The following is a 144,179-nucleotide window of genomic DNA, read 5'->3' as shown; positions in this document are numbered from 1 at the left end:
CCATTCCTGTGCCATGCAGGCGATCAGAAAAAAAAAAGTGAAAGTCCCAGAGTGGGACAAAGTAATAAAGTGTATAAACTGTGTGAAAGTGGAAAAAAAAAAAAAAAAAACTGTGCAAAAATATTATAAAAAAATAAAAAAAATAATACACCAAAAATAAAAATATAATGTACCCATCAATAAATATTATTATAAAAAAATAAAAAAAAAACAATAAAAGTACACATATTTGGTATCGCCGCGTCCGGAACAACCTGACCTATAAAACTGTCTCACTAGTTAACCCCTTCTGTGAACACGGTAAAAAAAAAACAAAAAAAAAAAACAATGCTTTATCACCATACCGCCAAACAAAAAGTGGAATAACACGCGATCAAAAAGACGCATATAAATAAAAATGATACCGCTGAAAACGTCATCTTGTCCCGCAAAAAACAAGCCGCCATACAGCTCCATCAGCCGAAAAATAAAAAAGTTATAGCTCTCAGAATAAAGCGATACAAAAAAATATTTTTTTCTATAAAATAGCTTTTATTGTGTATAAGCGCCAAAACATAGAAAAATGATACAAATGTGGTACCGCTGTAAACGTACTGACCCAAAGAATAAAGCTACCTCATCAATTTTACCACACGCGGAACAGAATAAAAAAAAAAAAAAAAACAATTCCTGAATTGTTGGTTTTTGTTTATTCTGCCTCCCAAAAATCGGAATAGAAAGCGATCAAAAAATGTCACGTGCCTGAAAATGGCACCAATAACAACATCAACTCATCCCGCAAAAAACGAGCCGTCACATGACTGTCTGCCAAAATCTGGAAAATTATAGCTCTCAAAATATGGCGATGCAAAAACTAGATTTTACAAAAAATGCGTCTTTTAGTGTGTGACAGCTGTCAGTCATAAAAACCCCATATGATTCTGGCATTGCTGTAATCACACCGACCCGAAGAATAAAGTCGTCTAATCACTTATACCGCACAAGGAACGGCGTCAAAAATAAACTCTTGGGTTAGGATTGGGCTAGGGTTAGGGCTGGGTTTGGGGCTAGGGTTGTGCTGGGGCTAGGGTTGTGCTGGGGCTAGGGTTGTGCTAGGGTTAGGGCTGGGTGCCCAAACATTGGAGCTCCCCCACAAGTGACCCCATTTTGGAAACTAGACCCCCCAAGGCACCTATCTAGATGCATAGTGAGCACTTGGAACCCCCAGGTGCTTCACAAATTGATTCGTAAAAATGAAAAAGTGTTTTTTTTTTTCACTTTTTCATTATTACGAATCAATTTGTGAAGCACCTGGGGGTTCCAAGTGCTCACTATGCATCTAGAAAGGTGCCTTGGGGGGTCTAGTTTCCAAAATGGGGTCACTTGTGGGGGAGCTCCAAAGTTTGGGCACAGAGGGGCTCTCCAAACGCAATGTGGTGTCCGCTAACAATTTGAGCCGATTTTCCATTCAATTTGTTAGCAGATACCATGTTGCATTTAGAGAGTCCCTGTGTGCCCAAACATTGGAGCTCCCCCACAAGTGACCCCATTTTGGAAACTAGACCCCCCAAGGCACCTATCTAGATGCATAGTGAGCACTTGGAACCCCTAGGTGCTTCACAAATTCATTTGTAAAAATGAAAAAGTGTTTTTTTTTTCACTTTTTCATTATTACGAATCAATTTGTGAAGCACCTGGGGGTTCCAAGTGCTCACTATGCATCTAGAAAGGTGCCTTGGGGGGTCTAGTTTCCAAAATGGGGTCACTTGTGGGGGAGCTCCAAAGTTTGGGCACAGAGGGGCTCTCCAAACGCAATGTGGTGTCCGCTAACAATTTGAGCCGATTTTCCATTCAATTTGTTAGCGGATACCATGTTGCGTTTAGAGAGTCCCTGTGTGCCCAAACATTGGAGCTCCCCCACAAGTGACCCCATTTTGGAAACTAGACCCCCCAAGGCACCTATCAAGATGCATAGTGAGCACTTGGAACCCCTAGGTGCTTCACAAATTGATTCGTAACAATGAAAAAGTGTTTTTTTTTTTTCACTTTTTCATTTTTACGAATCAATTTGTGAAGCACCTGGGGGTTGCAAGTGCTCACTATGCATCTAGATAGGTGCCTTGGGGGGTCTAGTTTCCAAAATGGGGTCACTTGTGGGGGAGGTCCAATGTTTGGGCACACAGGGGCTCTCTAAACGCAACATGGTGTCCACTAATTATTCAAGCAAATTTTACAATCAAAAAGTCAAATGGCGCTCCTTCCCTTCCGAGCCCTACAGTGCGCCCAAACAGTGTTTTTTCCCCAAATATTGGGTATCTGCGTGCCCAGGGGAAATTGCACAACAAATTTTGGGGTCCATTTTTTCTTGTTACCCCTGTGAAAATAAAAATAATTGGGTCTAAAGTAACATTTTTGTGAAAAAAGTTAAATGTTCATTTTTTTCTTCCACATTCAAAAAATTCCTGTGAAGCACCTGAAGGGTTAATAAAGTTCTTGAATGTGGTTTTGAGCACCTCGAGGGGTGCAGTTTTTAGAATAGTGTCACTTTTGGGTATTTTCTGTCACAAAGACCTCTCAAAGTGACTTCAAATGTGATGTGGTCCCTAAAAAAATGGTTTTGTAAATTTTGTTGGAAAAATGAGAAATCGCTGGTCAACTTTTAACCCTTATAGCTCCCTAATAAAAAAAAATTTTGGTTCCAAAATTGTGCTGATGTAAAGTAGACATGTGGGAAATGTTATTTATTAACTCTTTTGTGTGACATATCGCTCTGATTTCAGGGCTTAAAAATTCAAATTTTGAAAATTGCAAAATTTTCAAAATTTTCGCCAAATTTCCGTTTTTTTCACAAATAAACGCAAGTGATATCGAAGAAATTTTTCCACAATCATGAAGTACAATATGTCACGAAAAAACAATCTCAGAATCAGGGGGATCCGTTGAAGCGTTCCAGAGTAATTACCTCATAAAGTGACAGTGGTCAGAATTGTAAAAATTGGCCCGGTCATTAACGTGCAAACCACCCGCGGGGCTTAAGGGGTTAACCACTAGTCACTAACACTTCAACTCTTTTCACTTTTTTTACAAATCGGTTATGACACAGGGATATATTTTCCAGATTCTACATGTCCCTAAAGGGTTTAATTCTGTGTTCTGGTCCTATGTAGAATTCATAATACATATTGAATACTTGTTATCACGCCAAAGAGTCCTATGTGGGACCCTTACTGCATATTTAATAGTTGGTATCATCACAATACATTATCTTTTTCTCCATCCCCCTCAAACTCCGCTTCTACTATACGGGGATCACCGCAATACATTACCTCTTTCTCCATCCCTTTTACACTCCTCTCCTGCTATATGGGGATCCTGAAACAGAGAGTGCGCATGCGCGGGAACGGACTCGTTTGACTTCCAGTCATGCGCAATAGACATGTCATGCGTTCCATCATATGCGTGTCAGACGCTTGACTGCGGAAGTCACTTTTTGCAAACGGAAATTCCAGGTACCCACGCATGCGCCAATTAACTCTGAATATTCAGGTGACCCCAAACAGCTGATCATATGTGAGTACATATAAAACCGGACACTATGCACACACAATACACGCCCCCATTGAGGAAGCATCGGCGAAACGGCGTCGTCGGAGTTTATTCCTATGCTGAATACCTGTTTACTTGTAAGTACTATCCCTTTAGTGGGCCCTGCACTATGCTCTGATACTTTGTTTTTGATATATTATTGTGGCTAATTATCTGACCGTATTTTACAACTTGGATATAGTCCTATCAATTGGGTCTGTATTGACATTTATATTACTTGTTATTTATGGTTTTTTATAATTGTAGTTACCCTTCATAATATTTTGATAAGGATTATTCTTATATTTATCAAATTGGTCTCTAGCCTAATATCAAATATACGGGCCGCTTTTTTCAGGGTACTTGCCATTGATACTTATGTGGGTTATTTATACCTAAGGTTTCAGTAATTGGAAACGGAAGGTTTCTGTTTTTTAATATTGTTTTTATATTATGATATTCTTTTAAACTGCTCTAATAAAAATCTATTTTTTAAGATGTATCTTCCATGAGCTTGAGTTTATTTGGCTCTAGTCTCTGTGTGTTATGCTCCTATATAAAGTGTAGACTATAGGAAGCTAAGAGTGCAGTATACGTCATATATGAGGCTTAGAGTGCGGACGGGTCTACATGATGTATACAATGCACTCGGCCTCCTATATAAAGTATATACTATAGGAGGCTGAGAGTGCGGTATATGTCATATATGAGGCCTAGAGTGCGGGCAGCGGGTCTACATGATGTATACAATGCACTCGGCCTCCTATATAAAGTATATACTATAGGAGGCTGAGAGTGCGGTATATGTCATATATGAGGCCTAGAGTGCGGGCAGCGGGTCTACATGATGTATACAATGCACTCGGCCTCCTATATAAAGTATATACTATAGGAGGCTGAGAGTGCGGTATATGTCATATATGAGGCCTAGAGTGCGGGCAGTGGGTCTACATGATGTACAGCATATAACGCACTCGGCCTCCTATATAAAGTATAGACTATAGGAGGCTGAGAGTGCGGTATACATCATACATGAGGCTTTGAGTGCGGACGGGCCTACATGATGTATACAATGCACTCGGCCTCCTATATAAAGTGTAGACTATAGGAGGCTGAGAGTGCGGTATACGTCATATATGAGGCTTAGAGTGCGGACGGGTCTACATGATGTTTACAATTCACTCGGCCTCCTATGTAAAGTATATACTATAGAAGACTGAGAGTGCGGTATACGTCATACATGAGGCTTAGAGTGTGGATGGGCCTACATGATGTATACAACACACTCGGCCTCCTATATAAAGTATAGACTATAGGAGGCTGAGAGTGCGGTATACGTCATATATGAGGCCTAAAGTGCGGGCGGCGGGTCTACATAATGTATACAACACACTCAGCCTCCTATATAAAGTATAGACTATAGGAAGCTAAGAGTGCAGTATACAGTACGTCATATATGAGGCTTAGAGTGCGGACGGGTCTACATGATGTATACAGTGCACTCGGCCTCCTATATAAAGTATAGACTATAGGAGGCTGAGAGTGCGGTATACGTCATACATGAGGCTTCGAGTGCGGACGGACCTACATGATGTATACAACGCACTCGGCCTCCTATATAAAGTATAGACTATAGGAGGCTGAGAGTGCAGTAAATGTTATATATGAGGCTTAGGGTGCGGACGGGCCTACATGATGTATTTGATGCACTCGGCCTCCTATATAAAGTGTAGACTATAGGAGGTGTAAGGCAGCGCTAGTCATCATACTGGGGGTTACTCGCTTCGCTGTGTCAATCAATGTACACGTGCAATGTCTTGACGTTTTTTCTCACAATGCTGCAGTTTATTACTTCATAAGCCACAGTTCACCGGGTCCAACTCCGTGGCACGCCGACACACATAAACACAATGTTCATGAGCCAAGTGGCACACCGGCCCACTTGTTCCAGGTTACAGCTTACGGCAAGGTAATAAAATAGCAATGTTCATATCACAATGTCCATATAGCACAGGGTATTACCTTTGCCGGGTTTAACTGCGGCAGTCCATTACGCTTGCCACCACTGTGGCTTTGTGGCTTCCCAGGTAGGGGTCTCTAGCCGTCGTCCTCTCGTAGGCTACTGGTATGTCATCCACACCTGACATCCAGCCTGCGCCTTTCAGGGTTCCTCAACAAGCCGGCTCTCCCTCAAAGGCCACTGGCATCCACGCACAGGATCCGGGCTCGACCTTTCAGGCTGCCAGGCTTCACTCTCGGCCTCACTAGGCCTCTCACAAACGGTGTCCCACACACACGGAGCACAGGCCTCACGCCTCACACCGAACACACCTGTCTCAAATCACCAGGGTTTATATATCCTGTGCACAGACACCCACATACTGACAGGACCTTGCTGATGTCACAGTCATGTGATCAGTCAGCTGTGTGTATAGGTCCTGTGTGCTGTCCCAGTCATGTGTACAGACCTTTACTGTGCATACAGGACCTGTGTGATGTCACAGTCATGTGACAAGTCAGTTAAAGGGGAAGGTACATGGTCAGGTAAAACACATCCTGGACCATTTACAGTAATGCTAGCAAGCTGCTGCATTACATATCCCCCCCTCTGTTCAAACTTGTGGGGTTGAACACATAATATACACAATAACATTATAACCCCCAGCTCACATAGAGACCATGTACTTTACAATTGTGCTACTCAGCCCCTGGAACCTTAGTCAACGACATTAGCCCATTTCTTAGGGACCTACCATTTGTCACTGTCACTGACTTCGTCAGGTCACCTTTCCGGGTCATAACCTTGTCAGGTCTCCCCCGCTCCCAGCGGTCAGTCGTAACCTTGTCAGGTCTCCCCCGCTCCCAGCGGTCAGTCATACAGCGGTGTGACTCACATGCCCTGGTATCTAAGGACCGGTTCGACTCCGTACTGTCCCATCCTCTATGGGGTCGTTTGTATGGGCTGCTCAAACCTGAGTTACTGGAGGTCTCACTACCTCTAAACCCACGCCCACTACTCTCAGGACATCTTGAAAGGTCCCTAACTCCAGCTGTAGCAGTTCTGTTATTTAGGGGGCCCTTTCTCTGTCGGGTCTCACTATTTCTAGACGGCTTCCATCTTCTGCTGCTCAGATGATGCTGTCTATCTACTCGCAGTCTAGCGAGATTCAATTGTTCTACCTCCTGCAGGTAGGTCACTCGGTACTCAGCATGCCTATATATTCTAGGCTTTCTTCTGTTCCTACAGCGGAGAAGGACACCATGCCGTCTTCGTCTGGTATCCAGTCCTGATGATCATGGGGACTGCTTACTTTCACCACACCAGACTTCTTGACCATCATCTGCATGGCTCGACCGCTTCTCCCAATGAGCTTTCTCACCAGAACATGAGGCACCCGGATGACCTCTTCACGCAGACTGTGAGCTTTCCTCATCAGCTCCAGTTGTCTAACGGCTTGTTCCGTCTTTAACCGGAGAAACCGCTTCGTGCGAATACATCGCCAGTGCATGTCACTTAGGATCGCCACCCTCTTCACTGTGACTTCGGTCATGGACAGAACCACCAGCTGTTTAGCTTCGGAGGTCAAGTACACCTTACAGGCTCCCACGGCCTTCTTAAACTCCTCATGCACGGACTCACGGGTGCATTCTTCCCTCAAATCCTCAGGTACATCTACGAGGCACTTGTACCGAGACGTTTCGGTCTCACCAGTGGTTTCCAGATGATCAACCAGCTCAGGTTTCAGGGACAACTGACCTCCAGCTTCTTCACCCTGTATGCTTCTCCTGAGCTGACTCACAGCTACAAATTCACGAATTTTCGTCTTGACAACTTCCACCTCATATTTATCTGTGGTTAACACTCTCTTAGCTCTCCTCAAGTCCACCCTCTTATGGTATAAGGGAGTGAGTGCAACGTATTCGCCCTTTTCCTTCTCCAAGAAGGCCTCGTTCACTGAGTGATACTTTGTCAGGCGACTTTTGAGCCCGGAAACTTCTTCCTCTAGCTCCGTTACTCGCCTCTCAGCGGCCCGTCTCTGTAGCTCTTCCTGCTTCAACTGCTCTTCCAGCAGCAGAGCTCTCTCAGACCTCTCCGTCTCCAATGCGCTCACTCGGCTCTCAATAGCCAGTCTCTCACGCTTCTCTTGCGTCCACTGGGTTTGTAGCAACTCCTTGAGCCGCTTTATCTCGGCTCTGACATCCTCCGAACCCTCAGAGCCTACATCACTCGAGGAGGTATCTGCTTCATACCTCCCATCATCAGCGGTCGACTTCTGGCCCTGGTCTGTGATTTTTCCGATGGACTCCTCCATCCTCTCTCGCTCAGCTTCCATCTTGCTGACTGTTTCCTTAAGGTACGTCTCCGCCTACTGGAGAGCATCACAGGACATCTGTAGCTCCTTCAACTGAGCTCCCAGATCTAGGGTCTTTCCCCGGAGACCATCATTCTCCTCACGGGTGTCTTGCAGAGTGGTCTCAACCACTTGGCGCACTTGCTCTGCACCCGCTTTATCCTCCTCTAGTTTTTCTTTCACCTTGAGGAGATCCTCATAATCTCTCTTACTCTGTTGCAGTTCCCTACTGCGTTCACCACACTCCTTCTTGGAGTCACACAGCTCCTGGCTGAGCTGTTTGCGCAGTCGTTCTAGGATTTGTTCACGTCCAGAAACACCATCCTGCCGCGCCTCCTTCTCAAGCTTCAACTGCAAAACCTCTTCCTTGATTTTGCGGCGGTCCTCCTTAATTGCGTAGAACATTTCCTTCCAATGGTTAATTTCAGCGTTGCTTCCCTCCACGTCTCGCTGCCAGTTCCTCATAACCTGGTATATTTTCTGCTGTTTAGACTCCAGGTTCAGCTGGTCTGAGGACACGTTCCCCAGGTTTTCCCTTATCTGCTGCACGTCACTCTGACACTGTTGCCTGATAGGCTCCAGCTCTTGGTCATGACTGGCCACCTTCTCTTTCAATGCTGTCAGATCCTGATCCTTCTGTCTCAGTACCGTACCGGAGGTTGCTACTGGCAATGTCATCTCCTCTTCTACCTCTAAAGGAGGATCCACACTTGAAGCAAAGGCACACAGTACTATATTCTCTTTATTTTCATTTTCAGCGAGGACTACCGGAGCAACCTTTTTGTGGCCCTTGCGCCGTCGACGACGAGAGGGGGACTCTCTCCCCTCGTCTAGCCCCTCCTGACTGAACTCACTTTTTACTTTCATAGTGTCACAGTCAGCTACGGGGTCTGTGTCACTCCCCATGGTGTTGTGGACTAACAGGTCACCTCCCACTTTGACGTCACCCCCTTCTACTGGAGTTACCCCGTTATCAATGGTCACATTGTCATTTTTAGGAGGTACCAACCCACAACCAGTAACAATTTTCAGTTTTCTACACTCCACACTCTTGTGAAAATCCGCCCCTTTTAGACTCCGCCCCCTTTTTAACAACCACACCGGCAGGGTAATTTTTACACAAAAAATCAGCAGTAGTCTTAGGACTCAGTTCACAACATCTCTTACCACCTCCCCGGGCACTCTGGGACAACACTGGCGCCCCCGGAGAGTCCATAGAATGGTCCACTGCCGCCATTCCATATGGTGCCCACAGCTCCTGCGGTTCCTGCACCATGTCCAGTAAAAGTTTCCCAAATACCTGCTCCGGTCCCAACCGGCCCTTCAACCGCTCAATAGCTCCAGACAGATCTGCTGCTTTGCTCACAGCCATCGCAGTAGGCTGTTCACACTAGCACTTCACCGCTCTCCCGGAAAAAATATTCGTGGCCCCGCCGAGCCACCGCAATCCAGGTTTGAGTGCGACGATAATCTTCGCAACCCCGCCGAGATGCCGCAAGATGCTTTAAACTTCGTGAGCCCCGCCGAGCCACAGCAAACCAGGTTTGAGTGCGACGCCAATCTTCGCAACCCCGCCGAGTTGCCGCAAGATGCTTTATCCACACTCGTCGTCCTGTGCCGTTGACGCTAGCAACCGGGTTGTCGTTGCCGCTAGCAACCAGGCTGCCATTGCCGCTACCTCTCGCACCATATGTAAGGCAGCGCTAGTCATCATACTGGGGGTTACTCGCTTCGCTGCATCAATCAATGCACACGTGCAATGTCTTTACGTTTTTTCTCACAATGCTGCAGTTTATTACTTCATAAGCCACAGTTCACCGGGTCCAACTCCGTGGCACGCCGACACACATAAACACAATGTTCATGAGCCAAGTGGCACACCGGCCCACTTGTTCCAGGTTACAGTTTACGGCAAGGTAATAAAATAGCAATGTTCATATCACAATGTCCATATAGCACAGGGTATTACCTTTGCCGGGTTTAACTGCGGCAGTCCATTACGCTTGCCACCACTGTGGCTTTGTGGCTTCCCAGGTAGGGGTCTCTAGCCGTCGTCCCCTCGTAGGCTACTGGTATGTCTTCCACACCTGACATCCAGCCTGCGCCTTTCAGGGTTCCTCAACAAGCCGGCTCTCCCTCAAAGGCCACTGGCATCCACGCACAGGATCCGGGCTCGGCCTTTCAGGCTGCCAGGCTTCACTCTCGGCCTCACTAGGCCTCTCACAAACGGTGTCCCACACACACGGAGCACAGGCCTCACGCCTCACACCGAACACACCTGTCTCAAATCACCAGGGTTTATATATCCTGTGCACAGACACCCACATACTGACAGGACCTTGCTGATGTCACAGTCATGTGATCAGTCAGCTGTGTGTATAGGTCCTGTGTGCTGTCCCAGTCATGTATACAGACCTTTACTGTGCATACAGGACCTGTGTGATGTTACAGTCATGTGACCAGTCAGTTAAAGGGGAAGGTACATGGTCAGGTAAAACACATCCTGGACCATTTACAGTAATGCTAGCAAGCTGCTGCATTACAGAGGCTGAGAGTGAGGTATATGTCATATATGAGGCCTAGAGTGCGGGCGGCGGGTCTACATGATGTATACAACAAACTCGGCCTTCTATATAAAGTATATACTATAGAAGGCAAAGAGTGCGGTATACGTCATATATGAGGCCTAGAGTGCGGGCGGTGGCTCTACATGATGTATATATCACACTCAGCCTCCTATATAAAGTATAGACTATAGGAGGCTGAGAGTTTGGTATACGTCATATATGAGGCTTAGAGTGCGGACAGGCCTACTTGATGTATATAACGCACTCGGTCTCCTATATAAAGTATATACTATAGGAGGCTGAGAGTGCGGTAAAAGTTATATATGAGGCTTAGAGTGCGGACGGGTCTACATGATGTATACAACACACTCAGCCTCCTATATAAAGTATATACTATAGGAGGCTGAGAGTGCGGTATACGTCATATATGAGGCCTAGAGTGCGGGCAGCGGGTCTATATGATGTATAAAACTCACTCAGCCTCCTATATAAAGCATAGACTATAGGAGGCTGAGAGTGCTGTAAAAGTTATATATGAGGCTTAGAGTGCGGGCGGGGGTCTACATAATGTATACAACACATTCAGCCTCCTATATAAAGTATAGATTATACGAGGCTGAGAGTGTGGTAAAAGTTATATATGAGGCTTAGAGTGCGGGCGGCGGGTCTACATAATGTATACAACACATTCAGCCTCCTATATAAAGTTTAGACTATAGGAGGCTGAGAGTGCGGTATACGTTATATATGAGGCTTAGAGTGCGGGCGGCGGGTCTACATGATGTATAGAACGCACTCAGCCTCCTATATAAAGTATAGACTATAGGAGGCTGAGAGTGCGGTATGCGTCATATATGGGGCTTAGAGTGCGGGCGGCGGGTCTACATGATGTATACAACACACTCAGACTCCTATATAAAGTACTAGCTTTTACCCGCGGCTTCGCTCGCGTGGAATTTGATCTGCCACATTAAGTTTCGTGACAGATCATTTTAATATTAAAAAAAAATAATCTTAATAGTAAAAAAAAATAATCTTATTTAGTTACTCGTACATCCAAAATTTCAGATGTCTAACTTCAAAACTGACGGATTCCATACAATCTTTGAACCCCTATAATATTAAGAGGGAAACTCTTGAGGGTGGGATTATCAAAATTCCTTTCTTAGTGCTCATTTAAGCTATAATAGAACCTATCTGCAAATTTCAAGATGCTAAGTTCAGTGGTTTCGGCTGTGCGTTGACCGCTAGGTGTGTCAGTCAATCAGGTTTACAGTTTTATATAATCTTCGCCTGTATGGTGTGTTCATAAAAAGTAGCCCTATGTCCTTCCCCAGGCTTGAAATTATCCATATCAAATTTCATCACAAACGGATTACTAAACACTGATTAATAAACAGGACGGACTGAAGTTACTTGCGTTTAATATTGTTCTTGTTAGTAAAGAATTAGTATGTAATTGGAATAATGGACATAATCTATGGTCATTGCTTCTATTTTTATAAGCTTGTGAGTTTCATAATCAAGAGTCTCGTCATACTCAAATGCAGCTTTATTAAACAATATCCATGTATTTCTTGTAAATGTTTGACGTCGCTGTGCTGCCCTTTCAGCAACAGTGCGTCTGCGAGATTCGGCCATTTCATAAGTTTCAGTGGCTCTTTGGGACGCCATGTAAGTCGCTTGCTGCTGACATCGAGCTTGGGACTGTTCTGGAGTTTCGGCAGCCCGTTGAGACGCCAGATACTCCGCATGCTGTTCACGTCGGGTTTGCGACTGTTCTGGAGTTTCAGCAGCCCGTTGAGACGCCAGATACTCCGCATGCTGTTCACGTCGGGCTTGCGACTGTTCTGGAGTTTCAGCAGCCCATTGAAACGCCAGATACTCCGCATGCTGTTCACGTCGGGCTTGCGACTGTTCTGGAGTTTCAGCAGCCCGTTGAGATGCCAGATACTCCGCATGCTGTTCACGTCGGGCTTGCGACTGTTCTGGAGTTTCAGCAGCCCGTTGAGACGCCAGAAACTCCGCATTCTGTTCACGTCGGGCTTGCGACTGTTCTGGAGTTTCAGCAGCCCGTTGAGACGCCAGATACTCCGCATGCTGTTCACGTCGGGCTTGCGACTGTTCTGGAGTTTCAGCAGCCCGTTGAGACGCCAGATACTCCGCATGCTGTTCACGTCGGGCTTGCGACTGTTCTGGAGTTTCAGCAGCCCATTGAGACGCCAGATACTCCGCATGCTGTTCACGTCGGGCTTGCGACTGTTCTGGAGTTTCAGCAGCCCGTTGAGACGCCAGATACTCCGCATGCTGTTCACGTCGGGCTTGCGACTGTTCTGGAGTTTCAGCAGCCCGTTGAGACGCCAGATACTCCGCATGCTGTTCACGTCGGGCTTGCGACTGTCCTGGAGTTTCAGCAGCCCGTTGAGACGCCAGAAACTCCGCATTCTGTTCACGTCGGGCTTGGGATTGTTCTGGAGTCTCTGCAGCTCTATGTGCCGCACAATGCACCGCCTGCTCAAGCCTTCGTTGCTCGGCTTGTTGAGACGTCTCATCACGTCTAATTATTTTCATAGCTCGGGCTTTATTAGAGCTTTGCGAAATGTTAGACTTACGCTTTCGTGGCATTTTTATAAGTACTAATTACAAAATAGGTACTTAGTAAAGTTCAAACAAAATACTAAAACAATCTAATTAGTTATATTACGATCGCTGTACAGACGATATCAGTTGTATATGACTGGTCTATGAGGAGCAGCTGTGGCGCGGTTACCCATAGCAACCATTCCCAGTGCTCTGTGGGAGCTGAGAGCAGCCTGCTGGTGCTGTGGGTGACATGCTGCGCTGCACACACACAGAGCTGTGCTGCACACAGGAGGGGAGGACGCCATTTGTGTAGCGCTGCTGCCGGTGCTGTCAGGCTGCAGTGTGTGCATCCTCCATGGAGCCGCGCTCAGGTTACTGCCCCTCCCCATGTGTGAGTCACTTCCCCTCCGCCCAGGTGAGGCGCTCGGAACTTTCCCGGCTGCAGCAGCTGGCGCAGGTGAGTGCATGTTTTATTATACGGTGTTATGTGGAGGGACAATGGCGGCGGGGACCCCCTGTGTGAGGACAATGACGGCCCGGTGCCCCCGGGCAACCTGCAGGAGGAAGCCTCACACTCCCCCCGGGCTGTGGGCGCGGGCAGGCCGTGCTGGGACGTGTAGTTCCCTAGTAACCTGTTCCTGACATATGGGCTGTTTTCTGGGCTATTTTTTTTTTTTTTTTTTAAGTCTGAGAAAGTGTCATAAATTATCCTTCTCCCTTCAGCTGTTTCCAGAGTGTAATGTATCAGGGTGAGCTCATGACTGACAGCTGCCAAAGTTTCTAGGAAATGTCAGTCCCTGGGGGTCGTGTGTGAACCCCCTGTGCCACACTTGTACCTGGCCACGGTATATGATCACCCCTGTATTCTGACTGTGGACAGGCGGCAACTGTGACCTCACTATTCAATGATCCACTATGGGCAAATTATTGTATTATCAATCTCCTCTGACTGCTGTAAATCAGCCATTTAAATATCACCTGTGTATGTGTGTATATAAGAGTTTGATAAATATACTAAAAAGTTTGATAAATATACTAAAATGTGCATTGTAAAATAGTATCTAATTTAATTAAATTTATGGTTCACAATTTTGATCATAGTGGCTTCCACATAAAAGGTAGATATATGCTATCGAGGACTTTTATTTAGAACTATTCAAGACAAACAATTCTACGGTACATCATCTTTGTGTAACTCCAACGGTTTAGGCAGCGTACGCCAAGATAGCTCTCAGAGGCCAGATTTTTTTTCCGACTTAATTGACATGTATCGTTATATTACGACCAAAATTACATAAAATCATTACAAATTGTAGCCTATATGTTATTCCGATGTATAATCTATATTACTGTAAAGTTTCATGCAAATCCGTCCAGTAGTTTTTTCGTGAAAGAGTAACAAACATACATACTCACAAACTTTCGCATTTATAATATTAGTAGGACTATAAGACTATATGAGGCCGAGAGTGCGGGCGGCGGGTCTACATGATATATATAACGCACTCGGCATCCTATATCAAGTATATACTATAGGAGGCTGAGAGTGCGCTAAAAGTTATATATGAAGCCGAGAGTGCGGGCGGCGGGTCCTAAACGATGTATAGAATGCACTTAGGCCCCTATATAAAGTACAGACTATAGGAGGCTGAGAGTGTGGTAAAAGTTATATATGAGGCTGAGAGTGCGGGCGGCGGGTCTACATGATGTATATAACGCACTCGGCCTCCTATATAAAGTATATACTATGGGAGGCTGAAAGTGCAGTATACGTCATATATGAGGCCTAGAGTGCGGGCGGCGGGTCTACATGATGTATACAACACACTCAGCCTCCTATATAAAGTATAGACTATAGGAATTGAGAGTGCGGTATATTTCATATATGAGGCCTAGAGTGCGGGCGGCGGGTCTATATGATGTATACAACACACTCAGCCTCCTATATAAAGTATAGACTATAGGAGATTGAGAGTGCGGTATACGTCATATATGAGTCCTAGAGTGCGGACAGCGGGTCTACATGATGTATATAATGCACTCAGCCACCTATATAAAGTATAGACTATAGGAAGCTAAGAGTGCAGTATATGTCATATATAAGGCTTAGAGTGCGGGCGGCGGGTCTACATGATATATACAACACATTCAGCCTCCTATGTAAAGTATAAACTATAGGAGGCTGAGATTGCGGTATACGTCATATATGAGGCTTAGAGTGCGGACGGGCCTACATGATGTATGCAACACACTCAGCCTCCTATATAAAGTATATGCTATAAGAGGCTGAAAGTGCGGTATACGTCATATATGGGGCCTAGAGTGCAGGCGGGGGGTCTAAATGATGTATGCAACACACTCAGCCTCCTATATAAAGTATAGACTATAGGAGGCTGAGAGTGCGGTATACGTCATATATGAGGCCTAGAGTGCGGGCGGAGGGTCTACATGATGAATATAACACACTCAGCCTCCTATATAAAGTATAGACTATAGGAGGCTGAGAGTGCGATATACGTCATATATGAGGCTTAGAGTGTGGGCGGCTGGTCTACATGATGTATACAACACATTCAGCCTCCTATGTAAAGTATAGACTATGGGAGGCTGAGAGTGCGGTATACGTCATATATGAGGCTTAGAGTGCGGGCGGCGGGTCTACATGATGTATAGAACGCACTCAGCCTCCCATATAAAGTATAGACTATAGGAAGCTGAGAGTGCGGTATATGTCATATATGGGGCTTAGAGGACGGGCGGCGGGTCTACATGATGTATAGAACACACTCAGGCTCCTATATAAAGTATAGACTATAGGAGGCTGAGAGTGTGGTAAAAGTTATATATGAGGCCGAGAGTGCGGGCGGCGGGTCTACATGATGTACAGTATATAACGCACTCGGCCTCCTAAATAAAGAATATACTATAGGAGGCTGAGAGTGCGGTATACTTCATATATGAGGCCTAGAGTGCGGGCTGCGGGTCTACATGATGTATACAACACACTCAGCCTCCTATATAAAGTAAAGACTATAGGAAGCTGAGTGCGATATGCGTCATATATGGAGCTTAGAGTGCGGGAGGCGGGTCTACATGATGTATAGAATGCAGTCAGCCTCCTATATAAAGTATAAACTATAGGAGGCTGCGAGTGCGGTAAAAGTTATATATGAGGCCGAGAGTGCGGGCGGCCGGTCTACATGATGTATAGAACGCACTCAGCCTCCTATATAAATTATAGACTATAGGAGGCTGAGTGTGCGGTAAAAGTTATATATGAGGCCGAGAGTGCGGGCAGCGGGTCTACATGATGTATAGAACGCACTCAGCCTCCTATATAAAGTATAGACTATAGGAGGCTGAGAGTGCGGGCGGCGGGTCTACATGATGTATATAACGCTCTCGGCCTCCTATATAAAGTATATACTATAGGAGGCTGAAAGTGTGGTATATGTCATATATGAGGACTAGAGTGCGGGCGGTGGGTCTACATGATGTATGTACTGCACTCATCCTCATATATAAAGTATATACTATAGGAGGCTGAAAGTGCGGTATACGTCGTATATGAGGCCTAGAGTGCGGGCAGCGGGTCTATATGATGTATACAACACACTCAGCCTCCTATATAAAGTATAGACTATAGGAGGCTGAGAGTGCGGTATACGTCATATATGAGGCCTAGAGTGCGGGCTGCGGGTCTATATGATGTATACAACACTCTCAGCCTCCTTTATAAAGTATAGACTATAGGAGGCTGTGTGGTGCCCCTGGGGGTTCGATCGCCACAGGGATACTGCACCTCTTTAATGGGGTGTGGTATCTCTCCTTCGAGGTAAGGATGGTGCAACTGTCAAGACCCCACCTCTACATCCAACACCACACTTCTCCCACCTGTAGGGGGAGCTAATAGGCACCAGTGTGCTGCCCCAGCCGGGATAAGAGGAGATTGGGGAACCAAAAGCTAGGGGGAACCATGTAGCGGGTGAGGGTGGAGGACGCACATGTAGGTTACACTTAATAATTCATATTTAATAGCCAGCCATCTTGGGCTTATGGTCTTTTGATTGTGATCTTCATCACTGAACGTGGCTTTCTGTCTGAACCTGCAGTTGATGGGGACACGGTCCTCTTACTCTGGCCTTGAGTCGAGGGGCGGGTTAGAGTTATCGGCTGTCTCTACCCGGTCAAGGTCCCTACCCAAGAAGGCCTGGAGCGAGGAGTCTAGCTCCACCACAAAAGGATCCCAGGGGGATGCAGACGGAGTGGTATACGCCACCTGGCCTCGCTATTCTGGCCTAGTCAGAGGGATTCCGGCTGCAAGAGGGGTACCGGCCCCCAATACCTGACTTTGCTACTCTACGTCCTAGTCAGGAAAGCCCAGAAGGCTCAGTGTATCCCACCGGGTAACGGACGGAGTGGAGTTGCCACCCGTACCCTTGTTCTGTGCATAGTCCAGAGGGAGACTCAGCCTTTCTACGCACACGGACAGGAGAGGACTTAGTTTGGAGTCTAGGAACACTCTGGTGCGGGGTCCTGACCAAGGCACCTGAACTACTCGGAGGTTGTCGGACCCCCGGTCATGGTGGCCGCAGAGCCCCATGAGGAGCAGCGAGAAGCCTTGCAGCTGCGTGCTCTACCATGAATAAAAACCCTGGAAGTCTACCCCTATGGCCTCCAGTCTCTTTATTTCTGCACCTCACCGCACAGCACCAGAACTCCTCCACTACAACTCTCTCCATCCGCTTCTCTGCCCTGAGGCCCTGCTCCACCTGTGGGGAGTAGCACCAACAATGGCTGCCACTACATCCTGCCTCAGAGGACTGCTGCAGCGCTGGTGGCCATCACCAGGTACCACAGGTGGCGTAGTCGATAGCAACCACTCAACACTGTGGTTGTGCCGAAAGGACAGTTTCCTAGCACCTCCTATCATGGGCCAGGCTCCCCCATGGCGCCAAAAGAGCAGACCGCCCCTTCCATTAGAGACTATCCACGGGGTAGTGCCCGTCAAAATGGATGGGATGTCAGAAGGTGAGCTTGTCAGCCTACTGCCCTGGAGCCGCCCCGAAAAGAGGAGGGAATGGGAAAAACAACAAGGTGTGGCCATAACAGTCCGAGACTTACCATCCTCAGGAGCGGACATGGACTCTGCCGAGGGAAGTTTACTGGAGCCTTCCGAACCCAGCTCAGGTCCTTCTCCCGTCGGTGAGGAGGGTGGCATGTCCCTGACCTCGGGAGACATAGAGTTTCTCTGCCAAGAAACCCCGGACCTTGCTCGAAGGGTAGTTGAAGCCCAGCGAGCGGCGTCCGCCGCATGGCGGGAAGAAATGCTGCAACGGATCCGGGCCCGCCGCCAAGGAGCAGCAACTCAGGAGGAAGCAGCAACAGAGGTCGCGTGCAGCCCATGATCGGGTGAGTGCGATACCCCGGTCCCGGCTGCTGAGCCCACCGTGCCCCTCCTGGACCTCATGACTGAGTACCTGCTACCTGGCGCGGTAACCTGGGAGCAGGTCTTTGCCCCGGAGCTAGAGGCCTCCGCCATCGGCGGGGACCTGCATTGCCTCCTGTCTCGGAGGAACCTGTGTCTGCTGGGGTATCCACCGACCCCAACCCGGACTGGTCCGCACTTCCTGAGGACCTGCAGCAGCCCCTGCTGTCACCGCTGCCCTCACCTACAGTTACCTGGCCGGCAGCTGAAGAGTGGGCCTGGGATAACCAGGGGGGGGACCTGATGGGCTTCCCCTGGGAGACCTGGGCTGAAGCGCGGAGGAGGAGCGAGTGGTGTCGGCAGCAAATCCTCCAGCTCGATCGGGAGCAACGGCAGAGGGAGGTCAGCTGCGAGCGCCTTGAGGTGCGTGCCAAGGCTGCAAAGTCCAGGGCCCACCAGGAGGAGGCGGCCCGTCCAAGCCCCCGTGAGGAAGGGCAAGTTGTCCGCTTTCACCATGAGGCGGGATGGGGCTTCATCAGGAGTCCCCAGTTTGAGCAAGACGTCTTCGTCAGCCGGCGGGACGTCGAGCCGTGGCTGAAGAAGGGACACCCTGGCCGGAACCTCTTCCCGGGTGACTTTGTGTCGTACACCCACCACCACGGGGTGCGGGGATGGTACGCCCTGGATGTTCATAAAGAGTCCAGGAGTGACGGCCCCTCGCGCTCGATAGTGGAGGACCGGGCTGCCTCCGTTGGGAGGAATGAGCCTTTTCGCCGGTGGGGATCCGTGGATTAAGCAGCCCCGGCGGCTGTAACCTGTTTGCAGTTATGTTGTTATGTTTTCAGTTAACCATGTTTTCCTCCCGAATTCTGGAGACATGTGTCCCTGCGGACTTGCAGTAGACAGACTCTTCTATTGTATATAGTTTGCATCTCTTTAGGTGCTCCCTATTGGTTTTATGTAAAACCGCGTATACTTCTACCTCAGACCTCGGAAGAAAAACATGTCTGGCATGGCTCTCCTGGAGGTCCAACTCGGGATCTTCATGCCCTGCAGTCACCCCAGGGCCTACGTTGAGGGTTTGGGACAGGTCCCTGGCGCTTCTGAATTGACTCTTCCTCATTGCACTTTAACCCATCTGTCTATGCATAATGTCTTTTAATGGTTTTATATTTTTATACTTTTATAATATTTACAGTTTGTAACATTAAAGGAATATATGATGTCTATATGATGTATACAACACACTCAGCCTCTTATATAAAGTATAGACTATAGGAGGCTGAGAGCGCGGTATACGTCATATATGAGGCCTAGAGTGCGGGCGGCGGGTCTATATGATGTATACAACACACTCAGCTTCCTATATAAAGTATAGACTATAGTAGGCTGAGAGTGTGGCATACGTCATATATGAGGCATAGAGTGCAGGCAGCGGGTCTACATGATGTACACAACACACTCAGCCTCCTATATAAAGTATAGACTATAGGAGGCTGAGAGCGCGGTATGCGTCATATATGAGGCCTAGAGTGCGGGTCTAAATGATGTATACAACACACTCAGCCTCCTATATAAAGTATAGACTATAGGAGGCTGAGAGCGCGGTATACGTCATATATGAGGCCTAGAGTGCGGGCGGCGGGTCTATATGATGTATACAACACACTCAGCTTCCTATATAAAGTATAGACTATAGGAGGCTGAGAGCGCGGTATACGTCATATATGAGGCATAGAGTGCGGGCAGCGGGTCTACATTATGTACACAACACACTCAGCCTCCTATATAAAGTATAGACTATAGAAGGCTGAGAGTGCGGTATACGTTATATATGAGGCCTAGAGTGCGGGCAGCGGGTCTATTTGATGTATACAACACCCTCAGCCTCCTATATAAAGTATAGACTATAGGAGGTTGAGAGTGCGGTATACGTCATATATGAGGCCTAGAGTGCGGGTGGCGGGTCTATATGATGTATACAACACACTTAGCCTCCTATATAAAGTATAGACTATAGGAGGCTGAGAGTGCGGTATACGTCATATATGGGGCCGCCGCCTATATGATGTATAGATCGCGCTCTCTACCTCCTATATGAAATATAGATCACACTCTTGGCCTCTTATACCACATATACAATCTATAAGGCCTCTTTCACACATCAGTGTTTCCAGTATGTGTGGTGACAGTTTCCACACGTATCAGAGACACTGACACACGTAGACATATTCAGATGAATGGGTCTGTGCACATGTCAGTGCGTTTCCACAGACCGTGTGTTCATGGGAAAAGCACGCTGACAAAAAAATCACAGAAAGCAGGACTGAAAAAACTTCAAGTATAGTTAAATTCTTGGTTATATTCTTTAAAACCCAAGAATCAGGCCAAATTTGAGATGACGAATGAGAAGAAAATATTATCCCATAACCCATGGTTTGATCAATTGAGAAAAACGAAGATAAAGAATCAGAAGAAACAAAAGAGCATTGCCAACATGACTTACCATTGAAATCCATTAACAACTCACGCCATATTTGAAGATCATTTTTTATATCAGCTCCCAATCTAATATGAGATCCAGGCGCACTAAAGCCTTTTGTGGCATCATACAAGCGCCTTGAGAAAACTCTTGCCATTTATATGATCCTTAGAGCAAAATTTAACATACCTGATAAAGATTGAAGCTCCTTTAAAGTAACTTTATCTCTGGAAAGAAAATTGAGAATTGTCTTACACATACCCGAGATTTTTTCAGGAGGAAGGCTGCATTCCATGTTTGCAGAATCTATTTTTATACCAAGGAATTCCAAGGATAAAGAAGGATAAACTGTTTTCTCATACGCGATAGGAACGCCAAAATTATCACAAATAGAAATAAACTTGTTAAGTAAATCTAAGCAAACCTGAGATTCTGGGGGACCAATAAATAGAAAATCATCCAGGTAGTGTAGGACACCTCCCTCTTTATATTCGTATTCCACTACCCATTGTAAAAAAGAAGAAAATGATTCAAAGTAAAAACAAGAAAGGGAAAAACCCATGGGCAAGCATTTGTCAAAAAAGAACTTATTATCAAAATAAAAACCCAAAGAATTAAAACCAGAAGGGTTAACAGGAAGCAATCGAAAAGCAGATTTCATGTCAGATTTTGCCATTAAGGCATTCTGACCAAATTTTTTAAGAACCTCCACCGCCATATCAAAAGAAGTATAATTTGACAGAGGCTACAGATTTATCAACCTCATCATTTAGAGAAGAGCCCTGAGGGTATGATAAATGGTGTATGAGTCTAAAGGAACCAGATTCCTTTTTAGGGACAATTCCTAGAGGGGAAATTCGAAACTTTTCAAATGGAGTGAAATCAAAAGGACCAGCAATACGGTCTAATTCTAATTCCTTACTTAATTTTAATCTTACCACATCTTTAAAGGTAAGAAACAAATTGGATCATAAATAACTGTTTTTAGGGTATCCTAGGGGTGATTTAAGACACGGGTCAAAACCGACCCGTTAACATAAGAAAGAGTAACAGAAAGCTAACACAAGAGGAAGGTTGATAGAAGGTAAATTATGAACTATAATGCAACCTGAACCCAAAAAAGGGGGGATATAAAACCCATTGAGAAAGCCTTGGTATAACAAAACCTTACTCTCCAGGCCTGGGTATATTTCTAGCCACGGTAACATTCTTTCCAGATTCACTGGAGTCATCGATTTTAAAATTATTTTCTTTTCCAGAATTCTGCCGAGACTGAGACTGTTTTCTGAAACATTTAGACATGGGATGTGCTCCTCCACAGAAGGAGCATTCATGCTGAAACCTGCAATTTTGAAGCCACTTGGAAGATGTCTCATTGAATGCAAAGCAAACTCCTTTTTTATTTAGATTATTAGCAGTTTACCTAGAGAAAGAATGTCTTTGAGGGAGCATCGGCTTGAGCTAGAGCCCTGCGTCTTTAGTCCCCCATTTGAGATTTGGGTATACAGCCAGCTTCTGCCTGAAAGCTTCATCATAACTAAGCCAGGCTGAGCCGCCAAAATTACGGAAGGCTTCCTGTATTATATCCACGTGTTGGAATAACCCACTACAGAGATGGGGAAACTTTTCCCCAAGAACAGCAGAATAAATCGAAAAAGCTTGTAACCAGTTGTTAATAGATTTTGACAAGCTGACATGTTTCTTATCCTCAGGGTTGGCTTTATCCTCCTTCCTTTCAAATTTATTCGGCTGTTCTTTTGAATTAGGGAGCAAAGAAAATAAATCTACATACTCCCTTTTCCAAATTAAATCCTTGACAGACGCACTTAAATGGAATCCCAAAGGGGATAATTCACACATAAGTGCCTCTTTCAAATGTGACTCAGGCAAACCAGGCCTGATATTGACAGCAGAATGACCAGGAGATAAAAGTTGCTGAGAGGGTTTAGACAAGCCAGATTTATCTGATCTGCCTAACACCTCTACCAACACATTTCTAATTAGATCTTTTAAGTCATTATGGAAGACAGACAAGGGCACATGGAAAATCTCACCCCCTCTGTTTAAAGCCGGGTCTGCGGCCATATCTTCTGTGCTGCCAGCGCTCAAGCCCTGCCTGGAGGGCAAGCGCGGCTGCACTGTTAGCTGCTCCGCTTGATCCTCATCCTCTTCAGCTCCCTGGTCAGGGTTTCTCCAGGAGAGCGATGCGGCTAATTCAACAGACGGTCCTCTTCTCAGGGGGAGGGACCGGGCATTTGATGAAGCCAGTAATGAATCCTGGGCCACCGCAGCGCTATTACGGCCGCGGTAGGTAAATACGTCACCGGCGCCCCTTGATGACGATGCCGCCTCTATGACATCCCGACGGACTTCATCTCGCGGCGGACTGCGCGACTTCCGGGAGGGCGGGCAATGATGGTGCTTGCGCACTTCCTGTGCGCACCCAGCAGTCCTCGGTGCTGGCGCCGGTGGGGAATAAGCCACACGAGCCCTGGGATTCAGGCGTAGGCTGTGGCTTCTTCTATCCCGCGGTGAGGAGACAGAGGCAGACCGGAGAAGTACTGGAGATTCAGGAGGTAAGGAGGAAACCTCAGGAGCTGCCATGGAAGGTTTTATAGCCAGGCAGCTCTGGACCCACTCTGCTCCATCTTCTTCACCAGCCCGGGTAATCAGCTGCTGTAATAAGCTCTCCATTCTCAGTCTTCAGTTTTTCAGTCTTCGCTCTTTTGACAGGATAATGAAGAGACCCCAGACATGCTGTTCTATTTATACATTTGAAATTCTCGCACTTTCTTGAAACAACCAATCAGGAGGTCAAAAAATAGGACCAAGAATAACTGGCTCAAACTGGTTAGAACCTGCTTGTGGACACCAGAGCCCACAGCATAACCTTTGACCCCAAAAAGCCATACACGGGCAATTATTAAACTGTACTGAGAAACATAAACTGCTAAAATTAATTCAATCAAGTATCCATGTTCCCATGAGACCCCCCTTTTATTGGGGTATAGGGGGGGGCTACCATTCCTTGTGTTCTTTAGTCTCTTCTGCTTGTTGCCTGTCCTTAGCAGTGGTTTCCTAACAGCTATTTTACCATGAAGGCCTGTTGCACAAAGTCTCCTCTTAACAGTTGTTGAAGAGATGTGTCTGCTGCTAGAACTCTGTGTGGCATTGACCTGGTCTCTTATCTGAGCTGCTGTTAACCTGTGATTTCTGAGGCTGGTGACTCGGATAAACTTATCCTCAGAAGCAGAGGTGACTCTTGGTCTTCCTTTCCTGGGGCGGTCCTCATGTGAGCCAGTTTCTTTGTAGCGCTTGATGGTTTTTGCAACTGCACTTGGGGACACTTTCAAAGTTTTCCCAATTTTTCGGACTGACTGACCTTCATTTCTTAAAGTAATAATGGCCACTCGTTTTTCATAGAATCATAGAATGGTAGAGTTGGAAGGGACCTCCTGGGTCATCTGGTCCAACCCCCTGCTCAAAGCAGGATTCACTAGATCATCTCAGACAGATGTCTGTCCAGCCTCTGTTTGAAGACGTCCATTGAAGGGGAACTCACCACCTCTCGTGGCAGCCTGTTCCACTCATTAATCACCCTAACTGTCAAAAAGTTTTTTCTAATATCTAATCTGTGTCTCCTCCCATTTAGTTTCATCCCATTGCTTCTAGTCTTTCCTTGTGCAAATGAGAATAAAGATGATCCTTCTACAATGTGACAGCCCTTGACATATTTGTAGACAGCTATTAAGTCTCCTCTCAGTCTTCTTTTTTGCAAGCTAAACATTCCCAAATCCTGCAACCGTTCCTCATAGGACATGGTTTGCAGACCAGTCACCATTCTGGTCGCTCTTCTCTGAACTTGCTCCAGTTTGTCGATGTCTTTTTTAAAATGTGGTGCCCAAAACTGTACACAGTTTTTCTTTACTTAGCTGCTTTTTTCTTACCATAATACAAATTCTAACAGTCTATTCAGTAGGACTATCAGTTGTGTATCCACCAGACTTCTGCGCAACACAACTGATGGTCCCAACCCAATTTATAAGGCAAGAAATCCCACTTATTAAACCTGACAGGGCACACCTGTGAAGTGAAAACCATTTCCGGTGACTACCTCTTGAAGCTCATCAAGAGAATGCCAAGAGTGTGCAAAGCACTCATCAAAGCAGAAAGGTGGCTACTTTGAAGAACCTAGAATATAAGACGAATTTTCAGTTGTTTCACACTTTTTTGTTAAGTATATAATTCCACATGTGTTAATTCATAGTTTTGACGCCTTCAGTGTGAATGTACAATTTTCATAGTCATGAAAATACAGAAAAATCTTTCAATGAGAAGGTCTGTCCAAACTTTTGGCCTGTACTGTATATATATATATATATATATATACACACAGCTCTGACTTGTATACCATATATCTATATATACAGCTCTGCACTGTATGCCATATTTGGGGCGCAACACTTTCTAGCCTTTTGCACTCCGGGCCGGGCCAGACTTCCTCTGACTAATGGGTAAGGTCATTCACTTATGAGCTTATGAGCTTATGAGCATCCCAGGATTATTTGGGGAGAAATTTTCATAACTAGTTAAAAGATAAACTACTTATATCTAGTACATAAATTTTTACTCGTGTCATTTTGCTCCCTATCTCAGATTTGCTGGTCATCTGATGACCAAACTTTTGGTCATTTAGGCTTGTACCCAGAATGTTTATTGTATCATCATTCTGTTCATCATGTTTATTTCTATGTGGTTTTTAAATTAATTTTTTCAATAAAAACGTGTATACTTTTTAAAAAAAGAGATACTCTTTTATTTCTCCTGTTTGATATACAATTCTCTGTTGGAGTATATAGTTATTTACCTTATGCAGTAATGATCTTCAAGGATCCTACTTAGACTAATTAATTATGCCCATGGGATTTTCTCTAATCACAAATGTGCATGTGTCTGCACAAACAGTTAGAAACCAACTCCATGAGGGTGGTATGAGGGCCCGACGTCCACAGATGGGGGTTGTGCTCACAGCCCAACACCATGCAGGACGCTTGGCATTTGCCACAGAACACCAGGATTGGCAAAGTCGCCACTGGTGCCCTGTGCTCTTCATAGATGAAAGCAGGTTCACACTGAGCACATGTGACAGACGTGACAGTCTGGAGAGGCTGTGGAGAGCGATTTGCTGCCTGCAACATCCTTCAGCATGACCAATGTGGCAGTGGGTCAGTAATGGTCTGGGGCGGCATTTCTTTGGAGGGGCGCACAGCCCTCCATATGCTTGCCAGAGGTAGCCTGACTGCCATTAGGTACTGAGATGAGATCCTCAGACCCCTTGTGAGACCATATGCTGGTGCGGTTGGCCCTGGGTTCCTCCTAATGCAGGACAATGCCAGACCTCATGTGGCTGGAGTGTGTCAGAAATTCCTGCAAGATGAAGGCATTGAAGCTATTGACTGGCCCGCCCGTTCCCCAGACCTGAATCCGATTGAGCACATCTGAGACATCATGTCTCCCTCCATCCACCAACGTCACGTTGCACCACAGACTGTCCAGGAGTTGGCGGATGCTTTAGTCCAGGTCTGGGAGGAGATCCCACAGGAGACCATCCGCAACCTCATCAGGAGCATGCCCAGGCGTTGTAGGGAGGTCATACAGGCACGTGAAGGCCACACACAATACTGAGCCTCATTTTGACTTATACATATGCACTTTGTTATTTGCTTGAGAAAGGTCCCCACTGTGGACCAAAACGTCACCATATGGGCCATTAATTTCAACTTTTTTCACTGGACTAGAGTGCTGCTTCTATAATTTTGGATATATTGTGGACTGGTATGTGCCTGGGGAGCTTTGCACCAATTTTTTTTTTTTTTGCTGGTGCTGTTCATTATCTTCTTTTTCCAGATTACCTTTTGAACGTGCACAGCATTTTTCTTATTTGAAATATGGCCACATCTAGTGCCAGTTTGGATATGCCTGAAGCATTTTTTTATACCATGTAGGATGAGGAGAGGATCCTTGGAGGGACTGAGGGTGATGTCACATTCTTGAGTACACCGTCTTCGCTTGATCTCAAACGCAAGTATGGTTTTGCAACAAAACGTTTATTGACATTTCAACTTCACCTAATGACCTTGAAGGAATATTTCATGAAAAAAAGAATCCCAAGGGGACTAAAATCTAATATTCGTCCGAATCTTTTCTTGAATAACAGTGTTTTTTGTGACCGATTTTTTTCTTTGTCTAATAAATATGCAATGGACATTTTATTATTGAATATAGAGTTTCTACAAGGAGAGATTACAACTCTCAATACGAATATTCTGGACATTGAGAGGAATTTAAAAGAACTTTTGGATACTGTAACATGGGATAAGTTTAAAGAATCAGTGGATAATCATCTCCAAAAAGTTAAAAGTGAATTAGAGGCAAACAAGAGGCAAAAGTGGAACAGAGATGGTGAGGACTACAGAGTGGGCAATATACAGTGCTGGCCAAAAGTATTGGCACCCCTGCAATTCTGTCAGATAATACTCAGTTTCTTCCTGAAAATGATTGCAATCACAAATTCTTTGGTATTATTCTCTTCATTTAATTTGTCTTCAATGAAAAAACACAAAAAGAATTGTCCTAAAGCCAAATTGGATATAATTCCAAACCAAACTTAAAAAAGGGGGTGGACAAAAGTATTGGCACTCTTTGAAAAATCATGTGATGCTTCTCTAATTCGTGTAATTAACAGCACCTGTAACTTACCTGTGGCACCTAACAGGTGTTGGCAATAACTAAATCACACTTGCAGCCAGTTAACATGGATTAAAGTTGACTTAACCTCTGTCCTGTGTCCTTGTGTGTACCACATTGAGCATGGAGAAAAGAAAGAAGACCAAAGAATTGTCTGAGGACTTGAGAAACTAAATTGTGAGGAAGCATGAGCAATCTCAAGGCTACAAGTCCATCTCCAAAGACCTAAATGTCCCTGTGTCTTCTGTGTGCAGTGTCATCAAGAAGTTTAAAGCCCATGGCACTGTGGCTAACCTCCCTAGATGTGGACGGAAAAGAAAAATTGACGAGAGATTTTAACGCAAGATTGTGCGGATGGTGGATAAAGAACCTCGACTAACATCCAAACAAGTTCAAGCTGCCCTGCAGTCCGAGGGTACAACAGTGTCAACCTGTACTATCCGTCGACGTCTGAATGAAAAGGGACTGTATGGTAGGATACCCAGGAAGACCCCACTTCTTACCCCGAGACATAAAAAAGCCAGGCTGGAGTTTGCCAAAACTTACCTGAGAAAGCCTAAAACGTTTTGGAAGAATGTTCTCTGGTCAGATGAGACAAAAGTAGAACTTTTTGGGAAAAAGCATCAATATAGAGTGTGCAGGAAAAAAAAAGAGGCATTCAAAGAATAGAACACGGTCCCTACAGTCAAACATGGTGGAGGTTCCCTGATGTTTTGGGGTTGCTTTGCTGCCTCTGGCACTGGACTGCTTGACCGTGTGCATGGCATTATGAAGTCTGAAGACTACCAACAAATCTTGCAGCATAATGTAGGGCCAAGTGTGAGAAAGCTGGGTCTCCCTCAGAGGTCATGGGTCTTCCAGCAGGACAATGACCCAAAACACACTTCCAAAAGCACTATAAAATGGTTTTAGAGAAAGCACTGGAGACTTCTAAGGTGGCCAGCAATGAGTCCAGACCTAAATCCCATAGAAAATCTGAGGAGAGATCTCAAAATGGCAGTTTGGAGAATGCACTCTTCAAATATCAGGGACCTGGAGCAGTTTGCCAAAGAAGAATGGTCTACAATTCCAGCAGATCATTGTAAGAAACTCATTGATGGTTACCGGAAGCGGTTGTTCGCAGTTATTTTGGCTAAAGGTTGTGCAACCAAGTATTAGGCTGAGGGTGCCAATACTTTTGTCCGGCCCTTTTTTGGAGTTTTGTGTGAAATGATCAATGATTTGATTTTTGCTTCATTCTCTTTTGTGTTTTTTCCTTGCAAGCAAATTAAATGAAGAGAATAATACCAAAGAATTTGTGATTGCAATCATTTTCAGGAAGAAACTGAGTATTATCTGACAGAATTGCAGGGGTGCCAATACTTTTGGCCAGCACTGTATATGGTTGGCAGAGAAATGGAGACAGGGCTCTGAAAGATAGATCTGTTTATAAATCAGGTGGTTGTTGGCATAAGGTTAATAATGTTGATGTTTTGCATGATCTTACGTCCTCTTCACATACTATTTCTAGAAGGATTAATGCCAGAAGTGGAAGGAGATCACAAAGAAATTGGAGAGGACGGAAGCAGAGAAAAAAGATTAACGGCAAAGGAATCGGGTGAACCCGGCGAGACAAAATATCAGAGAAAAGGAAGGATCAAGTTTGGTAGTTAATTTATCTTCTAGAAATTTAACTGATGATAAAGTTAAAGTACTGGCTAAGGGACTTTCATATAGCTTTCGTACACATATAAATTGGTTTAAATTGGAAGTAGTATTATTCAGATTTTTCAGATCCATTAAACTTAAGTATTGGTATGGTAAGAGCAATATTGAACAGTCCATTGGGACTTCAACTGTGGTTCCAACTGGGATTGCCTTTGAATTAAAAAATTTTGGTCTTAGTAATAAGAGTGATTTTGTACCTATCACAAATGTTCCAGCTATCGAAGCCTGTATAACAGCAGTGAATAAGGATATAAAGGTATTGAAGGATTCCTGTACTAGGGATCGCTTGAAATTTCCAAATGTTACTAGTGCTGAAAACTTGGCTCTGCAGTCATTGGTCAATGACAGCGGTCTCACAGTGAAACCAGCTGGCAAGGGTGGTGCGGTCATTGTCATGGACAATGTGGACTACATGGCAGAGATTGACCGTCAGTTGTCAGATACTGAGGTGTATGAAAATATCAATGGGGATTCTAAGTTCACAATTATGAAAAAAAATTTAATTATCTTGGATAGGGCTGTTTGTGAAAATTTAATTGATGAAAAATTGCACAAATATTTGATGGTGGACAATCTGGTTACACCGGTTATTTATACATTACCCAAGATACATAAATCTTTTCTGAATCCACCGGGATGGCCCATTGTAACAGGGAGTGATTCCTTCTTAGCCATATTGGCATATTTTTGGATAAAATATTGGGCCCAATAGTGAAAGGAGCGATGTCATATATATTGGATACTACCGATTTTTTGCAAAAATTGGAAATAGTCACTTTGGAGGGTAAGATCATGTTGGCGTCTTTTGACATTGTATCTTTATACGCATCTATTAGCCATGAAGTGGGACTTACTGCAGTAAATAAGAAGCTTTGTGACTTGAAATATGGGAGTAAGGAGAGGGAATTTGTCCTGGAGTTATTGGAGATTGTTCTAAGGAATAACTATTTCATATTTGGTGATAAGTAGTGTTGAGCAAGCACTAAAATGCTCAGGTGCTTGAAGCTTGGGCCGAGCTCGCCGTGATACTCGGGTGCTTGACCCGAGCAGCGAGCCCAATGTTAGTCTATGGGAGACCCGAGCATTTTTGCGGCGGCACCCCCGGCAGTCTGTAGAAAGCCTAAAAAGTGCCCAAAACGATAGTGACAGTGCTCAAAAGACATGGGGGCAGCATGGGGATCGTCCCAGGAAGCATTTCTGACCCCCAGGTCACTGCTGTCAACAATGTGTTCACAGGTATTAAGCCACTTTTACGGGCTCACAAGAAAACATTCAAAAACGAAACTGAAAGTGCTTTCCTGTGAAATATGTTAAGGAACTTCCTTTCCAGGGTAAAGACTTGTGTATAAGGTAAAATAAATAACCAAAAACAAAAATACTCCTCCACACCTTGGGTTATGTTCACAAGTAGCATTTTTTATGCGTTTTTGCAATTTTGTATTGCTTTCAACTGTGACAAATGCATTCAACGGGAAATGTCATTTTAACATTTTACAACCTTATCTGGCCATGTGCTGTGTGACATATGCATACAGTACTGAAAAGACATGGGAACTGCATGGGGAAGACCCGTGGAAGCATCTCTGACACCCAGGTCACTGCCTAAAAGTGTGCCCATCAGAAGTGATCCTTGCCGCATCAGAAGATGCAGACTTGCAACTATCCCAGTGCAAGTCCATGTCCCAGGGCAGTGTTCAATTGTACCTCCCCCTTTCCTTGCAATGCAAGTGCAAGTATGCATCCTGCCACCCACCCACACCAAGGCTGCAATACCATACTGCTAGCTTGCACTTGAAATGGGGCCTTTTAGTTTGGAGGAGGCCGAAGCTGGCCACTACCTCATGGCTGCTTTGGCAGTGAGGTATCCATACTCAGTCCCCAGCCGCCCGGCGGCTGTGTGTCCACGCTCGGTCCCCAGCCGCCTGTGGGCGGCCGGGTGTCCATAAACGGTCCCCAGCCGCCCCGATTTCTCTGCAGAACATCCCCCACACACTTTTCTTAGCCCGGCCTGCTTTAGGGCAGCATTGGATGAGCCCACCAGAGAACCAGACTCCTCCAGTGGGCCCTGGCTTTTCCATCAGGGGAGTTGAGAGTGCCAAGATGAGGAGCATGATGATGATGATAGAAGTTAGCATCTGCTTTGTTTTCTTGGAATGCAGCGAGGTATCCATACTGAGTCCCCAGCCGCCCGGCGGCCGGGTGTCCACGATCGGTCCCCAGCCGCCCCGCGGCCGGGTGTGCATGCAAGTGTGACGCCTCTTCTCGGAAAAAGCCCTTTAGTTTACCCTGGGTGATGGGGGACTCGGTGTCGGGTCCTGTGATGGAGAGATGGGGTGCAGCCGTGGCCCAGACCCGACTCGCGCTCAGGGCCGTCACATTAAAAGAGATGGTGAGGGCTTATCTGGGTTGAGTGGCTGATTAACGACTATGCCACCTGTGGTACCTGGTGAAGGGCCACCAGCGCCACTGCAGCCCGCTGAGGCATGGTGTTATGGCGGCCAAAGTTATTGCTACTCCCCACAGGCAGAACAGGGCCTCAGGGCAGAGGGACAGGATGGAGGGGGTAGTAGTAGAGGAGAACGGATGCCACGTCGCACGGTGTGGCGCAGAATGAACAGTCCGGAGGCCATAGGGCTGAACTTCCAAGGCTTTACTCACTTTAGAGATGGCAGAAGGAAGGCGACTCCCTGCTCCCCTCGGAGTCCTGCGGTCACCAGGGACGGGGGTCCGACAACCTCCGAGTAAGTCCAGCATTCAGTCGGGACCCTACACCAGAGTGTTCCTGAACTACAGACCGAATCCTTTCCTGTCCGTGTGTGTGCGAATAGGCCGGATCTCCCTCTGAGCTCCTCTCAGAACAAGGGCACGGGTGGCAGCTCTGCTCCGTCCGATACCCGGTGGGATCCGCAGGGCCTACCGGGCTTTCCTGACCAGGACATAGAGTAACAAGGTCGGGTGTCGGGGGCCGGTACCCCTCTTACAGCCGGACTCCCTCTGAATATATCAGCTTGGCGAGGACAGGTGGCGTACACCGCTCCGTCTGCATCCTGCCTGGGATCCATTTGCTGTGGAGCCACACTCTTAAGCTCCGGGCCTTCTTGGTCGTGGTCCTTGACCGGGTTAAGACATTCCTTGTCTACAACCTCCCCCTCGTCCCAAGGCCGAGGTACGAGGGCTGTGTCTCCATCCGATGCAGACCCACACAGGATCCGCGTTAGGGTGGGAGATCACAGTACCCTCAGTAATTGACAGCATAAAGACAGTCTAAGAGCTAGGCTAATGACGATCAAAGAACCAAGACCAAAGATGGCTTTCTATTAAATATGAAATTTTAAAGTGTAACTACTTGTAAGTCCTCCACCCTCACCCACTAACTGGTTCCCCTAACTCTTGGTTCCCCAATCTCCCTGTAACCAGGGGAGCAGCACCTAGTGCATACTAGCTCCCTCTGGTGGAGAAGTGTGGTGTTGGATACAAAGGTTGTGTCATGACTATCACACTGTTCTTACCTCAGAGGAGGAACACTACACTCCATTAGAGAAGTGCAGCATTCCTGTGGCGGTCGAACCCTCAGGGGTGCCACATTCCCCCCTGGTAAAACACAGCACGTCCGCAGGCTGCAAAAGAAGTAACACCCAGGAAATTTTCTTTTTAATATAAACATGAACTATCTTCCCTTTATGGGAGGCACATCTTCTTAAACGTTGCATAACAGGTTATACAGTATAAAAGTACAAAAGTATAAAATTATAAAAGTGCTAGCATTTTTCCAGAGACATTAATGCAAACAGATGGGTTAAGGTGCAGTTCAGAAGTGTGAGGGACCTGTCCGAAACCCTCTACGTGGGCCCTGGGGTGGCTGCAGGGCATGAAGATCCCAAGTTGGACCTCCCGGAGAGCCACCCTGACAGGTTTTCATGAGGTAGAAAATATCCGCGGTTTTTGTATAAAACCAATATGGAGCACCTAAAAAGATGCAAACTATATACAAAGGAAAGAGTCTGTCTGCTGCCAGGACGCATGTCTCTAGAAACCGGGGATTATAAAGCAAAAATAGAAAAGTCAACACTCATAACTTGTAAACGAAAATTACAACAGCCGGGGCTGCCTTAAACCTCGGGTTCCCTCCTGGAAAAAGGCTCGTTCCTCCCGACAGAGGCTAACCGGTCCCCTGAGACTGGGTGCGGGGTGGCGTCGCTCCCAGACACTTTGTGCACATCCAGGGCGTACCACTCTCGCTCCCCCTGGTGGTGAGAAAAAGTTACTGTATCGCCCGGGAAGAGCTTTCGGCCAGGATGTCCCTTCTTTAGACGCGGCTCGACGTCCTGCCGGCTGAAGAAGACGTCCTGGTACTGGGGACATCGAATGAACCCCCACCCCACTTCATGGTGGAAGCGAACGACTTGGCCTTCCACTCGGGGACTGGGACGGGTGGCCTCCTCCTGACGAGCCCGGGATTTGGCAGCTTTGGCCTGTACCTCCAGACGTTCACAGCGGAGCTCCCGTTGACGTTGCTCCCGAGCGAGTTGGAAGATCTGGTCACTGTACCACTGGCTCCTCCTCCGCGCGTCAGCCCGGGTCTCCCGGGGGAAGCTCATTAAGTCCTCCCCCTGGTTGTCCCCGGCCCACTCCTTAGACTCGGGCCAGGTTACTGCTGGTGCGGGTAGCGGGGCCATGACGGGTTGCTGCGGGTCCTCTACAGGCGCGGACCAGTCCGGGTTGGAGCCGGTGGATTCCTCCGCAGTTTCAGGCACCTCCGTTTCAGGGTTAGGGTGGCATCGCAGGTCCCCACCTATAGCTGCCGCTTGCAGCTCCGGAGCCAAAGCCTGCTCCCAGGTGGCCGCGTGGGGTATTAAATACTCCGACATGAGGTCCAGGATCGTCACGGTAGGCTATGCAGCCGGGGCAGGGGTTGCGCACTCACCCGCCGCTGGGCGCTCTCGACCTCTGTCACCGCATCCCCTTGTCCTGGGACCTCAACTCCTTGGTGGCGGTGCCGGACACATAGCAGCATCTCCTCCCGCCACGCAGCCGTCGCCGCCTCCTGGGCCTCTCTCTATTTTTGCAAGAGACCTGGAGCTTCCTGCCGGAGAAATTCAAAATCTCCCGATGTGAGGATACTGCTGCCCCGCTCTCCGCCGGGTCAAGGGCCTGAACCGGGTTCAGAAGGTGCATGGTTTTGCTCCCCAGAAGCGTCCATGTCTGCCTCTGAAGAATGCCAAGCTCCGACTGCAATGGCCGCACCTTGTTACTTTTCTTCTTCCTCCTCTTTCGGGGTGGTTCCTGGGCGGCATGTTGACAGGCCCGCCTTCGTTCGGCCCATCCGATTTGACGGGCATTACCCCGCGGACAGTCTCTGATGGAAGGGGCAGTCCACATTTTTTGGCGCCAAGCGGGAGCCCAGCCCACGATGGGAGGTGTTCAAAGACAGTCTTTTCACAGCATTATGGCGCCTGTTCTTCTTGGGCAGGCGCCATTTTAAGTGTAAAACGACAGTTCAAGGTGTAAGGCACACAGTACCCGGTAGCAATGGGTACTTCTTCCTTTGCTGCGGGCACGCGATCCTGCCGACTACGCCAGGTTTGTGACGCCTCTTCTCGGAAAAAGCCCTTTAGTTTACCTGGGTGATGGGGGACTCGGTGTCGGGTCCTGTGATGGAGAGATGGGGTGCAGCCGTGGCCCGGACCTGACCCGTGCTCAGGGCCTTCACATTAAAAGAGATGGTGAGGGCTTATCTGGGTTGAGTGGCTGATTAACGACTATACCACCTGTGGTACCTGGTGAAGGGCCGCTGCAGTCCGCTGAGGCATGGTGTTATGGTGGCCAAAGTTATTGCTACTCCCCACAGGCGGAGCAGGGCCTCAGGGCAGAGGGACAGGATGGAGGGGGTAGTAGTAGAGGAGAACGGATGCCACGTCGCGCGGTGTGGCACAGAATGAACAGTCCGGAGGCCATAGGGGTGAACTTCCAAGGCTTTACTCACTTTAGAGATGGCAGAAGGAAGGCAACTCCCTGCTCCCCGCGGAGTCCTGCGGTCACCAGGGACGGGGGTCCAACAACCTCTGAGTAAGTCCAGCATTCAGTCGGGACCCTACACCAGAGTGTTCCTGAACTACAGACCGAATCCTTTCCTGTCCATGTGTGTGTGAATAGGCCGGGTCTCCCTCTGAGCTCCTCTCAGAACAAGGGCACGGGTGGCAGCTCCGCTCCGTCCGATACCCGGTGGGATCCGCAGGGCCTACCGGGCTTTCCTGACCAGAACATAGAGTAACAAGGTCGGGTGTTGGGGGCCGGTACCCCTCTTGCAGCCGGACTCCCTCTGAATATATCAGCTTGGCGAGGACAGGTGGCATACACCGCTCCGTCTGCATCCTGCCTGGGATCCATTTGCTGTAGAGCCACACTCTTAAGCTCCGGGCCTTCTTAGTCGTGGTCCTTGACCGGGTTGAGACATTCCTTGTCTACAACCTCCCCCTTGTCCCAAGGCCGAGGCACGAGGCCCACACAGGATCCGCGTTAGGGTGGGAGACCACAGTACCCTCAGCAATTGACAGCATAAAGACAGTCAAAGAGCTAGGCTAATAACGATCAAAGAACCAAGACCAAAGATGACTTTCTATCAAATATGAAATTTTAAAGTGTAACTACTTGTAAGTCCTCCACCCTCACCCACTAACTGGTTCCCCTAACTCTTGGCTCCCCAGTCTCCCTGTAACCAGGGGAGCAGCACCTAGTGCATACTAGCCACCTCTGGTGGAGAAGTGTGGTGTTGGATGCAAAGGTTGGGTCACGACTATCACACTGTTCTTACCTCAGAGGAGGAACACTACACTCCATTAGAGAAGTGCAGCATCCCTGTGGCGGTTGAACACTCAGGGGCGCCACATAAGGTCCCCAGCCACCTGGAGGCAGCCGGGTGTTAATAAACGGTCCCCAGCCACCCCGATTTCTCCGCGGAACATCCCCCACACACTTTTCTTAGCCCGGCCTGCTTTAGGGCAGCATTGGATGAGCCCACCAGAGAACCAGACTCCTCTGGTGGGCCCTGGCTTTTCCATCAGGGGAGTTGAGAGTGCCAAAGTGAGGAGCATGATGATGATGATAGAAGTTAGCATCTGCTTTGTTTTCTTGGAATGCAAGCGTAAGTGTGCAACCTGCCACCCACTCACCCCCAGGCTGCAATACCATACTGCTAGCTTGCACTTGAAATGGGGCCTTTTAGTTTGGAGGAGGCCAAAGCTGGCCACTACCTCATGGCTGCTTCGGCAGTGAGGTATCCATACTCAGTCCCCAGCCACCCGGTGGCTGGGTGTCCATGCTCGATGCTCAGCCGCCATGGGGCGGACGGGTGTCCATTCTCGGTCCCCAGCCGCCCCGCGGCCGGTTGCCCACGCTCGGTCCCCAGCCGCCTGGGGGCGGCCAGGTGTCCATAAACGGTCCCCAGCCGCCCCTGCGATAACCCTTCACGGTTGACTGAGTGAGTGTCAAATTATTATGTTGATTGCGCAATCCACAGAAAACCAAACGGAGGCAATGTATGCTCTGTATTGGGAGGATTCAAAGAATCTCTGATCCCGTTTATTTTGCTTAGCATTTTATATTGTTTTGAGTATTTTAATAGCCAACCAACTCTGCAGCCATACTACAGTACTATAGGCTAACCAATGTTAGTACAATTATTACGGAAACACATACAGTTATATGAAAAAGTTTAGGCACCCTTATTAATCTTAAGCTTAATGTTTTATAAAAATTGGTGTTTTTGCAACAGCTATTTCAGTTTGATATATGTAATAACTGTTGGATACAGAAATGTTTCTGCCTTGAAATGAGGTTTATTGTACTAACAGAAAATGTGCAATCTGCATTCAAACAAAATTTGACAGGTGCATAAGTGTGGGCACCCTTATCATTTTCTTGTTTTAAATACTCCTACCTACTTTTTACTGACTTACTAAAGCACTTTTTTTGGTTTTGTAACCTCATTGAGCTTTGAACTTCATAGCCAGGTGTATGCAATCATGAGAAAAGCTACTTAAAGTGGCCACTTGCAAGTTGTTCTCCTGTTTGAATCTCCTCTGAAGAGTGGCATCATGGGCTCCTCAAAACAACTGTCAAATGATCTGAAAACAAAGATTATTCAACATAGTTGTTCAGGGGATGGATAGAAAAAGCTGTCTCAGAGATTTAACCTGTCAGTTTCCACTGTGAGGAACATAGTAAGGAAATGGAAGAACACAGGGACAGTTCTTGTTAAGGCCAGAAGTGGCAGGCCAAGAAAAACATCAGAAAGGCAGAGAAGAAGAATGGTGAGATCAGTCAAAGACAATCCTCAGACCACCTCCAGAGAGCTGCAGCATCAACTTGCTGCAGATGGTGTCACTGTGCATCGGTCAACTATGCAACGCACTTTGCACAAGGAGAAGCTGTATGGGAGAGTGATGCAAAAGAAGCCGTTTCTGCAAGCACGCCACAAACAGAGTCGGCTGAGGTATGCAAAAGCACATTTGGAGAAGCCAATTTCTTTTTGGAAGAAGGTCCTATGGACTGATGAAACCAAGATTGAGTTGTTTGGTCATACAAAAAGGTGATATGCATGGCGGCAAAAAAACACAGCATTCCAAGAAAAACACTTGCTACCCACAGTAAAATTTGGTGGAGGTTCCATCATGCTTTGGGGCTGTGTGGCCAATGCCGGCACCGGGAATCTTGTTAAAGTTGAGGGACGCATGGATTCCACTCAGTATCATCAGATTCTTGACAATAATGTTCAAGAATCAGTGACAAAGTTGAAGTTACGCAGGGGATGGATCTTTCAGCAAGACAATGATCCAAAACTCCGCTACAAATCTATTCAGGCATTCATGCAGAGGAACAATTACAATGTTCTGGAATGGCCATCCCAGTCCCCAGACCTGAATATCATTGAACATCTGTGGGATCATTTGAAGAGGGCTGTCCATGCTCGGCGACCATCAAACTTAACTGAACTGGAATTGTTTTGTAAAGAGGAATGGTCAAAAATACCTTCATCCAGGATCCAGGAAATCATTAAAAGCTACAGGAAGCGACTAGAGGCTGTTATTTTTGCAAAAGGAGGATCTACTAAATATTAATGTCATTTTTCTGGTGAGGTGCCCATACTTATGCACCTGTCAAATTTTGTTTGAATGCAGATTGCACATTTCCTGTTAGTACAATAAACCTCATTTCACGGCAGAAGCATTACTGTGTCCAACAGTTATTACATATATCAAACTGAAATAGCTGTTGCAAAAACACCAATTTTTATAAAACATTAAGCTTAAGATTAATAGGGGTGCCCAAACTTTTTCATATAACTGTATATGGTCATATTATCATTGAAAGTTCGAAGCACTATGGAAATTTCACAAGGTCAATCCTGGCCTAGACTAGTTAGATAACAGGAGCGGAGTGTCTGACAAAATACAAAATGTTCTTGTGAGAAAAAGTTTGTGGGAAAGATCCATGGGAAGAGAAAGAAAGAAGTATGTTATGCAAGGACTGATAATAACATGATTTTAAAGCAAGCAGACAAAATGGAGTTGCTCTAGCATGAGTAGCAATATGTCCTTTACATTCCCCCCTAAAAATTATGTTATTATCAACAATAGAGGTGCTTTCCCAGGGTCATGCTTTGAGCCTGAGGGACATTGGTCTTCACCCAATTAGTGCCCTTGTTACCAATTGAGGCTGTCGCGGCATGTCCATCCCCCCTTGTTAGTTGATATAATCATAAAGCTCAGATCTTCAGACGTGAGGTTGTTTGGGGAAAGCGGGTAAAGGTCATCATTCCCTTGTCATCCAGGTCCTCAATGCTGGTTACATCTGGGAGGTCCGTGTACAGTAGAACTGGATGTCGGTTAACAGCATCCTCCTTGCTCTCTGATGACAGACAGGTTTTCCACATGCAAAATGGGATACAATAAAAGACTAGGTTTAGTAAGACATATATTAACAAGATGCAAGCAGCAATATGCAACACTCCTTGTAATATTCCAGCAATCCACCCACCAATCCCTTTAAACCAATTAGCAGGATTTAAAAAGGAAAATGTATCAGACTACCAACTGTCTTTGGTCAATTCATTATGTTTGTTATATTCTTCCCTGAGTTTCCTAATGTCTTCCAATTAAGTCTTTAACCGTATGGTAGAGTCGGGGTCAATATAGTGACAACAGGCTGGGCCTATAACCTGACACATCCCTCCTTGAGCTACTGTCAAATAGTCCAGCACTCCAGCACTAAAGTATGTTGATTGGCCACTATAAAAAGTTGATTCTGCACCGCAACAGTAGTATTAATTACTTCCAAAATATTCCAAATCTGGTCATCTAAGTAATCAGTGACTTCCACTGATTTGTCCCACATTTGTGTTACCATAGGGTAGAGGAAGACAGTACTGACTATCTTATTGGGTATACTCATTTGTACTAAATGAGGTCTTCCTGATGGGCGTGGGGTGTTGTCCTTAGCATGTTTATAAATGTTATGAAGAGGGATGGTTCTCATATCTACTTTACTATGGGGAATAAGATAAGTGGCTGGAGTTAGCTGGGCCAACGTACAAGTCCACCCTACTCCGACTGGGAGCCATTTATACGCATTATTCCCACAGACCCAATATGTGGCTGATGGCAGGTCCCATAAAGCAGAGTGCTGTAATACTAAGTTATGTACCAAATCGATAAAAACTGTGTTATTTGATAACATACACCATGAATGCATTTGTCCCAGGGGGCTACAATATCCAACATCCGGATTACCACATGTTAGATCACTAGACTTCTATTCAGAAAATTCATGTTTTACTGCTGTTGGGTTTGTCAGGAGCACTTGGTATGGTCCATCATACAATGGTTCTAGTCCGTGTTTCTGAACAAGCTTCTTCACATACACATAATCTCCAGGTTTGAGGGTATGACAACCTTCTGCATCAGCTGGATCTGGAATAGAAGATGATACTAGCGCATGGGTGTTAGTTAGGGCTTTGGCAAGCTGAATCACATATTGTACAAAATGATCTGTTTTTTCTGATAATTGTTGTGGGGTAAATCTAGCTATAGCTGGTTGTGACCTAAATAGTATCTCATAGGGTGACAGTTTGTGTTTCCCTATGGGGGTCGTGCGTATGTGATATAGTGCAATGGGAAGGAGCTCGGGCCACTGGGCCGTAGTCTCCTGCATCATTTTGCTTAATTGCCCTTTTAGTGTGCCATTCAATCTCTCCACCTTGCCACTTGACTGTGGATGGTAAGGAGTATGTAACGTCACTGTTGATCCGATCATGGTAAGTATTTCTTGATATACGCATGAGGAAAAGGCTGGTCCTGATCACTTTTGATAACTTCTGGGACTCCATACCAGCAAACAACTTCAGAGATCAGCTTCTTAGCGGTAGTCTTGGCAGTCATGTTTGGAACGGCGAATGCTTCAGGCCAACTGGAAAACATATCCACTACCACTAAGCAGTATTCATATCGTCCTGCTTTAGGGAGAGTGATGTGATCAACTTACAATCGTTGGAAAGGATACTCTGGTTTGGCAAGGTGTTTTGTCGGTACATTCTGTAATCTGCCTGGGTTGTAGGTTTGGCATATTGTGCAACCTTTGTTCTGTGCACTCAACACGGTGGAAATTCCTGGAGCCCAATAGAGTTTCTGTATCAGTAGCAAAGCTTGATTCTTCCCTCGATGTACCGGTCCATGGGCCCAGGCCGCAACGGCTGGATACAGGAGTCGAGGCAAACAGTACAGTTGTTTCTTCTTCCATAGCCCATCTATCAACTTAGCACCCACCTCCTTCCACGACTGGCATTCTTCTTTAGAGACTTTTTGCTGTGTGGAGCGTAGCTTTGTGATTGGAGGGACCGGTTGATGCTCTTCTGCAGGTTGATCCTGGGTTGGCACGGAATTTAGCTGTTTGGCCTGTTGCCGCGTAAGAGCCATGGACTTGGATGTCGGAAGAAGAGCTGCTCGCTTAGCATGGAGATCAGCAAGTGCATTACTTCTTGCTTCAGGGGCATCTGGTCAGGTATGAGCTTTTACCTTTACGACAGCCAACTGTCTTGGTAGTTGCACTGCTTCCATCAATTGTCTGACGCTTTCAGCATTTTTCACTGTAGAACCTGCAGTCGTGACAAAGCCTCTCCTTGCTCAGATTTCCCCAAAATCATGTGCAATCCCGAATACGTATCTCGAGTCAGTAAATATATTCACACGTTTTCCCGTTTTCCTTTGGCCTGTATCTTCAACTGTATCTTCAGTTGTGACAGCATATCCAGTATGAAACCTGCCAGAGGTGTTAACATATCTGGATCCATCGGTATATAACGTAAGTTCTGGGTCATCCAAGGGTACTTCCCCCACTAGAACAAGTGGAGTTGACTCCGCAGTAATTTGTTCCAGACAATCATGCGGTGGAGCCTCTTTCCCCTCTCCTTCAGGTGCTGGTAGCAGGGTGGCTGGATTGATGGTGGTGCAAAATCAACGAACACTACAGCCGCAGGTGTCTCTGTGTAGACAGATGCTTAGGTTGCTGTGTGGCGTGAACCGCTCGTAGACAGCTGGGGGAGGCTACTGGGTCCAGATGCGCTGAGTAATACCCGACTGGGCGCTGCTTTGTACAGTGTCTCTGCTTGAGTACTCCGGCTGCATGCCCTCCCATCTCAGAGACATACAAATGGAAAGGTTGAGCATAGTCCGGATTTCCAAGGGCAGGGGCTGTCATTATCCATGACTTTAGTTGCTCAAGGGCTTGTTGCAGCTGTTCTTGGTGGTCCTTGTTGTTTAAATCAGCCAGAGTGTCTTCTTTTAATGCATCATATAAGGGCTGCATCAGACGTGAAGCGTCTGGGATCCATTGTCTGCAATATGTACATAGTCCGAGGAACCGTTGCAGTTCTATGCGATCTTTTGGGAACGGTAGTGCGTAGATGACCATCTTCCTTTCTTCTGTGAGATGTCTGGCACCCTGAGTAAGGCAATGGCCTAAGAAGACCACTTGACCAAGGCAAAACTGAAGCTTCGAGGCTGAGACTCGACAATTCAGTTTTGCTAGATGCTTGAGGAGGCTAACACTGGCCCTGATGGACATTTGCTCTGTGGGGGCACGAAAAAAAGATCATCCATGTATTGTAAAAGTACTACCTCAGAGTTGTCCAGCTGCCACGGCAGCAGACAGCTAGACATGTTCTTTGCAAACTGATTAGGGCTATTCTGCGCACCCTGCGGCATCACCGTCCAAGTCATTTGCCTGCCCTGCTATGTAAATGCAAACAGAAACTGACAGTCTTTGTGTAGTGGAATGCTAATAAAGAAAACAAAAAACGTTTGCTAAATCAATTACTGTAAACCAGACAATGTGTATGTGCATCTATTAGAAACTTAAGGATATATGACCATCTAGAAAATTCGTTTACATCACCATATTTTAGCCAAAGTGGACATAAATATGTGCTGTTGAGGATAGTGGATTGATTAGCCAACTTATCCTGAGCCCATATTTTAAGGGCTTGACAGAAGTCAACCCCACTCTCATATGTATTGGCATCTAATGCTCTGTCACACACTCATCATGATCTTCCTCATACACATTCTGGGTGTAGTGTGTATTGCTGCCTGTATTTCGGGTGTGCCAAGATGGCCGCCACCAGAAGGAAGCATACTACAGGAAGGGTGCACCAAGATGGCCACCACCAAAGGGACATCTGGTCAGAGGCCGGAGGTGATGCAATGGGTGTAGCAACATGGCTGCTGCAGGAAGGGTTGGAACTTTGGGCGGACATAGGTATAACAGATGAGGATGGGGCACTAGGAGTGGCTTGGGTAGTGGCAAGCCGTGGGTCTCCTGGACGGGGGGGGGCACGTGACATGCAACACAATAATCTGCTGACAATGGATTCTGCTGGCCACAATTAGAACATTCCCAACAATTCATTACTCCGCCATTATCGGAGAGCAGTATATTTGTAATACACATAACATAGCGTCTTTCCCTTATTGTCTGTATTTTGTTCCTCCATTCACCCTTTTTTTTTTTTGACAAATTCTCTGCTGTTCCGTATCAAGCCAAGGCCATTTTGCTATGCTAGCAGCTGTAACTGGGCGCTTATCTCGCAGCGCGCACATTTCAGTTAACCATTTAAGTTCCTCCACATATCCACATACTTTTTCCTTCTGTCAACAAACTCAGCGCAACCTTTTTTTTTTCACATGCATTCACTTTATTTTTCAACATTCCATTATCTCTTCCTTGCTGCATTTAACATCTTGTACTGTAATCTTACACAATGACATTACTCTTTTTGGTTTTCTCTACATGTATAACAAACTGACATGATTGCTGTCCTGTAGTGTTGAGCGAGCACTAAAATGCTCGGGTGCTCGAAGCTCGGGCCAAGCTCACCGTGATACTCGGGTGCTCGACCCGAGCAACGAGCCCAATGTTAGTCTATGGGAGACCCGAACATTTTTGCGGCGGCACCCCCAGCAGTCTGTAGAAAGCCTAAAAAGTGCCCAAAACGATAGTGACAGTGCTCAAATGACATGGGGACAGCATGGGGATCTCCCCTGGAAGCATTTCTGACCCCCAGGTCACTGCTGTCAACAACGTAGTTAGAGGTATTAAGCCACTTTTACAGGCTCACAATAAAACGTTCAAAAACGAAAGTGAAAGTGCTTTCCTGTGAAATATGTTAACCCCTTAACGACCATGGGTCTTTCTGTTTTTGTGTTTTCCTTTTTTGCTCCCCTTCTTCCCAGAGCCAGAACTTTTTTAATTTTTGTTCAATATGGCCATGTGAGGGCTTATTTTTTGCGGAACGAGTTGTACTTTTAAATACCATCACTGGTTTTACCATATCATGTGCTGGAAAATGGGAAAAAAATTCCAAGTGCAGTGAAACTGCAAAAAAAATGCAATTCCACAGTTGTTTTTTGGGTCCTTTTTTACCACGTTCACAGATTGCTAAAACTGACCTGCCATCATTATTTTCCAGGTCGTTAGGAGTTCATAGACACCAAACATGTATAGGTTCTTTTTTATTTAAGTGGTGAAAAAAAATCCGAAGCTTGCTAAAAAAAACAAAAAAAATGGCGCCATTTTCCGAGACCCTTAGCTTCTCCATTTTTCGTGATCTGGGGCCAGGTGAGTGCTTATTTTTTGCGTGCCGGGCTGACGTTTTTATTGATACCATTTTGGGGTAGATCCGATGTTTTGATCGCCCGTTATTGCATTTTATTGCAAAGTTGTAGCGACCAAAAAAACTTAATTCTGGCGTTTAAAATTTTTTTCTCGTTACGCCGTTTACTGATTGTATTAATTCTTCTTTTATATTGATAGATCGGGCGATTCTGAACGCGGCGATACCAAATATGTGTATGTGTTTTTTTTTTTATATATATATATTTTATTTTGAATGGGGCGAAAGGGGGGTGACTTAAACTTTTATATATTTTTTATTTTTTTTATTTTTTTAAAAACTTTTATTTTACACTTTCTGCTTGCTTCTATAGTCTCCAGAGGAGACTAGAAGAAGCAGTTGTCTGATTGCTTCTACGGCATACAAGCGATGAGCAGATCGCTTGTATGCAGGAGAAATGCTCGCTTGCTATGAGTGCTGACCACTAGGTGGCGCTCATAGCAATTGAGACATGACAACCACAGGCGTCTGCTGCAGACCCTGAGTTGTCATGCCCACCCATTGGTGACCCGCGATCACTCACGGGGTCACTGATGGGCGGGGCTTAGGACTCCCGGAAGCGCGAGTTAAATGCCACCGTCAGAGATTTAACATGTTAACAGCCGCGGGTGGATTGCGATTCCAATAATCAGCTGACATGTGCTCGCTTCAGTGCGGGCTCACCCCCGGAGCCCCCGCTGAACCGGCCTTCCCGACCTGGTGCGTACTATTACTGACCAGGTCGGAAAGGGGTTAAGGAACATCCTTTCCAGGGTAAAGACTTGTGTATAAGGTAAAATAAATAACCAAAAGCAAAAATACTCCTCGACACCTTGGGCTATGTTCACAAGTAGCATTTTTTATGCGTTTTTGCACGTTTGTATTGCTTTCAACCGTGACAAATGCATTCACCGGGAAATGTCATTTTAACATTTTACAACCTTATCTGGCCATGTGCTGTGTGACACATGCATACAGTGCTAAAAAGACATGGGAACAGCATGGGGAAGACCCCTGGAAGCATCTCTGACACCCAGGTCACTGCCTAAAAGTGTGCCCATCAGAAGTGATCCTTGCCGCATCAGAAGATGCAGACTTGCAACTATCCCTGTGCAAGTCCTTGTCCCAGGGCAGTGTTCAATTGTACCTCCCCCATAACTTGCAATACAAGCGCAAGTATGCAGCCTTCCACCCACCCACCCCCAGGCTGCAATACCATACTGCTAGCTTGCTTGCACTTGAAATTGGGCCTTTTAGGCATGTGGAGGTGGAATCTGGCCACCACGTCATGGCTGCGTCGGTAGCCTGGTATTCATACTCAGTCCCCAGCCGCCCGGCGGCCGGGTGTCCACGCTTGGTGCCCAGTCGCCAGGGGGCGGCCGGGTGTCCATACTCAGTCCCCAGCCGCCCCGCGGCCGGGTGCCCACACACAGTCCCCAGCCGCGTGGGGGTGGCCGGGTGTCCATAAACGGTCCCCAGCCGCCCCTATTTGTCCCGGTGCGCCTTATACACAAGCGCGCATACCAAAACATTACCTGTGCCCTCCCCAGTGCATTTAGTGGGAAGGACAGCCTAACCACAAACACGTGGACAAGTGAATGTGGCCAGGAATGGTCCATCTCACTGAAACCTTCACACTGGGTTAATATTGTGGAAGCCGGGACACAGTTGGACACTGGGATGCAACACGTCCTCCAGACATAGAGGATTGCGGGTCCTGGGTCAATCAGGCTTCAACACAAAGTTCAGAAGGTAGACAGCAGCAGTGGTCGGCCTCCTACACAACGAGTAAATTATTCATGATCATGAGGCCATCCACCTCCTTAGCTTTCTGTTCCTTGGAATGCAAGCGCATGTATGTAGTAGCAGCTAGGCCTGAGGTGGTCAGCGTTTTGGCGCATATTCAACCTCCTTCGAGGATTGCTGGATGTTTTCCTGCTACTATCCCAGTTCTATGACTCCCGTTAAAACAAAGCTTCAGGTGATGAATGATGGATGAGGTGGTGGCAAAGGAGAAATAGCAGGAGGAACAGGGACCATTCACATCAATATCAGGCCAGCCAACCACACATGTCTTGTAGGATATGTTTCTGTACCAAAAGGAGCGGTTCAGCTACACAGTTATAAGGCATACAGTGAATGCAATGCTTACCAAAAATTTTGAGGCACTCCAATGCCCCTTGGAAGTGACATGGAGGTCAGAGGGCCTTAACTAAACCGTTTTTTCCATTTATAGCAACTGGGTCTCCTGTACACTGTTGGCGTAAGCAGGGAATGGAAGGCTTTCCAAAAATTATTAGGCACTGCAATGCCCCTTGAAACAGACGTGGATTACAGCGTATTAAAAACCTTCTACCCATTATTGGGGAGTGGGTCTCCCTTAGTGTTCGCCTATGCATTGAAAAGCAAAAGCTGACAAAAATTAGGAGGAAATGCAATGCCCGTTGCAAGAGTCGTGGAGGTTAGAGGTAATTAAAAACAACATGTCAATGCCCCTTAGAAGAGCTGTGGAGTTCAGAGTGGTTTAACAAGACGGTTTTAATGCCCCTTAGAAGAGACGTGGAGTTCAGAGTGGTTTAACAAGACAGTTTTAATGCCCCTTGGAAGAGATGTGGAGGTCAGAGTAGCTTAACAAGATGGTTTTAATGCCCCTTGGAAGAGACGTGGAGTTCAGAGTGGTTTAACAAGACAGTTTTAATGCCCCTTGGAAGAGTGGTGGAGGTTACAGTGGAATAAAAAGACAATATCAATGCCCCGTGGAAGAGACGTGGAGGTCACAGTAGCTTAACAAGACGGTTTTAATGCCCCTTGGAAGAGTGGTGGAGGTCGCAGTGGAATAAAAAGACAATATCAATGCCCCTTGGAAGAGTGGTGGAGGTTACAGTGGAATAAAAAGACAATATCAACGCCCTGTGGAAGAGACGTGGAGGTCACAGTAACTTAACAAGACGCTTTTAATGCCCCTTGGAAGAGTGGTGGAGGTCGCAGTGGAATAAAAAGACAATATTAACGACCCTTGGAAGAGATGTGGAGGTCACAGTAGCTTAACAAGACGATTTTAATGCCCCTTACAAGAGCCATGCAGTACAGCATATTAAAAACATTATTCCCATTATTGGGGAGTGGGTCTCCCATAGTCTTTGCATATGCCTTCCAAGCAAAAGCTGCCAAAAATTAGGAAGGGGGAACTTGCAATGTCCCTTACAAGAGCCATGCAGTACAGCATATTAAAAACATTATTCCCATTATTGGGGAGTGGGTCTCCCATAGTCTTTGCCTATGCCTTCCAAGCAAAAGCTGATAAAAATTAGGACAGAGGAACTTGCAATGCTGGCAACATGGACCACGGTCACCCTGGTGGTATAGTGGTCGTGGAGGCTGAGGATAAGGAGAAGAGCAAAAAACAGCTGAAATGAGGAAGCGTATACCCATGTGTGGGTGTGAAGCGATGCATGGGAATACACCTCCCGAAATAACACAGTGAATTTGACTTTATGTTACTCTGCTGTCATTTGGTGGTGATGAGAAGTCTGGCCCAATCCAGCCCTTGTTCATTTTGATAAGGGTCAGCTTGTCAGCATTGTCAGTTGACAGGCGAGTGCGCTTATCAGTTATAATTCACCCAGCGGCACTAAAAACACGCTCCGATAACACGCTAGCGGCAGGGCAGGCCAGGACCTCCAAGGCATACAGAGTGAATTCATTCCAAGTGTCCAGCTTGGATACCCAATAATTAAAAGGCACAGAGGAATCACGGAGGACACTGGTACTCCCTCACCATCTTTTTGGGGCTACTGCCCCATTTTTGTAGACCTCTCCAACTCAGGAATAAGAGAGTGAAAGTTCTCCTTGTAGAGGGGGTCTAAAAGTGTCATCAACCAGTAATGACTGTCACCCAACATTTTGACAATGCGAGGGTCACGGTTAAGGCAGCGGAATATAAAGTCAGCCATGGGTGCCAGACTGGTAACGGGCAAGACTTCCGTGTCCTTACCAAGATGACGACTGATAGTGTTGAGCGATCACTAAAATGCTCGGGTGCTCGAAGCTCGGGCCGAGCTTACCGTGATACTCGGGTGCTCGACCCGAGCAATGAGCCCAATGTTAGTCTATGAGAGACCCGAGCATTTTTGCGGCAGCACCCCGGGCAGTTTGTAGAAAGCCTAAAAAGTGCCCAAAACGATAGTGACAGTGCTCAAAAGACATGGGGGCAGCACGCGGATCGCCCCTGGAAGCATTTCTGACCCCCAGGTCACTGCTGTCAACAACGTGGTCAGAGGTATTAAGCCACTTTTGAGGGCTCACAATAAAACGTTCAAAAACGAAACTGAAACGGTTTTCCTGTGAAATATGTTAAGGAATTTCTATTCCAGGGTAAAAACTTGTGTATAAGGTAAAATAAATAACCAAAAACAAAAATACTCCTCCACACCTTGGGCTATGTTCACAAGTAGCATTTTTCATGCATTTTTGCACTTTTGTATTGCTTTCAACCGTGACAAATGGGTTCACCGGGAAATGTCATTTTAACATTTTACAACCTTATCTGGCCATGTGCTGTGTGACACATGCATACAGTGCTGAAAAGACAAGGGATCAGCATGGGGAAGACCCCTGAAAGCATCTCTGACCCCCAGGTCACTGTCTAAAAGTGTGCCCATCAGAAGTGATCCTTGCCGCATCAGAAGATGCAGACTTGCAACTATCCCCGTGCAAGTCCTTGTCCCAGGGCAGTGTTCAATTGTACCTCCCCCATTCCTTGCAATGCAAGCGAAAATAAGCAGCCAACCACCCACCCACCCGCAGGCTGCAATACCATACTGCTAGCTTTCACTTGAAATGGGGCCTTTTAGTTTGGAGGAGGCCGAAGCTGGCCACTACCTTATGGCCGCTTCGGCAGCGAGGTATCCATACTCTGTCCCCAGCCGCCCGGCGGCCGGGTGTCCACGCTCGGTCCCCAGCCGCCAGGTGGCGGCCAGGTGTCCATACTCGGTCCCCAGCCGCCCTGATTTCTCCTGTCACCTTCCCCCACACTTTTCTTAGCCTGGCCTGCTTTAGGGCAGCATTGGATGAGCCCACCAGAGAACCAGACTCCTCCGGTGGGCCCTGGCTTCTCCATCAGGGGAGTTGAGAGTGCCTAGGTGAGGAGCATGATGATGATGATAGAAGTTAGCATCTGCTTTGTTTTCTTGGAATGCAAGAGCATGTATGTAGTAGCGGCTAGGCCTGAGGTGGTCCGTGTTTTGGCGCATATCCTACCTCCTCCGAGGATTGCTGGATGTTTTCCTGCTACTATCCCAGTTCTATGACTCCCGTTAAAACAAAGCTTCAGGTGATAAATGATGGATGAGGTGGTGGCAAAGGAGAAAGAGCAGGAGGAACAGGGACCATTCACATCAATATCAGGCCAGTCAACCAGATATGTCTTGTAGGATATGTTTCTGTAACAAAAGGAGCGGTTCGGCTACACAGTTATAGGGCATACAGTGAGTGCAATGCCTACCAAAAATTTCGAGCCACTCCAATGCCCCTTGGAAATGACATGGAGGTCAGAGGGCGTTAACTAAACCTTTTTTTCGATTTATAGCAACTGGGTCTCCCGTGCACTGTTGGCCTAAGCAGTGAATGGAAGGCTTTCCAAAAATTATGAGTGGCACTCCAGGGGTCTGGTCACCACAGTAATAGAGATATTACGTCGGAGAGCAAGTGGGAGGTTTCCTGGTCAGGTTCCTGGTCAGGTTCCCTTAAACATGCAACATCCTCCTGCCCCAGTCCTGGGAGGGGAGAATTCTGCCCTTATAAACTGGATCTGGAGCGGGGTTGAGTGAGTCAGAGAACAGTCAGAGTCAGAGTGAGAGCAAGGGAAAGTAACAGCAAGGAGCTCTGTAGGAGCTAGGAGCTAAAGACCAGGGGCTGGAAGCTGAGCAGAGCTCGCCCTGGCAGAAGACAATAGGAACCGGACACAGGAGTCCGAAGCTGTGAGGACTTATATATCCAGCAGCAGAAACCAGCCGGCAGGGGATTTCAGGTCCTCTGGCCATAGAAGCCCGGAGGCTCAGTCACAAGCAAGGGACCAGCACCGCCGTCGTGGAGCGGAGGCTAACAGAAGGCCCCAAGTCACCAGCCATACGGGTGAGCACTACACGGTACACTCAGGGACGTGGGCTACTTCTACCCGCTTACAGCAAGGTAGCCAGGAAGAGTGCAGACAGACGGGGAGGCCTACAACTCCACCTGGCCAGGGGAACTCCTGCTTGCTCACAGACTGACCAGGTCTCTTATGCTAGCCAGTACTCCTGGGAGGGTCTACCTTATAATCATCAGTAAAGACCCTGAACTGCACTGCAAAGACTCTGAGTCGTTCCTGCTGCGCTCGTGCACCATCACCCCCATCATCCACACTCACTGCCCTGAGGCTATACTCCTCCCGAGGGGAGTTATCCCATTCTATGCTGCACACACAACACCAGCCTCAGCGGTCTGCCTCGCAGCGGTGGTACTCCCTGACCGCAATCCACGGGTGGCGCAGTCGGACAATTAACCTCAAAACCTAAGAAAGACTGCCACTGGTTTGACCAGCCTGAGCCACGGGACCGGGTCACCGCCACGGAGACTACAGACCCCAGAGACCCGGCACCGGGTATCCCACACACGTGTACACACGGCCCAGGGGGCGCGTCACATGCAGTACAGCATATTACAAACATAAGTCCCATTATTGGGGAGTGGGTGTCCCATAGTATTTGCTTATGCCTTGCAAGCAAAAGCTGCCAAAAATTAGGACGGAGCAACTTGCAGTGCCCCTTACAAGAGCCATGCAGTACAGCATATTACAAACATAAGTCCCATTATTGGGGAGTGGGTCTCCCATAGTATTTGCTTATGCTTTCCCAGCAAAAGCTGCCAAAAATTAGGACGGAGCAACTTGCAATGCCCCTTACAAGAGCCATGCAGTACAGCATATTACAAACATAAGTCCCATTATTGGGGAGTGGGTGTCCCATGGTATTTGCTTATGCTTTCCCAGCAAAAGCTGCCAAAAATTAGGACGGAGGAACTTGCAATGCTGGCACCCTGGTGGTATAGTGGTGGTGGAGGCTGAGGATAAGGAGAAGAAGATTAAACAGCCGAAACGAGGAAGCGTATACCCATGTGTGGGTGTGAAGCGGTGCATGTGAATACACCTCCCGAAATAACACAGTGGATTTGACTTTATGTTACTCTGCTGTCATTTGGTGGTGATGAGAAGTCTGGCCCAATCCAGCCCTTGTTCATTTTGATAAGGGTCAGCTTGTCAGCATTGTCAGTTGACAGGCGAGTGCGCTTATCAGTTATAATTCCCCCAGCGGCACTAAAAACACGCTCCGATAACACGCTAGCGGCAGGGCAGGCCAGGACCTCCAAGGCGTACAGAGCGAGTTCATTCCAAGTGTCCAGCTTGGATACCAAATAATTAAAAGGCACAGAGGAATCACGGAGGACGCTGGTACGATCGGCAAGGTACTCCCTCACCATCTTTTGAAACTTTTCACTCCTTGTGAGAGTACCCCGCGCCTCATGGCCTGTAAGCTGGGCAGGTCTCAGAAAACTGTCCTAGAACATTGATAGTGTTCCCCTGCCTCTGCTGGATTGGAGTTGCGTCTCTCTAGCCTGTATGCCTTAGTTGGGCAGCGAACTGTGACCTCTGCCGCTACCGTGTTCAGATGGGAATTTTTTTAATAGTTCTGCAGCAAGGGCCTTCTGGTATTGCCCCATTTTTGTAGACCTCTCCACCTCAGGAAAAAGAGAGTGAAAGTTCTCCTTGTAGCGGGGGTCTACAAGTGTCACCAACCAGTAATGACTGTCACCCAACATTTTGACAACGCGAGGGTCACGGTTAAGGCAGCGTAACATAAAATCAGCCATGCGTGCCAGACTGGTAACGGGCAAGATTTCTGTGTCCTCACCAAGATGACGACTGACCATGCTCTCCTCCTCCTCTTCCTCCTCCCCCCTGTCCTCAGGCCACCCACGCTGAACCGACGGTATGACACTTGTACGGGTACTACCGTCTACAATGCATGATAGCAGCTCCTGTTCTTCCTCCTCCTCCTCCTCCTCCTCTCCCTCATTGTCCCCCAATGCACGTTGGGATGAGATGAGGCTGGGCTGTATGTAATCGCCCGCTACGGCTTCTTGATCCATCTCAACATATCCTGGCTGCAATGCCTCCTCTTTAATTCTCTGCAGAGAGCGTTGCAAAAGACAGACAAGTGGGATGCTGACACTAATGATGGCGTCATCGCCACTCACCACCTTGGTGGCCTCTTCAAAGTTTGTCAGGATGGTACATATGTCAGACATCCAGGTCCACTCCTGAGGTCTTATGTGTGGAGTCTGACCTGAATATCGACAGCCTTGTTGCAGCTGGTACTCCACAACTGCTCTCTTCTGCTCACAAATCCTTTGCAACATGTGGAGAGTAGAGATCCAACGTGTGGGGACATCACACACCAGTCGGTGTGCCGGAAGCTGCAAACGCTGCTGCAACACAGCAAGGGCGGCGGAAGCTGTAGCCGACTTGCGAAAATGAGCTGACAGGCGGCGTACTTTCACGAGCAGATCTGGCAACTCGGGGTACGATTTAAGAAACCGCTGAACCACGAGGTTAAGCACATGAGCCAGGCATGGTACGTGTGTAATCTCACCTCGCCTCAGAGCCGCCACCAGGTTACGGCCATTGTCACACACGACCATGCCGGGATGTAGGTTCAGCGGTCTCAGCCACAGATCTGCCTGCTCTTTCACAGCTGTCCACAACTCACAAGCAGTGTGAGGTTTATCACCTAAGCTTATGAGTTTCAGCACAGCCTGTTGCCGCTTGGCAGAGGCAGTACTGCAATGCTTCCAGCTTGTAACTGATGTGGTGATATCTGAGATGGAGGCTGAACATGAGGAGGAGGAGGAGGAGGATGCGCAGGAGCTGTACACTGTGGGGGCAACTCTGACTGACATAGGGCCCGCAATCCTCGGTGTGGGGAGGATGTGATCCGTCCCAAGGTCCGACTGGGTCCCGGCTTCCACTATCTTTACCCAGTGTGCCGTCAGAGAGATGTACCGTCCCTGGCCCTCTCCCAGTAACTGCGTTGTTGAAGGCACGGCAGATGCTTTGGGACACGTGCTTGTGTAGTGCGGGGATGGCACACCGGGCAAAATAGTGTCGGCTGGGGACCGAGTACCGAGGGACGGCCACCGCCATAAGATTGCGGAAGGATTCCGTCTCCACCAGCCTAAAAGGCAGCATTTCCAATGCAAGCAGTCGTGAAATGTGCGAATTTAGGACTGTGGCCTGTGGGGCATTAGCTGCGAATTTCCGCTTTCTTTCAAAGGTCTGGGATATGGACAATTGAACGCTGCGGTGGGACGTGGACGTGGACATTGATGCTGTTTCTTGAGAAACTGCCATAACAAGTGAAGACTGAGAGGAGGGGGCGTCTTTACATGCAGTATGGACAGGGGATTGCCTTGCACACACAACAGGGGGTTCTATTGCACGCACAACAGTGGAAGAAGCAGTGGTGACTCCCGCTGACACAGGTCGTGGACCCTGAGTTTCGCCCCACAAAGTCGGGTGCTTTGCTGCCATGTGCCTGATCATGCTGGTGGTGGTCAGGCTGGTAGTTTTGTCACCCCTGCTGATGCTGGCATGGCAGGTGGAACATATGGCCTTTTTGGGGTTATCAGCAGAGTCTTTAAAAAAATTCCAGACTCTGGAAGACCTACCGCTTGTACTGGCAACGTCCCTCGTGTTGGTGTTACGGGGAACGGTTGCCTGCCTTCTGTCTGCAGCCACCACACTGCTTCTTCCTGCCTGTTGGGGTACTCTGCCTCACTCCCCCTGTGTGCTGCTGGCCTCACTCTGCATGTCTTCCTTCCACGTTGGGTCACTTACTAGATCATCCACCACCTCCTCCTCTTCCACTTGCGCACCACGATCCTCCTCCTTACTTTCTGGCAATTGTGTCTCGTCATCGTCCACCTCTTGTGACAGATTGCCAACGTCGACTTCCTGTGGCCGTGGCTGTTCAAATATTTGGGCATCGCAACATGGGATCTCCTCTTCCACCACTTCAAGCGTTTCAGGCGAGGGGCCCAAATATGGAAATGGACCAGTGAACAGCTCTTCAGAGTGTCCAAGTGTGGAATCACTTGCTGTCTGACGACACTCGGCATGGTGGGAGGAAGGAGCATCAGGGTGAGGAGGAGTATGCGGTCGAGACTCATGGCTACTAAGAGTTGACCGTGTGGAAGACAGACCGGAGGTGGTGGTGCCCAGGTAACTGGAAGAATTGTCTGCTATCCAATTAATAACCTGTTCACACTGATCAGTTCTCAATACTGGTGTTGTTCTGTGCTTCCCTAGTAATTCGGTCAAGAAGTGGGAGCGAGAAGATGTGGCTGTTGGTTGTGGCACATTTTCACCTTGGCCACGGCCCCGTCCTCTGCACGAACCATCACCAGAACGTCCACTTCCACGTCCCTTGCCACGCTCTTTGACCATTGTAAATGAAGTAAAATAGCTTACACTTGCACTATCAATGGAAAAAGGGTAAAAAAGAGTAGATTAGAACCGTGGAAGAGGAAAACCACAGTTATTGTTTACTGGGGTATACCACACTTTTTTAAATAGAGATATTTGCGGCTGAACAGTGAGCGACACACTCAAACTGCTTTTTTTTTAGATACCAAAGGCCAAAAACTGGATAGTACAGCGATTTGACCCGTGGAACTGCGAAACCACACTGGGATGTCGGGCCTACACAAGACTATTTTCAACAGATATATTTTTGTGTCACAACAGTCAGGAGACACTACTGTGTTTCTTTACGGAAAAAACTACCAAAACCTGAATAATAGAGATTTCTTACCGTGGAACAGCAAAACCACAGTTGTAATTTACTGGTGTATACCAGGCTTTTTAAAATATATATATATTTGCGGCTGAACAGTGAGCGACACACTCAAACTGTTTTTTTTAGATACAAATGGCCCAAAAGTGGATAATACAGAGGTTTGTACCGTGGAACTGCAAAACCACACTTGTATTTCTCGGGCCTACACCAGACTATTTTCAACAGATATATTTGTGTCTGAAAAATCAGGGAGACACTATTTTTTTTTTTTACAGCAAAAAATGCAAAAAGCAGGATAATAGAGATTTTTTACCGTGGAACAGCAAAAGCACACTTCTGTCTCTCTGGCCTACACCAGACTATTTTCAACAGATATATTTGTGTCTGAAAAATCAGGGAGACGCTATTATTATTTTTATACAGCAAAAAATGCCAAAAACAGGATAATAGAGATGTTTTACCGTGGAACATCAAAACCACAGTAATAATTTACTGGTGTATACCAGGCTTTTTAAAATATATATATATTTGCGGCTGAACAGTGAGCGACACACTCAAACTGTTTTTTTAGATACAAATGGCCCAAAAGTGGATAATACAGAGGTTTGTACCGTGAAACTGCAAAACCACACTTGTATTTCTCGGGCCTACACCAGACTATTTTCAACAGATATATTTGTGTCTGAAAAATCAGGGAGACACTATTTTTTTTTTTACAGCAAAAAAATGCAAAAAGCAGGATAATAGAGATTTCTTACCGTGGAACAGCAAAAGCACACTTCTGTCTCTCTGGCCTACACCAGACTATTTTCAACAGATATATTTGTGTCTGAAAAATCAGGGAGACACTATTATTATTTTTATACAGCAAAAAATGCCAAAAACAGGATAATAGAGATGTATTACCGTGGAACATCAAAACCACAGTAATAATTTACTGGTGTATACCAGGCTTTTTAAAATATATATATACTTGCGGCTGAACAGTGAGCGACACACTCAAACTGGTTTTTTTAGATACAAATGGCCCAAAAGTGGATAATACAGAGGTTTGTACCGTGGAACTGCAAAACCACACTTGTATTTCTCGGGCCTACACCAGACTATTTTCAACAGATATATTTGTGTCTGAAAAATCAGGGAGACACTATTTTTTTTTTTTTACAGCAAAAAATGCAAAAAGCAGGATAATAGAGATTTTTTACCGTGGAACAGCAAAAGCACACTTCTGTCTCTCTGGCCTACACCAGACTATTTTCAACAGATATATTTGTGTCTGAAAAATAAGGGAGACACTATTATTATTTTTATACAGCAAAAAATGCCAAAAACAGGATAATAGAGATGTTTTACCGTGGAACATCAAAACCACAGTAATAATTTACTGGTGTATACCAGGCTTTTTAAAATATATATATATTTGCGGCTGAACAGTGAGCGACACACTCAAACTGTTTTTTTTAGATACAAATGGCCCAAAAGTCGATAATACAGAGGTTTGTACCGTGGAACTGCAAAACCACACTTATATTTCTCGGGCCTACACCAGACTATTTTCAACAGATATATTTGTGTCTGAAAAATCAGGGAGACACTATTTTTTTTTTTTACAGCAAAAAATGCAAAAAGCAGGATAATAGAGATTTTTTACCGTGGAACAGCAAAAGCACACTTCTGTCTCTCTGGCCTACACCAGACTATTTTCAACAGATATATTTGTGTCTGAAAAATCAGGGAGACACTATTATTATTTTTATACAGCAAAAAATGCCAAAAACAGGATAATAGAGATGTTTTACCGTGGAACATCAAAACCACAGTAATAATTTACTGGTGTATACCAGGCTTTTTAAAATATATATATATTTGCGGCTGAACAGTGAGCGACACACTCAAACTGTTTTTTTAGATACAAATGGCCCAAAAGTGGATAATACAGAGGTTTGTACCGTGAAACTGCAAAACCACACTTGTATTTCTCGGGCCTACACCAGACTATTTTCAACAGATATATTTGTGTCTGAAAAATCAGGGAGACACTATTTTTTTTTTTACAGCAAAAAAATGCAAAAAGCAGGATAATAGAGATTTCTTACCGTGGAACAGCAAAAGCACACTTCTGTCTCTCTGGCCTACACCAGACTATTTTCAACAGATATATTTGTGTCTGAAAAATCAGGGAGACACTATTATTATTTTTATACAGCAAAAAATGCCAAAAACAGGATAATAGAGATGTATTACCGTGGAACATCAAAACCACAGTAATAATTTACTGGTGTATACCAGGCTTTTTAAAATATATATATACTTGCGGCTGAACAGTGAGCGACACACTCAAACTGGTTTTTTTAGATACAAATGGCCCAAAAGTGGATAATACAGAGGTTTGTACCGTGGAACTGCAAAACCACACTTGTATTTCTCGGGCCTACACCAGACTATTTTCAACAGATATATTTGTGTCTGAAAAATCAGGGAGACACTATTTTTTTTTTTTTACAGCAAAAAATGCAAAAAGCAGGATAATAGAGATTTTTTACCGTGGAACAGCAAAAGCACACTTCTGTCTCTCTGGCCTACACCAGACTATTTTCAACAGATATATTTGTGTCTGAAAAATAAGGGAGACACTATTATTATTTTTATACAGCAAAAAATGCCAAAAACAGGATAATAGAGATGTTTTACCGTGGAACATCAAAACCACAGTAATAATTTACTGGTGTATACCAGGCTTTTTAAAATATATATATATTTGCGGCTGAACAGTGAGCGACACACTCAAACTGTTTTTTTTAGATACAAATGGCCCAAAAGTCGATAATACAGAGGTTTGTACCGTGGAACTGCAAAACCACACTTATATTTCTCGGGCCTACACCAGACTATTTTCAACAGATATATTTGTGTCTGAAAAATCAGGGAGACACTATTTTTTTTTTTTACAGCAAAAAATGCAAAAAGCAGGATAATAGAGATTTTTTACCGTGGAACAGCAAAAGCACACTTCTGTCTCTCTGGCCTACACCAGACTATTTTCAACAGATATATTTGTGTCTGAAAAATCAGGGAGACACTATTATTATTTTTATACAGCAAAAAATGCCAAAAACAGGATAATAGAGATGTTTTACCGTGGAACATCAAAACCACAGTAATAATTTACTGGTGTATACCAGGCTTTTTAAAATATATATATATTTGCGGCTGAACAGTGAGCGACACACTTAAACTGATTTTTTTAGATACAAATGGCCCAAAAGTGGATAATACAGAGGTTTGTACCGTGGAACTGCAAAACCACACTTGTATTTCTCGGGCCTACACCAGACTATTTTCAACAGATATATTTGTGTCTGAAAAATCAGGGAGACACTATTTTTTTTTTTTTACAGAAAAAAATGCAAAAAGCAGGATAATAGAGATTTTTTACCGTGGAACAGCAAAAGCACTCTTCTGTCTCTCTGGCCTACACCAGACTATTTTCAACAGATATATTTGTGTCTGAAAAATCAGGGAGACACTATTATTATTTTTATACAGCAAAAAATGCCAAAAACAGGATAATAGAGATGTTTTACCGTGGAACATCAAAACCACAGTAATAATTTGCTGGTGTATACCAGGCTTTTTAAAATATATATATATTTGCGGCTGAACAGTGAGCGACACACTCAAACTGTTTTTTTTAGATACAAATGGCCCAAAAGTGGATAATACAGAGGTTTGTACCGTGGAACTGCAAAACCACACTTGTATTTCTCGGGCCTACACCAGACTATTTTCAACAGATATATTTGTGTCTGAAAAATCAGGGAGACACTATTTTTTTTTTTTTTACAGCAAAAAATGCAAACAGCAGGATAATAGAGATTTTTTACCGTGGAACAGCAAAAGCACACTTCTGTCTCTCTGGCCTACACCAGACTATTTTCAACAGATATATTTGTGTCCGAAAAATCAGGGAGACACTATATATTTTTTTTTTTACAGCAAAAAATGCAAAAAGCAGGATAATAGAGATTTTTTACCGTGGAACAGCAAAACCACACTTCTGTCTCTCTGGCCTACACCAGACTATTTTCAACAGATATATTTGTGTCTGAAAAATCAGGGAGACGCTATTATTATTTTTATACAGCAAAAAATGCCAAAAACAGGATATTAGAGATGTTTTACCGTGGAACATCAAAACCACAGTAATAATTTACTGGTGTATACCAGGCTTTTTAAAATATATATATATTTGCGGCTGAACAGTGAGCGACACACTCAAACTGTTTTTTTAGATACAAATGGCCCAAAAGTGGATAATACAGAGGTTTGTACCGTGAAACTGCAAAACCACACTTGTATTTCTCGGGCCTACACCAGACTATTTTCAACAGATATATTTGTGTCTGAAAACTCAGGGAGACACTATATTTTTTTTTTTTTACAGCAAAAAATGCAAAAAGCAGGATAATAGAGATTTTTTACCGTGGAACAGCAAAACCACACTTCTGTCTCTCTGGCCTACACCAGACTATTTTCAACAGATATATTTGTGTCTGAAAAATCAGGGAGACGCTATTATTATTTTTATACAGCAAAAAATGCCAAAAACAGGATATTAGAGATGTTTTACCGTGGAACATCAAAACCACAGTAATAATTTACTGGTGTATACCAGGCTTTTTAAAATATATATATATTTGCGGCTGAACAGTGAGCGACACACTCAAACTGTTTTTTTAGATACAAATGGCCCAAAAGTGGATAATACAGAGGTTTGTACCGTGAAACTGCAAAACCACACTTGTATTTCTCGGGCCTACACCAGACTATTTTCAACAGATATATTTGTGTCTGAAAAATCAGGGAGACACTATTTTTTTTTTTTTACAGCAAAAAAATGCAAAAAGCAGGATAATAGAGATTTCTTACCGTGGAACAGCAAAAGCACACTTCTGTCTCTCTGGCCTACACCAGACTATTTTCAACAGATATATTTGTGTCTGAAAAATCAGGGAGACACTATTATTATTTTTATACAGCAAAAAATGCCAAAAACAGGATAATAGAGATGTATTACCGTGGAACATCAAAACCACAGTAATAATTTACTGGTGTATACCAGGCTTTTTAAAATATATATATACTTGCGGCTGAACAGTGAGCGACACACTCAAACTGTTTTTTTTAGATACAAATGGCCCAAAAGTGGATAATACAGAGGTTTGTACCGTGGAACTGCAAAACCACACTTGTATTTCTCGGGCCTACACCAGACTATTTTCAACAGATATATTTGTGTCTGAAAAATCAGGGAGACACTATTTTTTTTTTTTTACAGCAAAAAATGCAAACAGCAGGATAATAGAGATTTTTTACCGTGGAACAGCAAAAGCACACTTCTGTCTCTCTGGCCTACACCAGACTATTTTCAACAGATATATTTGTGTCTGAAAAATCAGGGAGACGCTATTATTATTTTTATACAGCAAAAAATGCCAAAAACAGGATAATAGAGATGTTTTACCGTGGAACATCAAAACCACAGTAATAATTTACTTGTGTATACCAGGCTTTTTAAAATATATATATATTTGCGGCTGAACAGTGAGCGACACACTCAAACTGTTTTTTTAGATACAAATGGCCCAAAAGTGGATAATACAGAGGTTTGTACCGTGAAACTGCAAAACCACACTTGTATTTCTCGGGCCTACACCAGACTATTTTCAACAGATATATTTGTGTCTGAAAAATCAGGGAGACACTATTTTTTTTTTTTTACAGCAAAAAAATGCAAAAAGCAGGATAATAGAGATTTCTTACCGTGGAACAGCAAAAGCACACTTCTGTCTCTCTGGCCTACACCAGACTATTTTCAACAGATATATTTGTGTCTGAAAAATAAGGGAGACACTATTATTATTTTTATACAGCAAAAAATGCCAAAAACAGGATAATAGAGATGTTTTACCGTGGAACATCAAAACCACAGTAATAATTTACTGGTGTATACCAGGCTTTTTAAAATATATATATATTTGCGGCTGAACAGTGAGCGACACACTCAAACTGTTTTTTTTAGATACAAATGGCCCAAAAGTCGATAATACAGAGGTTTGTACCGTGGAACTGCAAAACCACACTTATATTTCTCGGGCCTACACCAGACTATTTTCAACAGATATATTTGTGTCTGAAAAATCAGGGAGACACTATTTTTTTTTTTTACAGCAAAAAATGCAAAAAGCAGGATAATAGAGATTTTTTACCGTGGAACAGCAAAACCACACTTCTGTCTCTCTGGCCTACACCAGACTATTTTCAACAGATATATTTGTGTCTGAAAAATCAGGGAGACACTATTATTATTTTTATACAGCAAAAAATGCCAAAAACAGGATAATAGAGATGTTTTACCGTGGAACATCAAAACCACAGTAATAATTTACTGGTGTATACCAGGCTTTTTAAAATATATATATATTTGCGGCTGAACAGTGAGCGACACACTTAAACTGTTTTTTTTAGATACAAATGGCCCAAAAGTGGATAATACAGAGGTTTGTACCGTGGAACTGCAAAACCACACTTGTATTTCTCGGGCCTACACCAGACTATTTTCAACAGATATATTTGTGTCTGAAAAATCAGTGAGACACTATTTTATTTTTTTTTACAGAAAAAAATGCAAAAAGCAGGATAATAGAGATTTTTTACCGTGGAACAGCAAAAGCACTCTTCTGTCTCTCTGGCCTACACCAGACTATTTTCAACAGATATATTTGTGTCTGAAAAATCAGGGAGACACTATTATTATTTTTATACAGCAAAAAATGCCAAAAACAGGATAATAGAGATGTTTTACCGTGGAACATCAAAACCACAGTAATAATTTGCTGGTGTATACCAGGATTTTTAAAATATATATATATTTGCGGCTGAACAGTGAGCGACACACTCAAACTGTTTTTTTTAGATACAAATGGCCCAAAAGTCGATAATACAGAGGTTTATACCGTGGAACTGCAAAACCACACTTATATTTCTCGGGCCTACACCAGACTATTTTCAACAGATATATTTGTGTCTGAAAAATCAGGGAGACACTATTTTTTTTTTTTACAGCAAAAAATGCAAAAAGCAGGATAATAGAGATTTTTTACCGTGGAACAGCAAAGGCACACTTCTGTCTCTCTGGCCTACACCAGACTATTTTCAACAGATATATTTGTGTCTGAAAAATCAGGGAGACACTATTATTATTTTTATACAGCAAAAAATGCCAAAAACAGGATAATAGAGATGTTTTACCGTGGAACATCAAAACCACAGTGTAACGGGTCTGGGAGGCGGAACCTCTGAGCTACTATACAAGGGGGCGGCCCTTGTAAGGGAGCGGGTGGCAGTCTCTGGATGAACGGACAGGGAGTTACGGCAAGTGATCAGGGCAGTCTCTGGGTAAAGGGTAGGTACGACCTGTGATGGCAGAGCCTCCGGGTAGGCTAGCAGACAGATGGTAGATGTGTGCTCCCAGGTGAGCAAGCGAGAGTCTCTGGAATGGCAGGTGGTCACGGCACGTGACGGCGGAGCCTCCGTGCTGGCAAGCAGGCAGGTAACGGAGAAGCGCTCCCAGGTGAGCGGGCGAGAGTCTCTGAAATAGCTGGTGGTCACAGCACGTGACAGCGGAGCCTCCGGGCTGGCAAGCAGGCAGGTAGTGGAGAAGCGCTCCCAGGTGAGCGGGCAAGAGTCTGAAGTAGCTGGTGGTCACAGCACGTGACAACGGAGCCTCCGGGCTGGCAAGCAGGCAGGTAACGGAGAAGCGCTCCCAGGTGAGCGGGCAAGCTGGTCCATAGACAGACTGACCGGAGTTGTAAGGCAGACCGTCGGACCTCAGGCAAGCAGGCAGGTAGCTGATGTGCGCTCCCAGGTGAGCGGGCAGGCTGGTCCTTAGACAGACTGACAGGAGTAGTAAGGCAGACCGTCGGACCTCAGACTGGCAGACAGGTAACAAGTATTCAGACAGGAATCAGGCAGGTAACTGGCAGGTAACTGGCAGGTAACTGGCAACGGGACCTGAGGGCTGAAGCACAGGTGAGACACAGGTGCAAACAACATTGCTCGGGCACCTCCATTTTGGAGGAGGTGCCTTATATATGATGAAGTCCTCCGGCCATTGGCCGGGGACTCCTAAGGACGACGCGCGCGGCCCCTTTAAGAGGAGGGGAGCGCGCGCGCCCTAAGCACAGGGGCCGGGAAGGAGCGCGCGCTGAGAGCAGAGCAGGAGGAGGACGCCGGGAAGGAGCGCGCGCTGACAGCAGAGCGGGGGGAGGACGCCGGGCACGGAGCAGAGCGGTGAGGAGAGCAGCGTCCCTGCCTAGCAGAGGGCAGGGACGCCGGCACTACAGTACCCCCCCCTTTAGGCCCCCCCTTTTTTAGGCCAGATAGAAATTTAGCTAGGATGAGAGGGGCATGGATGTTCTCCCGGGGCTCCCACGTTCTCTCCTCAGGACCAAACCCCTTCCAATCTACCAGAAAATAGGTCTTTCCTCTTACCCTTTTGGTGGCAAGAATGTTCTCTACCTCAAACTCGTCCTCAGCAGAAACCGGAGCAGGAGGCGTACCTGTAGACTTGGAAAAAGAGTTAAGTACCACGGGTTTGAGGAGAGATACATGGAAGGAGTTAGGGATCCGTAAGTTGGCCGGGAGTTTCAATTTATAGGCCACCGGGTTGATCTGACTGATGACCTCCAGTGGGCCGATGAACCGAGGCCCTAACTTATAGGAAGGGATCTTGAGCCGGACATATTTGGACGAGAGCCAGACTTTATCCCCAGGACGGAATTGAGGAGGGTCCAGACGTTTTTTGTCAGCGTGTCTTTTCATACGCTCGGATGACAGAAGGAGAGCGGACCGGGTACTCTCCCATATGGAGGAAAATTTGTTAACAAGAGATTCCGCAGCCGGATTGTCCACCGAGGTGGAGACGGGAAACGGGATCCGAGGATGCTGACCGAAGACTACAAAAAACGGGGATTTGGAGGAAGACTCGCTCACGTGATTGTTGTACAAGAATTCGGCCCATGGCAGGAGATCCACCCAGTCAGAATGGTGGGCATTAACGAAGTGCCGGAGGTAACTGGTCAGGTTCTGATTGATCCGCTCCACTTGACCATTAGACTGTGGGTGGTAAGCGGAGGAGAAGTCCAGGGTGACGTCCAGCAATTTACAAGTGGCTCTCCAGAAACGAGAAGTGAACTGTACTCCTCGATCCGACACGATGTGACGGGGCAGGCCATGAAGACGGAAGATGTGGCGGATAAAGTCTTTAGCCAGCTCGGGTGCAGACGGAAGGCCTGGCAGTGGAATGAAGTGAGCCATCTTGGAAAAGCGGTCAGCGACCACCCAAATGACCGTACAACCGGCAGAGACGGGCAGATCAGTTATGAAGTCCATCGCTATATGCTGCCAGGGGGCAGCAGGTACTGGCAGAGGTAGGAGGCGGCCGGCCGGCAGGTGTCTCGGAACTTTGTTGCGGGCGCAGGACACACAGGCAGAAACAAAGTCTATTACATCCTTGTGCAGGTTAGGCCACCAGTAGTGCCGGGTAATAAGCTGGAGGGTCTTTTTCTGACCGGCGTGGCCAGCTAGTTTAGACGAATGACCCCAGTGAAGGATCTTCTCCCGATCAGGTACTGATACGAACGTCTTACCAGGAGGGAGACGATTTAGACTCACGGGAGCCACCTGCATTACTCTGGCGGGATCGATGATGTGTTTCGGATCCTCCTCAAGATCAGACACCAGAAAGGATCGAGACAAGGCGTCCGCCTTGACGTTTTTGTCAGCCGGGCGAAAATGAAGGACAAAATCAAAACGAGCAAAAAACAAGGACCACCGGGCTTGGCGCGGGTTAAGTCTCTGGGCATGCTGGAGGTAAGCCAAGTTCTTGTGGTCAGTGTAAATTATTACCGGGTGAAGAGCCCCCTCGAGCAGGTAACGCCACTCCTCTAATGCCAGTTTGATGGCCAATAACTCTCGGTCTCCTATGGAATAGTTGCGCTCTGAGGAGGAGAAGAGTTTTGAGAAGAAGCCACAAGTTACCATCCTCCCGGAAGATGATTTTTGAGTAAGTACCGCTCCGGCTCCAGAGGAGGAGGCGTCAACTTCCAGGAAGAACTGCTTGTTGCCATCTGGGCGATGCAGCACCGGAGCGGAAGAGAAGGCCTGTTTTAGGGAAAGAAAGGCCTCCTCTGCTTCGGGTGGCCACTCTTTGGGATTAGTACCTTTACGGGTGAGCACAGAAATTGGGGCCGTCCGGGAAGAGAAGTGTGGTATGAAGAGGCGGTAGTAGTTGGCGAAGCCCAGGAATCGCTGAATGGCCTTCAACCCCTCCGGTCGGGGCCATTTCTCGATGGCAGACAGTTTCTCAGGATCCATTTGTAGGCCGGTCTGAGAGATAATGTAGCCCAGAAACGGAAGCGAGGTCTGCTCAAAGAGGCACTTCTCAAATTTAGCGTAGAGATGGTTCTGCCTGAGCCTGAGCAGGACCTGACGAACGTCCCTCCGGTGAGTCTGGAGATCCGGAGAGAAGACCAAGATGTCGTCCAGGTACACCACTACGCAGGAGTAGAGAAGGTCCCGGAAGATGTCATTGACCAACTCTTGAAAGACGGCAGGAGCGTTACAGAGACCAAAGGGCATTACCAGGTATTCATAGTGGCCGTCCCGGGTGTTGAATGCCGTCTTCCATTCATCCCCCTGACGAATACGAACCAGGTTGTACGCCCCACGAAGGTCCAGTTTGGTGAAGATCCTAGCCCCCCTCAGACGATCAAATAATTCTGGAATGAGCGGAAGGGGGTACTTATTCTTCACCGTGATCAGGTTTAGGCCTCTATAGTCTATACAGGGACGGAGAGAGCCGTCCTTCTTTTTGACGAAAAAGAAGCCTGCTCCCGCCGGGGAGGTAGATTTTCGGATGAATCCTCTGGCCAGATTCTCCTCAATATATTCGGACATAGATCGGGTCTCAGCAGCGGATAAAGGATAAATACGCCCACGGGGAGGAGTAGTACCGGGTAGCAGATCGATGGGACAGTCGTATGGTCTATGAGGTGGTAATGTCTCTGCCTCCTTTTTATTAAAGACATCTGCATAAGACCAATAAGGAATTGGAAGTCCAGGAAGATTAGCTGGGGTAGGAGAGGGATGGACGGGATGGACGGGAACCAGGCAGGTTTTATGACAGTCTTGTCCCCAGCGAAGGACCTCTCCGGTTTGCCAGTCAAGCACGGGTGCATGTCTCTGGAGCCAGGGCAGACCTAGCAAGAGGGCGTGAGAGAGTCCAGGCAGAACATGAAAGGAGATACTTTCAGAATGCAGCATTCCTACTTGCAGGGTAATGGATTCGGTGATGAGTTGAATGGGGCGAGGTAAGAGGCCCCCATCCACGGCAGCGACAGACAAGGGTACAGCCAGAGGTTTGGTGGGGATGCGGTATTTCTCAACCAGGGACTGTGAAATAAGATTCCCGGCTGCTCCAGAGTCAAGTTGGGCTAGTTCGAAATAACGGTTCTCCCCGTAGATGATCGAAACTGACAACAGCAGGGATGGAGAGGATTTATTCTTGTCTAGGTGGACCTCTCTGAGCGAACCTAGACACAGGCGTTTCCCGACCTCTCCGGGCAGGCACGGATCCGGTGCTCCTTACTGCCACAGTAGAAGCAGCTCCCCTCGGCACGGCGTGAGTCCTGACGGGTTTTGACCATCTTGGTCTGGTCGACCTGCATAGGCTCAGGAGAATGTACCTGGGGAGAGACGGAGGGAATGACGGGTTTCTGGAAAGTAGGGGCTAAACGTGGAATCCTCCTCTCACGGGTGACCTCTTTGGCACGCTCCTGGAACCGTAGGTCAATCCGGGTGGCAAGTGTTATTAGATCATCGAGAGAGGTAGGAATATCCCGACCAGCAAGTTCATCTTTAATACGACCGGACAGACCCTCCCAGAAGACGGATACCAGAGCGTCGTTATCCCAGGCCAGCTCCGAGGCAAGGGAGCGGAACCGTATGGCATATTGGCCCACGGTGAGACCCTCCTGACGGAGGCGTAGCAGAGAGGATGCGGATGAGGTCTTCCGTCCGGGTTCGTCGAAGACTTTCCTGAAAGCCGAGAGAAAAGCAGGCAAGTTGGACACCAGGGGGTCTCCTCTCTCCCATAGAGGATTTAGCCAGGCCAGGGCCTCCCCGGTGAGATGGGACATGATAAAGGCAATTTTGGCCCGGTCGGAGTTAAACTGATGGGACAAAAGTTCAAAGTGCAGGGTGCACTGATTTATGAAGCCCCGAGCCTGGGCGGAGTCGCCTCCGAAGCGAGGAGGTGCAGACAGCCGGGGTCCGGGATAGGAAACCATGGTATTAGTGGGTAGCGGAGCTGCCGGGTTGCGAGTCATGGTACTGGCAGTGGTTGCAGGTGGTGCAGTCAGAGTGTCCAGGCGAGTATTGACATTCCGCAGGTGACCCAGGATGGACTCCTGTTGGGACCTTTGACGGGACAGTTCATGACACAGGTCCGAGAGCGAGGGAGCTTGGGTGCCACCGGGTTCCATGGCCCGAGCAAACTGTAACGGGTCTGGGAGGCGGAACCTCTGAGCTACTATACTAGGGGGCGGCCCTTGTAAGGGAGCGGGTGGCAGTCTCTGGATGAACGGACAGGGAGTTACGGCAAGTGATCAGGGCAGTCTCTGGGTAAAGGGTAGGTACGACCTGTGATGGCAGAGCCTCCGGGTAGGCTAGCAGACAGATGGTAGATGTGTGCTCCCAGGTGAGCAAGCGAGAGTCTCTGGAATGGCAGGTGGTCACGGCACGTGACGGCGGAGCCTCCGGGCTGGCAAGCAGGCAGGTAACGGAGAAGCGCTCCCAGGTGAGCAGGCGAGAGTCTCTGAAATAGCTGGTGGTCACAGCACGTGACAGCGGAGCCTCCGGGCTGGCAAGCAGGCAGGTAGTGGAGAAGCGCTCCCAGGTGAGCGGGCAAGAGTCTGAAGTAGCTGGTGGTCACAGCACGTGACAACGGAGCCTCCGGGCTGGCAAGCAGGCAGGTAACGGAGAAGCGCTCCCAGGTGAGCGGGCAAGCTGGTCCATAGACAGACTGACCGGAGTTGTAAGGCAGACCGTCGGACCTCAGGCAAGCAGGCAGGTAGCTGATGTGCGCTCCCAGGTGAGCGGGCAGGCTGGTCCTTAGACAGACTGACAGGAGTAGTAAGGCAGACCGTCGGACCTCAGACTGGCAGACAGGTAACAAGTATTCAGACAGGAATCAGGCAGGTAACTGGCAGGTAACTGGCAGGTAACTGGCAACGGGACCTGAGGGCTGAAGCACAGGTGAGACACAGGTGCAAACAACATTGCTCGGGCACCTCCATTTTGGAGGAGGTGCCTTATATATGATGAAGTCCTCCGGCCATTGGCCGGGGACTCCTTAGGACGACGCGCGCGGCCCCTTTAAGAGGAGGGGAGCGCGCGCGCGCCCTAAGCACAGGGGCCGGAAAGGAGCGCGCGCTGAGAGCAGAGCAGGAGGAGGACGCCGGGAAGGAGCGCGCGCTGACAGCAGAGCGGGGGGAGGACGCCGGGCACGGAGCAGAGCGGTGAGGAGAGCAGCGTCCCTGCCTAGCAGAGGGCAGGGACGCCGGCACTACACACAGTAATAATTTACTGGTGTATACCAGGCTTTTTAAAATATATATATATTTGCGGCTGAACAGTGAGCGACACATTTAAACTGTTTTTTTTAGATACAAATGGCCCAAAAGTGGATAATACAGAGGTTTGTACCGTGGAACTGCAAAACCACACTTGTATTTCTCGGGCCTACACCAGACTATTTTCAACAGATATATTTGTGTCTGAAAAATCAGAAGACACTATTTTATTTTTTTTTACAGAAAAAAATGCAAAAAGCAGGATAATAGAAATTTTTTACCGTGGAACAGCAAAAGCACTCTTCTGTCTCTCTGGCCTACACCAGACTATTTTCAACAGATATATTTGTGTCTGAAAAATCAGGGAGACACTATTATTATTTTTATACAGCAAAAAATGCCAAAAACAGGATAATAGAGATGTTTTACCGTGGAACATCAAAACCACAGTAATAATTTGCTGGTGTATACCAGGATTTTTAAAATATATATATATTTGCGGCTGAACAGTGAGCGACACACTCAAACTGTTTTTTTAAGATACAAATGGCCCAAAAGTGGATAATACAGAGGTTTGTACCGTGGAACTGCAAAACCACACTTGTATTTCTCGGGCCTACACCAGACTATTTTCAACAGATATATTTGTGTCTGAAAAATCAGGGAGACACTATTTTTTTTTTTTTACAGCAAAAAATGCAAACAGCAGGATAATAGAGATTTTTTACCGTGGAACAGCAAAAGCACACTTCTGTCTCTCTGGCCTACACCAGACTATTTTCAACAGATATATTTGTGTCTGAAAAATCAGGGAGACACTATTATTATTTTTATACAGCAAAAAATGCCAAAAACAGGATAATAGAGATGTATTACCGTGGAACATCAAAACCACAGTAATAATTTACTGGTGTATACCAGGCTTTTTAAAATATATATATATTTGAGGCTGAACAGTGAGCGACACACTTAAACTGTTTTTTTTAGATACAAATGGCCCAAAAGTGGATAATACAGAGGTTTGTACCGTGGAACTGCAAAACCACACTTGTATTTCTCGGGCCTACACCAGACTATTTTCAACAGATATATTTGTGTCTGAAAAATCAGGGAGACACTATTTTTTTTTTTTTTACAGAAAAAAATGCAAAAAGCAGGATAATAGAGATTTTTTACCGTGGAACAGCAAAAGCACACTTCTGTCTCTCTGGCCTACACCAGACTATTTTCAACAGATATATTTGTGTCTGAAAAATCAGGGAGACACTATTATTATTTTTATACAGCAAAAAATGCCAAAAACAGAATAATAGAGATGTTTTACCGTGGAACATCAAAACCACAGTAATAATTTGCTGGTGTATACCAGGCTTTTTAAAATATATATATACTTGCGGCTGAACAGTGAGCGACACACTCAAACTGTTTTTTTTAGATACAAATGGCCCAAAAGTAGATAATACAGAGGTTTGTACCGTGGAACTGCAAAACCACACTGGTATTTCTCGGGCCTACACCAGACTATTTTCAACAGATATATATGTGTCTGAAAAATCAGGGAGACACTATTTTTTTTTTTTTGCAGCAAAAAAATGCAAAAAGCAGGATAATAGAGATTTTTTACCGTGGAACAGCAAAAGCACACTTCTGTCTCTCTGGCCTACACCAGACTATTTTCAACAGATATATTTGTGTCTGAAAAATAAGGGAGACACTATTATTATTTTTATACAGCAAAAAATGCCAAAAACAGGATAATAGAGATGTTTTACCGTGGAACATCAAAACCACAGTAATAATTTACTGGTGTATACCAGGCTTTTTAAAATATATATATATTTGCGGCTGAACAGTGAGCGACACACTTAAACTGTTTTTTTTAGATACAAATGGCCCAAAAGTGGATAATACAGAGGTTTGTACCGTGGAACTGCAAAACCACACTTGTATTTCTCGGGCCTACACCAGACTATTTTCAACAGATATATTTGTGTCTGAAAAATCAGGGAGACACTATTTTTTTTTTTTTACAGAAAAAAATGCAAAAAGCAGGATAATAGAGATTTTTTACCGTGGAACAGCAAAAGCACTCTTCTGTCTCTCTGGCCTACACCAGACTATTTTCAACAGATATATTTGTGTCTGAAAAATCAGGGAGACACTATTATTATTTTTATACAGCAAAAAATGCCAAAAACAGGATAATAGAGATGTTTTACCGTGGAACATCAAAACCACAGTAATAATTTGCTGGTGTATACCAGGCTTTTTAAAATATATATATATTTGCGGCTGAACAGTGAGCGACACACTCAAACTGTTTTTTTTAGATACAAATGGCCCAAAAGTGGATAATACAGAGGTTTGTACCGTGGAACTGCAAAACCACACTTGTATTTCTCGGGCCTACACCAGACTATTTTCAATAGATATATTTGTGTCTGAAAAATCAGGGAGACACTATTTTTTTTTTTTTTACAGCAAAAAATGCAAACAGCAGGATAATAGAGATTTTTTACCGTGGAACAGCAAAAACACACTTCTGTCTCTCTGGCCTACACCAGACTATTTTCAACAGATATATTTGTGTCCGAAAAATCAGGGAGACACTATTTTTTTTTTTTTTTACTGCAAAAAATGCAAAAAGCAGGATAATAGAGATTTTTTACCGTGGAACATCAAGACCACAGTAATAATTTACTGGTGTATACCAGGCTTTTTAAAATATATATATATTTGCGGCTGAACAGTGAGCGACACACTCAAACTGTTTTTTTTAGATACAAATGGCCCAAAAGTCGATAATACAGAGGTTTGTACCGTGGAACAGCAAAAGCACACTTCTGTCTCTCTGGCCTACACCAGACTATTTTCAACAGATATATTTGTGTCCGAAAAATCAGGGAGACACTATTTTTTTTTTTTTTTTACAGCAAAAAATGCAAAAAGCAGGATAATAGAGATTTTTTACCGTGGAACAGCAAAACCACACTTCTGTCTCTCTGGCCTACACCAGACTATTTTCAACAGATATATTTGTGTCTGAAAAATCAGGGAGACGCTATTATTATTTTTATACAGCAAAAAATGACAAAAACAGGATAATAGAGATGTTTTACCATGGAACATCAAAACCACAGTAATAATTTACTGGTGTATACCAGGCTTTTTAAAATATATATATATTTGCGGCTGAACAGTGAGCGACACACTCAAACTGTTTTTTTAGATACAAATGGCCCAAAAGTGGATAATACATAGGTTTGTACCGTGAAACTGCAATACCACACTTGTATTTCTCGGGCCTACACCAGACTATTTTCAACAGATATATTTGTGTCTGAAAAATCAGGGAGACACTATTTTTTTTTTTTTACAGCAAAAAAATGCAAAAAGCAGGATAATAGAGATTTCTTACCGTGGAACAGCAAAAGCACACTTCTGTCTCTCTGGCCTACACCAGACTATTTTCAACAGATATATTTGTGTCTGAAAAATCAGGTAGACACTATTATTATTTTTATACAGCAAAAAATGCCAAAAACAGGATAATAGAGATGTATTACCGTGGAACATCAAAACCACAGTAATAATTTACTGGTGTATACCAGGCTTTTTAAAATATATATATATTTGCGGCTGAACAGTGAGCGACACACTTAAACTGTTTTTTTTAGATACAAATGGCCCAAAAGTGGATAATACAGAGGTTTGTACCGTGGAACTGCAAAACCACACTTGTATTTCTCGGGCCTACACCAGACTATTTTCAACAGATATATTTGTGTCTGAAAAATCAGGGAGACACTATTTTTTTTTTTTTTACAGAAAAAAATGCAAAAAGCAGGATAATAGAGATTTTTTACCGTGGAACAGCAAAAGCACACTTCTGTCTCTCTGGCCTACACCAGACTATTTTCAACAGATATATTTGTGTCTGAAAAATCAGGGAGACACTATTATTATTTTTATACAGCAAAAAATGCCAAAAACAGGATAATAGAGATGTTTTACCGTGGAACATCAAAACCACAGTAATAATTTGCTGGTGTATACCAGGCTTTTTAAAATATATATATACTTGCGGCTGAACAGTGAGCGACACACTCAAACTGTTTTTTTTAGATACAAATGGCCCAAAAGTAGATAATACAGAGGTTTGTACCGTGGAACTGCAAAACCACACTTGTATTTCTCGGGCCTACACCAGACTATTTTCAAGAGATATATATGTGTCTGAAAAATCAGGGAGACACTATTTTTTTTTTTTTTGCAGCAAAAAAATGCAAAAAGCAGGATAATAGAGATTTTTTACCGTGGAACAGCAAAAGCACACTTCTGTCTCTCTGGCCTACACCAGACTATTTTCAACAGATATATTTGTGTCTGAAAAATAAGGGAGACACTATTATTATTTTTATACAGCAAAAAATGCCAAAAACAGGATAATAGAGATGTTTTACCGTGGAACATCAAAACCACAGTAATAATTTACTGGTGTATACCAGGCTTTTTAAAATATATATATATTTGCGGCTGAACAGTGAGCGACACACTCAAACTGTTTTTTTTAGATACAAATGGCCCAAAAGTCGATAATACAGAGGTTTGTACCGTGGAACTGCAAAACCACACTTATATTTCTCGGGCCTACACCAGACTATTTTCAACAGATATATTTGTGTCTGAAAAATCAGGGAGACACTATTTATTTTTTTTACAGCAAAAAATGCAAAAAGCAGGATAATAGAAATTTTTTACCGTGGAACAGCAAAAGCACACTTCTGTCTCTCTGGCCTACACCAGACTATTTTCAACAGACATATTTGTGTCTGAAAAATCAGGGAGACACTATTATTATTTTTATACAGCAAAAAATGCCAAAAACAGGATAATAGAGATGTTTTACCGTGGAACATCAAAACCACAGTAATAATTTACTGGTGTATACCAGGCTTTTTAAAATATATATATATTTGCGGCTGAACAGTGAGCGACACACTTAAACTGTTTTTTTTAGATACAAATGGCCCAAAAGTGGATAATACAGAGGTTTGTACCGTGGAACTGCAAAACCACACTTGTATTTCTCGGGCCTACACCAGACTATTTTCAACAGATATATTTGTGTCTGAAAAATCAGGGAGACACTATTTTTTTTTTTTTACAGAAAAAAATGCAAAAAGCAGGATAATAGAGATTTTTTACCGTGGAACAGCAAAAGCACTCTTCTGTCTCTCTGGCCTACACCAGACTATTTTCAACAGATATATTTGTGTCTGAAAAATCAGGGAGACACTATTATTATTTTTATACAGCAAAAAATGCCAAAAACAGGATAATAGAGATGTTTTACCGTGGAACATCAAAACCACAGTAATAATTTGCTGGTGTATACCAGGCTTTTTAAAATATATATATATTTGCGGCTGAACAGTGAGCGACACACTCAAACTGTTTTTTTTAGATACAAATGGCCCAAAAGTGGATAATACAGAGGTTTGTACCGTGGAACTGCAAAACCACACTTGTATTTCTCGGGCCTACACCAGACTATTTTCAACAGATATATTTGTGTCTGAAAAATCAGGGAGACACTATTTTTTTTTTTTTACAGCAAAAAATGCAAACAGCAGGATAATAGAGATTTTTTACCGTGGAACAGCAAAAGCACACTTCTGTCTCTCTGGCCTACACCAGACTATTTTCAACAGATATATTTGTGTCCGAAAAATCAGGGAGACACTATTTTTTTTTTTTTTTACAGCAAAAAATGCAAAAAGCAGGATAATAGAGATTTTTTACCGTGGAACATCAAAACCACACTTCTGTCTCTCTGGCCTACACCAGACTATTTTCAACAGATATATTTGTGTCTGAAAAATCAGGGAGACACTATTATTATTTTTATACAGCAAAAAATGCCAAAAACAGGATAATAGAGATGTTTTACTGTGGAACATCAAAACCACAGTAATAATTTTCTGGTGTATACCAGGCTTTTTAAAATATCTATATATTTGCGGCTGAACAGTGAGCGACACACTCAAACTGTTTTTTTTAGATACAAATGGCCCAAAAGTGGATAATACAGAGGTTTGTACCGTGGAACTGCAAAACCACACTTGTATTTCTCGGGCCTACACCAGACTATTTTCAACAGATATATTTGTGTCTGAAAAATCAGGGAGACACTATTTTTTTTTTTTTACAGCAAAAAATGCAAAAAGCAGGATAATAGAGATTTTTTACCGTGGAACAGCAAAAGCACACTTCTGTCTCTCTGGCCTACACCAGACTATTTTCAACAGATATATTTGTGTCTGAAAAATCAGGGAGACACTATTATTATTTTTATACAGCAAAAAATGCCAAAAACAGGATAATAGAGATGTTTTACCGTGGAACATCAAAACCACAGTAATAATTTACTGGTGTATACCAGGCTTTTTAAAATATATATATATTTGCGGCTGAACAGTGAGCGACACACTTAAACTGTTTTTTTTAGATACAAATGGCCCAAAAGTGGATAATACAGAGGTTTGTACCGTGGAACTGCAAAACCACACTTGTATTTCTCAGGCCTACACCAGACTATTTTCAACAGATATATTTGTGTCTGAAAAATCAGGGAGACATTTTTTTTTTTTTTTTTTACAGAAAAAAATGCAAAAAGCAGGATAATAGAGATGTTTTACCGTGGAACAGCAAAAGCACACTTCTGTCTCTCTGGCCTACACCAGACTATTTTCAACAGATATATTTGTGTCTGAAAAATCAGGAAGACACTATTATTATTTTTATACAGCAAAAAATGCCAAAAACAGGATAATAGAGATGTTTTACCGTGGAACATCAAAACCACAGTAATAATTTACTGGTGTATACCAGGCTTTTTAAAATATATATATATTTGCGGCTGAACAGTGAGCGACACACTCAAACTGTTTTTTAAGATACAAATGGCCCAAAAGTGGATAATACAGAGGTTTGTACCGTGAAACTGCAAAACCACACTTGTATTTCTCGGGCCTACACCAGACTATTTTCAACAGATATATTTGTGTCTGAAAAATCAGGGAGACACTATTTTTTTTTTTTTACAGCAAAAAAATGCAAAAAGCAGGATAATAGAGATTTCTTACCGTGGAACAGCAAAAGCACACTTCTGTCTCTCTGGCCTACACCAGACTATTTTCAACAGATATATTTGTGTCTGAAAAATCAGGGAGACACTATTATTATTTTTATACAGCAAAAAATGCCAAAAACAGGATAATAGAGATGTATTACCGTGGAACATCAAAACCACAGTAATAATTTACTGGTGTATACCAGGCTTTTTAAAATATATATATATTTGCGGCTGAACAGTGAGCGACACACTTAAACTGTTTTTTTTTAGATACAAATGGCCCAAAAGTGGATAATACAGAGATTTGTACCGTGGAACTGCAAAACCACACTTGTATTTCTCGGGCCTACACCAGACTATTTTCAACAGATATATTTGTGTCTGAAAAATCAGGGAGACACTATTTTTTTTTTTTTTACAGAAAAAAATGCAAAAAGCAGGATAATAGAGATTTTTTACCGTGGAACAGCAAAAGCACACTTCTGTCTCTCTGGCCTACACCAGACTATTTTCAACAGATATATTTGTGTCTGAAAAATCAGGGAGACACTATTATTATTTTTATACAGCAAAAAATGCCAAAAACAGGATAATAGAGATGTTTTACCGTGGAACATCAAAACCACAGTAATAATTTGCTGGTGTATACCAGGCTTTTTAAAATATATATATATTTGCGGCTGAACAGTGAGCGACACACTCAAACTGTTTTTTTTAGATACAAATGGCCCAAAAGTGGATAATACAGAGGTTTGTACCGTGGAACTGCAAAACCACACTTGTATTTCTCGGGCCTACACCAGACTATTTTCAATAGATATATTTGTGTCTGAAAAATCAGGGAGACACTATTTTTTTTTTTTTTACAGCAAAAAATGCAAACAGCAGGAGAATAGAGATTTTTTACCGTGGAACAGCAAAAGCACACTTCTGTCTCTCTGGCCTACACCAGACTATTTTCAACAGATATATTTGTGTCTGAAAAATCAGGGAGACACTATTATTATTTTTATACAGCAAAAAATGCCAAAAACAGGATAATAGAGATGTTTTACCGTGGAACATCAAAACCACAGTAATAATTTGCTGGTGTATACCAGGATTTTTAAAATATATATATATTTGCGGCTGAACAGTGAGCGACACACTCAAACTGTTTTTTTTAGATACAAATGGCCCAAAAGTGGATAATACAGAGGTTTGTACCGTGGAACTGCAAAACCACACTTGTATTTCTCGGGCCTACACCAGACTATTTTCAACAGATATATTTGTGTCTGAAAAATCAGGGAGACACTATTTTTTTTTTTTTTACAGCAAAAAATGCAAACAGCAGGATAATAGAGATTTTTTACCGTGGAACAGCAAAAGCACACTTCTGTCTCTCTGGCCTACACCAGACTATTTTCAACAGATATATTTGTGTCCGAAAAATCAGGGAGACACTATTTTTTTTTTTTTTTTACAGCAAAAAATGCAAAAAGCAGGATAATAGAGATTTTTTACCGTGGAACAGCAAAACCACACTTCTGTCTCTCTGGCCTACACCAGACTATTTTCAACAGATATATTTGTGTCTGAAAAATCAGGGAGACGCTATTATTATTTTTATACAGCAAAAAATGCCAAAAACAGGATAATAGAGATGTTTTACCATGGAACATCAAAACCACAGTAATAATTTACTGGTGTATACCAGGCTTTTTAAAATATATATATATTTGCGGCTGAACAGTGAGCGACACACTCAAACTGTTTTTTTAGATACAAATGGCCCAAAAGTGGATAATACATAGGTTTGTACCGTGAAACTGCAAAACCACACTTGTATTTCTCGGGCCTACACCAGACTATTTTCAACAGATATATTTGTGTCTGAAAAATCAGGGAGACACTATTTTTTTTTTTTTACAGCAAAAAAATGCAAAAAGCAGGATAATAGAGATTTCTTACCATGGAACAGCAAAAGCACACTTCTGTCTCTCTGGCCTACACCAGACTATTTTCAACAGATATATTTGTGTCTGAAAAATCAGGTAGACACTATTATTATTTTTATACAGCAAAAAATGCCAAAAACAGGATAATAGAGATGTATTACCGTGGAACATCAAAACCACAGTAATAATTTACTGGTGTATACCAGGCTTTTTAAAATATATATATATTTGCGGCTGAACAGTGAGCGACACACTTAAACTGTTTTTTTTAGATACAAATGGCCCAAAAGTGGATAATACAGAGGTTTGTACCGTGGAACTGCAAAACCACACTTGTATTTCTCGGGCCTACACCAGACTATTTTCAACAGATATATTTGTGTCTGAAAAATCAGGGAGACACTATTTTTTTTTTTTTTACAGAAAAAAATGCAAAAAGCAGGATAATAGAGATTTTTTACCGTGGAACAGCAAAAGCACACTTCTGTCTCTCTGGCCTACACCAGACTATTTTCAACAGATATATTTGTGTCTGAAAAATCAGGGAGACACTATTATTATTTTTATACAGCAAAAAATGCCAAAAACAGGATAATAGAGATGTTTTACCGTGGAACATCAAAACCACAGTAATAATTTGCTGGTGTATACCAGGCTTTTTAAAATATATATATATTTGCGGCTGAACAGTGAGCGACACACTCAAACTGTTTTTTTAGATACAAATGGCCCAAAAGTGGATAATACAGAGGTTTGTACCGTGGAACTGCAAAACCACACTTGTATTTCTCGGGCCTACACCAGACTATTTTCAACAGATATATTTGGGTCTGAAAAATCAGGGAGACACTATTTTTTTTTTTTTTACAGCAAAAAATGCAAACAGCAGGATAATAGAGATTTTTTACCGTGGAACAGCAAAAGCACACTTCTGTCTCTCTGGCCTACACCAGACTATTTTCAACAGATATATTTGTGTCCGAAAAATCAGGGAGACACTATTTTTTTTTTTTTTACAGCAAAAAATGCAAAAAGCAGGATAATAGAGATTTTTTACCGTGGAACAGCAAAACCACACTTCTGTCTCTCTGGCCTACACCAGACTATTTTCAACAGATATATTTGTGTCTGAAAAATCAGGGAGACACTATTATTATTTTTATACAGCAAAAAATGCCAAAAACAGGATAATAGAGATGTTTTACCGTGGAACATCAAAACCACAGTAATAATTTTCTGGTGTATACCAGGCTTTTTAAAATATCTATATATTTGCGGCTGAACAGTGAGCGACACACTCAAACTGTTTTTTTTAGATACAAATGGCCCAAAAGTGGATAATACAGAGGTTTGTACCGTGGAACTGCAAAACCACACTTGTATTTCTCGGGCCTACACCAGACTATTTTCAACAGATATATTTGTGTCTGAAAAATCAGGGAGACACTATTTTTTTTTTTTTACAGCAAAAAATGCAAAAAGCAGGATAATAGAGATTTTTTACCGTGGAACAGCAAAAGCACACTTCTGTCTCTCTGGCCTACACCAGACTATTTTCAACAGATATATTTGTGTCTGAAAAATCAGGGAGACACTATTATTATTTTTATACAGCAAAAAATGCCAAAAACAGGATAATAGAGATGTTTTACCGTGGAACATCAAAACCACAGTAATAATTTACTGGTGTATACCAGGCTTTTTAAAATATATATATATTTGCGGCTGAACAGTGAGCGACACACTTAAACTGTTTTTTTTAGATACAAATGGCCCAAAAGTGGATAATACAGAGGTTTGTACCGTGGAACTGCAAAACCACACTTTTATTTCTCGGGCCTACACCAGACTATTTTCAACAGATATATTTGTGTCTGAAAAATCAGGGAGACACTATTTTTTTTTTTTTTACAGAAAAAAATGCAAAAAGCAGGATAATAGAGATTTTTTACCGTGGAACAGCAAAAGCACACTTCTGTCTCTCTGGCCTACACCAGACTATTTTCAACAGATATATTTGTGTCTGAAAAATCAGGAAGACACTATTATTATTTTTATACAGCAAAAAATGCCAAAAACAGGATAATAGAGATGTTTTACCGTGGAACATCAAAACCACAGTAATAATTTACTGGTGTATACCAGGCTTTTTAAAATATATATATATTTGCGGCTGAACAGTGAGCGACACACTCAAACTGTTTTTTTTAGATACAAATGGCCCAAAAGTGGATAATACAGAGGTTTGTACCGTGGAACTGCAAAACCACACTTGTATTTCTCGGGCCTACACCAGACTATTTTCAACAGATATATTTGTGTCTGAAAAATCAGGGAGACACTATTTTTTTTTTTTTACAGCAAAAAATGCAAACAGCAGGATAATAGAGATTTTTTGCCGTGGAACAGCAAAAGCACACTTCTGTCTCTGTGGCCTACACCAGACTATTTTCAACAGATATATTTGTGTCTGAAAAATCAGGGAGACGCTATTATTATTTTTATACAGCAAAAAATGCCAAAAACAGGATAATAGAGATGTTTTACCGTGGAACATCAAAACCACAGTAATAATTTACTGGTGTATACCAGGCTTTTTAAAATATATATATATTTGCGGCTGAACAGTGAGCGACACACTCAAACTGTTTTTTAAGATACAAATGGCCCAAAAGTGGATAATACAGAGGTTTGTACCGTGAAACTGCAAAACCACACTTGTATTTCTCGGGCCTACACCAGACTATTTTCAACAGATATATTTGTGTCTGAAAAATCAGGGAGACACTATTTTTTTTTTTTACAGCAAAAAAATGCAAAAAGCAGGATAATAGAGATTTCTTAACGTGGAACAGCAAAAGCACACTTCTGTCTCTCTGGCCTACACCAGACTATTTTCAACAGATATATTTGTGTCTGAAAAATCAGGGAGACACTATTATTATTTTTATACAGCAAAAAATGCCAAAAACAGGATAATAGAGATGTTTTACCGTGGAACATCAAAACCACAGTAATAATTTGCTGGTGTATACCAGGCTTTTTAAAATATATACATATTTGCGGCTGAACAGTGAGCGACACACTCAAACTGTTTTTTTTAGATACAAATGGCCCAAAAGTGGATAATACAGAGGTTTGTACCGTGGAACTGCAAAACCACACTTGTATTTCTCGGGCCTACACCAGACTATTTTCAACAGATATATTTGTGTCTGAAAAATCAGGGAGACACTATTTTTTTTTTTTTACAGCAAAAAATGCAAACAGCAGGATAATAGAGATTTTTTACCGTGGAACAGCAAAAGCACACTTCTGTCTCTCTGGCCTACACCAGACTATTTTCAACAGATATATTTGTGTCCGAAAAATCAGGGAGACACTATTTTTTTTTTTTTTTACAGCAAAAAATGCAAAAAGCAGGATAATAGAGATTTTTTACCGTGGAACATCAAAACCACACTTCTGTCTCTCTGGCCTACACCAGACTATTTTCAACAGATATATTTGTGTCTGAAAAATCAGGGAGACACTATTATTATTTTTATACAGCAAAAAATGCCAAAAACAGGATAATAGAGATGTTTTACTGTGGAACATCAAAACCACAGTAATAATTTTCTGGTGTATACCAGGCTTTTTAAAATATCTATATATTTGCGGCTGAACAGTGAGCGACACACTCAAACTGTTTTTTTTAGATACAAATGGCCCAAAAGTGGATAATACAGAGGTTTGTACCGTGGAACTGCAAAACCACACTTGTATTTCTCGGGCCTACACCAGACTATTTTCAACAGATATATTTGTGTCTGAAAAATCAGGGAGACACTATTTTTTTTTTTTTACAGCAAAAAATGCAAAAAGCAGGATAATAGAGATTTTTTACCGTGGAACAGCAAAAGCACACTTCTGTCTCTCTGGCCTACACCAGACTATTTTCAACAGATATATTTGTGTCTGAAAAATCAGGGAGACACTATTATTATTTTTATACAGCAAAAAATGCCAAAAACAAGATAATAGAGATGTTTTACCGTGGAACATCAAAACCACAGTAATAATTTACTGGTGTATACCAGGCTTTTTAAAATATATATATATTTGCGTCTGAACAGTGAGCGACACACTTAAACTGTTTTTTTTAGATACAAATGGCCCAAAAGTGGATAATACAGAGGTTTGTACCGTGGAACTGCAAAACCACACTTGTATTTCTCAGGCCTACACCAGACTATTTTCAACAGATATATTTGTGTCTGAAAAATCAGGGAGACACTATTTTTTTTTTTTTTACAGAAAAAAATGCAAAAAGCAGGATAATAGAGATGTTTTACCGTGGAACAGCAAAAGCACACTTCTGTCTCTCTTGCCTACACCAGACTATTTTCAACAGATATATTTGTGTCTGAAAAATCAGGAAGACACTATTATTATTTTTATACAGCAAAAAATGCCAAAAACAGGATAATAGAGATGTTTTACTGTGGAACATCAAAACCACAGTAATAATTTACTGGTGTATACCAGGCTTTTTAAAATATATATATATTTGCGGCTGAACAGTGAGCGACACACTCAAACTGTTTTTTAAGATACAAATGGCCCAAAAGTGGATAATACAGAGGTTTGTACCGTGAAACTGCAAAACCACACTTGTATTTCTCGGGCCTACACCAGACTGTTTTCAACAGATATATTTGTGTCTGAAAAATCAGGGAGACACTATTTTTTTTTTTTTACAGCAAAAAAATGCAAAAAGCAGGATAATAGAGATTTCTTACCGTGGAACAGCAAAAGCACACTTCTGTCTCTCTGGCCTACACCAGACTATTTTCAACAGATATATTTGTGTCTGAAAAATCAGGGAGACACTATTATTATTTTTATACAGCAAAAAATGCAAAAAACAGGATAATAGAGATGTATTACCGTGGAACATCAAAACCACAGTAATAATTTACTGGTGTATACCAGGCTTTTTAAAATATATATATATTTGCGGCTGAACAGTGAGCGACACACTTAAACTGTTTTTTTTTAGATACAAATGGCCCAAAAGTGGATAATACAGAGATTTGTACCGTGGAACTGCAAAACCACACTTGTATTTCTCGGGCCTACACCAGACTATTTTCAACAGATATATTTGTGTCTGAAAAATCAGGGAGACACTATTTTTTTTTTTTTACAGAAAAAAATGCAAAAAGCAGGATAATAGAGATTTTTTACCGTGGAACAGCAAAAGCACACTTCTGTCTCTCTGGCCTACACCAGACTATTTTCAACAGATATATTTGTGTCTGAAAAATCAGGGAGACACTATTATTATTTTTATACAGCAAAAAATGCCAAAAACAGGATAATAGAGATGTTTTACCGTGGAACATCAAAACCACAGTAATAATTTGCTGTGTATACCAGGCTTTTTAAAATATATATATACTTGCGGCTGAACAGTGAGCGACACACTCAAACTGGTTTTTTTAGATACAAATGGCCCAAAAGTGGATAATACAGAGGTTTGTACCGTGGAACTGCAAAAGCACACTTGTATTTCTCGGGCCTACACCAGACTATTTTCAACAGATATATTTGTGTCTGAAAAATCAGGGAGACACTATTTTTTTTTTTTTTTACATCAAAAAAATGCAAAAAGCAGGATAATAGAGATTTTTTACCGTGGAACAGCAAAAGCACACTTCTGTCTCTCTGGCCTACACCAGACTATTTTCAACAGATATATTTGTGTCTGAAAAATAAGGGAGACACTATTATTATTTTTATACAGCAAAAAATGCCAAAAACAGGATAATAGAGATGTTTTACCGTGGAACATCAAAACCACAGTAATAATTTACTGGTGTATACCAGGCTTTTTAAAATATATATATATTTGCGGCTGAACAGTGAGCGACACACTCAAACTGTTTTTTTTAGATACAAATGGCCCAAAAGTCGATAATACAGAGGTTTGTACCGTGGAACTGCAAAACCACACTTATATTTCTCGGGCCTACACCAGACTATTTTCAACAGATATATTTGTGTCTGAAAAATCAGGGAGACACTATTTTTTTTTTTACAGCAAAAAATGCAAAAAGCAGGATAATAGAGATATTTTACCGTGGAACAGCAAAAGCACACTTCTGTCTCTCTGGCCTACACCAGACTATTTTCAACAGATATATTTGTGTCTGAAAAATCAGGGAGACACTATTATTATTTTTATACAGCAAAAAATGCCAAAAACAGGATAATAGAGATGTTTTACCGTGGAACATCAAAACCACAGTAATAATTTACTGGTGTATACCAGGCTTTTTAAAATATATATATATTTGCGGCTGAACAGTGAGCGACACACTTAAACTGTTTTTTTTAGATACAAATGGCCCAAAAGTGGATAATACAGAGGTTTGTACCGTGGAACTGCAAAACCACACTTGTATTTCTCGGGCCTACACCAGACTATTTTCAACAGATATATTTGTGTCTGAAAAATCAGGGAGACACTTTTTTTTTTTTTTTTTACAGAAAAAAATGCAAAAAGTAGGATAATAGAGATTTTTTACCGTGGAACAGCAAAAGCACTCTTCTGTCTCTCTGGCCTACACCAGACTATTTTCAACAGATATATTTGTGTCTGAAAAATCAGGGAGACACTATTATTATTTTTATACAGCAAAAAATGCCAAAAACAGGATAATAGAGATGTTTTACCGTGGAACATCAAAACCACAGTAATAATTTGCTGGTGTATACCAGGCTTTTTAAAATATATATATATTTGCGGCTGAACAGTGAGCGACACACTCAAACTGTTTTTTTAGATACAAATGGCCCAAAAGTGGATAATACAGAGGTTTGTACCGTGGAACTGCAAAACCACACTTGTATTTCTCGGGCCTACACCAGACTATTTTCAACAGATATATTTGTGTCTGAAAAATCAGGGAGACACTATTTTTTTATTTTTTACAGCAAAAAATGCAAACAGCAGGATAATAGAGATTTTTTACCGTGGAACAGCAAAAGCACACTTCTGTCTCTCTGGCCTACACCAGACTATTTTCAACAGATATATTTGTGTCCGAAAAATCAGGGAGACACTATTTTTTTTTTTTTTTACAGCAAAAAATGCACAAAGCAGGATAATAGAGATTTTTTACCGTGGAACAGCAAAACCACACTTCTGTCTCTCTGGCCTACACCAGACTATTTTCAACAGATATATTTGTGTCTGAAAAATCAGGGAGACACTATTATTATTTTTATACAGCAAAAAATGCCAAAAACAGGATAATAGAGATGTTTTACCGTGGAACATCAAAACCACAGTAATAATTTTCTGGTGTATACCAGGCTTTTTAAAATATCTATATATTTGCGGCTGAACAGTGAGCGACACACTCAAACTGTTTTTTTTAGATACAAATGGCCCAAAAGTGGATAATACAGAGGTTTGTACCGTGGAACTGCAAAACCACACTTGTATTTCTCGGGCCTACACCAGACTATTTTCAACAGATATATTTGTGTCTGAAAAATCAGGGAGACACTATTTTTTTTTTTTTACAGCAAAAAATGCAAAAAGCAGGATAATAGAGATTTTTTACCGTGGAACAGCAAAAGCACACTTCTGTCTCTCTGGCCTACACCAGACTATTTTCAACAGATATATTTGTGTCTGAAAAATCAGGGAGACACTATTATTATTTTTATACAGCAAAAAATGCCAAAAACAGGATAATAGAGATGTTTTACCGTGGAACATCAAAACCACAGTAATAATTTACTGGTGTATACCAGGCTTTTTAAAATATATATATATTTGCGGCTGAACAGTGAGCGACACACTTAAACTGTTTTTTTTAGATACAAATGGCCCAAAAGTGGATAATACAGAGGTTTGTACCGTGGAACTGCAAAACCACACTTGTATTTCTCGGGCCTACACCAGACTATTTTCAACAGATATATTTGTGTCTGAAAAATCAGGGAGACACTATTTTTTTTTTTTTTACAGAAAAAAATGCAAAAAGCAGGATAATAGAGATTTTTTACCGTGGAACAGCAAAAGCACACTTCTGTCTCTCTGGCCTACACCAGACTATTTTCAACAGATATATTTGTGTCTGAAAAATCAGGAAGACACTATTATTATTTTTATACAGCAAAAAATGCCAAAAACAGGATAATAGAGATGTTTTACCGTGGAACATCAAAACCACAGTAATAATTTACTGGTGTATACCAGGCTTTTTAAAATATATATATATTTGCGGCTGAACAGTGAGCGACACACTCAAACTGTTTTTTTTAGATACAAATGGCCCAAAAGTGGATAATACAGAGGTTTGTACCGTGGAACAGCAAAAGCACACTTCTGTCTCTGTGGCCTACACCAGACTATTTTCAACAGATATATTTGTGTCTGAAAAATCAGGGAGACGCTATTATTATTTTTATACAGCAAAAAATGCCAAAAACAGGATAATAGAGATGTTTTACCGTGGAACATCAAAACCACAGTAATAATTTACTGGTGTATACCAGGCTTTTTAAAATATATATATATTTGCGGCTGAACAGTGAGCGACACACTCAAACTGTTTTTTAAGATACAAATGGCCCAAAAGTGGATAATACAGAGGTTTGTACCGTGAAACTGCAAAACCACACTTGTATTTCTCGGGCCTACACCAGACTATTTTCAACAGATATATTTGTGTCTGAAAAATCAGGGAGACACTATTTTTTTTTTTTTACAGCAAAAAAATGCAAAAAGCAGGATAATAGAGATTTCTTAACGTGGAACAGCAAAAGCACACTTCTGTCTCTCTGGCCTACACCAGACTATTTTCAACAGATATATTTGTGTCTGAAAAATCAGGGAGACACTATTATTATTTTTATACAGCAAAAAATGCCAAAAACAGGATAATAGAGATGTTTTACCGTGGAACATCAAAACCACAGTAATAATTTGCTGGTGTATACCAGGCTTTTTAAAATATATATATATTTGCGGCTGAACAGTGAGCGACACACTCAAACTGTTTTTTTAGATACAAATGGCCCAAAAGTGGATAATACAGAGGTTTGTACCGTGGAACTGCAAAACCACACTTGTATTTCTCGGGCCTACACCAGACTATTTTCAACAGATATATTTGTGTCTGAAAAATCAGGGAGACACTATTTTTTTTTTTTTTACAGCAAAAAATGCAAACAGCAGGATAATAGAGATTTTTTACCGTGGAACAGCAAAAGCACACTTCTGTCTCTCTGGCCTACACCAGACTATTTTCAACAGATATATTTGTGTCCGAAAAATCAGGGAGACACTATTTTTTTTTTTTTTTACAGCAAAAAATGCAAAAAGCAGGATAATAGAGATTTTTTACTGTGGAACAGCAAAACCACACTTCTGTCTCTCTGGCCTACACCAGACTATTTTCAACAGATATATTTGTGTCTGAAAAATCAGGGAGACACTATTATTATTTTTATACTGCAAAAAATGCCAAAAACAGGATAATAGAGATGTTTTACCGTGGAACATCAAAACCACAGTAATAATTTTCTGGAGTATACCAGGCTTTTTAAAATATATATATATTTGCGGCTGAACAGTGAGCGACACACTCAAACTGTTTTTTTTAGATACAAATGGCCCAAAAGTGGATAATACAGAGGTTTGTACCGTGGAACTGCAAAACCACACTTGTATTTCTCGGGCCTACACCAGACTATTTTCAACAGATATATTTGTGTCTGAAAAATCAGGGAGACACTTTTTTTTTTTTTTTACAGAAAAAAATGCAAAAAGTAGGATAATAGAGATTTTTTACCGTGGAACAGCAAAAGCACTCTTCTGTCTCTCTGGCCTACACCAGACTATTTTCAACAGATATATTTGTGTCTGAAAAATCAGGGAGACACTATTATTATTTTTATACAGCAAAAAATGCCAAAAACAGGATAATAGAGATGTTTTACCGTGGAACATCAAAACCACAGTAATAATTTGCTGGTGTATACCAGGCTTTTTAAAATATATATATATTTGCGGCTGAACAGTGAGCGACACACTCAAACTGTTTTTTTAGATACAAATGGCCCAAAAGTGGATAATACAGAGGTTTGTACCGTGGAACTGCAAAACCACACTTGTATTTCTCGGGCCTACACCAGACTATTTTCAACAGATATATTTGTGTCTGAAAAATCAGGGAGACACTATTTTTTTTTTTTTTACAGCAAAAAATGCAAACAGCAGGATAATAGAGATTTTTTACCGTGGAACAGCAAAAGCACACTTCTGTCTCTCTGGCCTACACCAGACTATTTTCAACAGATATATTTGTGTCCGAAAAATCAGGGAGACACTATTTTTTTTTTTTTTACAGCAAAAAATGCAAAAAGCAGGATAATAGAGATTTTTTACCGTGGAACAGCAAAACCACACTTCTGTCTCTCTGGCCTACACCAGACTATTTTCAACAGATATATTTGTGTCTGAAAAATCAGGGAGACACTATTATTATTTTTATACAGCAAAAAATGCCAAAAACAGGATAATAGAGATGTTTTACCGTGGAACATCAAAACCACAGTAATAATTTTCTGGTGTATACCAGGCTTTTTAAAATATCTATATATTTGCGGCTGAACAGTGAGCGACACACTCAAACTGTTTTTTTTAGATACAAATGGCCCAAAAGTGGATAATACAGAGGTTTGTACCGTGGAACTGCAAAACCACACTTGTATTTCTCGGGCCTACACCAGACTATTTTCAACAGATATATTTGTGTCTGAAAAATCAGGGAGACACTATTTTTTTTTTTTTACAGCAAAAAATGCAAAAAGCAGGATAATAGAGATTTTTTACCGTGGAACAGCAAAAGCACACTTCTGTCTCTCTGGCCTACACCAGACTATTTTCAACAGATATATTTGTGTCTGAAAAATCAGGGAGACACTATTATTATTTTTATACAGCAAAAAATGCCAAAAACAGGATAATAGAGATGTTTTACCGTGGAACATCAAAACCACAGTAATAATTTACTGGTGTATACCAGGCTTTTTAAAATATATATATATTTGCGGCTGAACAGTGAGCGACACACTTAAACTGTTTTTTTTAGATACAAATGGCCCAAAAGTGGATAATACAGAGGTTTGTACCGTGGAACTGCAAAACCACACTTGTATTTCTCGGGCCTACACCAGACTATTTTCAACAGATATATTTGTGTCTGAAAAATCAGGGAGACACTATTTTTTTTTTTTTTACAGAAAAAAATGCAAAAAGCAGGATAATAGAGATTTTTTACCGTGGAACAGCAAAAGCACACTTCTGTCTCTCTGGCCTACACCAGACTATTTTCAACAGATATATTTGTGTCTGAAAAATCAGGAAGACACTATTATTATTTTTATACAGCAAAAAATGCCAAAAACAGGATAATAGAGATGTTTTACCGTGGAACATCAAAACCACAGTAATAATTTACTGGTGTATACCAGGCTTTTTAAAATATATATATATTTGCGGCTGAACAGTGAGCGACACACTCAAACTGTTTTTTTTAGATACAAATGGCCCAAAAGTGGATAATACAGAGGTTTGTACCGTGGAACTGCAAAACCACACTTGTATTTCTCGGGCCTACACCAGACTATTTTCAACAGATATATTTGTGTCTGAAAAATCAGGGAGACACTATTTTTTTTTTTTTTACAGCAAAAAATGCAAACAGCAGGATAATAGAGATTTTTTACCGTGGAACAGCAAAAGCACACTTCTGTCTCTGTGGCCTACACCAGACTATTTTCAACAGATATATTTGTGTCTGAAAAATCAGGGAGACGCTATTATTATTTTTATACAGCAAAAAATGCCAAAAACAGGATAATAGAGATGTTTTACCGTGGAACATCAAAACCACAGTAATAATTTACTGGTGTATACCAGGCTTTTTAAAATATATATATATTTGCGGCTGAACAGTGAGCGACACACTCAAACTGTTTTTTAAGATACAAATGGCCCAAAAGTGGATAATACAGAGGTTTGTACCGTGAAACTGCAAAACCACACTTGTATTTCTCGGGCCTACACCAGACTATTTTCAACAGATATATTTGTGTCTGAAAAATCAGGGAGACACTATTTTTTTTTTTTTACAGCAAAAAAATGCAAAAAGCAGGATAATAGAGATTTCTTAACGTGGAACAGCAAAAGCACACTTCTGTCTCTCTGGCCTACACCAGACTATTTTCAACAGATATATTTGTGTCTGAAAAATCAGGGAGACACTATTATTATTTTTATACAGCAAAAAATGCCAAAAACAGGATAATAGAGATGTTTTACCGTGGAACATCAAAACCACAGTAATAATTTGCTGGTGTATACCAGGCTTTTTAAAATATATATATATTTGCGGCTGAACAGTGAGCGACACACTCAAACTGTTTTTTTAGATACAAATGGCCCAAAAGTGGATAATACAGAGGTTTGTACCGTGGAACTGCAAAACCACACTTGTATTTCTCGGGCCTACACCAGACTATTTTCAACAGATATATTTGTGTCTGAAAAATCAGGGAGACACTATTTTTTTTTTTTTTACAGCAAAAAATGCAAACAACAGGATAATAGAGATTTTTTACCGTGGAACAGCAAAAGCACACTTCTGTCTCTCTGGCCTACACCAGACTATTTTCAACAGATATATTTGTGTCCGAAAAATCAGGGAGACACTATTTTTTTTTTTTTTTACAGCAAAAAATGCAAAAAGCAGGATAATAGAGATTTTTTACCGTGGAACAGCAAAACCACACTTCTGTCTCTCTGGCCTACACCAGACTATTTTCAACAGATATATTTGTGTCTGAAAAATCAGGGAGACACTATTATTATTTTTATACTGCAAAAAATGCCAAAAACAGGATAATAGAGATGTTTTACCGTGGAACATCAAAACCACAGTAATAATTTTCTGGTGTATACCAGGCTTTTTAAAATATATATATATTTGCGGCTGAACAGTGAGCGACACACTCAAACTGTTTTTTTTAGATACAAATGGCCCAAAAGTGGATAATACAGAGGTTTGTACCGTGGAACTGCAAAACCACACTTGTATTTCTCGGGCCTACACCAGACTATTTTCAACAGATATATTTGTGTCTGAAAAATCAGGGAGACACTATTTTTTTTTTTTTACAGCAAAAAATGCAAAAAGCAGGATAATAGAAATTTTTTACCGTGGAACAGCAAAAGCACACTTCTGTCTCTCTGGCCTACACCAGACTATTTTCAACAGATATATTTGTGTCTGAAAAATCAGGGAGACACTATTATTATTTTTATACAGCAAAAAATGCCAAAAACAGGATAATAGAGATGTTTTACCGTGGAACATCAAAACCACAGTAATAATTTACTGGTGTATACCAGGCTTTTTAAAATATATATATATTTGCGGCTGAACAGTGAGCGACACACTTAAACTGTTTTTTTTAGATACAAATGGCCCAAAAGTGGATAATACAGAGGTTTGTACCGTGGAACTGCAAAACCACACTTGTATTTCTCGGGCCTACACCAGACTATTTTCAACAGATATATTTGTGTCTGAAAAATCAGGGAGACACTATTTTTTTTTTTTTTACAGAAAAAAATGCAAAAAGCAGGATAATAGAGATTTTTTACCGTGGAACAGCAAAAGCACACTTCTGTCTCTCTGGCCTACACCAGACTATTTTCAACAGATATATTTGTGTCTGAAAAATCAGGAAGACACTATTATTATTTTTATACAGCAAAAAATGCCAAAAACAGGATAATAGAGATGTTTTACCGTGCAACATCAAAACCACAGTAATAATTTACTGGTGTATACCAGGCTTTTTAAAATATATATATATTTGCGGCTGAACAGTGAGCGACACACTCAAACTGTTTTTTTTAGATACAAATGGCCCAAAAGTGGATAATACAGAGGTTTGTACCGTGGAACTGCAAAACCACACTTGTATTTCTCGGGCCTACACCAGACTATTTTCAACAGATATATTTGTGTCTGAAAAATCAGGGAGACACTATTTTTTTTTTTTTACAGCAAAAAATGCAAACAGCAGGATAATAGAGATTTTTTACCGTGGAACAGCAAAACCACACTTCTGTCTCTCTGACCTACACCAGACTATTTTCAACAGATATATTTGTGTCTGAAAAATCAGGGAGACACTATTATTATTTTTATACAGCAAAAAATGCCAAAAACATGATAATAGAGATGTTTTACCGTGGAACATCAAAACCACAGTAATAATTTTCTGGTGTATACCAGGCTTTTTAAAATATATATATATTTGCGGCTGAACAGTGAGCGACACACTCAAACTGTTTTTTTTAGATACAAATGGCCCAAAAGTGAATAATACAGAGGTTTGTACCGTGGAACTGCAAAACCACACTTGTATTTCTCGGGCCTACACCAGACTATTTTCAACAGATATATTTGTGTCTGAAAAATCAGGGAGACACTATTTTTTTTTTTTTTTACAGCAAAAAAATGCAAAAAGCAGGATAATAGAGATTTTTTACCGTGGAACAGCAAAAGCACACTTCTGTCTCTCTGGCCTACACCAGACTATTTTCAACAGATATATTTGTGTCTGAAAAATCAGGGAGACACTATTATTATTTTTATACAGCAAAAAATGCCAAAAACAGGATAATAGAGATGTTTTACCGTGGAACATCAAAACCACAGTAATAATTTACTGGTGTATACCAGGCTTTTTAAAATATATATATATTTGCGGCTGAACAGTGAGCGACACACTCAAACTGTTTTTTTTAGATACAAATGGCCCAAAAGTCGATAATACAGAGGTTTGTACCGTGGAACTGCAAAACCACACTTATATTTCTCGGGCCTACACCAGACTATTTTCAACAGATATATTTGTGTCTGAAAAATCAGGGAGACACTATTTTTTTTTTTTACAGCAAAAAATGCATAAAGCAGGATAATAGAGATTTTTTACCGTGGAACAGCAAAAGCACACTTCTGTCTCTCTGGCCTACACCAGACTATTTTCAACAGATATATTTGTGTCTGAAAAATCAGGGAGACACTATTATTATTTTTATACAGCAAAAAATGCCAAAAACAGGATAATAGAGATGTTTTACCGTGGAACATCAAAACCACAGTAATAATTTACTGGTGTATACCAGGCTTTTTAAAATATATATATATTTGCGGCTGAACAGTGAGCGACACACTTAAACTGTTTTTTTTAGATACAAATGGCCCAAAAGTGGATAATACAGAGGTTTGTACCGTGGAACTGCAAAACCACACTTGTATTTCTCGGGCCTACACCAGACTATTTTCAACAGATATATTTGTGTCTGAAAAATCAGGGAGACACTATTTTTTTTTTTTACAGCAAAAAATGCAAAAAGCAGGATAATAGAGATTTTTTACCGTGGAACAGCAAAAGCAAACTTCTGTCTCTCTGGCCTACACCAGACTATTTTCAACAGATATATTTGTGTCTGAAAAATCAGGGAGACACTATTATTATTTTTATACAGCAAAAAATGCCAAAAACAGGATAATAGAGATGTTTTACCGTGGAACATCAAAACCACAGTAATAATTTGCTGGTGTATACCAGGCTTTTTAAAATATATATATATTTGCGGCTGAACAGTGAGCGACACACTCAAACTGTTTTTTTAGATACAAATGGCCCAAAAGTGGATAATACAGAGGTTTGTACCGTGGAACTGCAAAACCACACTTGTATTTCTCGGGCCTACACCAGACTATTTTCAACAGATATATTTGTGTCTGAAAAATCAGGGAGACACTATTTTTTTTTTTTTTACAGCAAAAAATGCAAACAGCAGGATAATAGAGATTTTTTACCGTGGAACAGCAAAAGCACACTTCTGTCTCTCTGGCCTACACCAGACTATTTTCAACAGATATATTTGTGTCCGAAAAATCAGGGAGACACTATTTTTTTTTTTTTTTACAGCAAAAAATGCAAAAAGCAGGATAATAGAGATTTTTTACCGTGGAACAGCAAAACCACACTTCTGTCTCTCTGGCCTACACCAGACTATTTTCAACAGATATATTTGTGTCTGAAAAATCAGGGAGACACTATTATTATTTTTATACTGCAAAAAATGCCAAAAACAGGATAATAGAGATGTTTTACCGTGGAACATCAAAACCACAGTAATAATTTTCTGGTGTATACCAGGCTTTTTAAAATATATATATATTTGCGGCTGAACAGTGAGCGACACACTCAAACTGTTTTTTTTAGATACAAATGGCCCAAAAGTGGATAATACAGAGGTTTGTACCGTGGAACTGCAAAACCACACTTGTATTTCTCGGGCCTACACCAGACTATTTTCAACAGATATATTTGTGTCTGAAAAATCAGGGAGACACTATTTTTTTTTTTTTACAGCAAAAAATGCAAAAAGCAGGATAATAGAAATTTTTTACCGTGGAACAGCAAAAGCACACTTCTGTCTCTCTGGCCTACACCAGACTATTTTCAACAGATATATTTGTGTCTGAAAAATCAGGGAGACACTATTATTATTTTTATACAGCAAAAAATGCCAAAAACAGGATAATAGAGATGTTTTACCGTGGAACATCAAAACCACAGTAATAATTTACTGGTGTATACCAGGCTTTTTAAAATATATATATATTTGCGGCTGAACAGTGAGCGACACACTTAAACTGTTTTTTTTAGATACAAATGGCCCAAAAGTGGATAATACAGAGGTTTGTACCGTGGAACTGCAAAACCACACTTGTATTTCTCGGGCCTACACCAGACTATTTTCAACAGATATATTTGTGTCTGAAAAATCAGGGAGACACTATTTTTTTTTTTTTTACAGAAAAAAATGCAAAAAGCAGGATAATAGAGATTTTTTACCGTGGAACAGCAAAAGCACACTTCTGTCTCTCTGGCCTACACCAGACTATTTTCAACAGATATATTTGTGTCTGAAAAATCAGGAAGACACTATTATTATTTTTATACAGCAAAAAATGCCAAAAACAGGATAATAGAGATGTTTTACCGTGCAACATCAAAACCACAGTAATAATTTACTGGTGTATACCAGGCTTTTTAAAATATATATATATTTGCGGCTGAACAGTGAGCGACACACTCAAACTGTTTTTTTTAGATACAAATGGCCCAAAAGTGGATAATACAGAGGTTTGTACCGTGGAACTGCAAAACCACACTTGTATTTCTCGGGCCTACACCAGACTATTTTCAACAGATATATTTGTGTCTGAAAAATCAGGGAGACACTATTTTTTTTTTTTTACAGCAAAAAATGCAAACAGCAGGATAATAGAGATTTTTTACCGTGGAACAGCAAAACCACACTTCTGTCTCTCTGACCTACACCAGACTATTTTCAACAGATATATTTGTGTCTGAAAAATCAGGGAGACACTATTATTATTTTTATACAGCAAAAAATGCCAAAAACATGATAATAGAGATGTTTTACCGTGGAACATCAAAACCACAGTAATAATTTTCTGGTGTATACCAGGCTTTTTAAAATATATATATATTTGCGGCTGAACAGTGAGCGACACACTCAAACTGTTTTTTTTAGATACAAATGGCCCAAAAGTGGATAATACAGAGGTTTGTACCGTGGAACTGCAAAACCACACTTGTATTTCTCGGGCCTACACCAGACTATTTTCAACAGATATATTTGTGTCTGAAAAATCAGGGAGACACTATTTTTTTTTTTTTTTACAGCAAAAAAATGCAAAAAGCAGGATAATAGAGATTTTTTACCGTGGAACAGCAAAAGCACACTTCTGTCTCTCTGGCCTACACCAGACTATTTTCAACAGATATATTTGTGTCTGAAAAATCAGGGAGACACTATTATTATTTTTATACAGCAAAAAATGCCAAAAACAGGATAATAGAGATGTTTTACCGTGGAACATCAAAACCACAGTAATAATTTACTGGTGTATACCAGGCTTTTTAAAATATATATATATTTGCGGCTGAACAGTGAGCGACACACTCAAACTGTTTTTTTTAGATACAAATGGCCCAAAAGTCGATAATACAGAGGTTTGTACCGTGGAACTGCAAAACCACACTTATATTTCTCGGGCCTACACCAGACTATTTTCAACAGATATATTTGTGTCTGAAAAATCAGGGAGACACTATTTTTTTTTTTTACAGCAAAAAATGCATAAAGCAGGATAATAGAGATTTTTTACCGTGGAACAGCAAAAGCACACTTCTGTCTCTCTGGCCTACACCAGACTATTTTCAACAGATATATTTGTGTCTGAAAAATCAGGGAGACACTATTATTATTTTTATACAGCAAAAAATGCCAAAAACAGGATAATAGAGATGTTTTACCGTGGAACATCAAAACCACAGTAATAATTTACTGGTGTATACCAGGCTTTTTAAAATATATATATATTTGCGGCTGAACAGTGAGCGACACACTTAAACTGTTTTTTTTAGATACAAATGGCCCAAAAGTGGATAATACAGAGGTTTGTACCGTGGAACTGCAAAACCACACTTGTATTTCTCGGGCCTACACCAGACTATTTTCAACAGATATATTTGTGTCTGAAAAATCAGGGAGACACTATTTTTTTTTTTTACAGCAAAAAATGCAAAAAGCAGGATAATAGAGATTTTTTACCGTGGAACAGCAAAAGCAAACTTCTGTCTCTCTGGCCTACACCAGACTATTTTCAACAGATATATTTGTGTCTGAAAAATCAGGGAGACACTATTATTATTTTTATACAGCAAAAAATGCCAAAAACAGGATAATAGAGATGTTTTACCGTGGAACATCAAAACCACAGTAATAATTTACTGGTGTATACCAGGCTTTTTAAAATATATATATATTTGCGGCTGAACAGTGAGCGACACACTTAAACTGTTTTTTTTAGATACAAATGGCCCAAAAGTGGATAATACAGAGGTTTGTACCGTGGAACTGCAAAACCACACTTGTATTTCTCGGGCCTACACCAGACTATTTTCAACAGATATATTTGTGTCTGAAAAATCAGGGAGACACTATTTTTTTTTTTTTACAGAAAAAAATGCAAAAAGCAGGATAATAGAGATTTTTTACCGTGGAACAGCAAAAGCACTCTTCTGTCTCTCTGGCCTACACCAGACTATTTTCAACAGATATATTTGTGTCTGAAAAATCAGGGAGACACTATTATTATTTTTATACAGCAAAAAATGGCAAAAACAGGATAATAGAGATGTTTTACCGTGGAACATCAAAACCACAGTAATAATTTGCTGGTGTATACCAGGCTTTTTAAAATATATATATATTTGCGGCTGAATAGTGAGCGACACACTCAAACAGTTTTTTTTAGATACAAATGGCCCAAAAGTGGATAATACAGAGGTTTGTACCGTGGAACTTCAAAACCACACTTGTATTTCTCGGGCCTACACCAGACTATTTTCAACAGATATATTTGTGTCTGAAAAATCAGGGAGACACTATTTTTTTTTTTTTTTACAGCAAAAAATGCAAACAGCAGGATAATAGAGATTTTTTACCGTGGAACAGCAAAAGCACACTTCTGTCTCTCTGGCCTACACCAGACTATTTTCAACAGATATATTTGTGTCCGAAAAATCAGGGAGACACTATTTTTTTTTTTTTTTTACAGCAAAAAATGCAAAAAGCAGGATAATAGAGATTTTTTACCGTGGAACAGCAAAACCACACTTCTGTCTCTCTGACCTACACCAGACTATTTTCAACAGATATATTTGTGTCTGAAAAATCAGGGAGACACTATTATTATTTTTATACAGCAAAATGTTATGCACACGCCCGGGCTAGAGCGGCGTGTGCATGTGATTGGTAGTGATTCCACTGGACCGTGCCGGAGAGTGTATGCCTGGAGGGGCGTAACTAAGTATCTACCCGATCCGACCAAGGTGGCACGACGGCATACGACGCCAGTGCACCAAGGAGGAACCGAGCAGAGGGACCAGGTGCTACTCCAGGACAGACCCCGGACACGGCTGTTGACCCACACAGGGAAATACAGGAACAGACTGGTATGCAGGCAGGCGGGTATGCAGGCAGGCGGGTATGCAGGCAGGCGGGTATGCAGGCAGGCGGGTAAAGGCAAGCACAGCTAGAGTGCAGACGGGGAGGCACTAGCAGGTAGGAACACAGGCGGGATAGAGCCCAGTACACACCGGGACTCAGGAACAATACAGGCAGGATAGGGCCCAGTACACACTGGGACTCAGGAACAATACAGGCAGGATAGGGCCCAGTACACACTGGGACTCAGGAACAATACAGGCAGGATAGGGTACAGGCAGGGCAGGACAGGACTGCCGGAGCAGCGGGCAGAAGCAGGGCAGGACAGGACTGCAGGAGCAGCGGGCAGAAGCAGGGCAGGACAGGACTCTGTTCACACGGAACAGACAGGAAGGGAAAGACAGAGCCAGACACCCACAGGGTACTTGCAGTGAAGTAGCGAGTGGACCAAAAACTCACAAACGGGAGTACAGAGACAACAAGCAGGAGTTAGGTACGAGTACAGACTCTGCAGGAAAAGGAAGGGAATGGACATAGACAAAACAGGTAAAGGATAGGAGAGAGTTCAGACTGGAACTGAGTGTACGGAGGAGACCGACACTGCAGCGGGATACAGGAGCGGGTCTGGGAATACTGCCCCCAGAGAGGCGGGACGAACAGGCAAGGAGCGTGTTCAGACAGGACAGACAAGATACAGGACACAGTTCAGACACGGGAGCTGACACCGCAAGGCAGGAGACATACAGGACTTAGTTCAGACACGGGAACTAATACCGTAAAGCAGGAGACATACAGGACACAGTTCAGACACGGGAGCTGACACCGCCAGGCAGGAGACATACAGGACTTAGTTCAGACACGGGAACTAATACCGAAAAGCAGGAGACATACAGGACACAGTTCAGACACGGGAGCTGACACCGCAAGGCAGGAAACATACAGGACTTAGTTCAGACAGGCCTGGAAACAAGCCTCCAGGAAAGGCGGACAGGGAAAACAAAGACAGGACCTGGCACCTTCAGAGTGCAAGCACACACTGAAAGAAACACATATGCTCAGGCAGGGATAGAAGGGAGCTGCTGAGCTATATACCAAGTGTAAGACAGCAATAGGCTGAGGACGCACAAGGGGTGTGACCCACAGCAGGTACAAAAAGCAGGAAGTGATCGGGCGCCGCCCTTAAGCAGCAGAGACAGACACAAACAGACAGCATGGAGGGAAGCCAGAGAGACACTCTGGACAGGAGATCAAGTGCGCGCTCCTGCACAGTGGGAGATGGACCACTATGCAAGGACGCCGCCAGGTATGTTACAGTACCTCCCCCCTTACGCCCCCTCTTCTTCAGGCCTGCCAGAATCTTCCGCAGGGAATTCGAGGACCAGTCGTTCACTGGGTTGGAGGGGGACAGAGACTTGAGGGTAATCTCTGCTTCGAGGTACATCTTGTCAAGCTCACAGGAAGAAATAGACGGGTTATCAGGTACATAATGAGGAAAAGTCACTGTCTCTTTGTTATCTGGTGGTACCCCGGAGGATTCAGGAAACAACTGGAGGTCCTCCGCCTGGTCGGAGGGGTGTAGAGACTCGGGAGTAACTTCTGCTTCGGAGAACACTAGGTCGGACTCACTGGAGGAAGCAGGCGAGGTATCAGGTACAGGAAATAGGAAAGTCTCTGTCCATTCACCACCAGGTGGCACCCCGAAGGGTTCTAAACACAACTGGAGGTCCTCCGCCTGGTCGGAGGGGTGTAGAGACTCGGGAGTAACTTCTGCTTCGGAGAACACTAGGTCGGACTCACTGGAGGAAGCAGGCGAGGTATCGGGTACCGAGTATAGGAAAGTCTCTGTCCATTCACCACCAGGTGGCACCCCGAAGGGTTCTAAACACAACTGGAGGTCCTCCGCCTGGTCGGAGGGGTGTAGAGACTCGGGAGTAACTTCTGCTTCGGAGAACACTAGGTCGGACTCACTGGAGGAAGCAGGCGAGGTATCGGGTACCGAGTATAGGAAAGTCTCTGTCCATTCACCACCAGGTGGCACCCCGAAGGGTTCTAAACACAACTGGAGGTCCTCCGCCTGGTCGGAGGGGTGTAGAGACTCAGGAGTAACCTCTGCTTCGGAGTACACTAGGTTGGACTCACTGGACGAAGCGAGCGAGGTATCAGGTACAGAGTATAGGAGAGTCTCTGTCCTTTCGTTACCAGGTAGCACCCCGAAGGGTTCAGGAGGTCTCAGGGAGGACAGACCCAGGCGTGACTGCTTGCCTCTAAGTCTAGCACGTCTGGACTGCCTCTTGAGGTTGGAAGAAGTATTCCGGAAAGCGTAGTCACCCTGTGAGGATTCTGGGTGGGCAGTAGTCTCATTGGGCTGGAGAACTATTACGCTACCCACACACATTACCCATTGGGGCTGCTCCGGGATATTGGGAAGTGAAGCTTCAGCAGGAGCCTCCGGGTTAGGATCATCGAAGACCATTAGAAAGGCCACCAGGAAGGCCATTAGGTCCCGGAGGATCGGATCCTGTGTCTCATATAGGGGGTTGATCCATTCCAAGGCATCCCCCGCCAGGTAAGACATAATAAAGGCCACTTTAGCCCAATCGGAAGGAAAATAAAGAGGGTAGGCCTTAAAGTGTAGCATGCATTGCTCCACAAATGCACGACACTGTCTTGGATCCCCATAGTAACGTGGCGGATCCGCAGGAACGAGAGCTGATAGATCCATCTGGACGGTGCGTAATTCGCCTGGAACTCAGCTAAGGGAAAAAAAATTTATTTATTTATTTATTTTAATGCAAGTCTTCGCTGGAAACTTCTCAGAGAGCGAAGGCCGTGGGGCTCAACGGGAACCATGGCCTGAGCATGCTGTTATGCACACGCCCGGGCTAGAGCGGCGTGTGCATGTGATTGGTAGTGATTCCACTGGACCGTGCCGGAGAGTGTATGCCTGGAGGGGCGTAACTAAGTATCTACCCGATCCGACCAAGGTGGCACGACGGCATACGACGCCAGTGCACCAAGGAGGAACCGAGCAGAGGGACCAGGTGCTACTCCAGGACAGACCCCGGACACGGCTGTTGACCCACACAGGGAAATACAGGAACAGACTGGTATGCAGGCAGGCGGGTATGCAGGCAGGCGGGTATGCAGGCAGGCGGGTATGCAGGCAGGCGGGTAAAGGCAAGCACAGCTAGAGTGCAGACGGGGAGGCACTAGCAGGTAGGAACACAGGCGGGATAGAGCCCAGTACACACCGGGACTCAGGAACAATACAGGCAGGATAGGGCCCAGTACACACTGGGACTCAGGAACAATACAGGCAGGATAGGGCCCAGTACACACTGGGACTCAGGAACAATACAGGCAGGATAGGGTACAGGCAGGGCAGGACAGGACTGCCGGAGCAGCGGGCAGAAGCAGGGCAGGACAGGACTGCAGGAGCAGCGGGCAGAAGCAGGGCAGGACAGGACTCTGTTCACACGGAACAGACAGGAAGGGAAAGACAGAGCCAGACACCCACAGGGTACTTGCAGTGAAGTAGCGAGTGGACCAAAAACTCACAAACGGGAGTACAGAGACAACAAGCAGGAGTTAGGTACGAGTACAGACTCTGCAGGAAAAGGAAGGGAATGGACATAGACAAAACAGGTAAAGGATAGGAGAGAGTTCAGACTGGAACTGAGTGTACGGAGGAGACCGACACTGCAGCGGGATACAGGAGCGGGTCTGGGAATACTGCCCCCAGAGAGGCGGGACGAACAGGCAAGGAGCGTGTTCAGACAGGACAGACAAGATACAGGACACAGTTCAGACACGGGAGCTGACACCGCAAGGCAGGAGACATACAGGACTTAGTTCAGACACGGGAACTAATACCGTAAAGCAGGAGACATACAGGACACAGTTCAGACACGGGAGCTGACACCGCCAGGCAGGAGACATACAGGACTTAGTTCAGACACGGGAACTAATACCGAAAAGCAGGAGACATACAGGACACAGTTCAGACACGGGAGCTGACACCGCAAGGCAGGAAACATACAGGACTTAGTTCAGACAGGCCTGGAAACAAGCCTCCAGGAAAGGCGGACAGGGAAAACAAAGACAGGACCTGGCACCTTCAGAGTGCAAGCACACACTGAAAGAAACACATATGCTCAGGCAGGGATAGAAGGGAGCTGCTGAGCTATATACCAAGTGTAAGACAGCAATAGGCTGAGGACGCACAAGGGGTGTGACCCACAGCAGGTACAAAAAGCAGGAAGTGATCGGGCGCCGCCCTTAAGCAGCAGAGACAGACACAAACAGACAGCATGGAGGGAAGCCAGAGAGACACTCTGGACAGGAGATCAAGTGCGCGCTCCTGCACAGTGGGAGATGGACCACTATGCAAGGACGCCGCCAGGTATGTTACACAAAAAATGCCAAAAACAGGATAATAGAGATGTTTTACCGTGGAACATCAAAACCACAGTAATAATTTTCTGGTGTATACCAGGCTTTTTAAAATATATATATATTTGCGGCTGAACAGTGAGCGACACACTCAAACTGTTTTTTTTAGATACAAATGGCCCAAAAGTGGATAATACAGAGGTTTGTACCGTGGAACTGCAAAACCACACTTGTATTTCTCGGGCCTACACCAGACTATTTTCAACAGATATATTTGTGTCTGAAAAATCAGGGAGACACTATTTTTTTTTTTTTACAGCAAAAAATGCAAAAAGCAGGATAATAGAGATTTTTTACCGTGGAACAGCAAAAGCACACTTCTGTCTCTCTGGCCTACACCAGACTATTTTCAACAGATATATTTGTGTCTGAAAAATCAGGGAGACACTATTATTATTTTTATACAGCAAAAAATGCCAAAAACAGGATAATAGAGATGTTTCACCGTGGAACATCAAAACCACAGTAATAATTTACTGGTGTATACCAGGCTTTTTAAAATATATATATATTTGCGGCTGAACAGTGAGCGACACACTCAAACTGTTTTTTTTAGATACAAATGGCCCATAGAACTGCAAAACCACACTTCTATTTCTCTGGCCTACACCAGACTATTTTCAACAGATATATTTGTGTCTGAAAAATCAGAGGCACACTTTTTTTTTGGGGGGGGGGGGGAGTCACCAAAAGGTTAATAAGATGGGTGTTTGTACATTGTGAAGGAGGAAAAAAAAAAGAGGATTTAGATAAAAAAAAAGGATTTTTCCTGGCCCCCAGGACCTGGAGCTAAGTCCAGCAATTTCAGCAACAGGAGCAGCAGACAGGACTGTAATGCAGCGTTTGCTGGTATAACCACTGCTTCTCCTATACAGCCTGCCTGCCTGCCTGCCTGATATACCTGAGATGGATATTAGTCCTGAGAAGGACTGTTTGTTTGATCTGGCAGCCTTTACAGACCCTACACTAACTATTTTGCTGGATATATCTCTCCCTAAATCAGCAGCGCTCTTCCTACACTGTCTGATCCGGAGCGACTGTGTCCAAGATGGCGGCGCCCGGTTTTAAATACTCGAGGTGACGCTGTGCGGCCAGCCAATCACTGTAATGCCCACAAACAACATGGCTGCGGCATTACAGTGACTGGCTGGCAATCCCTGCATGTTCATTGGCTCTGTAAAGAGCGCCAAACATGCAGGGCGGAGACCTGAGCTCCCGCCCGAGTAACCCGGAAATGCTCGGTGCTCGCCGAACATCCCGAGTAGCGTGATGCTCGGGCGAGTACCGAGCAGTGTCGAGCATGTTCGCTCAACACTACTGTCCTGCTCTTGTAGCCATCACATCTCCTTCTCTTAACGGACCATGGTCACGGATGTAATCATTAGATGCAGCTTGTATTGTAGGTCCCCCAATACGACATATCTCTGCAGCTAGCCCCCACCAATGCTGCAGTTTCGCATTTGCTGCGTTTACAATGATCCCAACCTGCTGTTGTGGTATGCTCCCCATGCCTATTCTCAGTATAGTGGAGAATTCCGAAGGACCATTCAGTAAAACAGATGCCACCTCCTGATACTCGTGTCCATGTTCTATTTCCCTAGTTTGGGAGAGGGTGAATAGGGAAGAGTTCAGAGGACTCTGGGTCTCTCTGAATGGAGTATAGACCATAGCAGGGGCAGGTGGGGGTAGTGGTTTATAATACCCGCCTTCAGCGTTATGTAATGGGCAGGTTGGTGCTACAACACCGGGTTTACGTGCTCCACAATTATAGCACGTCTCACACCATCCTGGGTTATATGATGGTGGCTGGCCACCAGTGGGAAGTGTAGGGTATTTAATCTCCTTAGGTAAAAATTGCTCAGTTTCCGGATTGAGGGGCTGGGGTACTGCTACATTTGTGGGGGTAGGGGATGCTTCTTTAGGGGCTTCGGAGTTGGTTAGTGGACACATAAGTTGGGAAGGGGAATCTACTTCCTCCTGTACTTTTTCCCATCAGCTTCATTTTGTAACACAAAACAACCAGTATTCGTTACAGGGCTAGATAATTTTCCTTTCTTGACATAAAAGTAATTGAAATAACCAGGCTTCATCTCCTCCGCTATTTCTACATATCCTTCATCACAAATCTCATGTGCGACTTTCCTGAACTTCTCAGCGTCTTCCAACAATCCACAGTCAACTAATCTACCCTTTTGCTGCCGGATGCCTTCATCCCACAACACAGGCTGAAGCCTCCCCTCCACAGGAAAATTTAACACCATAAACACTTTTGGTGCATTCTTCAAAGATCTTTTCCCTTCTCAACCGATCATGATATTCATCACATCCTCCCCCTCCTGCAGGGGAGACAAATTTTTTCTGCTCCAAAGAAACATTGATTAATTACTACTGCCGCTTCACAACCAACAAAGATTCTTAATGCTTGTGCACAGCGGAGTCTGGCCAGAGCTCCCAGCTTTTCCACTACTACCTACTACCTTTTAATTCATCCAATCCGTCGGGGGAATCGTACAGACGGCTAATGAAAGGAGGAGCACTTTTGCAGCTTCGCAGCGCTCCGGACACTCGATATACATATATCTACTAGCGTGTCCTACCCAATCTTCGATCACCTGCCGCGACTGAAACTAACAATGTCCAGTCTTCTAAGAATCTTTGTCAGAAGTTAAAGAAGGAAAGATTCACGCAATATTCACTTGTCAATCAGAGGTGATACTGCTTGGAAGGTAAATAATATCAGACCCCTAATGGGACTACACCCCTTATAGTCTCACCTTTGACTATATCCAACCAGGACGTCCGGAGACACTGCAAACAACCACACACCACATGGAAACCACGCCAAATGGTCAGTGTCACTAGTAAAGAACTGGTGCACTTACCGTGGCTTTTTGTGAGGGATGATCAGTCCCAATTCCAGTGGGGAAGGCTGAAAGCAAGTCTCTCTTTGTGGACGTCCAGAGGTGGAGGGGCGTCCCTGGTTAGGAATCCGAGTCACGGCACCAGCTGTTGAGGGAGGGCAATAACCCTTCACGGTTGACCAAGTGAGTGTCAAATTATTATGTTGATTGCGCAATCCACAGAAAACCAAACGGAGGCAATGTGTGCTCTGTATTGGGAGGATTCAAAGAATCTCTGATCCCGTTTATTTTGCTTAGCATTTTATATTGTTTTGAGTATTTTAATAGCCAATCAACTCTGCAGCCATACTACAGTACTGTAGGCTAACCAATGTTAGTACAATTATTACGGAAACACATATATGGTCATATTATCATTGTTAGTTTGAAGCACTATGGAAATTTTACAAGGTCAGTCCTGGCCTAGACTAGTTAGATAACAGGAGCGGAGTGTCTGACAAAATACAAAATGTTCTTGTGAGAAAAATTTTGTGGGAAAGATCCATGGGAAGAGAAAGAAATAAGAATGTTATGCAAGGAGTGATGATAATAATATGATTTTAAAGCAAGCAGGCAAAATGGAGTTGCTCTAGCATGAGTAGCAATATGTCCTTTACACTATTTGAAGGACAGCCTAACCACAAACACGTGGACAAGTGAATGTGGCCAGGGATGGTCCATCTCACGCCTTCACACTGGGTTAATATTGTGGAAGCCGGGACACAGTTGGACTCTGGGATGCAACACTTCCTCCAGACAGAAGATTGCGGGTCCTGGGTCAATCAGGCTTCAACACAAAGTTCAAAAGGTAGACAGCAGCAGTGGTCAGCCTCCTACACAACGAGTACATTATTCATGATCATTCATGAGGCCATCCATCTCCTTAGCTTTCTGTTCCTTGGAATGCAAGCTCATGTATGTAGTAGCAGCTAGGCCTGAGGTGGTCAGCGTTTTGGCGCATATCCTACCTCCTCCGAGGATTGCTGGATGTTTTCCTGGTACTATCCCAGTTCTATGATTCCCATTAAAACAAAGCTTCAGGTGATGAATGATGGATGAGGTGGTGGCAAAGGAGAAAGAGCAGGAGGAACAGGGACCATTCACATCAATATCAGGCCAGTCAACCACACATGTCTTGTAGGATATGTTTCTGTACCAAAAGGAGCGGTTCGGCTACATAGTTATAAGGCATACAGTGAATGCAATGCCTACCAAAAATTTCGAGGCACTCAAATGCCACTTGGAAGTGACATGGAGGTCAGATGGCGTTAACTAAACCTTTTTTTCCATTTATAGCAACTGGGTCTCCTGTGCACTGTTGGCCTAAGCAGTGAATGGAAGGCTTTCCAAAAATGGCCCTTGAAACAGACGTGGATTACAGCATACTAAAAAACTTCTACCCATTATTAGGGAGTGGGTCTCCCTTAGTGTTCGCCTATGCATTGAAAAGAGAAAGCTGACTAAAATTAGGAGGAAATGCAATGTACGTTGGAAGAGTCATGGAGGTTAGAGTTAAATAAAAACAACATTTCAATGCCCCTTGGAAGAGACGTGGAGGTCGCAGCAGCCTAGCAAGACGGTTTAAATGTCCCTTGGAAGAGACGTGGAGGTCGCAGTAGCTTAACAAGATGGTTTTAATGCCCCTGGAAAAAGTGGTGGAGGTGGCAGTAGCTTAACAAGACTGTTTTAATGCCCCTTGGAGAAGTGGTGGAGGTCACAGTAGCTTAAAAAGACGGTTTTAATGCCCCTTGGAAGAGACATGGAGGTTGCAGGAGCTTAACAAGACAGTTTTAATGCCCCTTGGAAGAGACGAGGAGATTGCAGTAGCTAAACAAGACGGTTTTAATGCCCCTGGGAAAAATGGTGGAGGTTGCAGTAGCTTAACAAGACGGTCTTAATGCCCCTTGGAAGAGACATGGAGGTTGCAGTAGCTTAACAAGATGGTTTAAATGCCCCTTGGAAGAGACGTGGAGGTTGCAGTAGCTTAAAAAGATGGTTTTAATGTCCCTTGGAAGAGACGTGGAGGTCACAGTGGAATAAAAAGACAATATCAATGCCCCTTGAAAATGTGGTGGAGGTTGCAGTAGCTTAACAAGATGGTTTTAATGCCCCTTGGAGAAGTGGTGGAGGTCGCAGCAGCTTAAAAAGATGGTTTTAATGCCCCTTGGAGAAGTGGCGGAGGTCGCAGTAGCTTAACAAGATGGTTTTAATGCCCCTTGGAGAAGTGGTAGAGGTCGCAGTAGATTAAAAAGACGGTTTTAATGCCCCATGGAAGAGACCGGGAGGTCGCAGTAGCTTAACAAGACGGTTTAAATGCCCCTTGAATGAGACATGGAGGTTGCAGTAGCTTAACAAGACGGTTTTAATGCCTCTTGGAAGAGCGGTGGAGGTCGCAGTAGCTTAAAAAGACGGTTTTAATGCCCCTTGGAAGAGACGTGGAGGTTGCAGTGCTTAACAACATGGTTTAAATGCCCCTTGAAAACGTGGTGGAGGCTGCAGTAGCTTAACAAGACAGTTTTAATACCCCTTGGAGAAGTCGTGGAGGTCGCAGTAGCTTAAAAAGACAGTTTTAATGCCCCTTGGAGAAGTGGTGGAGGTCGCAATAGCTTAAAAAGACGGTTTTAATGCCCCTTGGAAGAGACGTGGAGGTCGCAGTGCTTAACAAGATGGTTTAAATGCCCCTTGGAAGAGATGTGGAGGTTGCAGTAGCTTAACAAGATGGTTTAAATGCCCCTTGGAAGAGCGGTGGAGGTCGCAGCAGCTTAAAAAGACGGTTTTAATACCCCTTGGAAGAGACGTGGAGGTTCTAGTAGCTTAACAAGACGGTTTTAATGCCCCTTGGAAGAGATGTGGAGGTTGCAGTAGCTTAACAAGATGGTTTAAATGCCCCTGGGGAAAGTGGTGGAAGTCGCAGTAGCTTAAAAAGACGGTTTTAATGCCCCTTGGAAAAGACATGGAGGTTGCAGTAGCTTAACAAGACAGCTTTAATGCCCCTTGGAAGAGACAAGGAGATTGCAGTAGCTAAACAAGACGGTTTTAATGCCCCTGGGAAAAGTGGTGGAGGCTGCAGTAGCTTAACAAGACTGTTTTAATTCCCCTTGGAGAAGTGGAGGAGGTCGCAGTAGCTTAAAAAGACGGTTTTAATGCCCCTTGGAAGAGACATGGAGGTTGCAGTAGCTTAACAAGACGGTTTAAATGCCCCTTGGAAGAGACGTGGAGGTTGCAGTAGCTTAAAAAGATGGTTTTAATATCCCTTGTAAGAGACGTGGAGGTCACAGTGGAATAAAAAGACAATATCAATGCCCCTTGAAAATGTGGTGGAGGTCGCAGTAGCTTAACAAGATGGTTTTAATGCCCCTTGGAGAAGTGGTGGAGGTCGCAGCAGCTTAACAAGATGGTTTTAATGCCCCTTGGAGAAGTGGCGGAGGTCGCAGTAGCTTAACAAGATGGTTTTAATGCCCCTTGGAGAAGTGGTAGAGGTCGCAGTAGATTAAAAAGACGGTTTTAATGCCCCATGGAAGAGACCGGGAGGTCGCAGTAGCTTAACAAGACGGTTTAAATGCCCCTTGGAAGAGAAGTGGAGGTTGCAGTAGCTTAAGAAGACGGTTTAAATGCCCCTTGAAAGAGACATGGAGGTTGCAGTAGCTTAACAAGACGGTTTTAATGCCTCTTGGAAGAGCGGTGGAGGTCGCAGTAGCTTAAAAAGACGGTTTTAATGCCCCTTGGAAGAGACGTGGAGGTCGCAGTGCTTAACAACATGGTTTAAATGTCCCTTGAAAATGTGGTGGAGGTTGCAGTAGCTTAACAAGACAGTTTTAATACCCCTTGGAGAAGTGGTGGAGGTCGCAGTAGCTTAAAAAGACGGTTTTAATGCCCCTTGGAGAAGTGGTGGAGGTCGCAATAGCTTAAAAAGACGGTTTTAATGCCCCTTGGAAGAGACGTGGAGGTCGCAGTGCTTAACAAGATGGTTTAAATGCCCCTTGGAAGAGACGTGGAGGTTGCAGTAGCTTAACAAGATGGTTTAAATGCCCCTTGGAAGAGCGGTGGAGGTCGCAGCAGCTTAAAAAGACGGTTTTAATACCCCTTGGAAGAGACGTGGAGGTTCTAGTAGCTTAACAAGACGGTTTTAATGCCCCTTGGAAGAGATGTGGAGGTTGCAGTAGCTTAACAAGATGGTTTAAATGCCCCTGGGAAAAGTGGTGGAAGTCGCAGTATCTTAACAAGACGGTTTTAATGCCCCTTGGAAGAGACGTGGAGGTTGCAGTAGATTAACAAGACAGTTTAAATGCCCTTTGGAAGAGACGTGGAGGTTGCAGTAGCTTAACAAGACGGTTTAAATGCCCCTTGAAAATGTGGTGGAGGTTGCAGTAGCTTAAAAAGACGGTTTTAATGCCCCTGGGAAAGTGGTGGAGGTCGCAGTAGCTTAAAATGACGGTTTTAATGCCCCTTGGAAGAGACGTGGAGGTCGCAGTAGCTTAACAAGACGGTTTAATTGCCCCTTGGAAGAGATGTGGAGGTTGCAGTAGCTTAACAAGACGGTTTTAATGCCCCCTGGAAGAGACGTGGAGGTTGCAGAAGCTTAACAAGACGGTTTTAATGCCTCTTGGTAGAGCGGTGGAGGTCGCAGTAGCTTAAAAAGATGGTTTTAATGCCCCTTGTAAGAGACGTGAAGGTCACAGTGGAATAAAAAGACAATATCAATGTCCCTTGAAAATGTGGTGGAGGTCGCAGTAGCTTAACAAGACGGTTTTAATGACCCTTGGAGAAGCGGTGGAGGTCGCAGTAGCTTAAAAAGACGGTTTCAATGCCCCTTGGAGAAGTGGTGGAGGTCGTGGTGGCTTAAAAAGACGGTTTTAATGCCCCTTGGAAGAGATGTGGTGGTCACAGTGGAATAAAAAGACAGTATCAATGTCCCTTGAAAATGTGGAAGAGGACGCAGTAGCTTAACAAAACGGTTTTAATGCCCCTGGGAAAAGTGGTGGAGGTCGCAGTAGCTTGATAAGATGGCTTTAATGCCCTTTGGAAGAGACGTGGAGGATGCAGTAGCTTAACAAGACAGTTTAAATGCCCATTAGAAGAGACGTGGAAGGTTCAGTAGCTTAAAAAGACGGTTTAAATGCCCCTTGGAAGAGAAAAGGAGGTTCTAGAAGCATAATAAGACGGTTTTAATGCCCCTTGGAAGAGACATGGAGGTTGCAGTAGCTTAAAAAGACAGTTTAAATGCCTCTTGGAAGAGACGTGGAGGTTGCAGTAGCTTAACAAGACGGTTTTAATGCCCCTGGGAAAATTTGTGGAGGTCGCAGTAGCTTAACAAGACGGTTTTAATGCCCCTTGGAGAAGTGGTGGAGGTCGCAGTAGCTTAAAAAGACGGTTTTATTGCCCCTTGGAAGAGACGTGGAGGTCGCAGTAGCTTAACAAAACGGTTTATATGCCCCTTGGAAGAGACGTGGAGGTTGCAGTAGCTTAACAAGACAGTTTAAATGCCCCTGGGAAAAGTGTTGGAGGTCGCAGTAGCTTAACAAGACGGTTTTAATGCCCCTTGGAAGAGACGTGGATGTTGCAGTAGCTTAACAAGATGGTCTAAATTCCCCTTGGAAGAAACGTGGAGGTTCTAGTAGCTTAACAAGACGGTTTTAATGCCCCTTGGAAGAGACGTGGAGGTTGCAGTAGCTTAACAAGACGGTTTAAATGCCCCTTGGAAAAGACATGGAGGTCGCAGTAGCTTAACAAGACGGTTTTAATGCCCCTTGGAAGAGACGTGGAGTTCACAGTGGAATAAAAGGACAATATCAATGCCCCTTGAAAATGTAGTGGAGGGTACAGTAGCTTAACAAGACGGTTTTAATGCCCCTGGGAAAAGTGGTGGAGGTCGCAGTAGCTTAACAACATGGTTTTAACACAACTTAGAGAAGTGATGGAGGTCGCAGAAGTTTAAAAAGATGGTTTTAGTGCCCCTTGGAAGAGACGTGGAGGTCGCAGTAGCTTAACAAGACGGTTTAAATGCCCCTTGGAAGAGACGTGGAGGTTGCAGCAGTTTAACAAGATGGTTTTAATGCCCCGTGGAAGAGATGTGGAGGTTGCAGTAGCTTAAGAAGACGGTTTAAATGCCCCTCGAAGAGGCGTGGAAGTTGCAGTAGCTTAAAAAGATGGTTTTAATGCCCCATGGAAGAGACGTGGAGGTTGCAGTAGCTTAAAAAGATGGTTTTAATGCCCCTAGGAAGAGACGTGGAGGTCACAGTGGAATAAAAAGACAATATCAATGTCGCTTGAAAATGTGGTGGAGGACGCAGTAGCTTAACAAAACGGTTTTAATGCCCCTGGGAAAAGTGGTGGAGGTCGCAGTAGCTTAATAAGACGGTTTTAATGCCATTTGGAAGAGACGTGGAGGATGCAGTAGCTTAACAAGACAGTTTAAATGCCCATTAGAAGAGACGTGGAGGGTTCAGTAGCTTAAAAAGACGGTTTAAATGCCCCTTGGAAGAGAAATGGAGGTTCTAGAAGCTTAACAAGACGGTTTTAATGCCCCTTGGAAGAGACGTGGAGGTTGCAGAAGCTTAAAAAGACGGTTTAAATGCCCCTTGGAAGAGACGTGGAGGTCGCAGTAGCTTAACAAGACGGTTTTAATGCCCCTTGGAAGAGCGGTGGAGGTCGCAGTAGCTTAAAAAAAAGGTTTTAATGCCGCTTGGAAGAGACGTGTAGGTCACAGTGGAATAAAAGGACAATTTCAATGCCACTTGAAAATGTGGTGGAGGTCGCAGTAGCTAAACAAGACGGTTTTAATGCCCCTGGGAAAAGTGGTGGAGGTCGCAGAAGCTTAACAAGATGTTTTTAATGCCCCTTGGAGAAGTGGTGGAGGTCGCAGTAGCTTAAATAGATGGTTTATATGCCCCTTGAAAGAGACGTGGAGGTTGCAGTAGCTTAACAAGACGGTTTAAATGCCCCTGGGAGAAGTGTTGGAGGTCGCAGTAGCTTAACAAGACAGTTTTAATGCCCCTTGGAAGAGACGTGGAGGTTGCAGTAGCTTAACAAGATGGTTTAAATTCCCCTTGGAAGAAAAGTGGAGGTTCTAGTAGCTTAACAAGACGGTTTTAATGCCCCTTGGAAGAGACATGGAGGTTGCAGTAGCTTAACAAGACGGTTTAAATGCCCCTTGGAAAAGACATGGAGGTCGCAGTAGCTTAACAAGACGGTTTTAATGCCCCTTGGAAGAGACGTGGAGTTCACAGTGGAATAAAAGGACAATATCAATGCCCCTTGAAAATGTAGTGGAGGGTACAGTAGCTTAACAAGACGGTTTTAAAGCCCCTGGGAAAAGTGGTGGAGGTCGCAGTAGCTTAACAACACGGTTTTAACACCCCTTAGAGAAGTGATGGAAGTCGCAGAAGCTTAAAAAGATGGTTTTAGTGCCCTTTGGAAGAGACGTGGAGGTCGCAGTAGCTTAACAAGACGGTTTAAATGCCCCTTGGAAGAGACGTGGAGGTTGCAGCAGTTTAACAAGATGGTTTTAATGCCCCTTGGAAGAGATGTGGAGGTTGTAGTAGCTTAAGAAGACGGTTTAAATGCCCCTCGACGAGGCGTGGAAGTTGCAGTAGCTTAAAAAGATGGTTTTAATGCCCCATGGAAGAGACGTGGAGGTTGCAGTAGCTTAAAAAGATGGTTTTAATGCCCCTAGGAAGAGACGTGGAGGTCACAGTGGAATAAAAAGACAATATCAATGTTCCTTGAAAATGTGGTGGAGGACGCAGTAGCTTAACAAAACGGTTTTAATGCCCCTGGGAAAAGTGGTGGAGGTCGCAGTAGCTTAATAAGACGGTTTTAATGCCCTTTGGAAGAGACGTGGAGGATGCAGTAGCTTAACAAGACAGTTTAAATGCCCATTAGAAGAGACGTGGAGGGTTCAGTAGCTTAAAAAGACGGTTTAAATGCCCCTTGGAAGAGAAATGGAGGTTCTAGAAGCTTAACAAGACGGTTTTAATGCCCCTTGGAAGAGACGTGGAGGTTGCAGAAGCTTAAAAAGACGGTTTAAATGCCCCTTGGAAGAGACGTGGAGGTTCCAGTAGCTTAACAAGACGGTTTTAATGCCCCTTGGAAGAGCGGTGGAGGTCGCAGTAGCTTAAAAAAAAGGTTTTAATGCCGCTTGGAAGAGACGTGTAGGTCACAGTGGAATAAAAGGACAATATCAATGCCACTTGAAAATGTGGTGGAGGTCGCAGTAGCTAAACAAGACGGTTTTAATGCCCCTGGGAAAAGTGGTGGAGGTCGCAGTAGCTTAACAAGACGTTTTTAATGCCCCTTGGAGAAGTGGTGGAGGTCGCAGTAGCTTAAAAAGACGGTTTTATTGCCCCTTGGAAGAGACGTGGAGGTCGCAGTAGCTTAGCAAAACGGTTTATATGCCCCTTGAAAGAGACGTGAAGGTTGCAGTAGCTTAACAAGACGGTTTAAATGCCCCTGGGAGAAGTGTTGGAGGTCGCAGTAGCTTAACAAGACAGTTTTAATGCCCCTTGGAAGAGACGTGGAGGTTGCAGTAGCTTAACAAGATGGTTTAAATTCCCCTTGGAAGAAAAGTGGAGGTTCTAGTAGCTTAACAAGACGGTTTTAATGCCCCTTGGAAGAGACGTGGAGGTAGCAGTAGCTTAACAAGACGGTTTAAATGCCCCTTGGAAAAGACATGGAGGTCGCAGTAGCTTAAAAAGACGGTTTTAATGCCCCTTGGAAGAGACGTGGAGTTCAAAGTGGAATAAAAGGACAATATCAATGCCCCTTGAAAATGTAGTGGAGGTTACAGTAGCTTAACAAGACGGTTTTAAAGCCCCTGGGAAAAGTGGTGGAGGTCGCAGTAGCTTAACAACACGGTTTTAATACCCCTTAGAGAAGTGATGGAGGTCGCAGAAGCTTAAAAAGATGGTTTTAGTGCCCCTTGGAAGAGACGTGGAGGTCGCAGTAGCTTAACAAGACGGATTAAATGCCCCTTGGAAGAGACTTGGAGGTTGCAGTAGTTTAACAAGACAGTTTTAATGCCCCTTGGAAGAGATGTGGAGGTTGCAGTAGCTTAAGAAGACGGTTTAAATGCCCCTCGAAGATGCGTGGAGGTTGCAGTAGCTTAAAAAGATGGTTTTAATGCCCCATGGAAGAGACGTGGAGGTTGCAGTAGCTTAAAAAGATGGTTTTAATGCCCCTAGGAAGAGACGTGGAGGTCACAGTTGCTTAACAAGACACTTTAAATGCCCATTAGAAGAGACGTGGAGAGTTCAGTAGCTTAACAAGACGCTTTAAATGCCCCTTGGAAGAGACATGGAGGTTCTAGAAGCTTAACAAGACAGTTTTAATGCCCATTGGAAGAGACGTGGAGGTTGCAGTAGCTTAAAAAGATGGTTTAATGCCCCTTGGAAGAGACGTGGAGGTTGCAGTAGCTTAACAAGACGGTTTTAATGCCCCTTGGAAGAGAGGTGGAGGTCGCAGTAGCTTAAAAAAAAGGTTTTAATGCCCCTTGGAAGATACGTGGAGGTCACAGTGGAATAAAAGGACAATATCAATGCCACTTGAAAATGTGGTGGAGGTCGCAGTAGCTTAACAAGATGGTTTTACTGCCCCTTGGAGAAGTGTTGGAGGTCGCAGTAGCTTAAAAAGACGGTTTTAATGCCCATTGGAAGAGACGTGAAGGTCGCAGTAGCTTAGCAAGACAGTTTTAATGACCCCGGGAAAAAGTGGTGGAGGTCGCAGGAGCTTAAAAAAATGGTTTTAATGCCCCTTGGAAGAGACATGGAGGTCGCAGTAGCTTAAAAAAACTGTTTTAATGCTCCTTGGAAGAGACGTGGAGGTCGCAGTACCTTAATAAGACGGTTTTAATGTCCCTGGGAAAAATGGTGGAGGTCGCAGTAGCTTAACAAGATGGTTTTAATGCCGCTTGGAGAAGTGGTGGAGGTCGCAGTAGCTTAAAAATACGGTTTTAATGCCCCTTGGAAGAGACATGGAGGTTGCAGTAGCTTAACAAGACGGTTTTAATGCCCCATGGAAGAGCCGTGGAGATTTCAGTAGCTTAACAAGACATTTTAAATGCCCCTTGGAAGAGACGTGCCAGTTGCAGTAGCTTAACAAGACGGTTTTAATGCCCCTTGGAAGAGCGGTGGAGTTCGCAGTAGCTTAAATAGACGGTTTTAATGCCCCTTGGTAGAGACGTGGAGGTCGCAGTGGTGTAAAAAGACAATATCAATGCCCCTTGAAAATGTGGTGGAGGTCGCAGTAGCTTAACAAGATGGTTTTAATGCCCCTTGGAGAAGTGGTGGAGGTCGCAGTAGCTTAACAAGACGGTTTTAATGCCCCTTGGAGAAGTGGTGGAGGTCGCAGTAGCTTAAAAAGACGGTTTTAATGCCCCTTGGAAGGCACGTTGAGGTAGCAGTAGCTTAAGAAGACGTTTTAAATGCCCCTTGGAAGAGACATGGAGGTTGCAGTAGCTTTACAAGATGGTTTTATTGCCCCTTGAATGAGCAGTGGAGGTCGCAGTAGCTTAAAAAGATGGTTTTAATGCCTCTTGGAAGAGACGTGGAGATCACAGTGGAATAAAAAGACAATATCAATGCCCCTTGAAAATGTGGTGGAGGTCGCAGTAGCTTAACAAAATGGTTATAATGCCCCTGGTAAAAGTGGTGGAGGTCGCATTAGCTTAACAAGACGGTTTTCATGCCCCTTGGAGAAGTGGTGGAGGTCGCAGTAGCTTAACAAGACGGTTTTAATGCCCCTTTGAGAAGTGGTGTAGGTCACAGTAGCTTAAAAAGACGGTTTTAATGCCCCTTGGAAGAGAGGTGGAGGTCTCAGTAGCTTAACAAGACGGTTTATATGCCCCTTGGAAGAGACGTGGAGGTTGCAGTAGCTTAAAAAGATGGTTTTAATGCCCCATGGAAGAGACGTGGAGGTTGCAGTAGCTTAAAAAGATGGTTTTAATGCCCCTAGGAAGAGACGTGGAGGTCACAGTTGCTTAACAAGACACTTTAAATGCCCATTAGAAGAGACGTGGAGAGTTCAGTGGCTTAACAAGACGCTTTAAATGCCCCTTGGAAGAGACATGGAGGTTCTAGAAGCTTAACAAGACAGTTTTAATGCCCATTGGAAGAGACGTGGAGGTTGCAGTAGCTTAAAAAGACGGTTTTAATGCCCCTTGGAAGAGACGTGGAGGTTGCAGTAGCTTAACAAGACGGTTTTAATGCCCCTTGGAAGAGAGGTGGAGGTCGCAGTAGCTTAAAAAAAAAGATTTTAATGCCCCTTGGAAGATACGTGGAGGTCACAGTGGAATAAAAGGACAATATCAATGCCACTTGAAAATGTGGTGCAGGTCGCAGTAGCTTAACAAGATGGTTTTAATGCCCCTTGGAGAAGTGTTGGAGGTCGCAGTAGCTTAAAAAGACGGTTTTAATTCCCCTTGGAAGAGACGTGAAGGTCGCAGTAGCTTAACAAGACAGTTTTAATGACCCCGGGAAAAAGTGGTGGAGGTCGCAGGAGCTTAAAAAAATGGTTTTAATGCACCTTGGAAGAGACATGGAGGTCGCAGAAGCTTAAAAAAACTGTTTTAATGCTCCTTGGAAGAGACGTGGAGGTCGCAGTACCTTAATAAGACGGTTTTAATGTCCCTGGGAAAAATGGTGGAGGTCGCAATAGCTTAACAAGATGGTTTTAATGCCGCTTCGAGAAGTGGTGGAGGTCGCAGTAGCTTAAAAATACGGTTTTAATGCCCCTTGGAAGAGACATGGAGGTTGCAGTAGCTTAACAAGACGGTTTTAATGCCCCATGGAAGAGCCGTGGAGATTTCAGTAGCTTAAGAAGACATTTTAAATGCCCCTTGGAAGAGACGTGCCAGTTGCAGTAGCTTAACAAGACGGTTTTAATGCCCCTTGGAAGAGCGGTGGAGTTCGCAGTAGCTTAAATAGACGGTTTTAATGCCCCTTGGTAGAGACGTGGAGGTCACAGTGGTATAAAAAGACAATATCAATGCCCCTTGAAAATGTGGTGGAGGTCGCAGTAGCTTAACAAGATGGTTTTAATGCCCCTTGGAGAAGTGGTGGAGGTCACAGTAGCTTAACAAGACGGTTTTAATGCCCCTTGGAGAAGTGGTGGAGGTCGCAGTAGCTTAAAAAGACGGTTTCAATGCCCCTTGGAAGGCACGTTGAGGTAGCAGTAGCTTAAAAAGACGTTTTAAATGCCCCTTGGAAGAGACATGGAGGTTGCAGTAGCTTTACAAGATGGTTTTATTGCCCCTTGAATGAGCAGTGGAGGTCGCAGTAGCTTAAAAAGATGGTTTTAATGTCTCTTGGAAGAGACGTGGAGATCACAGTGGAATAAAAAGACAATATCAATGCCCCTTGAAAATGTGGTGGAGGTCGCAGTAGCTTAACAAAATGGTTATAATGCCCCTGGTAAAAGTGGTGGAGGTCGCAATAGCTTAACAAGACGGTTTTCATGCCCCTTGGAGAAGTGGTGGAGGTCGCAGTAGCTTAACAAGACGGTTTTAATGCCCCTTTGAGAAGTGGTGTAGGTCACAGTAGCTTAAAAAGACGGTTTTAATGCCCCTTGGAAGAGACGTGGAGGTCTCAGTAGCTTAACAAGACGGTTTATATGCCCCTTGGAAGAGACGTGGAGGTTGCAGTAGCTTAACAAGACGGTTTAAATGCCCCTGGGAAAAGTGGTGGAGGTCGCAGTAGCTTAACAAGACGGTTTTAATGCCCCTTGGAAGAGACGTGGAGGATGCAGTAGCTTAACAAGACAGTTTAATTGCCCCTTGGAAGAGACGTGGATGGTGCAGTAGCTTAACAAGATGGTTTAAATGCCCCTTGTAAGAAACGTGGAGGTTCTAGTAGCTTAACAAGACGGTTTAAATGCCCCTTGGAAGAGACATGGAGGTCGCAGTAGCTTAAAAAGACGGTTTCAATGCCCCTTGGAAAAGACGTGGGGATCACAGTGGAATAAAAGGACAATATCAATGCCCCTTGAAAACGTGGTGGAGGTTGCAGTAGCTTAACAAGATGGTTTTAATGCCCCTGGGAAAAGTGGTGCAGGTCGTAGTAGCTTAACAAGACGGTTTAAATGCCCCTTGGAAGAGACGTGGAGGATGCAGTAGTTTAACAAGACGGTTTTAATGCCCCTTTTTAAGAGAAGTGGAGGTTGCAGTAGCTGAGGAAGACGGTTTAAATGCCCCTGGAAGAGACGTGGAGGTTGCAGTAGCTTAAAAAGACGGTTTTAATGCCCCTTGGAATAGACGTGTAGGTTGTAGTAGCTTAACAAGACGGTTTTAATGCCTCATGGAAGAGAGGTGGATGTCGCAGTAGCTTAAAAATATGGTTTTATTGCCCCTTGGAAGAGACGTGGAGGTCAGAGTGGAATAAAAAGACAATATCAATGCCCCTTGAAAATGTGGTGGAGGTCGCAGAAGCTTAATAAGATGAATTTAATGACCCTTGGAGAAGCGGTGGAGGTCGCAGTAGCTTAAAAAGACGGATTTAATACCCCTTGGAGAAGTGGTGGAGGTCGCGCTAGCTTAAAAAGATGATTTTAATTCCCCTTGGATGAGATGTGGTGGTCACAGTGGAATAAAAAGACAATATCAATGCCCCTTGAAAATGTGGTGGAGGTCGCAGTAGCTTAACAAAACGGTTTTAATGCCCCTGGTAAAAGTGGTGGAGGTCGCAGTAGCTTAATAAGACGGTTTTAATACCCTTTGGAAGAGACGTGGAGGTGGCAGTAACTTAACAAGACAGTTTAATTGCGAATTAGAAGAGACGTGGAGGTTTCAGTAGCTTAACAAGATGGTTTAAATGCCCCTTGGAGAAGCGATGGAGGTCGCAGTGCTTAACAAGATGGTTTTAATGCCCCTTGGAGAAGTCTTAGAGGTCGCAGTGGATTAAAAAGATGGTTTTAATGCACCTTGGAAGAGATGTGGAGGTTTCAGTAGCTTAACAAGACGGTTTAAATGCCCCTTGGAAGTGACGTGAAGGTAGGAGCAGCTTAAGAAGGCAGTTTAAGTGTCCCTTAGATGAGACGTGGAGGTTGCAGTAGCTTAACAAGATGGTTTTAATGCCTCTTGGAAAAGCGGTGGAGGTCGCAGTAGCTAAAAAAGATGGTTTTCATGCCCCTTGGAAGAGACGTGGAGGTCACAGTGGAATAAAAAGACAATATCAATGCCCCTTGAAAATGTGGTGGAGGTCGCAGTAGCTTAACAAAACGGTTTTAATGCCCCTGGGAAAAGTGGTGGAGGTCGCAGTAGCTTAACAAGATGGTTTTAGTGCCCCTTGGAGAAGTGGTGGAGGTCGCAGTAGCTTAAAAATACGGTTTTAATGCCCCTTGGAAGAGACATGGAGGTTGCAGTAGCTTAACAAGACGGTTTTAATGCCCCATGGAAGAGCCGTGGAGATTCCAGTAGCTTAAGAAGACGGTTTAAATGCCCCTTGGAAGAGACGTGCCGGTTGCAGTAGCTTAACAAGACGGTTTTAATGCCCCTTGGAAGAGCGGTGGAGTTCGCAGTAGCTTAAATAAACGGTTTTAATGCCCCTTGGTAGAGACGTGGAGGTCACAGTGGTATAAAAAGACAATATCAATGCAACTTGAAAATGTGGTGGAGGTCGCAGTAGCTTAACAAGATGGTTTTAATGCCCCTTGGAGAAGTGGTGGAGGTCGCAGTAGCTTAACAAGACGGTTTTAATGCCCCTTGGAGAAGTGGTGGAGGTCGCAGTAGCTTAAGAAGACATTTTAAATGCCCCTTGGAAGAGACATTGAGGTTGCAGTAGCTTTACAAGATGGTTTTATTGCCCCTTGGATGAGCAGTGGAGGTCGCAGTAGCTTAAAAAGATGGTTTTAATGCATCTTGGAAGAGACGTGGAGATCACAGTGGAATAAAAAGACCATATCAATGCCCCTTGAAAATGTGGTGGAGGTCGCAGTAGCTTAACAAAATGGTTATAATGCCCCTGGTAAAAGTGGTGGAGGTCGCAATAGCTTAACAAGACGGTTTTCATGCCCCTTGGAGAAGTGGTGGAGGTCGCAGTAGCTTAACAAGACGGTTTTAATACCCCTTTGAGAAGTGGTGTAGGTCACAGTAGCTTAAAAAGACGGTTTTAATGCCCCTTGGAAGAGACGTGGAGGTCTCAGTAGCTTAACAAGACGGTTTAAATGCCCCTGGGAAAAGTGGTGGAGGTCGCAGTAGCTTAAAAAGACGGTTTTAATGCCCCTTGGAAAAGACGTGGAGGTCGCAGTAGCTTAACAAGACGGTTTAAATGCCCCTTGGAAGAGACGTGGAGGTTGCAGTAGCTTAACAAGACGGTTTTAATGCCCCTTTTTAAGAGAAGTGGAGGTTGCAGTAGCTTAGGAAGATGATTTAAATGCCCCTGGAAGAGACGTGGAGGTTGCAGTAGCTTAAAAAGACGGTTTTAATGCCCCTTGGAATAGACGTGGAGGTTGTAGTAGCTTAACAAAATGGTTATAATGCCCCTGGTAAAAGTGGTGTAGGTCGCAATAGCTTAACAAGACGGTTTTCATGCCCCTTGGAGAAGTGGTGGAGGTCGCAGTAGCTTAACAAGATGGTTTTAATGCCCCTTTGAGAAGTGGTGTAGGTCACAGTAGCTTAAAAAGACGGTTTTAATGCCCATTGGAAGAGACGTGGAGGTCTCAGTAGCTTAACAAGACGGTTTATATGCCCCTTGGAAGAGACGTGGTGGTTGCAGTAGCTTAACAAGACGGTTTAAATGCCCCTGGGAAAAGTGGTGGAGGTCGCAGTAGCTTTACAAGACGGTTTTAATGCCCCTTGGAAGAGACGTGGAGGATGCAGTAGCTTAACAAGACAGTTTAATTGCCCCTTGGAAGAGACGTGGATGTTGCAGTAGCTTAACAAGATGGTTTAAATGCCCCTTGTAAGAAACGTGGAGGTTCTAGTAGGTTAACAAGACGGTTCAAATGCCCCTTGGAAGAGACATGGAGGTCGCAGTAGCTTAAAAAGACGGTTTCAATGCCCCTTGGAAGAGACGTGGGGATCACAGTGGAATAAAAGGACAATATCAATGCCCCTTGAAAACGTGGTGGTGGTTGCAGTAGCTTAACAAGATGGTTTTAATGCCCCTGGGAAAAGTGGTGGAGGTCGCAGTAGCTTAACAAGACGGTTTTAATACCCGTTGGAGAAGTAGTGGAGGTCGCAGTAGCTTAAAAAGACGGTTTTAATGCCCCTTGGAAAAGACGTGGAGGTCGCAGTAGCTTAACAAGACGGTTTAAATGCCCCTTTTTAAGAGAAGTGGAGGTTGCAGTAGCTTAGGAAGATGGTTTAAATGCCCCTGAAAGAGACGTGGAGGTTGCAGTAGCTTAAAAAGACGGTTTTAATGCCCCTTGGAATAGACGTGGAGGTTGTAACAGCTTAACAAAATGGTTATAATGCCCCTCGTAAAAGTGGTGTAGGTCGCAATAGCTTAACAAGACGGTTTTCATGCCCCTTGGAGAAGTGGTGGAGGTCGCAGTAGCTTAACAAGATGGTTTTAATGCCCCTTTGAGAAGTGGTGTAGGTCACAGAAGCTTAAAAAGACGGTTTTAATGCCCCTTGCAAGAGACGTGGAGGTCTCAGTAGCTTAACAAGACGGTTTATATGCCCCTTGGAAGAGACGTGGAGGTTGCAGTAGCTTAACAAGACGGTTTAAATGCCCCTGGGAAAAGTTGTGGAGGTCGCAGTAGCTTTACAAGACGGTTTTAATGCCCCACGGAAGAGACGTGGAGGATGCAGTAGCTTAACAAGACAGTTTAATTGCCCCTTGGAAGAGACGTGGATGTTGCAGTAGCTTAACAAGATGGTTTAAATGCCCCTTGTAAGAAACGTGGAGGTTCTAGTAGCTTAACAAGACCGTTCAAATGCCCTTTGGAAGAGACATGGAGGTCGCAGTAGCTTAAAAAGACGGTTTCAATGCCCCTTGGAAGAGACGTGGGGATCACAGTGGAATAAAAGGACAATATCAATGCCCCTTGAAAACGTGGTGGAGGTTGCAGTAGCTTAACAAGATGGTTTTAATGCCCCTGGGAAAAGACGTGGAGGTCGCAGTAGCTTAACAAGACGGTTTAAATGCCCCTTAGAAGAGACGTGGAGGTTGCAGTAGCTTAACAAGACGGTTTTAATGCCCCCTTTTAAGAGAAGTGGAGGTTGCAGTAGCTTAGGAAGATGGTTTAAATGCCCCTGGAAGAGACGTGGAGGTTGCAGTAGCTTAAAAAGACGGTTTTAATGCCCCTTGGAATAGACGTGAAGGTTGTAGTAGCTTAACAAAATGGTTATAATGCCCCTGGTAAAAGTGGTGTAGGTCGCAATAGCTTAACAAGACGGTTTTCATGCCCCTTGGAGAAGTGGTGGAGGTCGCAGTAGCTTAACAAGATGGTTTTAATGCCCCTTTGAGAAGTGGTGTAGGTCACAGTAGCTTAAAAAGACGGATTTAATGCCCCTTGGAAGAGACGTGGAGATCTAAGTAGCTTAACAAGACGGTTTATATGCCCCTTGGAAGAGACGTGGAGGTTGCAGTAGCTTAACAAGACGGTTTAAATGCCCCTGGGAAAAGTGGTGGAGGTCGCAGTAGCTTTACAAGACGGTTTTAATGCCCCATGGAAGAGACGTGGAGGATGCAGTAGCTTAACAAGAAAGTTTAATTGCCCCTTGGAAGAGACGTGGATGTTGCAGTAGCTTAACAAGATGGTTTAAATGCCCCTTGTAAGAAACGTGGAGGTTCTAGTAGCTTAACAAGACGGTTCAAATGCCCTTTGGAAGAGACATGGAGGTCGCAGTAGCTTAAAAAGACGGTTTCAATGCCCCTTGGAAGAGACGTGGGGATCACAGTGGAATAAAAGGACAATATCAATGCCCCTTGAAAACGTGGTGGAGGTTGCAGTAGCTTAACAAGATGGTTTTAATGCCCCTGGGAAAAGTGGTGGAGGTCGCAGTAGCTTAACAAGACGGTTTTAATACCCGTTGGAGTAGTGGTGGAGGTCGCAGTAGCTTAAAAAGACGGTTTTAATGCCCCTTGGAAGAGACGTGGAGGTCGCAGTAGCTTAACAAGACGGTGTAAATGCCCCTTGGAAGAGACGTGGAGGTTGCAGTAGCTTAACAAGACGGTTTTAATGCCCCTTTTTAAGAGAAGTGGAGGTTGCAGTAGCTTAGGAAGACGGTTTAAATGCCCCTGGAAGAGACGTGGAGGTTGCAGTAGCTTAAAAAGACGGTTTTAATGCCCCTTGGAATAGACGTGGAGGTTGTAGTAGCTTAACAAGACGGTTTTAATGCCTCATGGAAGAGCGGTGGATGTCGCAGTAGCTTAAAAAGATGGTTTTAATGCCCCTTGGAAGAGACGTGGAGGTCACAGTGGAATAAAAAGACAATATCAATGCCCCTTGAAAATGTGGTGGAGGTCGCTGTAGCTTAATAGGATCAATTTAATGACCCTTGGAGAAGCGGTGGAGGTCGCAGTAGCTTAAAAAGACGGATTTAATACCCCTTGGAGAAGTGTTGGAGGTCGCGGTAGCTTAAAAAGATGATTTTAATTCCCCTTGGAAGAGATGTGGTGGTCACAGTGGAATAAAAAGACAATATCAATGCCCCTTGAAAATGTGGTGGAGGTCGCAGTAGCTTAACAAAACGGTTTTAATGCCCCTGGGAAAAGTGGTGGAGGTCGCAGTAGCTTAATACGACGCTTTTAATACCCTTTGGAAGAGACGTGGAGGTGGCAGTAGCTTAACAAGACAGTTTAATTGCCAATTAGAAGAGACGTGGAGGTTTCAGTAGCTTAACAAGATGGTTTAAATGCCCCTTGGAGAAGCGGTGGAGGTCGCAGTGCTTAACAAGATGGTTTTAATGCCCCTGGGAGAAGTGGTAGAGGTCGCAGTGGATTAAAAAGACGGTTTTAATGCAACTTGGAAGACACGTGGAGGTCGCAGTAGCTTAACAAGACGGTTTTAATGCCACTTGGAAGAGACGTGGAGGTTGCAGTAGCTTAACAAGACGGTTTAAATGCCCCTTGGAAGTGACGTGGAGGTAGGAGCAGCTTAAGAAGGCGGTTTAAATGTCTCTTAGATGAGACGTGGAGGTTGCAGTAGCTTAACAGGACTGTTTTAATGCCTCTTGGAAAAGCGGTGGAGGTCGCAGCAGCTAAAAAAGACGGTTTTCATGCCCCTTGGAAGAGACGTGGAGGTCACAGTGGAATAAAAAGACAATATCAATGCCCCTTGAAAATGTGGTGGAGGTCGCAGTAGCTTAACAAAACGGTTTTAATGCCCCTGGGAAAAGTGGTGGAGGTCGCAGTAGCTTAATAAGACGGTTTTAATACCCTTTGGAAGAGACGTGGAGTTGCAGTAGCTTAACAAGACAGTTTAATTGCCAATTAGAAGAGACTTGGAGGTTTCAGTCGCTTAACAAGATGGTTTAAGTGCCCCTTGGAAGAGACATGGAGGTTCTAGAAGCTTAACAAGACGGTTTTAATGCCCCTTGGAAGAGACGTGGAGGTTGCAGTAGCTTAAAAAGACGGTTTAAATGACCCTTGGAAGAGACGAGGAGGTTGCAGTAGCTTAACAAGACGGTTTTAATGCCCCTTGGAAGAGCGGTGCAGGTCGCAGTAGCTGAAAAAAAAGGTTTTAATGCCCCATGGAAGAGATGTGGAGGTCACAGTGGAATAAAACACAATATCAATGCCACTTGAAAATGTGATGGAGGTCGCAGTAGCTTAACAAGACGGTTTTAATGCCCCTGGGAAAAGAGGTGGAGGTCGCAGTAGCTTAACAAGATGGTTTTAACGCCCCTGGAGAAGTGGTGGAGGTCGCAGTAGCTTAAAAAGACGATTTTAATGAACCTTGGAAGAGATGTGGAGGTTGCAGTAGATTAACAAGATGGTTTTAAAGCCCCTTGGAGGAGCGGTGGAGGTCGCAGTAGCTTAAAAAGACAGTTTTAATGCCCCTTGGAAGAGAAGTAGAGGTCACAGTGAAATAAAACGACAATATCAATGCCCCTTGAAAATGTGGTGGAGATCGCAGTAGCTTAACAAGATGGTTTAAATGCCCCTGGGAAAAGTGGTGGAGGTTGCAATAGCTTAACAAGGCGGTTTTAATGCCCCTTGGAGAAGAGGTGTAGGTCGCAGTGCTTAACAAGATGATTTTAATGCCCCTTGAAGAAGAGGTAGAGGTCGCAGTGGATTAAAAAGACGGTTTTAATGCAACTTGGAAGAGACGTGGAGGTCGCAGTAGCTTAACAAGACGGTTTTAATGCCCCTTGGAAGAGACGTGGAGGTTGCAGTAGCTTAACAAGACGGTTAAAATGCCCCTTGGAAGTGACGTGGAGGTAGCAGCAGCTTAAGAAGACGGTTTAAATGTCCCTTGGAAGAGACGTGGAGATTGCAGTAGCTTAACAAGACGGTTTTAATGCCTCTTGGAAGAGCGGTGGAGGTCGCAGTAGCTAAAAAAGACGGTTTTCATGCCCCTTGGAGAAGTGGTGGAGGACGCTGTAGCTTAAAAAGACTGTTTTAATGTCCCTTGGAGAAGTGGTTGAGGTAGCAGTAGCTTAAAAAGACCGTTTTAATGCCCCTGGGAAAAGTGGTGGAGGTCGCAGTAGCTTAACAAGTCGGTTTTAATACCACTTGGAAGAGACGTGGAGGTTGCAGTAGCTTAACAAGACAGTTTAAATACCCCTTGGAAGAGACGTGGAGGTTGCAGTAGCTTAACAAGACGGTTTAAATGCCCCTTGGAAGAAACGAGGAGGTTCTAGTAGCTTAACAAGATGGTTTTAATGCCCTTTGGAAGAGACGTGGAGATCACAGTGGAATAATAGGACAATATCAATGCCCCTTGAAAATGTGTTGGAGATCGCAGCAGCTTAACAAGACGGTTTTAACGCCCTTTGGAAGAGACGTGGAGGTTGCAGTAGCTTAACAAGACAGTTTAAATGCCCCTTAGAAGAGACATGGAGGTTTCAGTAGCTTAACAAGAAGGTTTAAATGCCCCTTGGAAGAGACGTGGAGGTTCTAGAAGCTTAACAAGATGGTTTTAATGCCCCTTGGAAGAGACGTGGAGGTTGCAGTAGCTTAACACGACGGTTTAAATGCCCCTTGGAAGAGACGTGGAGGTTGCAGCAGCTTAACAAGACGGTTTTAATGCCCCTTGGAAGAGTGGTGGAGGTCGCAGAAGCTTAAAAAAAAGGTTTTAATGCCCCTTGGAAGAGACGTGGAGGTCACAGTGGAATAAAAGGACAATATCAATGCCCCTTGAAAATGTGGTGGAGGTCGCAGTAACTTAACAAGACGGTTTTAATGCCCCTGGGAAAAGTGGTGGAGGTCGCAGTAGCTTAACAAGACGGTTTTAATGCCTCTTGGAGTAGTGGAGGAGGTCGCAGTAGCTTAAGAAGACGGTTTTAATGCCCCTTGGAGAAGTGGTGGAGGTTTCAGTAGCTTAAAAATACTTTTTTAATTCCCCTTGGAAGAGACGTGGAGGTCGCAGTAGCTTATCAAGACTGTTTAAATGCCCCTTGGAAGAGACGTGGAGGTTGCAGTAGCTTAACAAGACGGTTTTAATGCCCCTTGGAAGAGACGTGGAGCTTGCAGTAGCTTAACAAGACGGTTTAAATGCAACTTGGAAGAAACGAGGAGGTTGCAGTAGCTTAACGAGACGGTTTAATGCCTCTTCGAAGAGCGGTGGAGATCGCAGTCGCTTAAAAAGACGGTTTTAATGCCCCTTGGAAGAGACGTGGAGGTCGCAGTGCTTAACAAGATGGTTTAAATGCCCCTTGGAAAAGACGTGGAGGTTGCAGTAGCTTAACAAGACGGTTTTAATGCCCCTTGGAAGAGACGAGGAGGTTGCAGTAGCTTAACAAGATGGTTTAAATGCCCCTTGGAAGAGCGGTGGAGGTCGCAGTAGCTTAAAAAAACGGTTTTAATACCCCTTGGAAGAGACGTGGAGGTCACAGTGGTTTAAAAAGGCAATATCAATGCCCCTTGAAAATGTGGTGGAGGTCGCAGTAGCTTAACAAGACGGTTTTAATGCCCCTGGGAAAAGTGGTGGAGGTCGCAGTAGCTTAACAAGACTGTTTTAATGACCCTTGGAATAGACGTGGAGGTTGCAGTAGCTTAAAAAGACAGTTTAAATGCCCCTCGTAAGAGACGTGGAGGTTGGAGTAGCTTAACAAGACGGTTTTAATGCCCCTTGGAAGAGACGTGGACGTTCTAGTAGCTTAACAAGATGGTTTTAATGCCCCTTGGATGAGACGTGGAGGTTGCAGTAGCTTAATAAGATGGTTTTAATGCCCCTTGGAAAAACGGTGATGGTCGCAGTAGCTTAAAAAGACGGTTTCAATGCCCCTTGGAAGAGACGTGGGGATCACAGTGGAATAAAAGGACAATATCAATGCCCCTTGAAAACGTGGTGGAGGTTGCAGTAGCTTAACAAGATGGTTTTAATGCCCCTGGGAAAAGACGTGGAGGTCGCAGTAGCTTAACAAGACGGTTTAAATGCCCCTTAGAAGAGACGTGGAGGTTGCAGTAGCTTAACAAGACGGTTTTAATGCCCCCTTTTAAGAGAAGTGGAGGTTGCAGTAGCTTAGGAAGATGGTTTAAATGCCCCTGGAAGAGACGTGGAGGTTGCAGTAGCTTAAAAAGACGGTTTTAATGCCCCTTGGAATAGACGTGAAGGTTGTAGTTGCTTAACAAAATGGTTATAATGCCCCTGGTAAAAGTGGTGTAGGTCGCAATAGCTTAACAAGACGGTTTTCATGCCCCTTGGAGAAGTGGTGGAGGTCGCAGTAGCTTAACAAGATGGTTTTAATGCCCCTTTGAGAAGTGGTGTAGGTCACAGTAGCTTAAAAAGACGGATTTAATGCCCCTTGGAAGAGACGTGGAGATCTAAGTAGCTTAACAAGACGGTTTATATGCCCCTTGGAAGAGACGTGGAGGTTGCAGTAGCTTAACAAGACGGTTTAAATGCCCCTGGGAAAAGTGGTGGAGGTCGCAGTAGCTTTACAAGACGGTTTTAATGCCCCATGGAAGAGACGTGGAGGATGCAGTAGCTTAACAAGAAAGTTTAATTGCCCCTTGGAAGAGACGTGGATGTTGCAGTAGCTTAACAAGATGGTTTAAATGCCCCTTGTAAGAAACGTGGAGGTTCTAGTAGCTTAACAAGACGGTTCAAATGCCCTTTGGAAGAGACATGGAGGTCGCAGTAGCTTAAAAAGACGGTTTCAATGCCCCTTGGAAGAGACGTGGGGATCACAGTGGAATAAAAGGACAATATCAATGCCCCTTGAAAACGTGGTGGAGGTTGCAGTAGCTTAACAAGATGGTTTTAATGCCCCTGGGAAAAGTGGTGGAGGTCGCAGTAGCTTAACAAGACGGTTTTAATACCCGTTGGAGTAGTGGTGGAGGTCGCAGTAGCTTAAAAAGACGGTTTTAATGCCCCTTGGAAGAGACGTGGAGGTCGCAGTAGCTTAACAAGACGGTGTAAATGCCCCTTGGAAGAGACGTGGAGGTTGCAGTAGCTTAACAAGACGGTTTTAATGCCCCTTTTTAAGAGAAGTGGAGGTTGCAGTAGCTTAGGAAGACGGTTTAAATGCCCCTGGAAGAGACGTGGAGGTTGCAGTAGCTTAAAAAGACGGTTTTAATGCCCCTTGGAATAGACGTGGAGGTTGTAGTAGCTTAACAAGACGGTTTTAATGCCTCATGGAAGAGCGGTGGATGTCGCAGTAGCTTAAAAAGATGGTTTTAATGCCCCTTGGAAGAGACGTGGAGGTCACAGTGGAATAAAAAGACAATATCAATGCCCCTTGAAAATGTGGTGGAGGTCGCTGTAGCTTAATAGGATCAATTTAATGACCCTTGGAGAAGCGGTGGAGGTCGCAGTAGCTTAAAAAGACGGATTTAATACCCCTTGGAGAAGTGTTGGAGGTCGCGGTAGCTTAAAAAGATGATTTTAATTCCCCTTGGAAGAGATGTGGTGGTCACAGTGGAATAAAAAGACAATATCAATGCCCCTTGAAAATGTGGTGGAGGTCGCAGTAGCTTAACAAAACGGTTTTAATGCCCCTGGGAAAAGTGGTGGAGGTCGCAGTAGCTTAATACGACGCTTTTAATACCCTTTGGAAGAGACGTGGAGGTGGCAGTAGCTTAACAAGACAGTTTAATTGCCAATTAGAAGAGACGTGGAGGTTTCAGTAGCTTAACAAGATGGTTTAAATGCCCCTTGGAGAAGCGGTGGAGGTCGCAGTGCTTAACAAGATGGTTTTAATGCCCCTGGGAGAAGTGGTAGAGGTCGCAGTGGATTAAAAAGACGGTTTTAATGCAACTTGGAAGACACGTGGAGGTCGCAGTAGCTTAACAAGACGGTTTTAATGCCACTTGGAAGAGACGTGGAGGTTGCAGTAGCTTAACAAGACGGTTTAAATGCCCCTTGGAAGTGACGTGGAGGTAGGAGCAGCTTAAGAAGGCGGTTTAAATGTCTCTTAGATGAGACGTGGAGGTTGCAGTAGCTTAACAGGACTGTTTTAATGCCTCTTGGAAAAGCGGTGGAGGTCGCAGCAGCTAAAAAAGACGGTTTTCATGCCCCTTGGAAGAGACGTGGAGGTCACAGTGGAATAAAAAGACAATATCAATGCCCCTTGAAAATGTGGTGGAGGTCGCAGTAGCTTAACAAAACGGTTTTAATGCCCCTGGGAAAAGTGGTGGAGGTCGCAGTAGCTTAATAAGACGGTTTTAATACCCTTTGGAAGAGACGTGGAGTTGCAGTAGCTTAACAAGACAGTTTAATTGCCAATTAGAAGAGACTTGGAGGTTTCAGTCGCTTAACAAGATGGTTTAAGTGCCCCTTGGAAGAGACATGGAGGTTCTAGAAGCTTAACAAGACGGTTTTAATGCCCCTTGGAAGAGACGTGGAGGTTGCAGTAGCTTAAAAAGACGGTTTAAATGACCCTTGGAAGAGACGAGGAGGTTGCAGTAGCTTAACAAGACGGTTTTAATGCCCCTTGGAAGAGCGGTGCAGGTCGCAGTAGCTGAAAAAAAAGGTTTTAATGCCCCATGGAAGAGATGTGGAGGTCACAGTGGAATAAAACACAATATCAATGCCACTTGAAAATGTGATGGAGGTCGCAGTAGCTTAACAAGACGGTTTTAATGCCCCTGGGAAAAGAGGTGGAGGTCGCAGTAGCTTAACAAGATGGTTTTAACGCCCCTGGAGAAGTGGTGGAGGTCGCAGTAGCTTAAAAAGACGATTTTAATGAACCTTGGAAGAGATGTGGAGGTTGCAGTAGATTAACAAGATGGTTTTAAAGCCCCTTGGAGGAGCGGTGGAGGTCGCAGTAGCTTAAAAAGACAGTTTTAATGCCCCTTGGAAGAGAAGTAGAGGTCACAGTGAAATAAAACGACAATATCAATGCCCCTTGAAAATGTGGTGGAGATCGCAGTAGCTTAACAAGATGGTTTAAATGCCCCTGGGAAAAGTGGTGGAGGTTGCAATAGCTTAACAAGGCGGTTTTAATGCCCCTTGGAGAAGAGGTGTAGGTCGCAGTGCTTAACAAGATGATTTTAATGCCCCTTGAAGAAGAGGTAGAGGTCGCAGTGGATTAAAAAGACGGTTTTAATGCAACTTGGAAGAGACGTGGAGGTCGCAGTAGCTTAACAAGACGGTTTTAATGCCCCTTGGAAGAGACGTGGAGGTTGCAGTAGCTTAACAAGACGGTTAAAATGCCCCTTGGAAGTGACGTGGAGGTAGCAGCAGCTTAAGAAGACGGTTTAAATGTCCCTTGGAAGAGACGTGGAGATTGCAGTAGCTTAACAAGACGGTTTTAATGCCTCTTGGAAGAGCGGTGGAGGTCGCAGTAGCTAAAAAAGACGGTTTTCATGCCCCTTGGAGAAGTGGTGGAGGACGCTGTAGCTTAAAAAGACTGTTTTAATGTCCCTTGGAGAAGTGGTTGAGGTAGCAGTAGCTTAAAAAGACCGTTTTAATGCCCCTGGGAAAAGTGGTGGAGGTCGCAGTAGCTTAACAAGTCGGTTTTAATACCACTTGGAAGAGACGTGGAGGTTGCAGTAGCTTAACAAGACAGTTTAAATACCCCTTGGAAGAGACGTGGAGGTTGCAGTAGCTTAACAAGACGGTTTAAATGCCCCTTGGAAGAAACGAGGAGGTTCTAGTAGCTTAACAAGATGGTTTTAATGCCCTTTGGAAGAGACGTGGAGATCACAGTGGAATAATAGGACAATATCAATGCCCCTTGAAAATGTGTTGGAGATCGCAGCAGCTTAACAAGACGGTTTTAACGCCCTTTGGAAGAGACGTGGAGGTTGCAGTAGCTTAACAAGACAGTTTAAATGCCCCTTAGAAGAGACATGGAGGTTTCAGTAGCTTAACAAGAAGGTTTAAATGCCCCTTGGAAGAGACGTGGAGGTTCTAGAAGCTTAACAAGATGGTTTTAATGCCCCTTGGAAGAGACGTGGAGGTTGCAGTAGCTTAACACGACGGTTTAAATGCCCCTTGGAAGAGACGTGGAGGTTGCAGCAGCTTAACAAGACGGTTTTAATGCCCCTTGGAAGAGTGGTGGAGGTCGCAGAAGCTTAAAAAAAAGGTTTTAATGCCCCTTGGAAGAGACGTGGAGGTCACAGTGGAATAAAAGGACAATATCAATGCCCCTTGAAAATGTGGTGGAGGTCGCAGTAACTTAACAAGACGGTTTTAATGCCCCTGGGAAAAGTGGTGGAGGTCGCAGTAGCTTAACAAGACGGTTTTAATGCCTCTTGGAGTAGTGGAGGAGGTCGCAGTAGCTTAAGAAGACGGTTTTAATGCCCCTTGGAGAAGTGGTGGAGGTTTCAGTAGCTTAAAAATACTTTTTTAATTCCCCTTGGAAGAGACGTGGAGGTCGCAGTAGCTTATCAAGACTGTTTAAATGCCCCTTGGAAGAGACGTGGAGGTTGCAGTAGCTTAACAAGACGGTTTTAATGCCCCTTGGAAGAGACGTGGAGCTTGCAGTAGCTTAACAAGACGGTTTAAATGCAACTTGGAAGAAACGAGGAGGTTGCAGTAGCTTAACGAGACGGTTTAATGCCTCTTCGAAGAGCGGTGGAGATCGCAGTCGCTTAAAAAGACGGTTTTAATGCCCCTTGGAAGAGACGTGGAGGTCGCAGTGCTTAACAAGATGGTTTAAATGCCCCTTGGAAAAGACGTGGAGGTTGCAGTAGCTTAACAAGACGGTTTTAATGCCCCTTGGAAGAGACGAGGAGGTTGCAGTAGCTTAACAAGATGGTTTAAATGCCCCTTGGAAGAGTGGTGGAGGTCGCAGTAGCTTAAAAAAACGGTTTTAATACCCCTTGGAAGAGACGTGGAGGTCACAGTGGTTTAAAAAGGCAATATCAATGCCCCTTGAAAATGTGGTGGAGGTCGCAGTAGCTTAACAAGACGGTTTTAATGCCCCTGGGAAAAGTGGTGGAGGTCGCAGTAGCTTAACAAGACTGTTTTAATGACCCTTGGAATAGACGTGGAGGTTGCAGTAGCTTAAAAAGACAGTTTAAATGCCCCTCGTAAGAGACGTGGAGGTTGGAGTAGCTTAACAAGACGGTTTTAATGCCCCTTGGAAGAGACGTGGACGTTCTAGTAGCTTAACAAGATGGTTTTAATGCCCCTTGGATGAGACGTGGAGGTTGCAGTAGCTTAATAAGATGGTTTTAATGCCCCTTGGAAAAACGGTGATGGTCGCAGTAGCTTAAAAAGACGGTTTTAATGCCAATTGGAAGAGACGTGGAGATCATAGTGGAATAAAAGGACAATATCAATGCCCCTTGAAAATGAAGTGGAGATCGCAGTAGCTTAACAAGACGGTTTTAATGCCCCTGGGAAAAGTGGTGGAGGTCGCAGTAGCTTAAGAAGACGGTTTTAATGCCCCTTGGAGAAGTGGTGGAGGTCGCAGTAGATTAAGAAGACGGTTTTAATGCCCCTTGGAAGAGACGTGGAGGTTGCAGTAGCTTAACAATACAGTTTAAATGCACCTAGGAAGAGACGTGGAGGTTGCAGTAGCTTAAAAATACGGTTTTAATGCCCCTTGCAAGAGACTTGGAGGTTGCAGTAGCTTAACAAGACGGTTTTAATGCCTCTTGGAAAAGAGGTGGAGGTCGCAGTAGCTTAAAAAGACGGTTTTAATGCCCCTTGGAAGAGACGTGGAGGTCACAGTGGAATAAAACGACAATATCAATGCCCCTTGAAAATATGGTGGAGGTCGCAGTAGCTTAACAAGACGGTTTTAATGCCCCTTGGAGAAGTGGTGGAGGTCGAAGTAGCTTAAAAAGACCGTTTTAGTGCCCCTTGGCAGAGACGTGGAGGTCACAGTGGAATAAAAAGCCAATATCAATGCCCCCTGAAAATGTGGTGGAGGTCGCAGTAGCTAAACAAGACGGTTTTAATGCCCCTGGGAAAAGTGGTGGAGGTCGCAGTAGCTTAACAAGCGGTTTCAATGCTCCTTGGAAGAGACGTGGAGGTTGCAGTAGCTTAACAAGACAGTTTAAATGCCCCTTGGAAGAGACATGGAGGTTGCAGTAGCTTAACAAGATGGTTTAAATGCCCCTTGGAAGAGACGTGGAGGTTCTAGAAGCTTAAAAAGATGGTTTTAATGCCCCTTGGAAGAGACTTGGAGGTTGCAGTTGCTTGACAAGGCGGTTTAAATGCCCCTCGGGAGAGACTTGGAGGTTGCAGTAGCTTAATAAGACGGTTTTAATCCCCTATGAAGAGCGGTGGAGATCGCAGTTGCTTAAAAAGATGATTTTAATGCCCCTTGGAAGAGACGTAGAGGTCACAGTGGAATAAAAGGACAATATCAATGCCCCTTGAAAATGTGGTGGCGATCGCAGTAGCTTAACAAGACGGTTTTGATGCCCCATGGAGAAGTGGTGGAGGTCGCAGTAGCTTAAAAAAATGGTTTTAATGCCCCTTCGAGAAGTGGTGGCGGTCGCAGTAGCTTAAAAGACGGTTTTAATGCCCCTTGAAAGACACGTGGAGGTCACAGTAGCTTAACAAGACGGTTTAAATGCCCCTTGGAAGAGACGTGGAGGTTGCAGTAGCTTAACAAGACGGTTTTAATGCCTCTTTGAAGAGACGTGGAGGTCACAGTAGCTTAACAAGCCGGTTTAAATGCCCCTTGGAAGAGACGTGGAGGTTGCAGTAGCTTAAAAAGACGGTTTTAATGCCCCTTGGAACAGACGTGGAGGTTGTAGTAGCTTAACAAGACGGTTTTAATGCCTCTTGAAAGAGCGGTGGAGGTCGCAGTAGCTTAAAAAGACGGTTTTAATGCCCCTTGGAATAGACGTGGAGGTCGCAGTAGCTTAACAAGACTGTTTAAATGCCCCTTGGAAGAGACGTGGAAGTTGCAGTAGCTTAAAAAGACGGTTTTAATGCCCCTTGGAAGAGACGTGGAGGTTGCAGTAGCTTAACAAGACGGTTTTAATGCCTCCTGGAAGAGCGGTGGAGGTCGCAGTAGCTTAAAAAGACGGTGTTAATGCCCCTTGGAAGAGACATTGAGGTCACAGTGGAATAAAAAGGCAACATCAATGCCCCTTGAAAATGTGGTGGAGGTCGTAGTAGCTTAACAAGACGTATTTAATGCCCCTTGGAAGAGACATTGAGGTCACAGTGGAATAAAAAGACAACATCAATGCCCCTTGAAAATGTGGTGGATGTCGTAGTAGCTTAACAAGACGTATTTAATGCCCCTTGGAGAAGTGGTGGAGGTCGCAGTAGCTCAAAAAGACGGTTTTAATGCCCCTTGGAGAAGTGGTGGAGGTCGCAGTAGCTTAAAAAAATGGTTTTAATGTCCCTTGGAAGAGACGTGGAGGTCGCAGTAGCTTAACAAGACGGTTTAAATGCCCCTTGGAAGAGACGTGGAGGTTGCAGTAGCTTAGCGAGAGGGTTTTAATACCCCTTGGAAGAGACGTGTAGGTTGCAGTAGCTTAAAAAGACGGTTTTAATGCCCCTTGGAAGAGTGGTGGATGTGGCACTACCTTAACAAGATGGTTTTAATTCCCCTGGGAAAAGTGGTGGAGGTCCCAGTAGCTTAACAAGACGGTTTTAATGCCTCTTGGCAGAGTGGTGGATGTCGCAGTAGCTTAAAAAGATGGTTTTAATTTCCTTTGGAAGAGACGTGGAGGTCGCAGTAGCTTAACAAGATGGTTTAAATGCCCCTTGGAAGAGACGTGGAGGTTGCAGTAGCTTAGCGAGACGGTTTTAATGCCCCTTGGAAGAGACGTGTAGGTTGCAGTAGCTTAATAAGACGGTTTTAATGCCCCTTGGAAGAGCGGTGGAGGTCGCAGTAGCTTAAAAAGACGGTTCTAATGCCCCTTGGAAGAGACGTGGAGATCATAGTGGAATAAAAGGACAATATCAATGCCCCTTGAAAATGTGGTGGAGATCGCAGTAGCTTAACAAGACGGTTTTAATGCCCCTGGGAAAAGTGGTGGAGGTCGCAGTAGCTTAACAAGACGGTTTTAATGCACCTTGAAGAAGTGGTGGAGGTCGCAGTAGCTTAACAAGACAGTTTTAATGCCCCTTGGAAGAGACGTGGAGGTTGCAGTAGCTTAACAAGACAGTTTAAATGCCCCTTGGAAGAGACGTGGAGGTTGCAGTAGCTTAAAACTACCGTTTTAATACCCCTTGCAACAGACTTGGAGGTTGCAGTAGCTTAACAAGACGGTTTTAATGCCTCTTGGAAAAGAGGTGGAGGTCGCAGTAGCTTAAAAAGACGGTTTTAATGTCCCTTGGAAGAGACGTGGAGGTCACAGTGGAATAAAAAGAAAATATCAATGCCCCTTGAAAATGTGGTGGAGGTCGCAGTAGCTTAACAAGACAGTTTTAATGCCCCTTGGAGAAGTGGTGGAGGTCGCAGTAGCTTAAAAAGATGGTTTTAATGCCCCTTGGAGTAGTCGTGGAAATCGCAGTAGCTTAAAAAGACGGTTTTAATGTCCCTTGGAAGAGACGTGGAGGTCACAGTGGAATAAAAAGACAATATCAATGCCCCTGGGAAAAGTGATGGAGGTCGCAGTAGTTTAACAAGACGGTTTTAATGCCCCATGGAGAAGTGGTGGAGGTCGCAGTAGCTTAAAAAGATGGTTTTAATGCCCCTTGGAGTAGTCGTGGAGGTCGCAGTAGCTTAAAAAGATGGTTTTAATGTCCCTTGGAAAAGGCGTGAAGGTCGCATTGCTTAACAAGATGGTTTAAATGCCCCTTGGAAGAGACATGGAGGTTGCAGTAGCTTAACAAGACGGATTTAATGCCCCTTGGAGGAGACTTGGAGGTTGCAGTAGCTTAACAAGATTGTTTAAATGCCCCTTGGAAGAGGGTGGAGGTCACAGCAGCTTAAAAAGACGGTTTTAATACCCCTTGGAAAAGACGTGGCGGTCACAGTGGTTTAAATAGACAATTTCAATGCCCCTTGAAAATGTCGTGGAGGTCGCAGTAGCTTAACAAGACCGTTTTAATGACCCTGGGAAAAGTGGTGAAGGTCGCAGTAGCTTAACAAGATGGTTTTAATCCCCCCAGGAAGAGACATGGAGGTTGCAGTAGCTTAACAAGACAGTTTAAATGCCCCTTGGAAGAGACGTGGAGGTTGCAGTAGCTTAACAAGACTGTTTAAATGCCCCTTGGAAGAGACGTGGCGGTTCTAGTAGCTTAACAAGATGGTTTTAATGCCCTTTGGAAGAGACGTGGAGGTTGCAGGAGCTTAACAAGACGGTTTAAATGCCCCTTGGAAGAGACGTGGAGGTTGCAGTAGCTTAATAAGACGGTTTTATTGCCCCTTAGAAGAGAGGTGGAGGTCGCAGTAGCTTAAAAAGACGGTTTTAATGCCCCCTCGAAGAGACATGGAGATCATAGTGGAATAAAAGGACAATATCAATGCCCCTTGAAAATGTGGTGGAGATCACAGTAGCTTAACAAGACGGTTTTAATGCCCCTGGGAAAAGTGGTGGAGGTCGCAGTAGCTTAACAAGACGGTTTTAATGCCCCTTGGAAGAGACTTGGAGGTTCTAGGAGCTTAACAAGACGGTTTTAATGCCCCTTGGAAGAGACGTGGAGGTTGCAGTAGCTTAACAAGACGGTTTAAATGCCCCTTGGAAGAGACATGGAGGTTGCAGGAGCTTAACAAGACGGTTTTAATGCCCCTTGGAGGAGACGTGGAGGTTGCAGTAGCTTAACAAGATTGTTTAAATGCCCCTTGGAAGAGGGTGGAGGTCACAGCAGCTTAAAAAGACGGTTTTAATACCCCTTGGAAGAGACGTGGTGGTCACAGTGGTTTAAATAGACAATATCAATGCCCCTTGAAAATGTCGTAGAGGTCGCAGTAGCTTAACAAGACAGTTTTAATGACCCTGGGAAAAGTGGTGAAGGTCGCACTAGCTTAACAAGATGGTTTTAATCCCCCCTGGAAGAGACATGGAGGTTGCAGTAGCTTAACAAGACAGTTTAAATGCCCCTTGGAAGAGACGTGGAGGTTGCAGTAGCTTAACAAGACTGTTTAAATGCCCCTCGAAAGAGACGTGGAGGTTGCAGTAGCTTAATAAGACGGTTTTAATGCCCCTTAGAAGAGCGGTGGAGGTTGCAGTAGCTTAAAAAGACGGTTTTAATGCCCCTTGGAAGAGACATGGAGATCATAGTGGAATAAAAGGACAAAATCAATGCCCCTTGAAAATGTGGTGGAGATCACAGTAGCTTAACAAGACGGTTTTAATGCCCCTGGGAAAAGTGGTGAAGGTCGCAGTGGCTTAACAAGACGGTTTTAATGCCCCTTGGAAGAGACGTGGAGATTCTAGTAGCTTAACAAGACGGTTTTAATGCCCCTTGGAAGAGACGTGGAGGTTGCAGTAGCTTAACAAGACGGTTTAAATGCCCCTTGGAAGAGATATGGAGGTTGCAGTAGCTTAATAAGACGGTTTTAATGCCCCTTTGAAGAACGATGGAGGTCGCATTAGCTTAAAAAGATGGTTTTAATGCCTCTTGGAAAAGAGGTGGAGGTCGCAGTAGCTTAAAAAGACGCTTTTTAATGCCCCTTGGAAGAGACGTGGAGGTCACAGTGGAATAAAAAGACAATATCAATGCCCCTGGGAAAAGTGATGGAGGTCGCAGTAGTTTAACAAGACGGTTTTAATGCCCCATGGAGAAGTGGTGGCGGTCGAAGTAGCTTAACAAAACGGTTTTAATGCCCCTTGAAGAAGTGGTGGAGTTTGCAGTAGCTTAACAAGACGGTTTAAATGCCCATTGGAAGAGACGTGGAGGTCGCAGTAGCTTAACAAGACGGTTTAAATGACCCTTGGAAGAGACGTGGAGGTTGCAGTAGCTTAACAAGATGGATTTAATGCCTCTTGGAAGAGACGTGGATGTTTCAGTAGCTTAACAAGCCGGTTTAAATGCCCCTTGGAAGAGACGTGGAGGTTGCTGTAGCTTATGAAGACGGTTTAAATGCCCCTTGGAAGAGACGTGGAGGTTGCAGTAGCTTAACAAGACGGTTTTAATGCCTCTTGGAAAAGAGGTGGAGGTCGCAGTAGCTTAAAAAGACGCGTTTTAATGCCCCTTGGAAGAGACGTGGAGGTCACAGTGGAATAAAAATACAATATCAATGCCCCTTGAAAATGTGGTGGAGGTCGCAGTAGCTTAACAAGACAGTTTTAATGCCCCTTGGAGAAGTGGTGGAGGTCGCAGTAGCTTAAAAAGATGGTTTTATTGCCCCTTGGAGAAGTCGTGGAGGTTGCAGTAGCTTAAAAAGACGGTTTTAATGTCCCTTGGAAAAGACGTGGAGGTCGCATTGCTTAACAAGATGGTTTAAATGCCCCTTGGAAGAGACATGGAGGTTGCAGTAGCTTAACAAGACGGTTTTAATGCCCCTTGGAGGAGACGTGGAGGTTGCAGTAGCTTAACAAGATTGTTTAAATGCCCCTTGGAAGAGCGGTGGAGGTCACAGCAGCTTAAAAAGACGGTTTTAATACCCCTTGGAAGAGACGTGGAGGTCACAGTGGTTTAAATAGACAGTATCAATGCCCCTTGAAAATGTCGTGGAGGTCGCAGTAGCTTAACAAGACCATTTTAATGACCCTGGGAAAAGTGGTGAAGGTCGCAGTAGCTTAACAAGACGGTTTTAATCCCCCTTGGAAGAGACGTGGAGGTTGCAGTAGCTTAACAAGACAGTTTAAATGCCCCTTGGAAGAGACGTGGAGGTTGCAGTAGCTTAACAAGACGGTTTAAATGCCCCTTGGAAGAGTCGTGGAGGTTGCAGTAGCTTGATAAGACGTTTTAATGCCCCTTGGAAGAGCGGTGGAGGTCGCAGTAGCTTAAAAAGACGGTTTTAATGCCCCTTGGAAGAGACATGGAGATCATAGTGGAATAAAAGGACAATATCAATGCCCCTTGAAAATGTGGTGGAGAAAACAGTAGCTTAACAAGATGGTTTTAATGCCCCTGGGAAAAGTGGTGGAGGTCGGAGTAGCTTAACAACACGGTTTTAATGCCCCTTGGAAGAGACGTGGAGGTTCTAGTAGCTTAACAAGACGGTTTTAATGCCTCTTGGAAGAGACATGGAGGTTGCAGTAGCTTAACAAGACAGTTTAAATGCCCCTTGGAAGAGACATGGAGGTTGCAGTAGCTTAATAAGACGGTTTTAATGCCCCTTTGAAGATCGATGGAGGTCGCAGTAGCTTAAAAAGACGGTTTTAATGCCTCTTGGAAAAGAGGTGGAGGTCGCAGTAGCTTAAAATGACGGGTTTTAATGCCCCATGGAAGAGACGTGGAGGTCACAGTGGAATAAAAAGACAATATCAATGCCCCTTGAAAATGTGGTGGAGGTCGCAGTAGCTTAACAAGACGGTTTTAATGCCCCTTGGAGAAGTGGTGGAGGTCGCAGTAGCTTAAAAAGACAGTTTTAATGCCCCTTGGAGAAGTGGTGAAGGTCGCAGTAGCTTAAAAAGACGATTTTAATGCCCCTTGGAAGAGACGAAGAGGTTGCAGTGGCTTAACAAGACGGTTTAAATGCCCCTTGGGAGAAACGTGGAGGTTCCAGTAGCTTAATAAGACGTATCAATGCCCCTTGAAAATGTGGTGGCGGTCACAGTAGCTTAAAAAGATGTTTTTAATGCCCCTTGGAGAAGTGGTGGAGGTCGCAGTAGCTTAAAAAAACGGTTTTAATGTCGCTTGCAAGAGACGTGGAGGTCGCAGTAGCTTAACAAGACGATTTAAATGCCCCTTGGAAGAGACATTTAGGTCGCAGTAGCTTAACAAGGTGGTTTTAATGCCCCTTGAAAGACATGTGGAGGTTGCAGTAGCTTAACAAGACGGTTTAAATGCCCCTTGGAAGAGGCGTGGAGATTGCAGTAGCTCAACAAGACGGTTTTAATGCCCCTTGGAAGAGTGGTGGGGGTCGCAGTAGCTTAAAAAAAAGGTTTTAATGCCCCTTGGAAGAGACGTGGAGGTCACAGTGGAATAAAAGGACAATATCAATGCCCCTTGAAAATGTGGTGGAGGTCGCAGTAACTTAGCAAGACGGTTTTAATGCCCCTGGGAAAAGTGGAGGAGGTCGCAGTAGCTTAACAAGACGGTTTTAATGCCCCGTGGAGTAGTGGAGGAGGTCGCAGTAGCTTAACAAGACGGTTTTAATGCCCCTTGGAGAAGTGGTGGAGGTTGCAGTAGCTTAAAAAGACGGTTTTAATTCCCCTTGGAAGAGACGTGGAGGTCGCAGTAGCTTATCAAGACGGTTTAAATGCCCCTTGGAAGAGACGTGGAGGTTGCAGTAGCTTAACAAGACGGTTTTAATGCCCCTTGGAAGAGACGTGGAGGTTCTAGTAACTTAACAAGACGGTTTTAATGCCCCTTGGAAGAGACGTGGAGGTTGCAGTAGCTTAACAAGACGGTTTAAATGCCCCTTGGAAGAGACATGGAGATTGCAGTAGCTTAATAAGACGGTTATAATGCCCCTTTGAAGAGCGATGGAGGTCGCAGTAGCTTAAAAAGACGGTTTTAATGCCTCTTGGAAAAGAGGTGGAGGTCGCAGTAGCTTAAAAAGACGGGTTTTAATGCCCCTTGGAAGAGACGTGGAGGTCACAGTGGAATAAAAAGACAATATCAGTGCCCCTGGGAAAAGTGGTGGAGGTCGCAGTAGTGTAACAAGACGGTTTTAATGCCCCATGGAGAAGTGGTGGCGGTCGAAGTAGCTTAACAAGACGGTTTTAATGCCCCTTGGAGAAGTGGTGGAGGTTGCAGTAGCTTAACAAGACGGTTTAAATGCCCATTGGAAGAGACGTGGAGGTCGCAGTAGCTTAACAAGACGGTTTAAATGCCCCTTGGAAGAGACGTGGAGGTTGCAGTAGCTTAACAAGACGGATTTAATGCCCCTTGGAAGAGACGTGGAGGTTTCAGTAGCTTAACAAGCCGGTTTAAATTCCCCTTGGAAGAGACGTGGAGGTTGCAGTAGCTTATGAAGACGGTTTAAATGCCCCTTGGAAGAGACGTGGAGGTTGCATTAGCTTAACAAGATGGTTTTAATGCCTCTTGGAAGAGCGGTGGAGTTCGCAGTAGCTTAAAAAGACGGTTTTAATGCTCCTTGGAAGAGACGTGGAGGTCACAGTGGAATAAAAAGACTATATCAATGCCCCTTGAAAATGTGGTGGAGGTTGCAGTAGCTTAACAAGACAGTTTTAATGCCCCTTGGAGAAGTGGAGGAGGTCGCAGTAGCTTAAAAAGATGGTTTTAATGCCCCTTGGAGAAGTCGTGGAGGTCGCAGTAGCTTAAAAAGACTGTTTTAATGTCGCTTGGAAAAGACGTGGAGGTCGCATTGCTAAACAAGATGGTTTAAATGCCCCTTGGAAGAGACATGGAGGTTGCAGTAGCTTAACAAGACGGTTTTAATGCCCCTGAGAGGAGACGTGGAGGTTGCAGTAGCTTAACAAGATTGTTTAAATGCCCCTTGGAAGAGCGGTGGAGGTCACAGCAGCTTAAAAAGACGATTTTAATACCCCTTGGAAGAGACGTGGAGGTCACAGTGATTTAAATAGACAGTATCAATGCCCCTTGAAAATGTCGTGGAGGTCGCAGTAGCTTAACAAGACCGTTTTAATGACCCTGGTAAAAGTGGTGAAGGTCGCAGTAGCTTAACAAGACGGTTTTAATCCCCCTTGGAAGAGACGTGGAGGTTGCAGTAGCTTAACAAGACTGTTTAAATGCCCCTTGGAATAGACGTGGCGGTTCTAGAAGCTTAACAAGATGGTTTTAATGCCCCTTGGAAGAGACGTGGAGGTTGCAGTAGCTTAACAAGACGGTTTAAATGCCCCTTGGAAGAGACGTGGAGGTTGCAGTAGCTTAATAAGACAGTTTTAATGCCCCTTGGAAGAGCGGTGGAGCTCGCAGTAGCTTAAAAAGACGGTTTTAATGCCCCTTGGAAGAGACATGGAGATCATAGTGGAATAAAAGGACAACATCAATGCCCCTTGAAAATGTGGTGGAGATCACAGTAGCTTAACAAGACGGTTTTAATGCCCCTGGGAAAAGTGGTGTAGGTCGCAGTAGCAGCTTAACAAGACGGTTTTAATGCCCCTTGGAAGAGACGTGGACGTTCTAGTAGCTTAACAAGACGGTTTTAATGCCCCTTGGAAGAGACGTGGAGGTTGCAGTAGCTTAACAAGACGGTTTAAATGCCCCTTGGAAGAGACATGGAGGTTGCAGTAGCTTAATAAGACGGTTTTAATGCCCCTTTGAAGAGCGATGGAGGTCGCAGTAGCTTAAAAAGATGGTTTTAATGCCTCTTGGAAAAGAGGTGGAGGTCGCAGTAGCTTAAAATGACGGGTTTTAATGCCCCTTGGAAGAGATGTGGAGGTCACAGTGGAATAAAAAGACAATATCAATGCCCCTTGAAAATGTGGTGGAGGTCGCAGTAGCTTAACAAGACGGTTTTAATGCCCCTTGGAGAAGTGGTGGAGGTCGCAGTAGCTTAAAAAGACAGTTTTAATGCCCCTTGGAGAAGTGGTGAAGGTCGCAGTAGCTTAAAAAGACGATTTTAATGCCCCTTGGAAGAGAAGAGGAGGTTGCAGTGGCTTAACAAGACGGTTTAAATGCCCCTTGGGAGAAACGTGGAGGTTGCAGTAGCTTAATAAGATGGTTTTAATGCCCGTTGGAAGAGCGGTGGAGGTCGCAGTAGCTTAAAAAGACGATTTTAATGCCCCTTGGAAGAGACGTGGAGGTCACAGTGGAATAAAAGGACAATATCAATGCCCCTTGAAAATGTGGTGGCGGTCACAGTAGCTTAAAAAGATGTTTTTAATGCCCCTTGGAGAAGTGGTGGAGGTCGCAGTAGCTTAAAAAAACGGTTTTATT

The sequence above is a fragment of the Phyllobates terribilis genome, unplaced genomic scaffold (genome assembly GCF_046119375.1).
Source record: "Phyllobates terribilis strain yellow unplaced genomic scaffold, ASM4611937v1 Scaffold_23__1_contigs__length_19252631, whole genome shotgun sequence".
Classification (NCBI taxonomy): Eukaryota; Metazoa; Chordata; class Amphibia; order Anura; family Dendrobatidae; genus Phyllobates; species Phyllobates terribilis.
This window is presented reverse-complemented; position numbering follows the sequence as displayed.